Genomic DNA, 126518 nt, shown 5'->3' on the forward strand with positions numbered 1-126518 from the left:
GATTATGTAAAAGCAGGAAAAATCAGTCTCGATGATTTGACAACACCATATAGCTACAGTAATCAAGATTGTGTGCTATTGGTGGAGGGAAAGACACATAAATCAATGGAACACTGTAGATCAACGGAACACAAAATCAGGTGGACATATTGTGTGGATCTATTTCTGGTTACATACTGTATGACTTCATTTATATTCCATTATTGAAATGACAGAATTATAGAAATGGAGAACAGCTTAGTGATTGCCCAGAGGTTAAGGAGGAAATGGGGCCAGAGGGAAGAGGGTGTGGCCATACAAGGATGACACCAGGAATCCTGGTGGTGAGGAAAAATGTTTTCTATCTTTATCAGTGTCAGTATCTTGTCTGTAACATAGTACTGTAGTTTTGCAAGATGCTACCATTGGGGAAAACTGGGTAAAGGGTACATTGGATTTCTGTTATTTCTGACAACTGCAGGTGAGTCCACAATTATCTCAAAATTTCAAAGTTTAATTTTAAAAAAAAACGGGTATGTAAAATGTGTTCCACTTCTTTGCAGTAAAAAATAAAATAAAATTAAGGTTGCTTTGTAATATTCAATCCTTACCCTAAACATGCTGGCGCACAACACACACACACACACACACACACACACACACACACACACGCACACACACACACAGATACACACGAGCGCGCGCGCGCGCGCACACACACACACATTTTTCCCTTGAGCCTTAAGATAGGAAAGTGCCCCCTTCTTATTTTAGGAGACTGGCTGTTGTTCGCAGGTGCCCCGGGAACCAACCGCGGGGCACGCGGCAGCCCTGGCCTGGATGCGGACCCAGACTCGGTGGAGCCAAGGGTCGGGCGGACGGTCCTGAGCCCCAGCAGGTGGGGACACCCAGGCGCCCCCAGCTGACTCCACCTGGTCGGACGAAGGTGTTAGGACGCAGCCCAGACAATGGAGGGCGCGGGCCAGAATGCGGCTTCCCGACGCAGTTTGCTCGGGGAAATGAGCCGAGACGGCGGGCGGCGCAGAGCCTGGAAACAGCTCTCCCAGCTCTAGAATGTCCTTTAAGGAGAGTTTCTGCGACCTAGGGTCCCGCTTCCTGCCCGTTCCCACTCGGACTGAGTCAACATCCGTGTAGTCCCGGGCTCTGGCGCCTTCTCTCGGTCCCTCACCGGACTCCAGTAGGCTCTCGCTTTGGCTGCGCCTTTCAGGGGAATCCCACCCCGACACAAAGCTTCTTTTTGTTCTGCCAGTTCCTCTTTGCCCCTCAGCCCCGCCCACGAGGGCTGTGGCCTTGCAGGAGTCCTCGGATGTGGTCAGGTTTGAGCAGGTGCCCGGGCAGCGGGTTGGCCAGGTGCTCGCTGCGGGAGATGGGGAGGGAAGACAGCTCCCGACCCAGGAGTGGCCGAGGCCAGTGCCTCTGAGAGGCAGCCCTCTAGCCAGACTGGCCAGCCTAAAACCCCAGGAGAACCACTCACTCTCTAGGTGACTCTAGACAGGTTCCTTACCTGTCAGTACCTTAGTTTTCCTTGTTTCTAAAATAGGGCTAAAGATAGTGCCTGCTTCTTGGGGTTGTTGGGAGGGATTAAGCAAATTAACACATGTAAAGTTTTTAGGACCCTGTCTAGCTCACAGTAAGTGCTATATATACAAGGCTTGATATTACTCTAAGTAATTGAGCACCAGAATTGCCATGGCTTCTTCCCTGGTTCCATAAATTGCCCCTGCCCTCCCCTCTCTGGAAGGCCTGTCACAATCTGGTTATGCCCACTGGTCACCAGGAATGAGGTGTACAGACCCCCCCCACACACACACACACAGCCAGTCCCCTCACCCTAGCTCCGGTGTCTCTCCCCTCCCCACCCTGGGGAAAGCTTCAGCTTTCCTTGGTGAAGAGGGAGAAGCAGAGGGATGTTCTGGCCCGACCTGGACTGGGTCCCCTGCCCAGAGTGTGAAAAGCTGGGGAGCTCCAATATCTGAATCCTTGTCCCAGCCCTGTCACTATTTCCATGACCTTGAGCCAGCCACCTTCTGGGCACCAGTTTTTTCATGAGGGGGAAAAAAGATACTGCTTTCAGGAGCACACATTTATCAGGTGTAAGACACAGGCCTGGCCTGGCCTGGCCTGGCTACTTTAAGAGTTGGTGTGAGGATCGCCTGAAATAATGCAGGTAGAAGTGAGTCATGAAATTCCAGACAGTTCCATGCATTCTGTGGTCCTGTAGTTATAGGAGGCCTGCCAGGTCACTCCGTGCCTGTCTTCCCACTCCTCCCATCCCCCACCCAAGTCAGCTCCAGGAGATTATGGATTTTTTTCTGCTTTGTCCGCAGCACCTAGCGCAGTGCAGGGAATAGGTGGCCAGTGACTATGCTGAATGAATGAATGGTTCAGATTTGGCCTCTCAGGGAAGGAATCTTCTTTGTAGCCCTCCTGACATCTGGCCTCTGTGTGAAAACTTTAAGATAGCCTGGAAGTATCTGAAAATATACATAGGTATAGAACAGAATCATTTTGCTGCTTACCTGAAACTAACACAATATTGTAAATCAACTATATTAGAGAATTAAAAAAAAAAAAGATAGCCTGTAAGTGACTTTAAGATAGTGCCCCCATTTGGGCACTCTAGTTACTAGAACGTTATTGCTAGTTCCACTGGCTGAAATCTGCCTCTTTCTAACCTTCTAGATGCAGCTCTGCCCAGGAGAGTTACACAGAACTCCCTCCTCTGTAAGGTTTCATCTTACAGGGAGTGATTATTATTCTCCTAACCTATTTAGAGGGAGCCCCAAGAACTGTGTATGGATTTAGCTCCACTGCTGGCCCAGCCCCACCTGCCTGGGCTGAGCTGGGGAAGCACTGCTCTACATAGGAACATCTCAAAGGAATTTGAATGAATGAATGAGTGAATGAATGAATGTTTTCAGTGATCCTCTGGTCTTGAGGGGGCTGCTTCTCCCAAAGGTCCTGATCAGAGCAGCATGAAGTGGCTGGTGCTGCACTGTAGGAGGGATTCAGGGTGAACTTCGAGGGATTCTAAGGTGTTGCAATGCCCTGGGCCTAAAGCACACAGAGTTCTCCCCCACTCCACCCCAGGCAGCAGGGCCCAGTGGGCCCCAGCCAAATTAGCTGACCTTTCTCCATCATCCAGCCCCTCAGAGTCTGAAGACATTCATTTACATTGTTGAGCTTCCTCCAGGCCCCTCCCACACATACCTGTGTTAGAGTCCTGCTTTGTGTCCTCTGCTGGAGCTAATGATTTACACTCAGGGCCAGATGAAAGGGGAGGGAGGAGGGCAGGCAGAGGGCAGAGGCTCTGAAGCCACCCTGGTGGGAGGAGTGAATTTTAGTCCCTTGTGGCCCATGTCCTCCACCCCAGGTTAGTTCCCCTTCACCAGACTTACAGTGCTCCTCTCCCTCTTCTTCCAAAAGCCACCTCAGTCTCCTCCAGGAAGACTTCCTGGCTCTTCCATTACTCTTCTCTTCTCTATGCCCATTACCCCGCCCTACTCTCCCTAATGTCTAAAGCACTATTTTTCCAACAGAGGGATATGAACAGAAGAGTTGACTAACCAGCATGTAAATATATTTTTTAAATAAAATGAACAGACTAGGGTAAAAGAAACTAAATCAGAGTGCATCCCATGTGGTAAAGAGGAACACTGTTATTTATCCTGTTCCATGAAACTTGATATACATGTGGAAAGAGAAAGAGATCTGTTATATAGATTACAGTGGATTTTAATCAAAAAAGTTTAGAAGCCACAGTCTAGAGCACTTGGCCTTCTCCGGGTCTGAATACATATATGTGCCTTACCCATTCCTCTTCCTCTTTCTCCTGCCTCTGGACAGCATCCAAGAGAACTTTCTGCAGTAACAAAAGTATACTACATTCTATGTTGTCCAGTATGGTAGTCACTGACCACATGGGGCTCCTGAGCACTTGAAATACAGCTACTGTGACTGAGGAAATTATTTTTGATTATATTTAATTTCAATTAATTTAAATTTAAATAGCCACAGTAGTGGCTAGTGGCTAAAGACTACTATATTGCACAGTGAAGTTCTAGACTGTAAGCTCCCTGTAGGCAGACTAGGTTGTCTGGCTTACTCTTGTACCCCTGGGACCTAGCACAGTTCCAGCACATGGTAAGACACCAATAAACGGTGTGCAGGGGGATGTTTTTGCTTCTGAGACAAAATAAAAGTAGCCCCAACCTGTAGCATTTGCCAATTTCCATGATGTAAATATTCCCACCCTGGTCAATTTCAAGCTATCCGGTTTAATTCTGGTAAGCTAAATTCCTGAAGTTAGCAATCAGCTCTCACTAGCTTTTGAGTGAATGAGTGAATTAATGAACAAATAAACGAGTGAACAACCTACCAGGATGGGACTCTGCAGGCAGAAAACCAAGGGAAGGAGTAATAAGGAGAGTAGGGGGGTCTTGTAAGCTGTTAACAGTCATCTTTCTCCCTTTGTAGCTCCTCTTTGTACCAAGAAATAGAACCCAGAGGGAGAATGGTTGGATCAGCCTGTGGCCCCACTTCACAGCCACACATAACTTTAAGAAACCCCAAGGGCTTTCCAGCAGGCTCCAACTTAAGCCATTCTAGCTGGAGGAAAGTTCTATATGTTACAAGTTATTGAATGAATATTAAAGCACATGAAATGAATACTGAGCTCAGATAAGGCAGTTGCTACCATTGTTTAAAATTTCCAGGTACAGAAATCACACAGCCTCCCTCAATCACTTAAACAGCCTTTGTAATGGGAAGGTGCTAAAACTATAAATCTTGTTGTCATTTAGGAATGCTCAGTGCAAATGTTCATAGGCCCCAGGCACCATTTTCCACCTCCCCTTTGAAGGGCTTTTTACTCCTCCCCTGGGGTCACTCCTGCATTCCACACATGTTCAAGGAAGGAGGGGCAGGTCCCTACTTTGGGGAGAGCTTGAACCCAGGTCAAGACCTTTGCCCTAACTGATTTGAAAGACAGAGCATTCAAATAAAAATTCAAGCAACAAGATGTGAGACAAGGATACAAGAAAAGTCATGAGGTGAATTCAGAGCCAAGGAATGGCAGGGCAGTAAACGCTACAGGCATGTGGAGAAAGGATGGTGACTGTGATTCACGCAGAAGTGGAATCTGAGGGATGCTAGGGCTTGTGCACTGGGAGAGGTGTGCATTCCAGATGAGATAATGAGAACACAGTCCCCAAGATCAACTGTGTGCCTAGCACACAGTAGGTATTCAGTAAATGCATGTTCATAGGATCCCAGAGAATCTGAGTCTGCTCTTGGCTGTAGCAATGGCAATCCGAGAGAAAGGGTGGGCAAATGCCAGGTCGCAGGCAGTGAGTCCATCACCAGGGAGATAACCTTGGCCTGGCAGGAACAGCCAGGGCAAACAGTGGGGCTGAGCTGAGCCAAAAGCACAGACAAAAGAGTCTTGTCCCTGCAGCTACTACTATCTAGGGTGCCAACCCTCCAGCTGCCCCAAGACCTTGGGCCTAAATAAGGAGGTGACATCTGGCCTGCCGAACATGGCTCTGCCCAGCCAGGGTCTCAAAGGCCTGCTGCCCACCTAAGCGCTGACTGGCCCCTGGCCCAGCCGTACGCTGCTCCTCAGAGCTCTCAGATCCCTCAGTTGACAGAGCTAAGGGTGGCTGGGCAGTCACAGCCCCGGGCAAATCTAAACCTTCTTGGGGTCCCCTGGAGCTGTCTTCCAGGCCTCTATCACCTCGCCCCAGCCCTCTCCAGCAAGTTCTCTGGCTTATTCAAGCTCCCACCGGGCAGCACACATCCAAGAAGGCAGTACCATGTTGTTCAATCCTTACCCAATAATTCTAAACTCCAGAAGGCGCTGAAGACCAAAAGTCCTTTGTAATTCACGTACCTGCAAAACCTGACACGAGGCTGTTTCTAGGTTTTATTTAGCCCATCTAGGGTGAAAGTTCGTACCTCTCACTGAAGAAACAGTAAATCACCTGATTCCATCATTCAAGATGCCACCTCAAACCCCACCATGGTTTTCCTAATACATCATAGACCGTACATTGCCTTTGTAAAGTCTCTCAAAGATTCTGAATCCCCATCTGGACCTCAGGGTTAGGTTAAGGGCTTGTGGACTTGCAGCCCAGACTTGAACTTAAAGGGAAGAGATTCCAAGCTTGAGTGCCTGCTGCTTAGAGCTGATGTGGCGACGGATCCTAGGAAGACAGTACAGGATGGGGGGACTTGGACAGCTCAGGCAGTGACTATTAACTCTCTGGGACACAAGTGCAGGGCTTCAGTGCTTTAACAACCACGCAGCAGCCTGGCGTAACACCTGCTGTCCAGCAGCCGTGGCCTCACCCTTTCCAGTGGTCAGACCTTGAGCAACATACTCATCCCCTCACCTGGGTTTTTTCATCGTTTAGGTGAACCCACCTTGGAGGAGCACCGAGCGGGAAAGAAAGGAACTGAAACACGTATCACACTGAAGGAACCCGGTGGGCATCAGCTACTTGGATTGTTCCTTCATCAGGTAAAGTCTTCCTTGACCGCCCTGTACGTGCTTGGCCCCTATGGGCAAGACAATGAATAAATTACAAGGTGAACCCAAGGAAAGACAGAACGTGCACGTACAATTATAAGTGAAATTGGACTGAGCAGATCAAAGTAAGATCTCAAGTGCTTGGCCTGGAGAAAAGGAAGCTTGGGAGGTAAGAAAGGTGCCCTGGGCAGTGTCAGGACTCCTGGGTTGGGTCAGGCTAACTCACCCTGCAAGTCTAAGGTCACTCTTTCCCCTCTAGGCCATTCTCCTTACTGACAAAATGGAGATTTAGCCTTCAGTCTCCTCTGAGTTCCCTTCTACTTTCTCTGATGTCGAATATCTGAAGGACTGTCATGGAGGAGAAGAGAAATTAGACCTGGTCTTTGTAACTGCCAGGGAGACAACCAGAGCGAAGCGTGGAAGGCAGGAGGCAGATCTCTGCTCCCCGGGAGGCCTGGACATCCCATCCCCACCCCAGTGAGGCAGCCTGGGGTTTGGGCTTCGGGCAGGGAGTCACAGAAGGGGGCCATGCATCCCTGCCTGCCCAGAGGGTCTCGGATTCCACAGCTCAGCCTCAAGGGTGGCTTGGGGTATGCAGAGTGTTTGCCAGATTACCAAATGGGCCCATCTGATCCCATCCCTGCAGCAGGCCTAGAAGACAGCGGGGCGGGAGCTCCCATTCCGGTCCTCAGGGAGGTGTGGGGCTGAGGACTCTGGGTGGAGAGAGAAACATCCTCTGGGACTCCTGGATCAGGTATACATTACACGTGAAGGGAGGGGAACTTAGTTATCGTCGCTACACATAATACACAACATGCAAATTATACACCAAAGAGCAGATGATAATGACTGTTGCGGGGGTGGTTAGTGGTGACAAGGGCTGGGAGGGAGTTAGGGGAGAAGTCTGTGCCTCACTCCCCTCTCCACTGGGCATTTCTGTCCCCTGTTCTCTCAGTCTCTCATACACACACACACACACACACACACACACACACACACTCACACACACACCTCTTTCCTCCTCTCCCCTCTGCATCCTCTCACCAGCTCCCCTCCCTGCCCAGCCCAGCAGGAGGTGCAGCTGCTGCCCTGCCCTGCTGCTGGGAAATGTAAAGTGTAGCAGGGCAAACACCTGACTCATCCACAGGGAACCACAAGGGTCCAGCCAGTTGGGCTCTGCTTTGTCACCAGAGAGGAGAGGCACAGCAAGGATTACAAAGAAGGAAGGAGGACAAAGGAAGGAGCAGGAGAAGGCACTTCCAGGAGGCGGTGGGCACCTGGCTGATAGGCAAGGATGAGTGGAATGTAGGTGTACAGAGAGGATGGGGGCCCGCGAGTGGCAATGGGAGCACCATGGAGAGTCATCTGCCTTCGTCCGTGGAAAACTCCCCTTCTAGAAGTAAAGCAACAGCCATTTTTGGAGGGGACCCAGGGATCATGGAGGTGGGGCATTGACTTAATATGAAAATGTCTCCTCCTCCCCCACATTTGGGAGAAAAATCTTTTATTTTTTTAAACTTTAATTTTATTGGGGTTTTGTTGTTGTTGTTTATTGTTGTTGTTTGGGGGGGAGGTAATTAGGTTTATTTACTTATTTTTTGTTTTTAATGGAGGTACTGGGGATTGAACCCAGGACCTCATGCATGCTAAACAGGTACTCTATCAATTGAGCTATACACTACCCCCTGTTTTTTTTTAAACCCATTCATTTTCATTTTTTTCTTAAACTTCCACTTTAGACTCTACTCTTTATTTATTTATTTTTTTTGTGGGGGAGGATTAGCTTTATTTATTTATTTATTTATTTATTTATTTATTTATTTATTTAAATCTATTTATTCATTTATTCATTCTATTTATTCATTTAAATTATTTATATTATTAATTAATTAATTTTAATTAATTTATTTTAATGCTGGGGGTTGAACCCAGGACCTCGTGCATGCTAAGTATGTGCTCTACCACTGAGCTCTACCCTCCTGCCCCACATCGGGAGCACGTTAAAGCAGGCATCTCTGGTTCCTGTGCCACAGAGGAGCAAGGCTACCCCTTCACCTCAACACTGAAGGGCCTGCAGACAGTGTCCCTGCACCAAGTTCAGAGCTGAGTCCGGCGTCCCCACCCTTCCAGGCCTGTCCTGAAGGAGAAATGGGATGGGTAGGGGGAACCAGGACACAAAGAAAGGCAAGTGGCCTGCCCTGGGACAGAGAGAGGGATGAATGAAAATTCAAGGATCTGGAATCCCAGCATGCTTGCCCAAAGTTCTCTCCCTTTCTTCCTGTAACAGCAGCTTCAATGATCCAGGCCCAGATTCCCAGAAAGATATCTCTGGATGCCAGTCCAAGAGCCTGGCCAATGCCCCCATAGTTACAATCCTGGAAGGTCACTGCCTCCATTCCGTGTTTCATGGAGACATTCTCCCAGACCCGGAATCGGCATTCCAGTGAATTCCTCTCTTCCCAGGATTTGATTTCTAGAGGTCAGTAAAGCCTGGGTCTGGGAGTCACAAGAGAGAAAGGAGACATTCTGGGGAGCCTCTGTGAGTGCACTGAGCCTCTGGGATGTCGCCCCAGACCCAGTGAGCTTGTCTCAAATTATCCTCTTGCTCTTGAATTTCTGTGATCTGCTTTTCCATTCCCCACTCCCACCCTGCCCAATGGGTTGAGGCCAGAGCAGGCAGAAGCCAGGTGGCACACAATGAACTGGACCCTTCCCTGCACGGTGCCAGGCCCTCTGGTCCAAAACAGTTCATCCTGTACTGTGCCACCCAGGAGGCATGGAAGGCTTTGCAGTCCAAGCTCCACTGTGGACAGAACCACTGGCCAAGCATGGATCCAAGGTCCGGAGGATCCCGGAACTGGGAGCTGGGGGGGGGGGGCATGTCTCTCCTGGCTTGCTCAGTCCCAGGCATCCTGGATCTTCACTCCAGGCACACTCGGGCCCCTGGGACAGTGGCAACAGCAGAGGGGGAGGAGTAGGGGAGATCAGAGAGCATGGGATCCTTACCTCTCTCCCCTGAACAACAGTCCATACTTTGCTTCCAGAATAATCTTTAAATACACATCTGTCCTCCTCTCACCACTCCCTCCCCCAACCAACCCTTTCATGGCTTCCCATTGTTGAAAGCATAAAATCCGATCTCCTTTTTCCCACATTCCATCTCTCCTGCCAGCCTGTATTTGGTGTTTGTCTCTCTACTTAACTCTCCAGTCTCCTCCTCTAAACCCTTTGCTCCTTGACAGTGTTTCCTCAGCTGCCTCCTGCCCACCACTGTATTTCCCCCTACTCTTCTATTTCCTACATCCCACACTTCCTTCAAGGCTCAGCTCTAATGACACCGCCTCCCTGAAGCCTTCCCCATAACTCTGGCACAGGATGCTGGCACCTCTCTATGGACGCCTCTCATGAGGACCACGCATCAAGGTTGTTCTTTTAGTACTTGGGGTGTCAGCTGGAATTGATTATTTGAATGAGTAATCGATTATTCCAAAGATGGTGCCTGCTCTAGCCTCCTAGAAGAGAGGGGATAGAGCTGCCCACAGCCATAGTCAGTGACCCCCAGCGCAAACCCAAGAGACGTTCATGTTCATATAATGATTAAAGTGAGAACTTCTCCTCCAGGTACAGAAAGCACAGGACTTGTATAAGATGAGGAAGCCATAAGGGACACAAAGAGAGACCCAAAGATGGAGACCAGGGCTGAGGTAGGGGCATGGAAAGCACTTGGGAGGCAAAGACTCGTTCCTCTCAGGGGGGAGAATAACTTGCAGGGACTAAAGGGGGCAGAAACTAGTTCCTGGGAAAGAATGTGTTATTCATCCTAGAAGAAAGAAAATGGAACTTCCTGAAGGGGAGGGGGCGCTGATCTTATCTGACATTCACATTCCGGAGGGCCCCTGCTGCTGCTTCCATCTTAATTAGAAAATACCTGAGGATCCCCGCTAAGTGCTGGGAGAAAGGAATTCAGGCGCCTCCCCGGACCCCCACCCCAGTCCGCCTCCCTGCACCTCTGACCTCCAGGCCTGCTGGGTGGGTGGACTGGTGGGAGCCGGGGGCTCTGTCTGCGTTTCTGCTTCCTCATCTACATTAGGCAGAACCTTTAAGCTGGATTCCTTGAGAGATAAAGTGAGAGGATCTGGGAACTGTCAGGACTCCACTCCTGCGGGGGGGAAAAAGAAATCAGAAATAGCCCCTGATTTCGGGATTTGCAGATACTAACTACTATATTTAAAGTAGAGAAACAAGAAAGTCCTACTGTACAGCACAGGGAACTACATTCAATATCTTGTAATAACCTATAATGAAAAAGAATGTGAAAAGGAATGTGGATATGTATGTATAAGCGAATCACCATACTGTACACTAGAAACTAACAACTTTGTAAACCATTGTCAATAAAAAAAATTTAAAAATAATAATTAAAAAAAGAAATAGCCCCTGAGAAAACAGGCAATTCTCTGTCAGTCTACGCCCCCACATCGCCCTTCCCCCACCACAGCATCCTGGGTGCCGACACTTCACCCATTCGTCCATCCGGCTGTCCATTCAAAGTCACTTATTAGGTCCTACTATATGTGTGCCAGACACAGTGCTGGGATACAGATATGTCTGCGGCAGTCTCTGTCTTTGATAATATATGATAAAATCTAGCTATAAACCTGCTGTGAGTGGGTGGAGATGAAACTTTGTCTTGCAGATGTCCCAGAAGCTGTGACATCTGAGCTGGTCCTTGAAGGATCCATACAAGGTGAGCTGGTGCTTAGTAAGGCAAGGAAGAGCACTGCAGGCCTAGGAAAGAGCATGAGCCAAGGTCTGGACCCCACCCCCTCCCACGCATCCTCAGCTGACCTTCCTCTCTCTCCTCCATCAGATTTCTTTCTCACTTTGCTCGATCCTTCCCTTGGCATTCAAACATGTTCTAGTGTTGTCCACCTTAAGACAAACTCCCAGGACCACTACTCTCTTCACTAGCTCTCTGCTCCTTTTCATAGGCGCTCCCCTCCTTTACACCCCCACCAACTCCTCAGCCCATACCAGGCTGTCCAGGGCTCCCATCAGTGCAGGGAAGCTGCACTAGCCAAGGTTCCCAGAGACCCCACATTGTTAAAACCAGTGGGCACTTGATATTCCTTCTATTCCTTGACCTCTTAGCTTTCAGCAGCTGAACGTGAATGTTCCCTCCATGGAACACTCTCCTTCCCTGGTCTCCTAGATGCCTCCCTTCAGGTTTTCCTCCAGGTGTGGCTTCTCAGCCTCCTTCCTCAGCTCACTCCCTTTATCTGCTCTATAAATGTTGACATTCATTCGCTTTGATTACTATGCCCTGTTTCCTTGAGTAATCGCATACAATGCCATAGCTTTAGTTGCATCTCCTACAGACCAAAGACTTCCAACTTTAGACGTCCAACCCAGATCCTCCTTCCGAGCTCCTGATTACTCTGTGGAACTTCCTAGTTGATGCCTCCTTTCAGATGTCCCTTAGGCATCTCAGATTTAACCTGTTCAAAACTGAAAACTGAATTATTCATCTTAGCCCTGCTCCAGCTCTTCTTAATTATTGCTCGTCTAAGTAAATGACATTCCATCCATCCAACTGCTCACACCCAAAACCTGGGATCCTATTTGACCCCTCCTTCTCTCTTACCCCATTCCTTTGCGTCTAATGAATTACTAAGTCTGCTTCCATCTACACATGGCATCCAGGCTACAATACCTCCCTAATGTCAGGTCTCATGCACATATGACCCCTTCCCCTTCCTGCACACACCATCCAGTGTGGTCTTCTTCAAATACAAATCTCATGTCCCTCTCCTACTTGGAATCCTTCAGTGGTCTCACAAACATGCAAATGACATTTCCTGACTCTCCAGTCTCCACCATGTTCACCAGACTGCAGTGATGCTAGGCTTCACCTGGTTCTTCTAAACAGACACACTTTTCCAGCCAAGGGTCTGGGAGTGTGGTCCTCTCTGCCAGTCACATTTTCACACACCCACTCTATGCACATTCATTGCCCCTCACTTAGCTCCCTCCTATCTCATCCTTGAGGTATCTCTCAAGCTCTGACTTCCTCCCAAGGCTCTGGCTAAATGCTCTGGTACCCAGAAGCTGCTCAGTGAATCTGGAGAAGGGAGGTAGGACTGAGGGAAGAAAAGAAAATGCCTGGTGAGAGGGTGAGGCTCACAGCAAGGAGGTGTATGTGGGAGCAGGGGTGGGTTCAGTTCTCAGGTTGGAAAAGCACTTGGAGCTGCCTTTGGGCATTTAGTTTAGAGATCTGCTGTTGAGTTATTCTGTTTTGTCCCTGGCACTTCATTGTTATAAAGACTTGCTTTATTGAACGACAGCTGATGACATTGTAGACCTGTGACTCCCGCTGGCCCTCCAGAAGCAGCACCTCTTAAACATCAGCTTCTTCTGCCCCCCGGTGGCCTTCCAGGAGATGGCTGTTCCAGCCTAATCCGGACGGCAGTGCAGTTCTCTGATTCTCTGCCTTATAGCACCACCATCTGGCCAGAGCTGCTAATAGCTTCTTCACCTGCATTCACCACTAAATTCTTTTCAACTTTTCTGTTGGGCAGGGATCATAAAATCACGGCCTCTTGGAGTACAAGGGACCTCAGTGGACAAAGTCCCATTCAGAGCTTATCTACGCTTGAAGTCCATCCTGGAGGACCATGCTAGAGATGTGGACAGAGTGGCAAGTGACCATGGCCCAGCAGTCAAGTAACTGGCAATATGAATGGCAGTTGTGGGGCCCCAATCCCTGACATCTCCCTTGTGCCCAAGCTCTCCCAGGTTTCCTGGTCCTGCTCCCTATCTTCCCCTCCCACCCGACACACCTCTCACCCTCCTTTATCTTGGATGGAAAGTCATCGGTCTTCTACTGGGTTCTCCTTACTGAGTTAGCTCAGTCCTATTAACCTATTAACACAATCTTTGATCTCTATACACCTGTCTCTCACCATGCTTTAAAAAAAGAAATATGTTTTTTTCCATATTACCAGAGCAAGATGTGCTCATTGTAGAAAATTAGAAAACAGAGATGAGCAGAAATGAGAAAATTGTTAAACCTCTAGAATACTGCCACCTAGCGGTAGCCATTGTTAATACCTTGATGTGTATTCAAAATCTTTTAACAGACACTTGTCTCTGTTTCACAAAAGTGAAATTGGATTGTACCCACTGTTTTGTAATCTCCTTTTTACACATTACATATATATAATGGGAATTTCTTCTTTTGTTGAAGTATAGTCAATTACAATGTGTCAATCTCTGGTGTACAGCACAGTGTCCCAGTCATGCATATACATACATACATATAGTCATTTTCAGATTTTTTTCATTAAAGGTTATTACAAGATATTGAACATAGTTCCCTGTGCTATACAAAAGAAACTTTTTTAAAATATATTTTTATATATAGTGGCTAACATTTGTAAATCTCAAACTTCTTAATTTATCCTCTCCCACCCCCTTTTCCCGGTAACCATAAGATCATTTACTAAGACTGCAAGTCTGTTTCTGTTTTGCAGATGAGCTCATAGTGTCCTTTTTTTTTTTTTCCAAGATTCCACATGAGTGATATTATATGGTATTTTTCTTTCTCTTTCTGGCTTACTTCACTTAGAATAACGATCTCCAGGTCAATCCATGTTGCTGCAAATGGCATTATTTTCTTCTTCTTTATGGCAGAGTAGTTTTCCATTGTATAAATATGCCACAACTTCTTTATCCAGTCATTTATCAATAGACATTTAGGTTGTTCCATGTCTTGGCTATTGTATATAGTGCTGCCATGAACATTGGGGTGCAGAGTTCTCTCCAGATACATATCCAGAAATGGAATTGCTGAATCATATAGTAAGCCTATTTTCAGTTTTTTGAGGAATCTCCATACTGTTTTCCATAATGGTTGCACCAAACTACATTCCCACCAGCAGTGAAAGGATTTCTTTTTCTCCTTAGCAGTAGGAAGGCTCCCTTTTCTCCATACCCTCTCCAGCATTTCCACACCCTCTCCAACATTAAAATGGGAATTTCTTGCCTTGTCAATAAATATTCGTCTATCACGGTCACAGAAAACAAACTGTGGTTACCAGTGGAAGGGTTGGGGAGGGGTAGATTAGCAGTTTGGGACTAACAGATACACATTACTATATATAAAATAGATAAACAACAAGGACCTGCTGTATAGCACAGGGAACTATATTCAATTTCTTGTAATGATCTGTCATGGAAAAGAATCTGAATATACATATGTATGTATATGCATGTCTGAATCACTTTGCTGTACACCTGAATCTAACATTGTGAATCGAGTTTACTTCAATAAAAAATAAGAATTATAAATAAATAAATATCCACCTATGTAGATTCTAATAACATTATTTTTAAGGATTGACTAGTATCTCCTCAATGAATGGATATAGCATAATTTATTTAACCAGTCCCCAAATTTTGGATATTTACATTGCTTTTACTTTTCTGCTCTCATATACAGAATTGCAATAAACATCCCTCTGGACATTTAAAAACTTTTTTTGCATTGTAAGTGTTCAACTGTGAGGCCCCATAGATAGAACAGCCCTGCACCTTTTTCCCTCATGCAGAGACACACTTGCAGTCACTACAGTCCATCCCCTTCTCTCCTCCTGTAAGCAAGGGGCCAGTAGACTCACTTCTCATCTAAACCCACCCACGTCCACTCTCAACTTCTCCAGGGCTCCCCTGTTTCTCCCTTTTCTTACGTAGGACATAAATCAGTATCCATCTGTGAATTCATTTAAAGTAAGGTGGTATTTTTACCATGGCTAGGAAGTCAGCCCGGACCTAAGCTTGAGTTTATTAGTCGTGAGTGTCACCGGGCTGTCAGCCTACCCCATGGGTGTGTCTGGGAAAGGGAAACTGTGAACGCCTCCAGGCAGGGCACGCCCTCCTCTGTCTTCCATGGAGTGTACCGCTCTCTGTGAATTACATCCCTTCACCTATGTGCCTCTCTGAATTCTGCAGCATTTGAATTTGAGACTCCCAAAGATACTATGCCGTTTGATCCTTAACAAGGACCTTGTAAGGAGGGCAGGGCAGTAGTCCACTCTGAGTTAGGTAATAAGGGGGAGCGTCGTCTGTAGAGAATTTAAAAACAACAATAAAACTGACCAAAAGTCTAACTGCTTTTATGATCTTCATGTGTGGACAATTCTAAACCAGGTCAGTGATAAAATACCCACTGAGAAACTCTTTTGTTGGTCTAAGCGCTAAACAATTGCTGTGATGACTGTTGAGTTTTGATAATAAATGTGTTAAGTTTCAAGTGAAGACACTTTCATTACTTATCTTTCAGTAAACATAATAATATATATGTGGCGAATACCCAGTGTTTTCCATACCACCATTCATTGTGAGAGAAGTTTGTAACAGTTCAGAATTGTCCAAGCCCTGGCCCAGCCAGCCTTTGTGGTAATACATCTCCTAGGGTTTAAACAGTAGATGAGAAATAGACAACCACCACAGACAGCGATTGTAAAGAAACAGTCTTGGACTTACTCCAATTCTGCCATTCTGTGTGGACATTTAGAATTTTTACTTGTGTTTAAAATTTAAAATAATGACAGTGCAAACTGCAAGGTAAAGTTTTTTTGCTTGGTAACTTTAGTCCATATCTGAACCATCTTACTGGATTTGAATAATATCTTTTAAGATAATATTGTAAGTTGTTCATTGTTCTGAAGCTGAAGAGTGAATTGAGAAAAGAGTGAGTCTTTCTAAACATAATTTTGTCCTTTAGAGGAAGGAGTGTCCAGTATGCCGCTGGAGAAAGATATCATTTTACTTTTTTAGATATGTTTATTTATTGGCTAGTTCGAATTATTGTAAACTAATAATTTATTTCTTGGTTAATTAGTATTGTTATGGAATAATGTTTGCCCTATGTTTACTGCGTCAGAGTTCTCCAGAGAAACAGAACCAACAGAATATACAGACATATATAAGAGGAGGTTTACGGTAGGAATTGGCCATATAGTTACAGAGACCAAGAAGTCCCACAGTCTGCTGTCTGCAAGCTGGAGACCCAGGAAGGCCATTAGTGTTATTCAGTCTGAGTCCAAAGGCCTGAGAATTGGAGCCTCATGGTGTAAGTCCTGGTCTAAATGCAAAAGCCCAAGAATCAGGAGCGCCCGTGTCCGAGGGCGGAAGACAGGTGCCTCAGCTCAAGCAGAGAGAGCAAATTCGCGCTTTCTACACCTTTTTGTTCTATTCAGCCCCCCAGCAGATTGGGTTATGCTCACCTAAATCGATGAGGATGTTTGTTACTCAGTCTACTGACTCAAACGCTAATCTCTTTCTGGAGACATTCTCACAGACACACCCAGAAATAATGTTTTACTACAGGATCTGGGCGTGTCTCAGCTCAGTCACGTTTACATAAAATCAATCATCACAATGACAATTTTGAATAGTACAAAAGATATACAATGAAAAGTAAGTCTTACCGTATGATCCAGCAATTCTACTCCTGGGTATATATCCAAAGAAAACGAAAACACTAATTTGAAAAGATACATGCACCCCAATGTTCATAGCAGCATTATTTACAATTGCCAAGATATGGAAGCCACCTAAGTGTCCATCAACAGAAGAACAGATAAAAAAGATGTGGTGTATATATGTATACAATGAATACGACTCAGCTATAAAAAAGAATGAAATTTTGCCATTTGTAACAACATGGATGGACTTGGAGGGTATTATGCTAAGTGAAATCAGTCAGACAGAAAAAGACAAATACTGTATATTATCACTTATATGTAGAATCTAAAAAATACAACCACCTAGTGAATATAACAAAAGGAAGAAGAAAAATAAGTCTTCCTCCTGTCCCAGATGCCCAGCCCCACACCTCACTCCAGATGCGATCACTATTTGCAGGTTTTTGAAGTATAGATGGATATAATTTAAATCCATTTTACAAATGAGGAAACTGAGACTGAGGGAGGTTGAGTGGCTGCCTGAGTTCACCCAGATGATGGAGCTAACAGGACTGAACAGAGCTTTTCCTGGACACCACACTGCCACCCTGACATCATTCCAAGTTCCTATGTATGGCCTGGATGTACAGGTTGGATTGGGGGCCCTCAGAGAGACAGGGCTGCACATGGAACCAGCCTGGCACAGTACCCAGCATTGGGCCACTGGGCACTACACCAGGAGACCTGGGATCTGGCCCACGCACGATTAAGCTGTGGTATGGTACTGGGCAAATCTCTTGATTTCCTCTCCTGTACTTCTCGGTCACTGGGCTATGTTGGGACTGAAACAAGCCAAGAAGAAAGATGTTTAGAAGGTAAAAGTGTTGTATGACTCATATGAGGAAGGGAGGAAGCAGATATTGGCGACAGGGTTAACTGTGTACTTTATACTGGACACGTGTCCTTGTTAAGCGTAAAGTTCCTAGAAGAGACTTGCTTCTCTTCTTTTGAAGAGAATGGACTCCCGATGCTCTAATGGGTCACCATCCCAGGGCAGATAATGCACCTGTCAAAGTGGCTCTGCGGACACCTAGAGGTTTGGGGCCAAACAACATACCCAGGTAGTGATGTTTCCTTCAAGGAGCAGCACAGGGGTCCCAGCCAGCTGGGGCACAGGACGGCTGAGCCAGGAAATTCAATCATGGAGAGCAGCCTATCTCCCCAAAGAATAAACACTTGTCCCCTGTCTCCCACTGACATTCTATGACTGCGCAGACAGCTCTGCATCAGCTTAGTCACTGCTGCATGACAAAACACCCCAAGACTTAGAGGCTTAAAACAACAACCATTTATAAGATCACATCTGTGCAATTTTAGCTGGGCTCAGCTGGCCGGTTCTTCTGCTGGTCTCACCTGGAGTTGCTCATGTGGCTGCAGTCACCTGGACCAGGATGGTCCAAGATGGCCTCACTCACATATACTACAGCTAGCTGGGGCTGTCAGCCAGGGCGCCTCAGTTCTCTTCCATGTGGCTCTCCAACAGAAGAGCCTGGGTTTCTCACCTGGCAATGTCAGGTTCCAAGAGAGTGATAGTGGAAGTTGCAAGGTCTCTGGAAGTCTAGGCTCCAGAGGTCACACATTGTCACTTCTGACATATTTGTTGTGTGCCAAAGCAAGTCACAAGGCAATTCCAGACCCAAGGAGTAGGCAGGAGATGCAAAATATTTTGGTCATGGTTTTCAACCTATCACAAGCTTCATAATCCATCATCCAACAATTCTCATCAATCAACCAGCTTGCACCTATTGAATGCCTAATATGCACTAGGTGTTGTGCACCATACTGAAGTATGAAAGAATTCTAAGACCCAGTCAGTCTATGTAAGAAAAATTGTGAAAGACTGAAGTGGATAAAAGATTACTAGGAGACTTTCACTGAAATGTTAGGCTTTGTCTAGGGACCCTTCAGTGTTACTTGATTTTGTAGGGGTCTACGCCTTTGATTTTTTTTTTTAATTATAAAAGTAGTTTATTTTAAAGACTCTAAATAGGACTTCAACATCTTGTTTTGGGATTACCAAGAAGATAATGTGTTCAGTCTAACCTTTGATTGTTATTGACTAGATTCATTTATAACTCTGCAAGTTGCAAAAACAGGTAGTAATACAAAGGATTTGGGGCCATAGAAATGCAAATGAATGTTGTCCAGTGAGATCAAACTGGTCTCTGCACAGTAGAAAAGATGATTCCAAAATTGCATTTTAATACGTATAGGATATTAACCAGTTGAGCCTATTAGCAACTTCATTTCAGCATCCTGATTGCCTATGTCTGCTTTTCAGACTCTCCTTTCAGTTGCTTTCAACAAACGGCAGGTTTTCTCCTTAATTAATGAGTTAAATAAAATCTTTGATGTGTGTTCACTTCATGTTTGTGTGAGAGTCATTACCTTTTTGAAAATTATCCTATAATACAGCTTCCTCAACTGTAAAATGATAATAATAATAGTACCTCCCCATAGGGTTGTTAGGCTGATGGAATTAGATAAGATATATAGATATATTATCAAAGCACCAAGCTCATAATAAATGCTTAATAATTAGCTGCTTTATTGTTATTATTATTATTATTTAAATTAGTTATCATTTAGTTGGGAAATCACACAAAACAACAGCAAAGAGTTTAAGCACATCATTGAGCTCTAAACTGTGTGGCAAAGGTTATTAATCCTGGTGTTCAAAACAGGTTAATGGAGTCTGGAGTCATCCAGGAAGGCTTCCTGGAGGAGGAGTGATCTAACTGGTCCTTGAAGGATGGGCAAGATTTGGAGAAGGAAAGAGAAGGCAGAGGATACCGGTCCAGGCAAGGCAAGGTCAAGGTAGGAAAGAGTATAACTTGATCAGGATCCATGATGGGTTCATCCTTCCCTCCTTCCCCTACTGCAGGTAACTTTGATTTGTCTACTAGAGAATATTTCACTATTCATTTCTCATTTATCCACAGACATAAATAATAAAAATATTAATCAGCTGAATTATTTTCTTGCCAATACCTGTCAAGTGCACACAACTACAGACTTGTAAACTATCCAGGGGCAGGGGTCAGGCCTTTAGCTGTTTCTCAAACATGCTTCAGTATTAAAAAGTCTGAACAGGTAGGTCAGGAGGAAAAGAAGGGGAGCTTGAGCCTGCTGCTGTCAAACAAGCCTGTCCTAAGGAGCAACCTGCCTGCTTTGCTGCCTAAGTGCAGGGTTTGGGTTTGAAACACTGAGACGGGCTGGGACCTGAGACCTGGGACTCTGGCTGCAATGCTTGCATGGGAGGGAGCAACAGACTACAAAGGAACTCTAAAGGTCTAAAAATAACTGTGTGCATGCTTGGGGTGAGTTACCAACAACAAGATACAAAAAGACCCAAATCCCAAATGCCACTCCTGAGGTGTCAGGAGCAGAAGCAGGGGACTGTGCACACAGCACCACCAAGAGGGTCAGTAGACCCCCTAACCCACCCCTCCGGCCCAACCCCTGGGCCTGCCCCTACCCTCACCCCATTTAAGGGACGAGCTCACCCCTCCTCAGGAACTGAGCAAGGGAACCTGTTACTTGTTTTCATTCTCTCGTCCTACACCATGAGTCCCAATAAAGCCTTGCCCGAATTTCTCATCTGGCCTCTTACCAATTTCTATTGATTAAGGAGGCCAAGAACCCTAAGAACCCTGGTCGATAACAACACTACGTGGCAAATTTCTAGCCATAGTCTTCACCAGTCCCTCCCTTTGCTAACAGTCTCTAACCAGGAAGTGGAACGATGGCATCTTTGGTGGCAGAGGTTGGATTTGGGCAAGAAAAAGCCCACCCACACTCCTCAAGCAGAAGTCCTCGTCAAAAAGAACACTTACAGTCGCTCTCGCTCGCTCTGTCGCTTGCCTTCTGAGACGGCCCGCACTCTGTCTATGGAGTGTGTATCTGCTTTTACTTTAAACTAAACACCCCACACTTCTCAGCTTCTGTCCCTCTCACCTTTCTGAGTTGGCCCACATTCTGCCTAAGCCATTTTCCCTTCTGAGACAGACCGCACTCTGTCTATGGAGTGTGTATCTCTCTAAACTTGCTTTCACTTTACCATGCAAAAAAAAAACATTTACCAGGCATAAGGCCTTGGAGGAGAGGAAAAACAAACATGTAAAATACCTCCTGGAGTCAATCATCTAATGCAGAGGATAGAATCAGCCCAGTACGTAACTAAATGGGAAGCCAGGCCAAGAAAAAGTCTTGGGATGATGTCTTGGAGTGGGTAGGGGTGGTCCTGCAAAGAATTTAGCAAGACTGAGAAGGCAGAGGCTACTCTAGATGAAGAGAATAGTGAGGAGCAGTGGGAAAGCCCAGCAGCTGCTCTGGGCGAGGCAGAAGCTGGGGGCAACAGATAAGGCTGGAGCAGCAAGCTGAAGGCCGATTACACAGTGCTTTCAGCGCTCGGGAGTCGTGCCCTGGAAAGAGACAGGATGTGTATTATTAGAGTTCTCCAGAGAAAAAGGAACCAATAGGGTATTTAAAGATCTATAGAATATATAGAGATAAATGTGGGAGCAGGTTTATTATAGGAATTGGCTCACATGATTATGGAGGCTGAGAAGTCCCATGATTTGCTGCCTGCAAACTGGAAAGCCAGGGTGGTGTAATTCAGTCCCAGGCCAAAGGTCTGAGAACCAGAAGCACAGATGTCCAAGGTCAGAAGAAGATGGATGTCTCAGCACAAATTCGTCTTTTCTCTGCCTTTCGGTTCTACTCAAGCCTTCAGTGGATGAAACGATGCCCACCGGGATTGGTGAAGGCTATCTCCACTCAAATGCTAATCTCGTCCAGAGGTCCCTTCACGGAAACAACAAGAAATAATGTTTTACCAGCTATCTGGGCATCCCTTAGCCCCGTCAAGTTGACACATAAAATTAACCATCACAGAGCCTAGTTTTTAGGAAGATTGATCCAGGTACCATGTGCTGGGTAGACTGGTTGGAGATAAAGTGGAATGGGACAATGCCTGAAGCAGTCCAGAGGGGAAAGGAGAGTCACAGCGAGAGCAGAGGTAAAAGGGGTGGAGTGAAAGGCATGGATGGGAGATTGGTAACCACCCCATTACCTTCTCCCTTGCTCACCAAGTTCTAGCCACCATGGTCTCCTTGTTGGATCTCAAACATGCCAGGAATGCCTCCACCTCAGAGTACTTGCCTTTGCAACCCTCTTCCCCAAATGGCTGTAAGCCTCACTCCCTCATTTCCTTCATCTCTACTCAATTCCCCTTGACCACTAAATATAAAACAGCACCTTTCTGCCATCATGGCACTCCCTATTTCTGTTACCTTGCTTTGTTTTTCTCCATGGCACTCATCACTGTCTGACCTAATATATATTTGCTTATTGTCTGCTCATTCTCTATAGGACTGTAAGCTCCAAGAGGGCACAGATTTTTTTTTTTTTTTAGTTTACCATTGTATCCCCAGCACCTAGAACAGGACCCACAGTATGAGTACTCAGTGAATAACTGGGTTGTTTTAGATGGGGAGGTTAGTATGACACCAAAGGTTTGAGACAGTGACATGGAATATAGTGGTACCATTAACAGAGATAGTTAAATTGGGATAGAAAAAAAGAGTTTGTTCAACACGGAACATGTTGAATTTGAGACTATGAGATTAATTGAAAATTCAGGACTAGTCCCAAGCAAACCCACAAGGAGGTGGAAGGCAGAATCCAAATCTCCAGAGTAAAAAAACTGAAAGGAAAAATGTTTAAAGGAGGAGCAGGACTGAGAGTCAGGTAAAAGGGGCATACCCATAAATGGACAAGGCCATAAATGGGAAAGTAAATCCCTAGGTCAGAAACAACAAAGAAACATTACGATATGAAACCGAATATATGTACGTATATGCATGACTGGGACATTGTGCTGTATACCAGAGATTGATACATTGTAACTGACTGTACTTCAATTTTTTTTTAATTAAAACAAAAATTCCGGTTGAATATAACACACACCAGGAAAAGGAGATCCGGGGTCAGGGCCATGAGGAAGAACCATTAGGCCCCTTACAGGCTGCAATTCTGTGCTGGCTGCAGGGAGCCAGGTAGGACTCAGCTTTAGCGAGCAGTCAGGAGCTGCCCTCCACAATTTAGGCCAGGGAGAGAAATCTAGTGTTGGAGGCATCTACTGAGCTCATCAGGAGCTGAGATATAAAGAGTGGTCATTTTTCTTCTGGCACTCTAAAAATCTTGTTTCTCTGTCTTCAGGCCTCCATAGTTCATGGTAAGCCCATGGTCATCCAAATGATCTTTCCCCTATATATGAAGTGTCACTTTTTTCTGAATGCTTTCAAGACTTTCTTGTTATCATTGGTTTTCAGCATGTTGACTATGATAAGCCAGTGAGGTTTCTTCCCCCAATATTTATGCTGTTTAGGGTTTTCTGAGTTTCTTGAATCAATCAAATGTGGAAAGTTCGGGGGTATTATTTCTTCTAATATTTTTCTACCCCATCTTTCTCTCTCCACTCCTTTCAAAACGTCAGTAATATGTTATTATCTTTAGGTACTGTCCACAGGTCCTTGGGCTCTGTTCACTTTTTTCCCAATCTTTTCCCCCTCTTCCTTAGATATAATCATTTCGATTGATCTACCTTCAAGTATAGAGAGACTCCTTTCTAACACCTTTATTCTGTTCTTAAACCCATCTCATGAAATGTATTTCAGATACTGTACTTTTCAATTCTAAAATTTCCACTTGGCTCCACGCTACTGTATAGCACAGGGAACTATATTCAGTGGCTTGTAGTAGCTTGTAATGAAAAAGAATATGAGAAACAATATATATGTGTACAATGGAATCAGTATGCTGTACACCAGAAACTAGTGACACTGTAAATCAGCTATATTTCAATTTTTTTTAAAAGGTTAAAGAAAAAAAAAAAGAAAATTTCCATTTGGTTCTTTTTATTTTTTCTATTGTTCTGCTGAAATTTCCTAGCTTTGCATTCACGACAAGCTTATTTTAATTTAATTCAGTGAGCACAGTTATAATAGCTGCATTAAAATCCTTGTCTGATCATTTCAACATCTGGCTTATCTCAGGGTTGGCCTCTGTTTTCTTCTCTCTTGAGGATAGGTCACATTTTCCAAGTTCTTCACATGTTGAATAACTTTGATTGTATCCTGTACATTGTGAACGTTATGTTGTGGAGACTCTAGATTCTGTTATAACCCTCTGTGGTGAGCAGAATAATGCCCCCCTCAAGGATATCCACATTCACACCCCTGGAACCTGTGACATGTTATATTGTACGACAAAAGGGAATTAAGGTTGCAGATGGAATTAAGGTTGCTAACCGGATGACCTTAAAATAGGAGGATTATACCAGATTATCCAGGTGGGCCCAATGTATCACAGGGGTCCTTAAAAGTAAGAGACTGTGGTAGAAAGAAAAGTCAGAGTCAAAGTGATCAATATAAAGATTCAGCACAATGTTTTTGGCTCTGAAAATGGAGGAAGGGGATCATGAGTCAAGGAGCATGAGCATTATACAGAAGCTGGAAAAGGCAAGGAAACAGAATCTCCCATAGAGCCTCCGGAAGGAATGCAGTCCTCCCAACACTTTGATTTTAGCCTAGTGAAACCCATTTCAGATTTCTGACCCAGAGCTCTAAGAAAATAAATTTCTGTTGTTTTAAGCTACTAAATTTGCAGGAATTTCTTACAGCAGGAACAGGGAACTAATGCATCCTCCAAAGATGTTCATGTTTTTATTTTAGCAAGCAATTAAACTGGTAGGACCCAAACTACAAACTCTCTCAATAGCAGACAGCAACTCAGATCTCAGATCTCAGTTCAAGTCTTTGTTTTTTTTTTCCTCATCTGTGTGTGGCCTGCTTCATGCATTCACGCTTCAAGGACCAGCCAGAGGCTTGGGCAGAGTTGACACCAGAATTCTAGCTCTCTTCTTTATAGGATCCCCCCACTTTCGGAGAGCAGAGACTAAGTAGTGGCATCACCCAAGTATTCATGCCAAAAACTTGAAATAGCTCCCCTTCCTGTGCCCTTCACATCAAATCAATCACCAAGTCTACTTTCAGAATATATCTGCATCTATCTGTTTTCAATTCTACACTCGTATCTAAAGCCCCATCTTCTCTCCCCAAGATGACAGCAGTCAGGGTTGACTTATTCAGTAGGCACAGCAAGCACAGTGTCTGGGCCCCATCATAGTTTTAGTGGTCCACACAAATGTTTTAGTTTACTTATTTATTTATTTTATTTTTTATCAATTTTTTAACATAAGCATTGGTTGAAGGATGAGACAGATTTGTGGACCAAATTAAAGCACACGTTTTTGTCTTGTTTGTTTTATGAGGGGGATGTAATTAGATTTCTTCACTGATTTCTGCTTGAAGGACATACTGGGGATTGAACCCATGACCTCTTGGGTGTTGAGCATGTGCTCTACCACTTATCTATACCCTTCCTCCTAGTTTATTTTTAAATTACAATAAAAAATAAATGTTTTAATGTATAATATTAATATATTGGTCTTTATACTAGGACAATCATAAAATATAAATTTTAATATCATTTTTATGGAGAAAAGGGTCTATGAAGGCAAAAGTGTCTAGAGTCCATGAAAAGTCACTATGGGGCTCTGGCAGGAACAACTTTTTAACTAGTCTTTTTCTTTCATTGGTGCATCCATATAATCCACTCTCTATTCACTAAACCAAGTAATCTTGTTTTTTAAATTAAAGTATGACTTCTATACACTAAAGTGCACAAATCTTAAGTGTACTGGGGTGGAGGGTGGGAAGGGATAGACTGGGATTTCAAAATTGTAGAATAGACTACACTGTATAGCACAGGGAAATATACACAAAATGTTATGATAACTCACAGAGAAAAAAATGTGACAATGAGTGTATATATGTCCATGAATAACTGAAAAATTGTGCTGAACACTGGAATTTGACACAACATTGTAAAATGATTATAAATCAATAAAAAATGTTAAAAAAAATCTTAAGTGTACTATCTGATGAATTTTCACACAAATATACATTCAACCTACCACCACCCACATCAAGATACTTAGTAATCCTTTTCAAAATTTTATTTCAAGTCATGACATTCCCTTGTATAAAATCCTTCCATGCTTTTCCAACCCATTTGGAATAAAATCAAACCCCCTAAACTTGGTTCACAGAGCCTCGCATGATCCAACCCCTACCTATTTCTCAAACTTCATCTTGTTCCGCTCTTCCCCCTCCTTCACCAAACTCCAGCTATCAACTCTTATTTATTTATTTATTTATTTATTTATTTATTTATTTATTTATTTATTTATTTATTTATTTTTTCCAGCTATCAGCTTTTAAATTCCTCAACTTACCAACATGTTCCTGCCCTGGAGTTTGTAATATAGCTGTGAGTCCTCTACCTTCTCCGAAAGCTCTTCCTAAAGACATTCACAGGGCTTGTAATTCAGATCTGTTTAAGCGCCACTTACTCAGAGGCTTTCCCTGACCAGGCAGTCTAAAGTTGCACAAAATTACTCTTATCAAGTCACCTTAATTACCTGCAGTGCTTATCATCTTTAATATTTTATTTATTCACTGCTTAAATCGTTTATCTTTTCCTCACTGGGCTGTAACATCCTTTGGAGCAGTTCTGTCTTCTGTTGTACCAAAAAATGCCAACAGTGCCTGACACGTGGTAGGTGCTGAATGAAATTTTTCATTGAATGAAATATTATATATGATAAAATGTAGCATTAGCGAGAGAAAGCATGGATAGCACTCGGCTGTGAAATCCCAAGGGCCAAGGTTCCATTGAACCTAGTCAGTAAAATGACAGATTGAGTTTAAAGCCCATGGCAAGTAAGGATTCAGTATTTGTTACTTCCTTATTCTTTCTAAACATGCCCAATTAAAACCATCCTCATGCAATATTGGGTTTGTTTTGCTTTAACAAACAGCAATTTACAAAGAAACTCAGAATCCTCCCGTTCAGATAACTAATTGTGGCACGCCCGTTCTGAGTTCCAGCCCGCCTCCATTTGGTCCCAGAGAGGTGGAACCCGCAGGCGCAGCCCCGCCCCTTCCGCTGACTCCACCGGCCGGAAGTCTGCGGATCAGGAGACCCCGCCCCGAGCTCAGACCCTGCCCTTCGTCCACGCGTATCCTTACGTAAAGCGTGAGGGGGTTCGCGACAGCCTAGGCTCCACCCCTTTGGCCACATGTCGCGCAGGTCTTCCCGTCGGACGCCGCGCCACCTCGCGCTGCTTTACGAACCTAGAACAGCGCCGCCCCGCCTCCTGTGTCCCTCCTCACCTCCCCGCCCCCTCCCAGTTTCGCGTCTCCTAGCCCGACGCGATCGCTGTAATCACGTGACTGCCTCATCCGGGTCCTTTGCGTTCTCTCTCCCTCTCCCAACATGGCGGCCTCAGGTGAGTGAGCGGCCGAGCGCGGCCAAGGACCGGGTTCCCAGGGCACTCTCGGAACCTGATCCACTGATTCTGTGGAGTTAGCGGGCGGGTGGCACCGCTCCCTTTCGGATTTTAGGACTGCGGCAGGCTGGCGGCTGAGCCATGTTAGGTTATCGCCTCGGGATGTTTGGGGGGAGGGGAAGGTGTCTTTCCCCTCCCCCCTCACACCCTTTTCACCCCGTCTGCGCGAGGTTGGAGTGGGGAGTAATGGTGGACTCTGGCTTGAGTTGGAGTGAGGAGGAAGCGCAGAAAGATACGCGGGAAACGTGAGGCCTTCTCATAGACGTGAAGCACTTTGCCCGCGTGGAGGAAGGAGGGAGGCGGTTGGCGCGCGGACGGGTGCACACTAGACCGGGTCTACAGGCGCGAGGCCGTTGCGGACGGGAGTGGGGGCAGGGAAATAAAGGGGGGGCAGTTAGAACGCGAGCGCGAGTCGGTGGAGGGCGGGGGGAAGGCAGTGGTGCGCGTGCGCTGTAGGAGAGAGGAGGGTAGTGGAGACGGGCGCGCCTTAAAAGCACACGCGAGAGCCCAGATGGGAAGGTTTTACACGCCTGTGTTGCTCTCTTAAGTCCTTCCAGTTTCTGCTCTTCCCCTTTTAGAGTGTGGCCCGGCCTTTATATTCTTCCAAGGGTAAATGTGTTAGGTTTGGAGGTTGAAGCTACTAGAGGTAGGTGGGGGTGGGGAACCCAGTGTGTTTCGCCCACGTGTTGGAGGAGAGGAAGCCAGGGTGGAGACCTAAATTCCTTCTAGGCTTTTTTCTTATTCAGTCAACACTTTACTGAGTAAACTATATATGTGCCAGGCACTGTTCTGGGTATTGGAGCTACAGTAGTGAACAAGTTCAGGTCTCTGACAGCTTCCATTTTGGTTAAATTTTGATAGCTCCAATGTTGGGCTCTTTTTTTTCTCTTATTTTAAATAACTGTATAACTACTAGGGGGTGCTTTTAAAATGCTAGTGGCTGGAGTCGGTTTCTTTTTTAGACTTTGGGGGCGGGAATATCAGTAACACGCAAGTCTACTTGAATTACTAACGGACTTAGTACCATTCATTTTAGTTTGAGAGAGAGTCTTTTCCCTGGCATGACCCTGCATTCTACAAAACATCCACTGAACAACTTTTATCTCTGGACACTTATTTCTCACCAAGAATTTCTCTTTAGTATTACATAGAGATGTTTTTGAAAAATGTTGAAGGGATTGAGGCGCATTTCAACATAATACCTCTCATTAGTATAGCACTTGACAGTTGACCTAGCACTTTTGTGTATATCTGATGTTCTGTGAGATAATGTGGGCAGATGGTGGTATCTTCATCTGAGGAAGATGAAATTATTTGTCCAAGGTCACACTACATGCTGATGGCAGACTAAGGTCGAAATCTTTGAGATTTCTGACTCTTCTCCATTATCAACTTGGAAGTAACAAAATTGACTTCCATGTCATAAGTTTGGGGTGCTGCCTCAGAGCTCCATCTAAAGTAAAGTACTTACTTGGCCTGAGTTTGCCATCTTGATGGCCTGGTGTTATCGTTAAGTGAAAAGCCTATATTCCCTTTCTCTAACTTTTGTAGAAGTTTCAGAGGTGGAAAACATGTTAGCATTCGTGTCCTTAATTTTAGAGTTGATTGAAATCCAGACTGATTAAACGGATTTGCTTAGTGATGGTTACTCCACCCCCTTTGGAGCCCTCATCTCCTCTAATTCCATTCCATAAATGTTTTTAGCTTGTGTAGTATGCATAAGGGACAGTCTGCCCTTGAGAAATTTGGGATTTATCAAATTTCTCCACTATGAATCTTTTCCCATTGCATTGAGTTTGTTGAGTGACCAATATTCCTAGATGTGGCTGTATTAATGAGTCTAAAAAATTAGTGTTTTCTCAGTGTACTTCTTGATGATATCTGATGTCTTGTTGAACAAAACAGATCTTATTTTTGTGTGTGTGAAAATATATGATAAAATTTCATAGGCTTCTTGAGACCAAAATTCTTTGCAGTGATACCAGTATCCATTGTGACCCATTGTTAATCTTCAAGAGCTGGAAGTGTCCCAGAGCTGACTTGTATCTCTTCTTACCTATAGGGGATCAAATGTATTTGATATGAGTTAACGTTTTTTGAGACTAAAATGCTTTAAAATTGGAAATAATGTACTTATGCCCACACAAGGCCTTTCATTTGCCTAACACTTTTCAGAATGACAATATATGTTGTGTCTTGTTTGATTATTTTTGTAAAGGAGAGAGGATTCATGTCCAGTGGTTGTTTTCATACAATGCTGACCCTTATAGGTAAAAATAGTTTCAATGGTTGCCATTATATGCTTTCACATATTACCTGTTTTCCTATTCCATTCTCTACCATATGTTTGTTATTTTGGGAGTAAAATACCCAGATTCAGAAAGCCAAGGCTAAAACTTAGGAAAATTCAAGTACAGGTAGAAATACTAAGGTAAAACATAATATTTTTAATAATATCACTTGAGAAAAACAGCCTTGAGGTATATAATTCACATACTATGTATGTATGGCTTGAGATAGAGGAATATCCTACGACATTGTGTTAGTTTCAAAGCATCCTAGAATTTATTGTTTTCCTGATAGTGGGGGAAAGAATTGACTTCACGGTTTTGTTGTTTCTAACGAAGTGCTTGTTTTGATTAAACATGTTTATGTACATTTATAAGTACACATACCAAAGTCAGTTTCTTAGATTTGTAATGTATATTGCTATGGTTTATAATCGTAGGAGAATGCCCAAAGCAAGAAGTTATTTTTGAATTTTTATAGCTCCTCATAGAAGAACTCGAAGTACTTTTTGTAGTGATCAGCATGATGTGTATTGGGGATTTATTTTGTATATTTTTATGTAAATGATCAAATTGAGGATGTGTGGAGACATGAGGAAAAGGAGATGAGGCATTTTCCTCAGATTGTGTCAAAATAAATTAGACCGAGAAGTTGAGTTCCAGTAACAACTGAGCGTGGGGGTGGAGGTGGTGGAGCTTATTAGTTCTGACTTACTCTTTATTATCTACTGTGTTCAGCAATAGTGCGGTAAAGGATGAGGCCTCTCAGTGTCATGACACTGCATTGTATGAAGCTTCTTTTCACGCTGGGCTCTAAACAGCAGTGGGTTAGTCTAGTTCTAGGCACCCTGATATTTGGATGGATTACATTTATATAATACTGTTTCTTTAAGGAAACGTTTGCTTAACATTAGTTTTTAATTCTGGACACCTTGGCAGGATTCCTTTCCAGAAACACCTATAGTAGGTGGACTTTTGTTGGCTGGCTAGCTCCTTTCACTCAGCATGTTTTCAGGGTTCATCCATATTGTAGGATGCATGGGTAATCATTCCTTTTTATTGCCAAATCCATTGTATCGACATCTGTATCTTATCAAGTCATCAGTTGGTGGGCACTTGGATTATATCCAGTTTTTTTGCCTTTTATGAATAATGCTACTATGATCTTATACTTGTTTTTGTGACACTTTCTGACATTCTTAGTCTGTAGTTTCTAAAACATTCAGAAGAGTTGATAACTATAAAATAAGTGACTTAGTCTGGCAAGATCTAAAATTAAGAAACTTGATTTTTGACAAAGCCTTATCTGAATGTTAAGAGCTCTGAATTCCTCTTCCTAAATAGGAGATAGTAGTTTAAGAAAGATCCAGAAGGATGGCTGCATTGTACAACAATTAGCTTTATTGCTTGAAGTACTTTAAGGTGTTTTCTGTTTTGTTTAAAGAACTAGCCGCCCATCCATAGATTTTATCACTCCAGTATTTGTCAGTTGTTGCTTTTATTACTAATACAGTGGAGTTGTAACAGGAAAACATTCTGAGAAAAATAAAGGAAGCGTATTTTTACATGCCTGATAATCCTAAAGACTTGGTTTATTGCAGTCACTTTTCTACTAGTATACTTTGTATAGGGCTAACATTTTTGTTTGGCCACTTATTTATTGGTGTGAAAACAACACTTAAACAATGGTTCTCAACCATGGGCAGTTTTGTCTCAGCCACCCAGGGGACATTTGGCAATGTATGGAGGCATTTTTGATTGTCACACTGGTGTTCCCCCCCTGCCCCCCACATCTACTGGATAGAGCCTGGAGATGCTGTTAAACATACAGTGCACAGCACAGCACTGCTCCCCCAAAGAATTACTCAGCCTAAAATGTCAATGGTGCAGAAATTGAGAAACTAAGAGTTAAGCAGATTAGTTATAGCATTTGTGTATATATATATATATGTATATATACACACACACACAACCCTGTTTATTGTTTCTGACCTAGGGATTTACTTTCCCATTTATGGCCTTGTCCATTTATGGGTATGCCCTGTTTTTGTATTTTAAGATCTTTTCTTTAACCTATTTGAGTATGTAAAGAGCTTCACTAGTATCTACTACTTAGTCAATAAATTACGATTGTAATGAGGCAAACAGGCAGTTAGAGGATTTAATAAAATTTTGGAGACTTTTTTTTTCCCTCTTAGTCCATGTGGATTAGGGCTTAAATAATTGGAATATGTTTTGTTTGTTTTATTAGGTGATTGGTTTAACTTTAATCAAGTCACATAAGATTTTTTAAAGTTCAATAAGAGTTGGACCGGTTTGATCATCTGTGTCAAAGGATTGATACCCCTAGAGCACTGAATGATACTTTAGTTTACAGAAGAGAACACTGTTGATATCCTAAACATGGAATGGACCTAGATGTTGCAGGAGCAAAAGAACATGGAGGATTTAGATAGCATCGTTTCTCAGTTACTGGAATAAAATGGAGCAAACATTTAGGTTTATTAATTTTACTTTTTAACGGCTTGTTTCTTTAAATCTTTTGCTTATACTGTGATTGAGCCGATGCTGCTGCTAGATTCGAAGAAACTTAAGTTAGGGATCTTGTGAAAGACTTTTAGCCTGTCTTTAAATGAAGACTATTCCCTCATCCGAGTGATTTCTCAACCAGAGGTTTTTGGAGCAGGTGGTCACAGAATCTGAGGGGAAAGAGAGCTGTGTTATTTGAAAAGACAGTCTAAAACAGTGCTTTAGTTTTTTGGGGTTTTTTGTTTGTTTTGGTCATATTTGATTTATTATTTTGAAATTACAAATAACATTAGAGGAGAGTATAAGGCTTGTTTATCAAGAGTCAAGGGGTAAAAGTTGAGAAACCCTGATTTAGAAAATTGATTTAAGTCAAAATCAGACCAAAGGGCATATTGAGTCCAGATTCTGCTATTTGGGTATTAGATACATATATAAAATAAAGGGGAAAGAGACACCTCAAAGTTTTAGTATTATGTTGAACTTGATCTCATTGTATGGACTGATTTTTCTCAGTGACCAGACAGATTAATGATTGAGTATAGCTGATGATACTAGGTTAAGCCCCATGAAAGTAAAGATCTCTAGCTAGCATCATACTAGTCCTAGACACTATTTTTGAATTGGACAACTGAAATAGCCTGTACACTATAAGCATTCTATCTCAGAGCTATGTGTTATGTCTTGTTCAAATTAACTTAATAAAATTTCCCCTAGGCCTTTGCATATGAGCTACAAGCAATATCAGTACTGTAGGACTCAACCTTTGCATAACTGCTTTCTTTTGAAGCATAGAATTGATCCAAAATATAACCTACTTGATCATAAGTGATCGTTTAGGAGCAGGGTTAGTATTAAGTCACTTGAGAGAAGCATGGAAACTTCACATTCAAGACCATCTTTTCTCTGTATAATTGTAGCCAAGTTCATCTGGTTTGTGCATTGAGACTTCAGGTTCATATTGTGTCTCGAAGTTTCATGATATTGAGAGCAAACAAGTCTTTATTTCCTAAAAATTTTATTTTAAAATAAAGGCAGGTACCACATGAGAAAGCAACCTTGATTCAGTTAAGCACATGGTGCATCAAGTTACAGATTCTTTATCCTCTTGGATTGAAAATTTGTTGAGAATTGGAACATGAGGAAACTCATGATTGTAAAAGCCATGAAATTGATCTTTGTTACAACAAAGCTGCTTGTTTTTTTCTTACCATGTAGTAGCTGCTCTCAGCAGCCAGTTCTAGAACTTTACTTAGTCTTTTCAGCTCTTCTGCATAAGCTGCTGATTGGTGCCGTCTTAGAAGCAGTTCTGAGGACAAGATAGTTAAAGAGCTGAGGTCAGTCCACTAAGTGGAGCCATTTAGAGGTTCCTAAAGATTTCATAATCAGGGAAAACATTTAAATGTGTTGATTCCTACGGATTTCTTATGTTTTCCCTTTTGTATAATATCTTCATATGTTAAGGTAGGGAAGGAGATCTTTTTTTCCCTAGATGGCAGAGAGATTGAACTGTGTATATGTCTTACCACTTCAGCACTTTCAAATGACAGTGAGTACAGCATTTGCCCTGGTTATGATAACCTGCCATAGAACTAATAAGCTTCTTAGAGACTGGGGCTTCTGTGGGAAGAGCCCTAGACTTGGTATCCAAAACCCCGGGTTTAGTTCTACCTCCACCATCTAGTATCACTGTAACTTAAGGATAGTCATTTAACCTCTCTGAGACTTGGTTTCCTTATCTGTAAATTGATAGGAATGATTCCTACCTCATGTGGTTATTTTACAAGTATGAAACAACTCTCAAAAGTGTCATATAAAGTATGTTATTAGGGATAGGGGTTTTGTTTTATTTGTGTCCCAGAAGCAATGAATGTAGTAACCTGTCTTAAACAGAAATAGTTGTTAAATTAAAAATTTCAGATGATAAACAAGTGAGTATAGTAGAAAATAAAAGTTTGCCCTGACCCGTTTCATTCCCCAGAATATGTTTGAAAATCCTACTAGACTCTAAGCATAATGTGTATTTAAACAAGAGAGATTCACATTGTATGTATCCTGCAACTTTTTATCTTTTCACTTCTCATTGAACTTTCTGTGCTAGTGTATTGTGGTTTCTCCGTGTCTGCATGGAATTCTTTCATATAAATGTGCCATAATCTAAACCTTTGATGGGCCTTTATTGTTGCTTTCTCTGTAAATGTTTAACAATAGTACGTTGTACACTGAAGATATCCAAGTATTGATGAATAATCTTTCTCCTGCCTTTTTTAAAACAGCAAAAAAGAAGAATAAGAAGGGGAAGACTATCTCCCTAACAGACTTTCTGGCTGAGGATGGAGGGACTGGTGGAGGAAGCACCTATGTCCCCAAACCTGTCAGCTGGGCTGATGAAACAGATGACCTGGAAGGAGATGGTAATTTTTCTTTTGTTTTCCATCATGCTTGGAATTTTCATTACCTTCTAGGTAAAACCTATTCCATAATAATGGTTCCATTTGTAACTTGGAAGGAACTTACCAATTTATAGAGCCTGAAATCTTATGTTTATGAATTTTATAGAATTTTAGGTTTAGGCTATAAGAGTTTGTGATGGGGCTAAAGTTGGTGATTCAAGAGAGCTGAGTGGTAGTTGTGGCTATTTCAGTAACAGACTTTTCTCAGGGTACTATCCTTTTAAACCTTATTGTCCTTATTTGGAAGGCAAGGAATAGATTATTTCATTTTATGCTTAAGATATCTTCATGAAGTTATATTGCAATATAATCTATAAGCTGTTTGTTTATATGCAAGAGTCAAGGAATAATTTGTTCTAGGAGCTATCAGTGTGAAGTCACGTTGTCCCTGGGTAAACAAAAATAGTCTGAAGGAAAGGAATAGGAATAGGAATTATGGTGGGAAAATAGGGAAGAGTCATTGGGGTATCATTTGGATAAGTTCTGTGCCTTCAAGGAATAGCCAGGTTCAGGCAGGAACTGTAAAAGTCATTGAATATGATGTAAATCTGATCACCCATCATTTTTTTCTAAAAGCTTTCATTGCAGACTGAAGAATACTTTTTCTTATGTGACCTATTTTCATAATAAGAAATTTCATGTGGATCATACCTTCCATAAGTGTTGATACCTGGCGTTTTAATAAAGTGGGGAGGATAAACCTTGAAGAAAACACTTTGTCTAGCCAAAAAGTAGGAATATGTGAGTTGTTAGTAGTGGTTAAATATATTTGGAATGAAGGGGATCCAGATTTGAATCTTAGCTCTCCTTGGATTACCATCCTACTGGTTTACCATCTGTGTGACCTTGGGCAAATTACAGAAACTTCCTGAAATCTTAGTTCCCTTTTCTGTAAAGTTGGGAACAAACTCACAGGATTATTAAAAAGGTGGGATGTAATGAATATGAAGTTCCTGTTACATGGTAACTTCCCATAAACAGTAGTTGATATTTTCTCATTCTTTTGCTGCATAAAGAATGAGTTACCATGATTCTGTTAACAAAAGTCTGGGTCTCAAAAGGCCTTGGAATACTTAGAAACAAAGAGACAATAAATACTGGGTCTTGCATGGCTATTCTGATGCATGGCTTTTCAGAAGCATTTTTCTGATAAAGTACCCTTATTGCTGAACCCCTATGCTTTTTATTTGTTTCTTTCCTGATACAGCTTATTTAATACTTGGCACTTAGCAAAGATCCTCTTATTCTACAGTGGCTGTGAGGAAAATTTCTTCTAATTTCTTGTGTCCACTTTTCTATCCTAGTTTCAACCACTTGGCATAGTAATGATGACGACGTGTATAGGGCACCTCCAATTGACCGGTCCATCCTGCCCACTGCTCCACGGGCTGCTCGGGAACCCAATATCGACCGGAGCCGTCTTCCCAAATCACCACCCTACACTGCTTTTCTAGGGAACCTGCCCTATGATGTGACAGAAGACTCCATTAAGGAATTCTTTAGAGGGTTAAATGTAAGTGTAAGGGTTTTAGGCCATTAACTAGATATGGAGGTGACTGTCTCTGAATTTCTATGTTGAGAAAGATTCTGAGGTTGTGTCTAAACTTGGAAGAAATAGATATGTAATTAAGAGGTATATAAATTTATAAATTAAGTGGTGTATAGGTGTATAAATTAATGGGTATATAATTAAGTGAAGAATATTCTCATCCAATACCAGTCTTATCAGCAAAATTAATAATACCATATTGATAACAGAGAATTTCTCAAAAACATACACCCTTTCTTACTAAGAAACTTAAAGGTGGTATACCCAGTTAAATGTTGAAAGGTGGAAAGAAAGTTTCTCTGAACTCATCCAGTCTGTTAATGACATTCAGACTTATAACAAAAATACCCTTTAATATTTTATATGAATACATTTGACTGAGTGGATGTATAGTTCATATTAAGTCTGTTGACGTATAATAGAATTCCAGTGTTTATAGACTTGCTTAAAAAGCCTAAGGCAGGATATTTGGAAACACTGACCCTAGAAGTTTCCAGAAAGATGAAAATGATTATGAGATGCTCAGAAGTCCTTTTCCTAAACTTTGATTAAAAAATATTTAGGACTTTAAAAATGAAAGAATGAGTAATTCCAATTCTGTGGGGTTTTTCTCCAGTCTTTGCTGATGAGAAGACATTAAAAAGTAGATTTCTTCTAAGAATCTGCCCTCTCCTTCATTCTTGCTATGTTTTTTTGACTCCCTACATCTTGTTCTCTACAGTCAACTTTTATAGCTGGCTTTTCTCATGATTATTTTTGACCACTACTTACAAATCTTACTCTCTTTTTAATTCTGTACATCTAGAAGGCTGACCTGTTTTGAATTCCTTTCTAGTGACCTTTCTGTTGTAGAATGTTGAATAACCTTTAGCCTGTTCCGGCTTTTCACCTTCATGCTCTAGAGTTGGTCTGTAGCTACTTTCCTCTTTTTATTTTGTTCCTTTCCATACTGTACTCATCAGTTGAGTTGAACTAGAATTTAGAAGCTACTGTAACAAAATCTGTATTTCAGGAGCCCAGAATAAAAGATCAAGTTAGTGATACAGAAGATAAACTTGAATATATGAAAAATATTGAAGAAATGAAGAAGTAAATGAAAGGGGTTGGAAAACAGATGTAAAAGATGGCAAGAAAATAGTCAAAAGTATATATAATTCAGTGGTTGACCGTCTCAGAATTCAGCAGAGGTGGGTACGGTAGGTGAGGGTTTACAATCCAATGTCTGACTTAGCAAAGCTATTAATACATGAAGACAGTAGTGTTTTTCAGGTAAGTCGGGTTGCCAAAAAATACACTACCCAGAAAACTTGGGCAAAAATGGAGTAAATTTCTGAGAGAGAAATATTGGAAATTAACTAATTGTGGAACAGGCAGTTGCTCTTAATTGAAAAACAACTAAAAACTAGGAATGTAGAATGAGGCAGAAGTCAGGGGTACAAGGAATACACTGAACTTGGGTTAAATGCATATTGTTTGAGTTGAAAAGGTTTATTGGCGTATATAGCAAAGTCTCTCTTCCATCCCTGTGCATCAGTTTTCCTCCTGGAGACAGGTTCTTCTGTATTCTTCAGAGGAATCTATTGTATACACAGTGGTCAAAAAAAGAAAAAAAATGAACAAGAACATTGAATTGAGAAACATTTTTTGTTTCTTTACTCCTTCAGATCAGTGCAGTGCGTTTACCACGTGAGCCCAGCAATCCTGAGAGGTTGAAAGGTTTTGGTTATGCTGAGTTTGAGGACCTGGATTCCTTGCTTAGTGCCCTGAGCCTCAATGAAGAGGTAAATAAAATGGGTGAGGGGTCTGGGGCTGGGAGTTACAACTCTTGTGTTTATCAAATGGATATTTTTTAGGTTGGGTCAGTAGCTGTTTCACAGATTCCCATAATATCTACCAAGAAAGGTCTGGATTAATTTATCAATGAAACGTTAAACATTCAACATTTGCAAGTCACATTATCCACAGGGCCCAATAATTCAGGATGGTGTTTAGGTGGGAAATTGTGAAGAAATCCACTGTACCAAGACCTTAATAAAATCTCACATTAGTTCACTCACAGTTCTGCTTCAACTCCTGTGATTATGCTTTTTCATAATAAATAATATGATCAGATCAAGACAAATATAAAAATCATGTTATTTTAGTACCTATTTAGTCATGTTATTTAGTATTATCTCATTTTCAGGTAAGTAATGATGTCTGCTTTTTTTGTTTTTCTATTTTTAATTATAAGAGGGTTCAGAAACATTTCTCACCAAGATGTCATTTGTAATACATACTCAGGAATTTTTTACGGGAGAATGACAGTAAACATTCAGTCCTGCTGTTTTTTAACATTGAACATAGATGTTTTTCTATCCAGACACACTAGAGATTCAATAGGGAGAGGAGACTCAGCTGTTACTACATGAGGGAGAAATGGAAATTAAGTCTAATTGTAATAGTTATTTGAGTAATTGGTGAGGTGTATAGATTCGTAGGAGTCCAAGCTGGATATTGAAGCATTTAGATACCTGATAGTGGTGGAAGTTTCTAATCCAGGAGCTACTTATTTATCTCTAGTGACTTTAGAAATCAAACTAATTATATCTGGAAAGAAAAAGGGGCTCTTTTAATTCCAGAAACTCCTCATTATTTGTTGAGAAGGCACTTTCCAATGCCATTTGTGCCATAATTCTGTGGTCCATATTTACCATTGGACATGATTGAAAGCACCACCTCAAAATATTTTTCCTGTCTCATAATTGAGTACCACAGTGATAATTTGAAGCAAATGTTAAATAGGAATAAAAATTCATTTATTTGGTTAAATATATGAAAACCTAAAGTTGTTCCAAAGTTTTTCTTCTTGGGTCATTTTTAGATTTTTTTTTTTTTTTTTTTTAATGGAGGTCCTGGGGATTGAACCCAGGACCTCATGCATGCTATGCATGCATTCTACCACTTAGCTATATTCCCTCCTTTTTAGATTTTATTAACATTACTAATTTTTAACTTCTCAGTCTGGATAAGAGAAAGAATACCATACAATTGTTACTGTCTGAAGTTTGCTAGATTGACTGTTATGTGAAATGTTGTCATGGTCCAGACTTAGGAATTACTTGGTATTTAGAGAGTTCATCATAGTGGTATTTAATGTAATTTCAGCTATTCCTAACTAAAAATTCATTGTTAACCTTCTTCAACTGTAGATTCTAATATGAAATGAGGAAAAATCAGTAGAATTAATCGTGTTCAAAGTATGTAAATAATGATGAGAGAAAGGCAAATTGGGATATCGTGAAGGAACTGGTTTATCCAAAGATAATATTGAGTGAAAGACTTGAGATTATAAACAGAGCCCATGCTTAGTGCAGCTTTGCCAGGGCATAGTGGCATAGTAAGAGCTCTGTGAATGTTTGAATGCACAATTGCTCTGGACCCAAATATGCTTTTTATTTCGATAGTTGTATGGAAATTGTTTTTAATTTAATACACTTGACAAATTGCCTTTGGTGGTTAAAAAGTTAAGTCTGTTCTGTGAGATTTGACTTGAAAAATAGTAAGGGTAGTTGACCTGACATTCATTTAAGTCCAACTTTTAAATGTTACTTCAAAGGGATTATTTCATATTCAAGTTTTTATAAAGGATTCTTTAGCCAACAAATTGTGGTGTTGGCTAGATTACAGTGTTTTTCCTTTATCTTCCTTCCCCCAGTGCTTCTGCTATGCCCAGACGTTCAAGGTCACTCATGGGATTTGTGCATAATTGGGCAAAAGGTTGGTTAATATGGTCCTATGCTCTCAGTCTCTAGGTAACAGGAGAATTCGAGTGGACGTTGCTGATCAAGCACAGGATAAAGGTAAGAAAGCTGCTGAGAATGTCTCCTGTTTTGTCATGGTCCTAGGATGACAAAGCAGAGGTGCCCTCACCAGAAATTTTTAATAGAGGTAGATAGTGGAGATCTCCCTTAATCTGGAGCAGTAGTTCTCAACTGAGGATGATTTTGCTTCACAGGGGACAGTTGTCAGTGTTAGACATTTTGGGTTGTCACAACGGTGGGAAGGGCTACTGACATTTAAAAGATAGAATCCAGGGACTAGTCCTGTAATGCATAGGACAGCCCCCCACAACAAAGAATTATGTAGCCCACATGTTAGTAGTGTTGAGATTGAGAAACCTTCATTAACCTAGATGAACATTAAATATATAATAAGTAGATGAGGTACCTAGCGGCACACTGGGCACAAGAGGAGCCTGGTTCATGTACATTCCAGGGGCTCCTGGCCTATGCAGAAGATGTGACAGATAAGCATTAAACCAGTAGGGAGAAATGTGAGGAAAGGAATCACTTGGTGGAGTTGGATGGAGAGTGCACTAATGAAGCCTGGGGCGAATTCATGATGACGCTGTGGTATGAGCCAGAAGTACAGTATACTGAGGGAAGGTTCTATGCATGTGAGAAATTCGGGCAAACGTTTCTGTGAGCTAACCTGTAGTTTTTTTATTTATATATCTGTAGACAGGGATGATCGTTCTTTTGGCCGAGATAGAAATCGGGATTCTGACAAAACAGATACAGACTGGAGGGCCCGTCCTGCTACAGACAGCTTTGATGACTACCCACCTAGAAGAGGTGATGATAGCTTTGGAGACAGTAAGTTCATTTATATCAAGTTAGTTTCTTCTGTTTTCCTGGGGGGGTTGTTTTGTAATAGAAGAAATGTGTTAGTGTAGCTGATTACATTAGCAGATGGCAAGTGTCTGGGAACAGTAGGTAGACATTTTTTAAGATGACTTTTAAAATAACAAAGTTCGTTTACTTCAAAAATACTAAATGTCTACCATGTACCAGATACTGTTGTAAGTAAGCTCAGGATATAGCTGTAAACAAAACAAAACCAAAAAATCCTGTTTTTGTCGAACATTATACCAGGGGAGAGAAAAATAGGCAAATAGATAAAATGCAGTCTAGAGAAGGAGAGTAAACAATGTCACGGGGTAGGAGTTGGAAAGAATTACAATTTAGGTGGTACTTTTACACCACCTAAATCCAACAAAGGTTTTGTAAAGCTTTTATGGGGAAACTGGTACAACTTTATTGAAATACATGAAGGAAGATTCAACACTGCCTTTATTTTTCAAATGGAAAGAAACTACTTTTCAATAAAGAAATGACTAAGGAGTAGTTTGTTCATATAATGGAATACATGATAGCATAATATGTAATGTTGGGAATAAAATTCAAATCCTACTATGTTGAGGGAGAAAAGGAAAAATATGTAAAAATTTGAAAACAGTATCATACAGTGTTGATTAATACATAAGTTGTAAAGATGTGTGTGGTAATGTAACCACCCTCATGACTACGGATGGAAGGTTGAGGGAATCCTTTAGCTGCGTCTATAACATACTGCTTTTAGATTTAAAAACTGAAATAAACATGGCAAAATGTTGACATCCACTAAACCTAAGTAATAGGTTCATAAGTCTGTTAAGATCATTTCTGTAGTTCCTGTATGTTTGGAATATCTGGTAAGGTTTTAAAAAATGGAAAGAACAACCTAAGTTCACAGACAATTTGATTTTGTGAGACACCTTGTGAGCTCTGTACCAAATATAATGGAGGAATCAGTGAGAGATTCTTGAAGAGAGTCCTCTTTAACCTAGTGAGATGTGGGAGAAGGAAGGAGTCAGGTTTATATCTGACTTTTAGATAAAGTCTTTGTGACCCAACAAAGCCTTGGAGAGAACTACCTGAAGTACTTTTACTTCAGCATTTATGCAAGAGGTTCTGTTATTAACAGGAAGAAATGGCTCTTGAAAGGAAAAGCAGACATTCAGACCAAGGGGTCCTGTTTTGAATCAAGGAACATGACTATTTTCTCACCTCAGCCCTTGAATTTAGAGCAAGCAAGATGGATAACAAGAAAGAGTGAGTGTGCAGTTGTTATCCAAAGCTGCCAAATTTGTAAGGCTAGGTTATGGCCCCCAAGGTTAGTTCTGACAACATGTTAGAGATCCCATGTTACACCAAGAAGGCAGTGATACCCATCCCAGGTGTTGAGCCCATAAAAGACATGTTGGGGTTGGGGACGGGGGTCGAGGTATTATGCTAAAGATCAGTGTAAAAGCTCAGCAAACACTTGTGTATTTCCTGACTAACTCAGTAACAGCATGCTAATGTGCTGCTTGTCTTCACTGGATTAATGAATGAATGTTCATATAGACAAAATGATGTCTTTTGCAAAATGAAATCATTGTTTAAAAGGAAGCCATCATAAAAATAGGATCCTTCTTTGGCTTACATAAATTATTAAACTCAGAATGTTTTTCCGTTTTTTCAATTAGTTGATTTATGTTTAGAAATTGGGGGGTGGCTTCATGTAAAAATCTGGGTTTCTGACATGTCACCTGAAGCTAAATAGCATGCAACGATTTTAGTATTATAAACAACATTGCAGAGAACCTTCTTGAACTTGTCTTTATGGTATGTCCAGCTATTTGCTCAGGATAAATTCCTAGAAATTGAATTACTGGCCCAGAGGGTATACATATTTTTAAATCTTTGAATACATAGTTCTGAAACAACTTTCAGGGTATTTGTACTATTAAACCTCAGCACAAGAGTAGGAGTTGACTTATTCCACTAAACTTTGCCAGTACAAGATACATCATTTATTTTAACCTTTCCGTTTGGGTGGTGGGAAACAATGTTCCATTTTAGTTTCTGTTACTGGTAATAGATAATTAACCAGTTGTCATGTGTTGCATTTATTTTTCTCATTTTGTTTGCCTCGATTTGTGGTATGTGTTTGGTACTCCCATACTAAACTTTTTAAGTGGTTTTTCTTTGGTATCAAGCATAAAAGATTCTACCTATATTTTCTTGTGTTTTGTGCCTACATTTTTTAATATTTAAGTCTTTAATCCTAGATGGTCATTATAGTATATACAGTAGTCCTCCCTTATCTGTAGAAGATACACTCCCAGGACCTTCCCCCGCCATGGAAGCCTGAAACCTCAGTACCGAACCCTGTGTATACTATGTTTTTTCCTATACGTACACACCTATGGTAAAGTTTAATTTATAAGTTAGGCATAGTAAGAGATTGACAATGATGACTAATAGTAAAATAGAACAGTTATAACAATATACTGTAATAAAAGTTATATGAATGTGATCTCTCTGTCTCTTTCAAAATGTCTGATTGCACTATACTGTGCGGCATGGATATGCTGAACAAAGGGGTGATTCACGTCTGGAGCAGGTCAGACAGTGCAAGATTTCATCATGCTATTCAGAACAGCATGCAATTTAGAACTTAAGAATTGTTTATATCTGGAATTTTCCATTTAAAATGTTTGGACTGTGGTTGGCACAGGTAACTGAAACTTTGGAAAGCGAAGCCATGAGTAAAGGGGGACTACTGTAGAGGGATTTTTCTCTAACTCCCTCCTAAGTTAGCCTGGCAACATTTATTGAATCACCAGAAAAGATTTTTAAAATAAATATCAAGAAAACTTTAATTCAATACAAATTTTTCCACCTTGGATACAATGTTATTTTTTTTTTTCAAGTAACAGACACAGCGGTAAATATGAACTCATGAAACCAAACTAACCAAATGGGCTGTCAGATTTCTTTCTGCTAATAGTGTCAAAGAAAAAGGAATGATGTTGCCTGTCGCTTTTCTCTCTATAGAGTATCGAGATCGTTACGATTCAGACCGATACCGTGATGGGTATCGGGACAGTTACCGGGACGGCCCGCGCCGGGACATGGATCGCTACGGGGGCCGAGATCGCTATGACGACCGAGGCAGCAGAGACTATGACAGAGGTCATTATAGAACAGAATTAAGTTAAATTGTTTTCTTTTTAAGAATTCTTTTCTTGCCTTTTCTTCTCTCCAGTATGATGATTGCAATTTGGGATATATTTACAGGCTACGATTCCAGGATAGGCAGTGGCAGAAGAGCATTTGGTAGTGGGTACCGTAGGGATGACGACTACAGAGGAGGAGGGGACCGCTACGAAGACAGATATGACAGACGAGATGATCGGTCATGGAGCTCCAGAGATGATTACTCTCGGGATGATTACAGGCGTGATGATAGAGGTAATTGTTTTCTTTTGCTTGCTTGATGAGCATACCACTAGAGAAACTAATTGGAAATTGTTCAATTATGTTTCAGACCCCTTAAATGGGCACAGATAGAATCTGCACATAGTAAAGGATGCATCAGAACATAACAGAGCATTGTTTACTATGACATAATGGAAGTAAAGCAAAGTCTAGTTCTCACCTGTCTTAGCATGTAGATTTTTCAATTAAAATTTAATTGAATAAACAAAGTAAAAAAGATAAAAACATTTGCCAGACATTCTTACAGTATGATCTTACTTAAAATAGGCAGTGTTGGCCCATCTTTCAAGTGAAGGAAATGAGACTGAAACACAGTCTCATAGCCAATAATTGGTTGTCACTCTAGGTTAAAAATCAAATGTTGCTTATTTCAGTGCCATTATAACAAGTAGTTGATATCATTAATTAATGGTGTGATGTCAGTGTACCTGTTCTAAAATTACTCCTCCAGTGTTATTTATGTAAAACATGTGTTAACAAATAATGACCTCTCAAAAAGTATTATAAATGGCCACCATTTGTGTTCTGATTTTAGTGATGTCATTTAAAAAGTAAGGTATCTGGCTCAGAATTTTTCTCTTTAATTATGTTTAGACAGCATATCTGGCCTTTTAATATCCCTGTCTTAGCCCTGACTTTGTGCCAAGTCTATATACATCACCTCTTATCCCCTGAGTAAAGAAGGTAGACATAGATGGCTAATAAAACAGTGAGGTGACAAAAGTCATCAGAGCCATATTGAAATTATGCAGTGAAGTCTTTTCCTCCTCCTCCAGACAAAAATTTTTACCGTTTCCAGTTTTTTAAACAAAACTTAAAATTGATTCTTAAATTCATTCCTGTTATCTATTTCCTTTATTTCCATGCAAGAAACCTAGAAATGATAGGTAACATACTTTGAAGCATTTGCTCTGCACCAACAGTTAGCTGAGTGCTCATAAAAGTATTTAGTCCTAAGTCTTCTGTCTGGTAGAGGTACATCTGTCATCTCCATTTTACTAGTGAGAAAAGCAGCGGATCAGATGTTGTCCTCATTGACTACTGATCTTTGCCTCTCGTGCCATTTCTTGCCTCCCCTAATAGCTGCACACCTGAATTTTTTTTTTTCCTTTTTTTTCCTGGTGATCCTAACCCCAGCTCCCTCTTAAGATTTGCCCCCTTGTCTGTCCAGAATCCTGCCACTACTTCTGTTGACTTTATTGCTACTCCCAAGTTACTGACATTTCCCTGCCTCGCTCTGTTCTCACATTGGCCCAAGTTCTCTTTCTGGAACAGTATCTTACTAGGTTATTTTCCTCCTTTTAAAACCTCATCTCTTCATGACCTGAAAGATAGCCCTTTGTACCTCAGACATACAAAGGCCTTCTCTGCTCTGCCTCTTCAGTGTTGTCTCCCTTCCCTTCTACATTTATCCTGTCAGGAGCATGCTGAGCTTTCAAAGCCTTCACTGGCTTCCCCAAACACAGTGCCAGTCTTACAACTTTCATATGGGTAAATCTGTTTTGTAGAACTTAGCATGCTGTATTCTTTTTTACTCTGAGCCTCTCACTGAATTGCCGGCAGGAACTTTAAATGAGTTACTCATTCTGACCCCAGTTGTACCCTGTGTGAAAGTAATGGCCCCTTCACAGAGTTATATAGGTCAAAAATGTATCTCAGAAGTTATATAAACTGCCAACTTAAAACCTTATAGAAAATTCAAATATTCCTGAACATTACTTTCTTTGCTTGCAGGTGCATAGATATGTAGTTAAAGACACTCATGGGAATGATAAATACCAAATTCAGCATAGTAGTTAGAAAACAGCACAGCCAAGCATGTTTTCATGGGAAGAATACTCAAGAGGCTTTGAAAGTTTTTGTGAGGTTTTACCACTTAAGCCAGGTGGTTGGTACACACAGGCTTCCTTTATAGCTTCTGTATCTTTTTTGTATATCTGAAAATATTTAGGATAAACACTGGTTTTGGAAGATACAGTTTCCTTGAAGCACTTGGGTTTATTTTGAGATATTCCGACAGCTTGGACCCAGGAAAAAATCAGACTCCCTTAGAGTTTGTATTCTGATGTTGTGTTGCATGCTTTACCCTATGAATCACCATCAAATTTATATTATACACAGAGATAAGAATATAAGAACTAGAGTCTTCTCCATCGTACTATTACAAGGTCTTTTTTAGCAAGATACTTCATCCAATAGTTTGTCAAAATTTTTTCCCCAGATACATAGTTCTCATGATAAAGGATTCCTTTACCTTTCACATTTTTATTCTTTCTAGTCTTTCCCTCGGTCTGAACTGCACCATGGATGTGGTAGTGGAAGGATTAATTAGACTTGGTTCTTTGGGCCTCCCATTCCCTAATCTCCCTTCCTGTCTTTGCTGGATTGGCTAGGCCACTCACTAGCCTAGAGTCCCCAGTAGCATTTCATCAGAGCTGTGTCTGGAAATCTGGCTTTCAGCCATTGGCTTCTGATGATTTTGAACTATTACTTAGAGTTTTATTTAACTTAGGTCCCCCCCAAAGACCCAAACTGAACCTAAAGCCTCGGAGTACTCCTAAGGAAGATGATTCCTCTGCTAGCACCTCCCAGTCCAGTCGAGCAGCCTCCATCTTTGGAGGGGCGAAGCCTGTTGACACAGCTGCTAGAGAACGAGAAGTGGAAGAGCGGCTCCAGAAGGAGCAGGAGAAATTGCAGCGTCAGCTGGATGAGCCAAAGCTGGAACGACGGCCTCGGGAGAGGTGAGGTTGTCTTCAGTTACAGGTTTCCCATCCTCACGTCCAGTGATGCTTAACCAGGAGAATTACGTTCCGAGGGGGCACTTGGGAAATTTGTGTGGCTGTTCTTGGTTGTCACTTACTGGCACTTATTAAGCATGGGCTGGGGCTGCTGGCTGGTCTGCAGTGTGTGGGACAGCTTCACCCAGAAAAGAGTTACTGCCTGTCCCTCACAATTTTCAAAAAGCCTCTTGGGCTTAAATTGTTTTCCACTTACTTTTATTTGTATATATGTTGGCGATATTATCTATGTGTTATTTCAGGATAGTAAAGGAGTGTTTATTATTAGAAGGTGGCATTGAATCCAATAGGAAGGAAGCCTTCTATAACAATGTTCTGAAAAACTTAGTTTTTCAGTTTTTAACGACTCGCAGGATTGTGCTACCTGTAAGGGGGGAGGGGAGAGTTATAGATTATATAGGAGAATGTTCTTAACCCTAGCTGACTTGACTCCTGCTGAAATGCGGATTTCTCTGCTATCTAAAAGCAGAGCATTCCTCTGAAACCTTTTATAAGCCGAAATGGCATAAAGTGAAGAACCAATTATTTTAGGACACATCTTACTAACAGATAACAGCTTGCTGTGAAACAAACACTGAACCACTATTTTCACTCTTCATCTTTTTTTTTTTTTTTTTTTTTTTTTTTTTGGTGTAAAAGCAAAAATCTTCGGATTTCTTTTGGTTAGCAGCAGCAGGTACTAACGTAGGCTTTTTTCATGAAAGTGAAGTGGCATAAAGGAAACTTAGAAAAAAGCAGGCGATACCTGTATTTAGAGCCAGTGTCTTAATGTCTGCCACTCTCAGATGGTTTGAGGCACAGAGGTAAGTGTATTCACCCACCCATAGATAAACAGGATAAAATATTGATAAGCAGTGGTTCTTGAGGGGTTAGCATGGGTCCAAGGTGGCCTTCACAGAGTGGGACATAATGCATTTGTACATCTTTTGTACAGACATCCAAGCTGGCGAAGTGAAGAAACTCAGGAACGGGAACGGTCAAGGACAGGAAGTGAATCATCACAGACTGGGACCTCAGCCACATCTGGCAGAAGTAAGTCAGACCAGGGTGGGTATCATATTACTGCCCTTTTCTATAACCTACCCATAACCAAATTATGCCAAAACTTGGGCGTTTTTTATTTAGTTATGGACTCTTATTTGGGTTAGCATAGATTGATCTGAGTTTCATATCTCCTGCTCTGAAAAATCTGAGAAATGGGTACCAGAAGAGATTCAGATGATCTGTTTAATAATCTTCCACTAAAAGGTATACTTGATTACTAAATTTGTCCCTCTATTTAGGTCTTGACATTGGTTGGGGGGGTGTTTTTTATTTTGTTTATTGTTAACACCCCTCTCGCCTAGTGATTTTTAGGCTTTCTTCTCCCATGTCTAAATTAATTTGTACTTAAGCAATTCACCCAAGTGTTGTAGTTTTCTGGAAATTTTTCATACTGGAGGAGCCTCTTAGTAATAGGATGGTAATGCCTTTTTGTAGCCAGGTAGGAGGGTGATGGTTGGGTAGATTTGTATACCTACTGCTGAAGAGCTTACACTTAAATGTAGAAAGAAATCTCCTAATTTTAAGGTGACATTGAAAGCCCTAAAACATGCATATGCTCTGCTTTTCATAAATGTGATTGTATCACCGTTAGGGGTGTGTGTTGAGCCTCTGCATTACGGTTGATCAGTGCTTCATTACAGAAATCCCTTCATGTAATACTCATACCTTTTTTTTTTTTCCTCAAATGGAGGAACTTGGTTCAAAGTACCCGCTGCATGCTCAGCGTGTGCTCTACCAACTGAGCTCTATCCCCCACCCCCCAATACTCCTTCTTAGGAGAGGTCAGTTGGCTATCCTTGGAGTGTCATTATTTTTCATATTTCTCTTGCATCAGTAAAACATTGTCTCCAGAGGACATTTGGACACCATTGGTTTAGTGATAATTTTATCTATTGGGAGCCAGATTGGGTCTGTTTTTTAAGAAGAATGATGGAAACTTGGGTGTGGGTCATTTTCCACTCTGTTGAGGCCCTGATCGATTGTTGTACAGTAAGCCTTTTTTCCTGATGCTTCGACTTTCCCATTCTGACTTCACAGATGCACGAAGGAGAGAGAGTGAGAAGTCTCTAGAAAATGAAACACCCAATAAAGAGGAAGACTGTCAGTCTCCAACTTCTAAGCCTCCCAAACCTGAACAGCCTCTAAAGGTAATGCCAGCCCCTCCACCAAAGGAGAATGCTTGGGTGAAGCGAAGTTCTAACCCTCCTGCTCGATCTCAGAGCTCAGACACAGAGCAGCAGTCCCCTACAAGGTGAGTCAGCTTGGAAACATAGCAGTTGATTGGCTATAGATTCTTCAGTGCTGTGTTATCATGGTGGAAAGCACCCTGTGGAGTGCTGGCCTCAGAAAGCATCTGATTAGTTCTGCTGTCTTTGCTCTTGGTTCAGATTGTACAGTGTGCTGGAGCTGGCGCATAAGAGCCAGTTCAGTTTTCTGGAGTTTTGATAGCTGGTTGACATCACTTTGGTGACTCAGTCTGCAAACACTATAAATCAGAACCCACCAGTGCCACATTTTGGCAGTCTGGTCTTGGGGGTCACTTCACTTCCCTTAGGATCCTCATTTTTAAAATACCAAGGATAAAATTAAACTGGCCTGATTGTGATGATTCTAAAGGACATGACACCTGGTGTTCAAATAATTGCTTTCATTATTATCTTTTACATATTTTAAAGTACAGCATTGAGTATGTATTTTGGATCTCTAAAACTTACACTGTACTTGAACAATGATTGTAAGTTTCTTACCTGTTCCTTCCCTAAGACAGCTGATGAATGTGATTACATGTTTTTCTTCTAGTGGTGTAGGGAAAGTAGTTCCAGCTCAGCCATCTGAGGAAGGACCAGCAAGGAAAGGTAAGACCAGAGAGAATAGGTTTTTCACCTAGATTGAGGCCAAAATTAAAAGGCCTCCATGAAGGAGTCACAAAATATTGAACTTCAGTGTTACTTTGCACTCATTTTGTGTTAAAGCTTCTTTGACTATCTACCTTTTCTTGCCACTAGAGGGCAGGAGTGGCCTCTTTGGAGAAAGATTAGTGCCCTGCCCTTTCCTGGTAGAACATTTCTTTGAAAGGGAAAAAAAGTACCGGAAGGAAATCAGCATGCTCAGTCCAGATTAGAAATGTCACCATCTGCAAGGCCAAGGTCACCACACAGCGTCATAGTCCTTATTTCCACTTTGCTTTTTGTGATGGCATAGCCCTGCAGTGGAACTTTTTAGTGGAGTTCATTCGGTGTGTGTCTGATGTCGAGGACGTGGGAAGAAGGGCTTAGGAAGGAAGTCTGGATTGGGGGGAGTTTTAATTTCCCTCAGTACTTATGGGCACACTTTTTTTCAGCTTAGGAGAAACCTGGGAGAGGGAGAGTGTTTGTTTTATTTGACTTGTTTCTTTTTGCATCTCGGCTCAAGCAGATGAAAATAAAGTAGATGGGGTGAGTGTCCCAAAAGGCCAAAGTGGGAACTCCAGCCGTGGTCCAGGAGATGGAGGGAACAAAGACCACTGGAAGGAGTCAGACAGGTATGCCCATTCTCTGTCTCTGCCTCCCTCCCCACCCCCTCCCTCTCCCTCCCTCCCTCACTCGCTTGCCATTTATAGTCTTTTATCTAATGCTAGATACCCATGTCTTTGTAAGTGAGAAGTTCTTGGTTTGCGAGGCATTGCCAAATGTTGCACTGTGCACCGGTTAAGTTAGCCAATACAGTCAGTTTCAAGTCCAAGAATCTAGAAATTACGAAATGTCCAGATAGCCAGGACTGTTGACCAAAGGTGCCTATTCTGTACCTCAAAACTGCTTGTGGGTGTTGGGAGAGTCCTCTCTTAAAGTTGCTCACTTCTCTGCAGGAAAGATGGCAGAAAGGATCAAGACTCTAGATCTGTACCTGAGCCAAAGAAAGCTGAAGAAAATCCAGCCTCTGTGAGTGTCAGACTTGCCCTCAACTTCTCTTAGTTCACTTTTGCCTTTGAAATCTTGTACATTTGGAGCTGCAAACAGAATGGTTGGGAATAAGCATCAAATTGCTTGTTTGAAGTATTGAAAGAAGCTTAGATTAGTTGTTTGTTGTTGTTGTTGTTTGTTTGTTTTTTTCCCTGATTCTACCTTTGACTACTGTGATCCCTTCTTCAAGATAAAAGGTGGTGTTTGCATTTCCTAAGAAACATGTGTCTCTGGCCGGCTCTCCCAAGCTACTCTCTAGTGGAGAAGCTAATGAGCAAGCAAGCAGATGTGGTCTGGAAAACCACCTTCAGTTTCCTGTTCCTCGGTTTTTGAGGTGAGAATTCAGGGGCTTCATTATCTTACCGCTCTTTTCTATTACAGAAGTTCAGTTCTGCAAGCAAGTATGCTGCTCTCTCCATTGATGGTGAAGATGAAAATGAGGGAGAAGATTACACCGAATAGACCTCTTCATTCTGTGCTTTCTCCTAGTCTCTCTACCCTGGAACATTCGAGAGCAAATCAAACCTCTCTCCAGACAAGACAAAATAAAACTCACCATCTCTTGGAGACCTTTCTTAACTTTTTTTTTAAAAAAACAAAACAAAACAAAATGAAATGAAATTCTTTTGCATGCTGCTGCAGCCTTTAAAGTATTGAACTGTGTAGCCAGAGAGAGAGACTTACAGCTTTTGATGGAAAAGTTGTGGTGCATTTTTATGACCCATGCAGTTGCTTGTGATTAGTGCCTAGGGGCCTCCATTTAGCAAAATGTCAATGACAGTGTCTGGAATCTGGTTGGGCAGTAGGGCAGGTGTAAGGAAAAGCGTGAGGTTTCTACCTTCAATTCTTACTATCCTATTGTGGCATACATGAATTCTCAAACACTGAATAAATTATCCATCCTTGGCTAGGTAGGTTTAATCTCTGATGTTTTAGTCTCCAGGAGGCTGCCAGCCCCTCCTCTTACTCAATTCTGAGTCACTGGGGCCAGCCTAGGGGGAGTTCCTTCATTTGTACCCCCCAGGGGGGTAGGTCGGAGCGAATCTGCGGGCCACTGAAGAATAGGGCTGTTTGGTGACCAAAATAAATGGGGAAATCGTGGTTTGAAAAGAAGCTTTGGAGGCTTGATGAATTATTTTGCACCAGTAATAGGGAAAATGGTATAATCTCCAGTAAACACATGAATGGTTTACTTCCTGGAGCAGGAAGCACTTAGGGGTCATGGGAATTCCAGTGTCTTTTATGTGTCCTAGTTTTACCCTTTCTTAAAAACTATCCCTTCTGAAAGTTCAAATATCTCCACATTCTCTTGAAATCTTGAAGCTTTAAAAATTGAGATTCTTGTCATCGTCCCATGTTCCTCCTGCTACTCTTTCCTATCCCTTCCCAGAGGCAGCTCCTACTTAGGTAGATCAGCCACTCCATCTCCTAGGCTTTCTCTACAGCCCCTGGGAGCTGTCCAAGGAGGATTCACTGCTTTTCCCAAGCACATCTTGGCTCCTTCATGTCTTGACTTTCCTTCATCCATTCCTGCTTCTGTGACCCCTTTCACACCTCAGAAAACTTTAGAATTACTGGTCTTAGGTGATGAGCGAGGGTGGGTAGAGAGGGGCAGTTAAATTGGGAGCCTTTCTTAACAACCTTGATTGGGCTTTCGGGGCTTTTTTTTAAACAGGTTTCCTTCTCTCCACTGAAATCCCTCACCAGTGTTTGGATTTATAATGTGGCCTAGACCAGTGTGTGGGGTTTGGGGGGGTTTTTTAGTGTCCCTTGAGAGAATAAATGATAACGGAGAGAACAATTTAACAAAAGTCCTGGCTTCTCTTGCAGCACAATAGCTTTACTTGCCTGCTATTACGTGCACCTTTGTACTGTCAGCTCAGTAGATGGTGTCCTTACGGGCAACATTGGTACCTACAGAGAAGAGACACCTTGGTCTCTTGTTTGCAAGCCCTTCTCCCATCAGTCCTAGGTTAGACCCTGTCCAGCCACGCACGGGTGTTGGTTTGAGTGCTGCAGCAGTGAGCATAATGAATCACTTACCCAGTGGACATAGACACACCAAGTGAAGTAACTAAGTAATTGGCTTGGATTCGGCTAGTAGCTAGGAAATGGCTTCTAGAGATACCCAAGGTTGAAAGGGTATTTTTTTAAACCATTTGCTATAGGTGATGAAAAGGTAGGGTTTGCCCTCTTCATGTCTACTTCCAAATAGTTGTATCCAAAAAAGCTGTTTTTCCCCCATTCCTCTACCCTGCCACCCTGTTAAAACAGGGATTTATGACCTGCTTCTCAATACATGTAAAATTTGTACAAAAATATCTTCTATGAAAATGATTTGTAATCTGTAGACTTAATACCTGGGAGATGTCTTGAGATGTAAAATCCCATCCTTTGGGTTGTGGGTTTTTTGTTTTCTCCAAATAAATCCGATCTTTAAAGTTCATTTTAATGCTGACGTTTTTTGACGTGCACTCCACATTCCCAGTGTTTTTTTATTGGTCTTAACTTTGGATACTGTTAAATGCAAGTAGAGGGTGGTTTTACAAGAGGAACCTGTTTATTGAGACTAAAAGCCTAGGAATTTACATCAGCTCCCTTCCATCATATTTGCCTAGTGCTAACCTTTAATATTACTTGAGAATATTTCCTACACTTTATTTTAATCACATGAAGTGGGAGCTCCAGGGTAAATCCTCACGTCGTCCTTAAACTTGCACCCTTCGATCTGGAGAGGTGCTGTGTCTGCTTTCCCAGGCTGCACCGCACAGCTGGAGTGGAGTTACAGTTGACAAGGTGGTCTGGATTACGGCTGAGGCCACTTTCCTCATTTTAATCAGCACAGATATAGTGGGAATTTTCCAAACAGCTAAGGACAGGCTGTTCATTGTTGCAAGGCAGGAAAGAGGTTAGGTTAAAACAGTGGCAGAGAAGCCTTAAGGTCACAAGGGGGTGGAGCACAGAAAGCCACAGAAGCCTCAGTGGACAGCTTGGGGGACTCGGAGCCAAGAGGAAGTGTGGTGCAGAGATGGAGGGAGGTGGGAGCAGAGTTACAAAGGGGGCTTTCCTGGGCCAACCGCAGCGGCAGCTGCTCACGGGGTTTCATGCTGTTGAGGGATGGGAAGCTCTGTCCTGTGAGGGTTCGAAAGCTTTTCCATGTGGGTAAACAAAGTCTCCTGCCAGGCTGCCTGTACAGCCAAGGCAGTGCTAGGCTCACTGCAGCTCCCCCGCAGGAATCGGCCTCACTCACATTCTCCAAGCCTTCGTTTCAAGCCACTGCCCTCATTGTGTAATGCCGAGGGCTGGATAAATGATGATGGAAAAGAAAACGGTGGGAAAGGCTGACTGGAAAGAGGTTCACATTGGTTGTGCACAGAAAGGGCAGGGAGGAAGGAACTCCCTGTATTATGCCCCAGCAGGTACTCTACATTCAAGGGAAAGGTAGGTGCCAGTATGCCCCCCATCCTCAGTCATAGTGCAGTGACTCTGAAGCCGAACTATGGCAACAGATCCCAGGACTGGGCAGCCCTGTCAACCCACTGTACATCCTGAGCAACCAGAAGGGTACAGGTGCGGCATCAACTGGAGTCTGATTGGATCCACGTGTGTCCCAGTCCACACAGCCTAGTTTCTCCTAAGCAGAAGCAAACACTAGGCTCTGGATCCCAAGGCAGTGGGGGTCCCAGTTAGTGCTGAGGGCGTCGCCTCAAGTGCTAAGCGAGCTCACAGCATCTGGCTTCTCAGGAAGTGGGAGAGCTACACATCTGCTGCTGGGAAGCATTATTTCTCAAAAAAAACCTTGTTTCTCAGCAACCATCATAGCCCCCAGGGCCACATGTATGGAAGGGGGACTTGCCTTCCCTCACCCCCCAACCTCACCAAAAAGAAAGAGTTTGGAAGAGGCGAGCTGTGCTGTTCCCCGCCCAGCTGCAGCAACCTCCCGGTTGGACAATATACCCTCTGTCCTCAGCCAGGAGATCCGCCTCTGGAGGCAGTGCTGCCCCTCCCCCACCCTTCCTGGTTCCCAGAGCCCAAACCCTCCGCTGAAGTTCCCCTGACCTCTTCCAGCCAGATGAGCCCACACCCTCAATGCCTTCCTCCTAGTGTCCCCCACCCCAAGGATCTGAACACACTCGGTCACAGACATGGGATCACCCCAGAACATGGAAGGAGAGATTCAGCCTGCCATGCCAAGGTGGGCTGCCCTCTGCATAGTCAAGGTAAGAAAACCTGCAGGGAGGGCCTAGGGTGTTCCTTAACTTGCTTCACCTTCACTAACACCATCCTGGTTTTCTCCCTCCTTTCCCCCACTTCCTTTCTAAAGTTCCTTCTGCTCTGAGCTGGAAATCAGGATGCCTGGCTGGCCCCATGGGCCACATTATCTCACCCCCACCAAGCCACCTCCTGTATTTTTCACTCTCAACCTTCCTCATCAGCTTCCCTCCTGCCTCCTTTCCCCACCACCCTCCACCATCCCCACATTAAGAGCTAGAAGCAAGTCTGAGCTGGAAGTTCAGCTACCCATCTTAGGACCCTTTCCCAATTCCTTGGAACCTCAAAAGTTCCTCTTAGGGGCAGCAAAACTGGCATGAGTCTGAGGCTCTAGCCCTGCCCACTGCTCTGGGATCCAATCAAGTGCCCCTTCTCTGAGTCCCAGTCTCTCCCCTGGTACCTTTAGAGATCAGGACCTACCCCTTTGGCATGCATCCCAGGGCCCAGCCAAAGTCCCTAATGAACTCTGGGAAGGGCAAGATGTTAAAAGAGCTAGCCATAGTCTCCAAAGAAGTGAAAAAACTTTCATACCTCAGGTGCTTCGATTATAAAATCAAATCTTGCCAAAATACACAGGATGACCTTCAGCCCTGCCCCTTCCCCAGGAGACTCTGATCCCTGTCGCTCTCCTCAGGTCTTCTCCCAACTCCTGCCTTTCCCCTCCTCCCAGTGCCTCTTTACCTCTTCCCTTCCCAGCTCCACTCCAATCCCCCAGCCCTTCCTCCAGACCCCAGTGACTCCCGCTGCTCTAATTTCTGAAATTGCCTATTGGACACCAACTCAGTCAAGAGCAGTAAGATCAAGGCTCCCCAGTCTCCACCACACCCACCCCTCCCAAATGCCAGTCTCTGGGGGACCTGTATTGTAACCATCTGCAGCTTCACAGTCTCTTCCCTGCTGCCGGATTAGAATCAGGTGCTCCACCCCCTGGTAATCAGAACCAGACTTCCCAGTTTTTGCCAGAGGCTAGATGAGCACAGAAAGGACCTGGTTGAGAAATGAGACAGGGAGGGACAGAGGGCCTCAGTGCTGGCGGTACTGGCTGCCTTGAGCAGGCATTGAGCATTAGGCCTGGGCACTGGCTCCTTAGAATCCGCCTGCTACCACCCCACGCCCCTAGTTTTCATCATGGAAAAGCCAGTGGGAGGGTGAGGGAGGGAGAAAGGTTCAGGAAGTATTCACTGCTAAAGAACATTGGGAATCTTGGGAATGGGAGGAGACTGAGTTTCTACAAAGACATCTCTTCCCTCTACCTTCCCCGCCAGGGTGGTACAAGTCAAACCAGCCCCACAACCCATAGCTCAATTCCAGGAAGTTCCTATCCAGTACCAGATCCAGATACTGCAAAAGAAGTGAATGAGGTTAGACCACAGAATGAACTTCCATGTCCATTGGGAAGCCTGGGACTTGGGTTAAATGTGAGGAAGACTTTCTTCATAAAATTCTCCTAGGGAACGGGAATGACAATCTAGCCCCAAAGCAGGGCGGTAGATGGGCTGACTGGAGCGGCTTAGGAGTGGGGGTGAGAGGTTGAACTTGACGTGAAGGTCCTCAGCTGTAAGTTCCCTGGGGAGAATAGGTGGCACCTGAGAAGTCTCCTGTGATGGGTGCCCAGCAACTTGGGACACAAGTAACACCTGGTGTCTTCGTCTGAAGCCGCGATGGGTAGGTGGCGCTAGCTCCACTAGGCCAGGCGGTGGGTGGCCCCTGATTTGGGGGTCAGGCCCAATCCCAAATACACTTCGGTGAAGGGGCCGAGTGCCTTCTGGAACTATGTCCACCTTTTCTTCTGTCTGGCTCGTAAGTTTTTTCGCCTGTGTCCCTCCGGGTCGGTCTCTCTCCAACTCTGAGATTTTCCTGTCCCTATGTTCTGCGTGTCCATCTCTCTCGAAATCGTCCCCCATTTCTGTCTCCTCCTGTCTCCGAGGGTCTCTGCCAGTCTCTGCATCCCTCGTTCCTCCCAGCTCTTGGGCTCGTGGCTTCGTGAGAGAAGGTGGGGAGGAGAGGAGGGAGGAGGACGGGGGCGGGGAGCGGGCGGCACGTGGGGATTGGTGCCCGGGAAGGAGGGAAGGAGGGAAGGAGGGAGGAGAGGGCGGGCGCGGGGAGCAGCGAGGGCGAGCGTGGCGCGCCCGTCCCGCCTCCTCCGCCTCCTCCGCCTCCTCCGCGTCCCCTCGGCGCGGGCCCGGACGGGATGGGCTGGCCCGGGGGCTCCCGCTGCTGCTGCCCCGCCCCGCCGCGCCCCCGCCCCGCCGGGCGCCCCCCGCAGGTGAGTGGCCGCGCCGCGCCGGGCGGGAGGGCGGTGGCCAGTGCGTCACGGCCCGGCGGGCAGTGCCGGGGGCGGTCGCCAGGGGGCGCGGGGCGCGTGCCTGCAGGCTCGGGCCGGGGGCGTCAGGGGCGCCAGGGTTCGGGGGGCCGCGGCGGGAAGGGCAGTTGGAGGCCAAGAAGGTGACCAGGCGGTGGGGCCGGCTCGCGGTCACTCCCCGGCCCAGGCGTCTCGCCTTCGCGCGTCCCGGGCGCACACACCGCCGGCCCGGCGCTGCTTCGTCCCGCCACGCACGCGCGCGCCGCCCCTCGCTGGCCCGGAACCTGGGCGGGAACTGGTGGGAGAGGGTGCGTGGGGGGGGCTTTCCTTTTCCACTTCACATCGCGGGAAACTGAGGCTGACCCCACTTCCAGCCCTACTCCTCGGCCCGGCCCCTCCGGCTTCTACCGTCAGTCCTCCAGATCCCCCTGGGCACACTCGCACACCCCGCCTTCCTTCCCTCTCTCCTTCCTTGGGCCTCAGCCCTCCTCCGCGGCTGGGCTCCCAGCCGCTCATCCAGCCACAGCTATTTCCAGGAAGGGGGAGTGTGGGTGGAGGGGTTTCTCCAAACAAACCCAAGGCTTCGGAGTGAGAGGGGGCCAGGCTGGGGAGAGGCTGACAGGCTCCGGAAAGTCCCAGGAAGGAGGAGGGTGAGGGTCCCACGGGTCTGGCCGGGCCTTCCCAGGCCTGTCCCAGGGAGCTGCTTTTCCTGTCAGCACCGGCTGAGGGCTCAGAGCTCTCCCATCTCCATCTCACTTAAGAGGTGCTTCACAGGATGGGGAGGGACTCAAAGCCATGCTCCCCTGGCTTCCCAACACAGGGGCTAGTGAGCCATCCGCAAGGACAAGAGCGAGGGTCGAGGGTCGGAAAATGTTTGGGGCCTGTTGCCAGGTGAGGGCACTTTCAGCCCCTTAGGAAGCAGCAGTAGAAAGAAGTGTGCTAGAGGGGACCTGGTCAGGGTACCTGCAACAGGAGCGGAGACAGGCCCCCCACCACCACCACACCCCTCCTGCCCTCAGGGACTGGACCAGGCCAGGTCCAGTTGCCCACACTGGCCAGGGGCCTGGAATGTCCTGGGACCCAGCCAGGGCTGGTGGGGTGGGAGTGGGTTGCAGAGCAGTGCCCCTCTCCAGTTACAGGCTAGGCATCCCTCTGGCCAGGGTACTCTGGGAGAGACTTCCTGACCTGGGAGGAGAATCAGGGCTTCAAAGAAGCTTCAGGCTAGGCCTAGCCCAGACAGGTGGAAGGAAGTACCCTGAGTGGGCACATCCCAGAGGAGGCAGGGTGAGACCAACCCAGACAGGCACGAGGGAGGGAGGGAGCGAGCAAGAGGAAAATCTAAGGACCTGGTGGGAGAAGCCAGAGCTGGGGGAGCTGCCAGAGCCCTGGGACATTCAGTAAATACCCTGCAAATGGGGGGGCGGAGCACAATTGCACAGTCTCTCAAGCAACTGGACTGCTCGGTGGAGTTGCTGTCCAAGGCTTGGGGCTGAGGACCCCTAGGCTATTAACCCCTTATACTTCTGGAAGATTACTCCCCTCTTTCCAAGGCCCCAATCCAACTCCTTCCCTTGACTCCCGGGACAGGAAGTTGGCCATGTTCCCAGGAGGGAGGCAGGAGGCCCGCAGAGGCGGGTGTAGTATGTGTTGGGAGGGGGGCCTCCTGTCCAGTCCTTGGGCCCTGGGACAGCTGCTGAGGAAGGAGGGCCGAGCTGCGAGAGCCATGAAGGTACTACTCAGGCTTGGGGGGCCCGGGGGGGGTGGTTAGATAGGCTCAGCCCAAGGGTCTGGGGCGGAGGGCCTAAGTGGCAGGGCTCAAGAGGGTCTAGAGACCAGAGAGGTCGGCTGAAATGAGCCAGGGAATAGGTGAGTGGAGGACTGTCAGGAGCAGAGCAGCTGGGGAGCTCTCAGGAGATGGGCCTCAAATGCCTAGGGCTGGGGTGGGAGAATGGATCACTCCTGTGGGCAGAGCAGTCTCTGGCTCGAATGTGGCCTTCCAGTGCTGGTGGTGGGGCCAGGGGGGCAAGGCATGTTGTCCTTTTCCTACTTCTTTGCTACCAGTGAAACTGAGGCAGGAAGCTGGCCCTCAGTCCCATTTTCCCTGACCCTCAGGATGCACTCCAGATCCTGGGCTGGGCTGGGGTAGTGATTCTCAGCTCTCCCTCCCTCCCTCAGAACTCCCCAGAGAGCCTGGGAGGCTGGCCTGGCAGGACGTGGTGTTCCCCACTGGCCCTTGAGTCCTGCACTGAGACCTAAATTCCCACCCCGCCCCTGCCCCGCCCCACCGGGGGCTGGATCTCAGGATCCCACAGATCCCTCGATAGGGTCTATCCCTGGACATGGGGCAGCTCCAGAGCAGGGTCGGGTTGGGGGCAAAAGATCCTGGGCTGACACTCCCAGCAGGGTAGATCCTGGGAATCTGATCTCCTGGCCTCCCCCACATCCTCCCCCCCCCCCACTTCCTGGAGCAACGACCTGCCCCCTTCCCGCCTGCACTCCCCTCCACTTCCAGGGCTGGGCTTCTCACACCAGCCAGACAGCCTACTCTCCACCCAGGGGAAGTGGCTGCCTCCGCCAAGCCGCTTCCAGGAAGCCCCGGGCCAGGCCCCAGCATTGTTTGGGCCCCCCAGCCGGCACCCCAGGCAGCCGGACACCATGAAGTCCAGCGGCCCCGTGGAGAGGCTGCTCAGAGCCCTGGGGAGGAGGGACAGCAGCCGGGCCACCAGCAGGGTAGGAGTGCCCGTTGGCTGGGCAGAAGAGGGGCAGGGGTGGAGGTGTGGGCAGCGGGGGAGGGGGCCAGCACTCAGGCCAGACCCTCTTCCCAATTTCAGCTTCCTCAGTCTTCTCCCCTTGTCCCATGTCCCCTCGTTACTTTACCACTTTGGAGTGGCCAGGGCTGTGGCCTGAGTGGCAGAAGTTTGGGTTAAAGCAGAACCTGGTGTCCCGTTTGGCTCCCCTGTCACATTCCCTGCCCTAGCCCTGGCCAGCCCTGCATCCAGGCAGCTCTACATCATTGTAGGACCTTTTGGGGTACTATTCTGGAAACCCAGAGGGCTTCCCTGGGCTGAGAAGTTTGTGGGAAATGGGGGAGGGGTGATAATGGAAGGGAGGGAGGTCGCCAGGTCTCAGGAGTGCTTTAGACATGGGTGGGGTGGGTGCTTTCCAGTGACATCATCTGTGTGTGCCATTAATGCCAAAATGCACCCAAATCTCCTAGTGGGTCTGGCAAAGTTGGTCCAGCCCAGAAGAATTCAGGTTAGGTTTAATCCAGCTGCTTCAGGGACAGCCAAGAGACCCAGGCTGGGGGCCCTGTAGGCCTCATCACTGCCTTTCCCCACATTTTCTCAGCCTTACCCCAAAAGAAGCCTCTCAGGGCTACATGAGACAATACTGTAGGGGTGGGAGGCAGGAACTGGAACACGGGAGGAGAAAAATGGGTAGAAGAGAGGAGGCAAGGAGGCAAATGGTCTCCAGAAATAGGATGGGAGGAATGGGACTGAGGTAGGCTTGAGCCACAGAGGGCATCTCAGCCTCCTTGCTCACTGCACTCTCAGAGGGGGTTTGGGGGAAGGGCCCAGGAGCATCTGGTCCACCCTCTCCCCCATTCAATGCTGGAATCCCACTTGAACCTCCTCAAGTGACAGGGTGCTTACTACATCCCGGAGCAGTAAGGCAACTAAATATTTCCCCCATGTCATGCCTTTCCCTCCAGCATCACCGCCCCCTCCTTACACAATTGCTGCCTGCCGCCTGGGTGCACAATGAGTAAACATGTTGTTCTGACAGTGGGGGGAGGAGGGAGTGTCAGCTGCCTGGAGCACGGGGACAGCAGGAGCCAGGGGAGCAGGCCTGGCCCAGGCCCCTCCTGCTGCCGGGTCAGTCTGGGTGCTGCATGACTGACACACTTCATTCTGGTCTGGACCCCCTCCCTGCTCACTCTTCACGGGGACCTCCAGCTGGGGAGGGCAAGATGGGAGGAGAAACAGGTGGGTGGCCTTCCTAGAGGAGTCAGAGAGCACTGCCCCGGCCAGGACGGAAGCTCTAGGGCTTGGATGGCAGTGACCACAGGGGTAATCACACTCCAGGGCCACGTGAGGGGCCCTTGGGGAGGAGCTGACCCAGCCAGGGTACGGCAAGGGTCAGGTTCCATGCACTGTTGAGGACAGGCCCTACAACTGCCCGGAAACAGCTGTGGCCAAGTGCATCCTATGAGTTTGGGAGCTTTATCAGGATGGAGAAAGAGAGAAACCATACAGTGCTCAGACCCCGGCCCAGTCCTGGAGATGGACCCACTGGGAACTGACACCTCTGTCTGTCTGTCCCTCCACCCCCAGCCTAGGAAAGCTGAGCCACACAGCTTCCGGGAGAAGGTCTTCCGGAAGAAACCGCCAGTCTGTGCAGTTTGTAAGGTGACCATCGATGGGACAGGCATCTCATGCCGAGGTGAGGGACCCTATGCTGTGACTCTGAGAGCGTCGCCTAGTGCCAGCAGGCAAACTGCAGAACAGAAACTGTACTGCATGTGCTGCCCCTGGACTGGGCAACATGGGAGCCGAGGGGAACTGCCTCCCCTCCAAACAGCCCTTGCTCCCCAAGACATGCACCCCCAGCAGCCCAGAGACCCAGGACTCTCCATCACCTTCCCACGTGACCTGTGACTAGGGCTTCCCTCCCTCCCTTCCCTGTCACCCCTACGCACCCTAGAACATTACCCCGGCTCCCCTGCTCCTGGCCTGAGCAGTAGTGCATCACTGCTATGTGCTTCCCTTGAACTCTGCCTCTGCTCCCCTACTCCAGCCAGCTCAGTACAGTTGGAGTCCCAGAAGTCCCAGGGTCTAGTTCCAGGGCCTGGAGAGATGGGAGAGGGCCATCCCTTCCACTGCCCTGGTAAGCCCCTGCTAACTTCTCTCTTCCCCTCCAATCCCCCTCTAGTCTGCAAGGTGGCAACACACAGAAAATGTGAAGCAAAGGTGGGTACCTGATGGGCAGAGGGAAACTGGGGTCCCTTCCTCCCCTGAAACAGGCTTCTCCAGCCAACTGGCATCAACCCTCCACCCTTCTCATCATTGGGGAACCCCTGCTGGGGTGGGAGAGGGTGCTGTTCTGGGCCCTTTAAGAACCACCCTACTCCACCCCCTGGAGGCCTGGCCCAGGCGGGTGGACAGCAAGACAGCGTTTGTCTTGGTGCTGTGCCCAGGCTGCAGCTGGCGAAAGGATGGGGGGTGGGGAAGAGGAGGAGAATAAGGAGGAGGAAGGGTGGGGTGGGTGGGTGGGGGAGTAGGATTTCAGAGACTGGGCAGCCGGATGGGCTGTGCCTTCCCTCTGGGGAAGGGTCCTCAGGATGCCTGAGTGGTTCTTGTCCTGGGCCCTGGAAAGGCTGGGCAGAAGGTGCAAGGTGTAGATAGCACTCACTGTCTACTGGGGACCTGAGACAGCCGCATCCCTGGGGAGGTGCCCTGGTCCTCCTCCTGCGGGGCGGAGGGTCCCAGCCTCTGGAGCTGGCTTGGGGGAGCTGTGTGCCCAAGGGCGGGGTCTCCCGGTGAAAGAGGCCAGTGTCCGTCCCTGGCCATGGCCTGCCTGCATGGCTCTATATATAACTCCTGCCCTGCAGCTGGATGAATGGGGGTCTGTGTGGGCAGGGGGCTGAGAGCCAAGAGCAACAAGTGGGGGGCCCGGGGGTGGGGGACCGAGAGGCCAGAGGGGAGGCTCCCTTAAATAGAGGAACCTCAGCTGCAGCCTGCGCCCATCTGCTAACAGCCCCTCCACCTTCTTGCTGAAGCTGAGGGATGGCCCCTTCCTTAAGCCCGGGAGAGCCCATTTCACGAGCAGCTTAGCCTCTCATTTGAGTCTCCTTCTAGGTGACTTCGTCCTGTCAGTCCTTGCCTCCCGCGGAGCTGGTGAGTGTGTTCTGGGGTGGGGTGGGGGAGGCAAGGAACCTGGCTTCAGTGTCCAGAGGTCTGGTAGCCACAGAGAGGGCCCCCAGGAGGTTACCTTGAATGGACTGCTGTGGACAGTGGTCATATTGAGGCAGTGGAAAAAATTTTGAGCCCTCTGCTCCTGTCCTCTTGAGCCTGCTGGGGGCTAGGACTCCTCCCTCTCCTCCTGCCCAGTACAGCCCTCACAGGGCCACGGGCAAGCCCGCCCCACTGCTCCCCTGCCTAGACTAGTCCTTGCTCCTTTCCTAACCACTCCCTTTTCCTCTCCTATCTCCCTCTAGCGGAGAAACACGGCCCCTGTGAGGCGCATAGAGCACCTGGTAAGGGGATGCTGGAGTGGGAGCGGGGCGGCGGCCGAAGCAGATAGCTCTGGGAATAAGGATCTAGGTTTCTTCTGAGGACAAAAGTTCATGGAACTCTGGAGTGGGGAGCCTAGAGTGAGGCACACACAAAGACGTGCATCATCTCATCTCATCCACCAGGGATCTACCAAGTCTTTGAACCATTCAAAGCAGCGCAGCACTCTGCCCAGGTGAGAGGTGCAGGGTGTGACCCCACATCTCATCAGCCCATGGTAGTGCCCCAGCAAAGCTCTCCAAGACAGCTCCACGCACCTAAGCAGTGCCACCCACCCTCAGGACCCAGGAGGCCTCACCTGTAGTCGGCCAGATACCCTTCCATCACACCAGCCTCCTGCGCCCACCCTCTCTCCTCTCTCCCCTCCTTCCCTTCTCCCTTCTCCCCTCAACCCCCGCCCCCGTTCTTACGCAGGCTTCGCCCCCTCCCCAGGAGCTTCAGCCTGGACCCGCTCATGGAGCGTCGCTGGGACTTGGACCTCACCTACGTGACAGAACGGATCCTGGCCGCCGCTTTCCCCGCGCGGCCGGATGAGCAGCGACACCGGGGCCACCTGCGCGAGCTGGCTCACGTGCTGCAATCCAAACACCTCGACAAGTACCTGGTGAGGGGCGGGGGCTGCCGCATTCAGCCAATGAGAGGGCTGGGAGGTCCAGATGGGCCAGGCTGCTCCCTGACGTAACACCCGCGGGGCGGGGCCCGAGTGGGCGGGGCCCAGGGTGCAGCCAAAGCAAACCTGGAACCCAGACGACTGACCGGCCTGTCAAAGCTAGTCTGGGCCTTGGTGACCTCCTCATTTTGGAGAAAGACCCTTACTTAAGGTCACAGCGGGTGACACTACCTCCACGTATCACCACATCTCACTGCCTGGGGTCACTTTCTCCTAACACCCCCGCTTTATTTGCAGCTCTTCAACCTTTCAGAGAAAAGACATGACCTGACCCGCCTAAACCCCAAGGTAGGAGGGCATTAAAACCATTAAACAGAGCCTCCCCCAGCCTCGTTATTAATAGTAGCAGTTGGCATCTACTTCTCTCTGAAGCACCTTCCCATATGACATGTCACTTGGAACACCCCAAAGCATGGTATCAACCCACTGCCTGGGTGAGGAAGGTGTTAAGGCTGTCATGGACAATCAACAGGCCCCTGACCTTGTCGCCAGGTCCCTACACCCTGTCCCTCTTCCACCCCCGCCCACCTCTCTTTGGTGACCACCAGCCCCAGTTCCACCCCTGCACCCGTCAGGTCCAGGACTTCGGCTGGCCTGAGCTGCATGCGCCCCCGCTGGACAAGCTGTGCTCCATCTGCAAAGCCATGGAGACGTGGCTCAGCGCCGACCCGCAGCATGTAGTCGTACTGTACTGCAAGGTGGGCTGGGATCCTGGGTTTGCAGAGCTGGAGTGCCCTCAGTCTGGGGCCCCAGCAGGCCCTCCATCCCTGTCTCTTTGTCCTCAGGGGAGCAAGGGCAAGCTTGGCGTCATCGTCTCTGCCTATATGCACTACAGCAAGATCTCTGCAGGGTGAGGCTCCCCAGCCCCAGAGTGCCCCTTTCCAATGACCTTTCCTCCAGCTGCCCCGTGATGAGCCCATCTCCTCTGAAGCCCACCTTGGTGTTCAGAGTGTCATTTACTCTAAACTTGACCTCTCCACCTCCTTTTTCTCACTTATACTTTACCACAGTTCTCAGCAGATGGTCTGTATGGGTGTCCTAGGGCTGCTGTAACAAAGTGCCACAAACTGTGTGGCTTCAGACAGCAGAAATGGGGGAGAGGGTATAGCTCCGTGGTAGAGTGCATGCTTAGCATGCATGAGGTCCTGGGTTCAATCCCCAGTACCTCCTCTAAAAATAAATAAATAAATAAATAAATCTAGCCACCCCTCACCATAAATAATTTTTTTAAAAGGCAGTAGAAATGTAATGTCTTAGTTCTAGAGGCTAGAAGTCTAGGACTGAGGTGTTAGCAGGGCCACACTCCCACCGAGACCCTGGGTAGAGTCCTTCCCAGCCTCTTCCCAGCTCCTGGTGGTGGCCAGCAATCCTTGGTGCTCCTTGGCTTGTAGATGCATCACTCCCATCTCTGCCTCCGTCATCACCTGGCCTTCTTCTGTGTGTCTGTGTGTCTGTCTCTCTTCTCTTCTTCTAAGGACACCACTCATATTGGATTAAGGGCTCGCCCTACTCCAGTATAACATCCTAACTTATTACATCTGCAGCGGCCCTATTTCCAAATAAGGTCACATTCTGAGGTACATATCTTTTTTTTGGGGGGGGACACAATTCAACCCATAACATGGTCTTACTGTCCCATTTACAGAGGAGGAAACTAAAACTCAGGGAACAATTGCCTGAGGTCCAACAACTAGTAAAGTGACTGTAGGTGGGGTGTCTAGTTCTCTTTGCCACCACTCTGGGCTTCCTCTAGACTTGGGGGCATCACACCTCTCTTCCCTCCCCTGGGGCTTAGACATGGGAGACCAGGATGGAGACCAGCCCCTAAGCCCCCACACTGGCCCCGCTCTCCCCAGGGCGGACCAGGCGCTGGCTACTCTTACCATGCGGAAGTTCTGTGAGGACAAGGTGGCCGCGGAGCTGCAGCCCTCCCAGCGCCGGTGAGCAGCCTGGGTGGGGGATGGGCTAGAGAAGCAGCTCCCTTCTGGCTACCAAGGCCAAGGTTCTGGCATTCATGCAGCACACCTTAATGGGGCGTTCACTTTGTGCCAGAGATTTTGCCAAGTGCTGAGAATGCAAAACCAACAAGATCACTGCTCTTGTGGGGCTTATTTACATACTAGTGGGGTCGAAGGCAATAAATCTGTGAATAAATAGACAAGATCATTTTGGATAATGACAAGTGCTATGCAGAAAATATAGCTGAGTCTTGTGATAAAGAGAGACTTGCAGGACAGTCAAATCCCACCTCTATAGCGTGAGGCAAAGATCTGGGGGAAAAGCAGTCTGGGCCGAGGGAACAGCAAGTACAAAACCTTGCTGAGACAGCAAGAAGGATTGAGGTTAGATGCAAGGAAGAACTTTCTGGTGAGCTGGAAGTTGGGAGGGAAGTGCTGAGGAGAAGGTGGGTGGGGTGTGCAGAGCTGAAATGGCACAAGAGGATCTCCAGAAGAAGGGGCTTATGTTCTCCTTGACCAGGTACATCAGCTACTTCAGTGGTCTGCTGTCCGGCTCCATCAGAATGAACAGCAGCCCTCTCTTCCTGCACTATGTGCTCGTGCCCATGCTGCCAGCCTTTGAACCTGGCACAGGTGCGTCCGTCTGGGATGTATTCCATGGGAATGATCTCCCGAACCCCCTCCACTTGGCACCCCTCACCCACCTTCTCCTTCTTGCCCCTCCAGGCTTCCAGCCCTTCCTGAAGATCTACCAGTCCATGCAGCTTGTCTACACATCAGGAATCTAGTGAGTGCTCTGTTCCAAGGCCCCTGTTTCTCCAGCCTCCCCAGACACCTGGCCTCTAGCTCCAGCCACTGCACCTGAAAACTAATACCATCACAGAATCCATTTTACAGATGGGGAAGCTGATGCTTACAGGTCTCTCACTAAGGCAGGGCTCGGTCTCCAATCTCCCAGCTCCCTCCTGACTCCTCACAGCCACCCCTGCGCCTGGACGCCTTGATTCAGCTCTGCCTTCTCTCTCTTCCCCAGTCACGTTGCAGGCCCAGGTCCCCAGCAGCTTTGCATTAGCCTGGAGCCAGCCCTCCTCCTGAAAGGCGATGTCATGGTGAGGGGATCTTGGTGACAGGGAGAGTCCTGGGGGTGGGGCAGGGAATGTAACCTGCCAGCTGCATGGTCTCTGGGAAACCATGGATTCAAAGCAGATTGGAGGCCAAAAGGGACATCCCCTTGATGGGGAGGTAACCTTGAGGTTGAGGCCGGGCAGAGCCATGACCAGATAGTCCCCCCAAGGTGGAAGCACAGAGGAGACGTAAGTGGACATGAGGGCCTGAAGTCCAGTCTCCCTCCCCTTACCTAGGTGACATGCTATCACAAGGCTAGCCGGGGGACAGACCGGACCCTTGTGTTCCGAGTCCAGTTCCACACATGCACCATCCATGGACCACGGCTCGCCTTCCCCAAGGATCAGCTGGACGAGGCCTGGACTGGTGAGTGGGAGACAAGTGGTGTGGGGGCTGGAGCCCGGGTGAGGGCAGGCAGGCGGGTGAGGGCAGGCAGGCAGGGGCCTGGCTCCTCACCGTCCACTCCCCACAGACGAGAGGTTCCCCTTCCAAGCATCCGTGGAGTTTGTCTTCTCCTCCAGCCCAGAGAAGATCAAAGGTAAGAGCCGCATCTTGAGGGGGTTGGCTGAAGGTCGTGTCTCCCTGCTCCTCACCCCCCACCCTCGGGCGCCGTTCCACAGGCAGCACCCCACGGAATGACCCTTCAGTCTCTGTTGACTACAACACTGCGGAGCCCGCTGTGCGCTGGGACTCCTATGAGAACTTCAACCAGCACCATGAGGACAGCGTGGACGGTGTGTGGGGCATACCTGGGGGTGGCTGGAGGTGTGGTTTTGTGGGGGCATACTCCTTCCTCCCCAGGCAGATCCCCCTCCCAGGAGACATCCCCTGAGCTGGAGTCTCCAGCACTGTCCCCTCATTTAACACACTTCATCTCTCTCCCTTTTTTGTCCGTTTGACCGCCCTCCCTCCCTGATCCTCTCCCCACTCAGACTCCCCCACCCATACCCTGGGACCCCTGGATGGCAGTCCATATGCCCAGGTGCAGCGGGCCCCCCGCCAGGCTCTGCCGGCGCCCTCTCCGGAACCACCTCCACCCCCGCTGCTCTCTGTCAGCAGCGACTCTGGCCACTCATCCACGCTGACCACGGAGCCGGCCACCGAGTCCCCTGGCCGGCCGCCCCCGACGGCTGCTGAACGGCAGGAGCTCGATCGCCTCCTGGGAGGCTGCGGAGTGGCCAGTGGGGGCCGGGGAGCTGGGCGCGAGACGGCCATCCTCGATGACGAAGAGCAGCCCCCCGCGGGTGGAGGCCCCCACCTCGGAATGTACGCAGGCCACAGACCTGGCCTTAGCCGCCACTGCTCCTGCCGCCAGGGCTACCGGGAACCCTGCGGGGTCCCCAATGGGGGCTACTATCGGCCAGAGGGAACCCTGGAGAGGCGGCGGCTGGCCTATGCAGGCTATGAGGGCCCCCCCCAGGGCTATGCTGAGGCCTCCGTGGAGAAGAGGCGCCTCTGCCGATCGCTGTCCGAGGGGCCCTACCCCTACCCACCTGAGCTGGGGAAACCGGCCAACGGGGACTTTGGCTACCGCTCCCCAGGCTACCGGGAGGTGGTGATCCTGGAGGACCCCGGGCTGCCTGCCCTGTGCTCATGCCCCGCTTGCGAGGAGAAGCTGGCAGTGCCCACAGCAGCCCTCTATGGGCTGCGGCTGGAGAGGGAGGCTGGAGAGGGGTGGGCGACTGAGGCTGGCAAGCCTCTCTTACACCCGGTGCGGCCTGGGCACCCGCTGCCCCTGCTGGTGCCTGCCTGCGGGCATCACCATGCCCCGATGCCTGACTACAGCTGCCTGAAGCCACCCAAAGCAGGCGAGGAAGGGCATGAGGGCTGCTCCTACACCATGTGCCCTGAAGGCAGGTATGGGCATCCAGGGTACCCTGCCCTGGTGACATACAGCTATGGAGGAGCAGTTCCCAGTTACTGCCCGGCCTACGGCCGGGTGCCTCACAGCTGCGGGTCTCCAGGCGAGGGCAGAGGGTATCCCAGCTCCGGTGCCCACTCCCCACGGGCTGGCTCCATTTCCCCGGGCAGCCCGCCCTACCCCCAATCCAGGAAGCTGAGCTACGAGATCCCTGCAGAGGAGGGAGGGAACAGGTATCCGCTGCCCGGGCACCTGGCCCCAGCAGGACCCTTGGCATCTGCAGGTGAGGGCGCTGGGGCAGGGGGTGCCCAGGGCAGAGGAGGGTTCTGGAAGATGGTGGGGAAGGCACAGGGGTAAAGAGCTAAGCCAGACAGAAGAGACTTTTCCTGGCTCACAGCCCTTCTCACCTTCCCTGCAGAGTCGCCTGAGCCAGTGTCCTGGAGGGAGGGCCCCAGCGGACACAGCACCCTGCCTCGGTCTCCCCGAGATGCCCAGGGCAGTGCCTCTTCTGAGTTGTCTGGTCCCTCCACGCCCCTGCACACCAGCAGCCCAGTCCAGGGCAAGGAGAGGTACGCCGTGGGGCTGGGCTGCTCAGACGCCTCTTCGTCTGAGCAGACACTGAAGGCTGGGGGTGGGGGGCAGCTCACCCAGGGCCCTGCGTCCCTACTAACCACCCTCCCTCCCACCCTACAGCACCCGACGGCAGGACACCCGGTCCCCGACCTTGGCGCCCACTCAGAGACTGAGTCCTGGTGAGGCTGTGCCATCTGTTTCCCAGGGAGGCGCTGAAAAGGCTCCAGAGCTGCCGGCAAGAAGTGGGCCTGAGCCTCCAGCCCCTGGCCCCTTCTCGCCAGCCTCCCCACCCAGCTCACCCAATGACTGGCCTCAAGAGAAAAGCCCAGGGTGCCACTCGGACAGTGCCAGTCCAAGGGGCTCTGTGCCCACCACACTGCCCGGCCTCCGCCATGCCCCTTGGCAGGGACTTCGAGACCCCCCAGACAGCCCGGATGGGTCCCCACTCACTCCTGTGCCTACCCAGATGCCCTGGCTTGTGGCCAGCCCAGAGCCACCTCAGAGCTCACCTACACCTGCCTTCCCACTGGCTGCATCTTATGACATCAATGGCCCCACCCAGCCCCCACTTCCCGAGAAACGCCACCTGTTGGGGCCTGGGCAACAGCCAGGACCCTGGGGCCCAGAGCAGGCATCACCACCAGCCAGAGGCACCAGTCACCATGTCACCTTTGCACCTCTGCTCCTGGATAATGCCCCCCAACCCCCAGGTATAAAGGCCTTCAGGGGGTGGGGCCACTTCAGGAGAACCCTGTCTCACAGGGAGGGGCATGGCCTGGAAACCGGGGAGCCCCAGGGCCAAGCTCAGTCCCTCACTGTCCTAGAGCCCCCTATGCAAGAGAGCCAGAGCAACGTCAAGTTTGTCCAGGATACGTCCAAGTTCTGGTACAAACCACACCTGTCCCGTGACCAAGGTAAGAAGCCAGCCTGCCCCTGCATGCCCTCCAGGGCTCTGTCTCAGCTTTGGAGTCCATCCTTCCCTGTCTTCACCGGGTCCACTCTGGGCTGAGCCTCTCTCTAACAGCTGATTCTGGGCTTCTGGCCCAAGGTCTAACGCTGTCAATGCGCTGTTAACCCCCCAGCGGCATCCCAGGTGCTGGCACCACCTCTGTTAGGGCTAGAGGCCTGGGGAGCTTGGGTAGCAGAGTGGAGGGGCTACCTGGGGCTCAGTCAGCCACTGTGAAAACTTCTCCCGCCTCCCCCAGCCATCGCCCTGCTGAAGGACAAGGACCCTGGGGCATTCCTGATCAGGGACAGTCATTCATTCCAAGGAGCCTATGGACTGGCTCTCAAGGTGGCTACACCCCCACCCAGCGCCCAGCCCTGGAAAGGTACAGAATGGCCGAACCTGAGGGAGAAAGGGAGGAGGTGGGAGGGGTCCCAGAGGCAAGACAACGTGGGGTCACTTCTTAGTGGGGAGAAGCAGGAAGTGACCTTTCCTGCTCTGGGAAGAATCCCAGCAGGGGAGAAGCAGAACCTGGAATCTGATAAAGCCTTTCTCCCTCAGGGGATCCCTTGGAACAGCTGGTCCGCCATTTTCTCATTGAGACTGGGCCCAAGGGGGTGAAGATCAAGGGCTGCCCCAGCGAGCCCTACTTTGGTGAGAAGCAGGGGCTGGGAAGGCTGTGTCAGGTTGGTTCAGGGGGGCCAAGGGGTGTCAGGAGGGAGGAATAGACTAGGGGTTTCTGTGGGCGCCTCAGTTATCCTCTTGCCTCTCCCCTGCAGGCAGCCTGTCGGCCCTGGTCTCCCAGCACTCCATCTCCCCGCTGTCCCTGCCCTGCTGCCTGCGCATTCCCAGCAAAGGTGGGTGTCTTATCATCTGCCCACCCACCTCTCCCCGCCCACTGCAGCCAAAGGCAGAATCTCCGGGGCCTGGCTCCCCGCCTGCCTTCCTTCCCTCGGGACGGCAGAGGGCGCTCTCCAGCTCCCAGGAAATGCCCCTGCCCGCTGCTCACTCTCATCTCCCTCAGATCCTCTGGAGGAGGCCCCAGAGGCCCCAGTGCCCAGCAACATGAGCACAGCGGCAGACCTCCTGCGTCAGGGCGCCGGTACGGGCCTCTCCCTCCCTCCCTCCCCCTGGGCACCAAGGAGGGCATTGTTGACACAGGCACAGGGCACTGAAGGGCCTTGAGGTGGGTGGGCCCTGGCAGAGGCATCTGGGGAGCCCTGTACTGGGGGGGTGCTCCATGGGGAGGGACCTGTTAGGATGCAGATTCTTGAGCCTCCTTCCAGTATCTCTGACTGGGGCAGTCACAGAATCTGCCTTTTTAAGCCCCCTCCTCGCCCCCACAGCCTGCAGCGTGCTCTACCTGACCTCAGTGGAGACCGAGTCACTGACAGGCCCCCAGGCAGTGGCGCGGGCCAGCTCCGCAGCTCTGAGCTGCAGTCCCCGCCCGACACCTGCCGTTGTCCACTTCAAGGTCTCAGCCCAGGGCATCACGCTGACGGACAACCAAAGGAAGTATGTGTGCCTGGCCCCTGGGAACCCTAGGCGTGGGCTCGGGGGCCCTAGTTTCTGGGTGTGACCTTCCCCACCCTCCTCCTCACAGGCTCTTCTTTCGCCGCCATTATCCAGTGAACAGCATCACCTTCTCCAGCACTGACCCTCAGGACCGGAGGTGACCCTCCCTCCCAGCCCTTTCGCCCCACAGTCCCCAGCCCAGCTCCTCCTTCAGTAGCTACTTCCCGGGGCCATTCCTTCACAGTTCTTCTCCTCCTTCTGCAGATGGACCAACCCTGACGGGACCACCTCCAAGTAAGCCTCCCGGGACTGCGGTCTCCCCTGCCCAGCATGGCGTCCAGGCGCCTCCTTCCTCCCCAGTCCTGGCATTGCAGCCCCTGGGGTGATGCTGAGCCCCTCCCTGCTGTGCCTGTGTACCCCTAGGATCTTTGGTTTCGTGGCCAAGAAGCCAGGAAGCCCCTGGGAGAATGTGTGTCACCTCTTCGCAGAGCTTGACCCAGATCAGCCTGCAGGCGCCATCGTCACCTTCATCACCAAAGTTCTACTGGGCCAGAGAAAATGAAGGAAGGCCACAAGCTCCGAGCCCACGTTGACACTGCACCCCTCGCAGCACCCCACAGCCCTCACTTCCCTGGACCCAGGAGACCCAGGAGCCGGCCTCTCCCCTAGGAATGGGGAGCGGACATCGGCTTAGGACGCTGCCCTCCTTCCCTGCCCCCAGCCTGCTAAGCCAAGTGGACGGGCCCATGAGATGACCTTGCACGTGAGCAGATGGCAGAGATGGGCGTGTGAAGGGTGAGGAGGCATCAGCAGTGCAGCCCTGGAGGGGATCAGGATAGCCCCACCTGCACAAGAACATCAGCCCTGGAGGGGAGACAGGCCTTGCCAGCTCCACACAGCTGCAGGTCCCAGCATGGTGGGGGAGAGGGGTGGGGAGCAAGGCACTCCCTGCTCTGCCTCCCCTCTGAGCAGAGAGATCAGAGTGGGATCACATGAAAAGGGGGGAAAAAGAGTCTATTTTTGTCTAATAAAGAGTTTCTATAACATTTAGTTGGAACTGGAGTCATGCCTTGTTCCCAGGAAGGTCAAAGCCTCAGGTCTCTCAGGGGCACACCTTTGCCTCTTGGGGCATCCAGGCTCAAGCCCGGTCCATGGAACATACACAGCCCCCCACCCCCAGCCTAACACTAGTCCAGAAGCTCCCCCCGGTTATCAAACTCCCTCAGCTGCCCCCTCCTCCAGGCCTATCCCTAGACCCACGCACTAGAAAGGATTCTCCTGTCCTGGCCGTACTGATAAATATGGAAACTCCATCTTTATTGGCTGTATAAACATCTCTGGTCTGTACATACATTTCATACATCATAGTGCAGGGCCGGAAGGGAGGGCCGAAGAGGAGGCCCCAGCAGCACAACAGCTCCCCCCTCCCCCCAAAGCCCTGCCCACTCTGTGCAAACCAAGGCCAACAGCTCCTGCTCCCTCTCCCTCCCAGGAATCACTGTGTGGGAGGGGTCAGGGGTCAAGTGGGTAGGAGACCGGAGGGCTTGGGGGGGGAGGACACACCTAAGTGCTAGAATCAAACACTGAAGCAAAACAGGCAACTGGCACAGGCAGCAAGCGGGGGCAGGGGGCAGGCAAGGGAGTGCGGGGCCAGCCCTCTGGGCTCTCCCAGGGCTCTGGGGTCTTGCCCTCACCGCGCAGGAGAGACAGCCCTCCCCGGAAAATAGGGACAAGGGTGCCCGGGTGAGCCGAGGAGGGCAAGGGCAGAGAGGAGCACGGGCCCCAGTCCCCCCACCTGACAGCCCCTCTCTCACTCCATCAAACACGTCATGGGCACCATCTACGTGTGTATGGCTGGGGAGAGCCGGAGACTCGGATTCTCGGCGGGGCTGTGGTGCCTGAGCAGGTAGTGAGGGAGGAGGTGGGCTCTCTGAGGAAAGAGCAGAGACCCTCGAGTAGTCTTCTTGGGACAGCAGTCAATGGAAGGAGAGAGAGGCCCAGGGGAGCCCCCCTAGCCCAGCCAGGGGGGATGACAGCAGCAACTGGTTCACACGATGAGGACAGGGAACAAAAAATTCGAGGAGAAATACTGTGGTAAACGGGAGGAGCTGTCCTGCTCCACCCTCTGCCGAGCCTCAGGCCCCAGAGCAGCTGAAACAGTCACTCACTCCTCTCCCTTCATGTGGGCCAGTGGGCGGGGGGGGGGGGGAGCCTTGGAAGCCCACTGGACAAAGCCAGGGGGACCCACCAAGAGAGCAACACCATTCTTTGGGCCCGTTCCTGTCCAAGCAGGGACTTGAGCCCAGGGACTGACGACAGGGGCAGCACCAGGTCAGAAATGTGGGCACACAGGAGCTTGACAGGGGCCTGATCTGGTAGGGGCAGAGTGACTTCACACCCTCTGAATCCTCAGGGAAGTAAGGAACTGGTACCTGGTTCTGCAAACGGCGAGTAGAGGGAGAAGGGGCAGGTCCAGGGGAGAAGGCCCTAGCCACTCAATGGGTGCAGATCCACTTTGACCTTCTCCCCACAACTCAGCATCCCAATGGTGGGGAAGAAGCCCCCAGAAGGTACAACAGCATCCTTCTTCCCAATGATCTTGCCATTCCGGGTGAAGAAAACCTGTGGGTGGAGGTGGGGGAAAGAGTGGGGCAGGCAGGCTCTGGCCTCTCCCTTGAGGATGCTAGAGCTACTCTGGCCTCAACCCCATCACTCCCAACTCCCACCACCGCTGGAGAGAGACAGAGGGTGATGCAGGAGGTGACCACAAGAGGGCATCCTGAGGCTGGAAACCAGCCTCCCAAGCAGTCTCCCCAACTCCTGTGCCCACAACAGCACCAGGCCTTCCCCTCTTCCCTGGCTATTCCACCCTAACAACAGCCCTCGCCCACGCCCAGGACCCCTAGTCCAACCCCAGACCCACCCCACTCACCACCACCTTCTTGCCCTCGTGCTCCTGCTCTATCTCTTCCCCATCATCTTCCTCTTCCTCTTCCTCCTCTTCCTCTTCCCCTTCCTGGTGCAGGTACATGACATTCCGGACGTTCCGGACAGCTCGGGCAGTCGGGGACAGGATCACTGTGTCACAACTGTCATCACTGTCACCTAGGAAGCCAGGAAACAGGAGCGCCTGTGGCACTGCCCCCACCCTCTGCCCGGCCAGACTGGTTGGCCACAGCCACCCCACTTACCCTCACTGTCCAGAATGTAGTCCCGGGGGAACATGATTCCACAGCCCATAATGTCCCCTTTGTAACAGCGTGGCCCAAAGGGGTCCCCCACACCACTGCCATGGAAGATCTTCCCGTCATCTGTTGGAGGGAGGGGAGAGGACACACACTTGAAGGAGGGGCTGATGCCCTACAGCTCCCAGCACGGCCCCGGCTCCAAGCTGAAGCATCCCCTCCATCTCTGGCTCTGGGGAAGGGAGGAGGCAAGGTGAAACAAAGATGGAGGGGTGGGGGGAGGCCACAGTCAGTGGTAGAGCATGTGCTTAGTTAGCATGCACGAGGTCCTGGGGTCAATCCCCAGTAACACCACACAAATAAATAAATATGTAATTCTCCCCCCAAAAATAATAAATAAAATAAAATTTTTAAAAGATGGAGAAAGAAGCAGGACAAGGGCACTAGATTAAAGAGACACCTGTCCATCCACTCAAGGGGCTAAAGGGGAGGCTCCCGCAGGGAGTCAGAGAGGGGAAGGGGCTGAGGAGGGGAAGGAGAGGTGGGTCCAGGAACCCACAGCTGGCAGGCTTGTCCTTTCAAAAGAAAGCCCTAAAGGAAATCAAGCAGACCATAAAAAGAAAATGCAGAATCTGCAGGAAGGGTGCAGAGGGAGCCAACTCAGAGGCCTGGAATGTCCAGCTCGGGCCCAGATTCCCCCGCCCCTGCTCTGCTCCCCTGGCTTTTAGGGCTGGGAGGGAAAACACAGACAAGGAGAAAGTGCTAGCAGCTTGGGAAGGGGAGAGCGGACAGCAGCAGAGGGAAGTCTCTGCAGCCAGATGCTGGAGGAGAGGCCCTTCGTGTGGAGTCAGGAAAATGCTCCAGTGCCCCTGTATCCCCACCACCCGGCTTCCCCAGGGCAACCCCTCGCATACCCGCATGATAAGCCACAGATCCTCTGCTCCAGCCGGGGTGCCTGTTCTTGGGATAATCCTGTACCAATATGAAAACAGAAAATCCACGGTAGCACACACAAAGAGAGGATGGCGAGTGGCACCTGAACCCTCAATCTCCTGGAACAAGCTACAGCCCAGAGGGCTGCTCCCAACCCCACAGCCTCACTCCTTTAGGCCCTGGAGCTTGCAGGGGAAGCAGGGAAGGTGGGAAGGGTGTGTGGCTTTCCCGGCCAGGGCTGCAGGCTGCCCCCACCCCACATCCAGGCTTCAGTGTGCATGGTGCGGTCACGACACTCAGCTCCAAGGTCACTCAGGGTCTGTATCCTTACACAGCAGACACATACGACCGTGTCCTGTCTCAGGTTAAGACCTCTCTCTACAGCCCAGCCCCTGATCTCCCCAAGAGCTCCCAGAGCTGAGCAGCTCCACAGGCAAAAAGCCAGCACTAGCGCCCACCTTCCGGGCCAGTCCCAAGGCGATATAGCATTTCTCTCCAGGGTCCACGATCTCCACCTCAAAGTAGTGGCTCCGGGTGCTCAGCGGGTGCCGGGCTTGGGCCAGCCCCACATCCACAATGCTCTTGCCCTTGCCCAAGTACTCCAGCAGCTGTGGGGGGAGAGTGGGGGAGTGGGGGGCAGGCTGACATCCACCCCAGAAACCTGGGCCCAAGCCCAGAGAACCAGTTTCCTGGGTCTGAGTGTCCAGGGAAGGCCGGGGAGAACAGAGCTAAGGTGGGCCGGGGGAAGAGGAGGAGGCAGCACAAGCAAAAGAGCTGAGCTCCTTGTTCAACGTGGTGCCCACCTGCCTACTGAGCCGGAGACCCTCCCCTTGCTGTGGGGAGACGGGGAGTGCAGCACTGCGGACTGGATGGCTGAGCGCCGGGCCCACACGGGGCCCTGCACACTTGGCCATCACTCCCCCCCAGTCACCCTGCCGGAAAAGGTCCACCCAGGGGCCCTGAACACAGAGCAGAGGAGGAGGGAAGACCAGGCTGAGGAAAGGGCGCCTTAATGGGGATGAGGAGGACGCAGAGGTCAGGGGCCAACTCCAGACGTCGGTGGGGAGAGGGGGTGAGCTCAGAAGCCAGTGCTGCCTGGGATGGGGCTGACACAGTTTCTCAAGGTCTTTGTTTTACTTGGCTTTGAACAGAGCTGTTTGCAGCAGGGTCAGGGAGGTGCTGAGGGAAGCCAGGGAACCCAGAACGACCAGCTCTGCTCCCTCATTTAATGTGAGGAAGGGGAGTAGGCAGAATGAAGCTAGGAAGGCAGGCTTCCCTGCTCCCAGCCCCTCGTGGATCCTTCAAGCTGGAGCAGGGGTGTGGAGGGGAGATGGCTGATGGGCTCTTGGGGCTCTTCAGCCCCACAGTGATCCTGCCTGGGCATGACGGGGCGGCAACCCCCAGTCTGGGAGGATTTATTTATCAGTTGTCATGGTAATAGTGGGGCTGTGACTCAACCCTATCCCCTTTCCCCCACCCTCAGCATCACCTGGGATTCCTTAATCCCTTTTTAATTAGCCAAACTGCCCCTCAAGACTTTCTTCTACCCTCCCACCCCTCCAGCCCTGAAGAAAACTCACTCCCTGGGGACCTCCTCCACTTCTCCCTGGCGAGCGTTGGATGCTGGCCTCTCACCCCACAAAGAACTCTTGCCTGAACAGGAAAGGCATTATGCTCTCCTGCCGAAACCTCCGTGTCTTCAGCAGAGGCAGGGGCTGCATCCTCACCACCCACTTCGGAGAGGCCACAGAGGGACTCGGCCCCCTTCTCAGCCCTGCCACCTTAAATCTATCATACCCTCCTCACCAGAGAACTGATGGCAGGGGACCAGGGGGGGGCCAGGAGAAAAGCCAGAGCTGTACAGGAGACTACCTAAACCTTTCTCCTCTCCTTCCTCCAGCCAGGACCTTACACATTTCGTGCTCTTTGACACTCTGAGCCCAAGTCTTCATTGTCTCACACTGCTTTCTTTCATCAGAAAGGGGTCCTCTGCAGATGGTCTTCTGATTTACTGAATATTATTACGGTCCATGCTGTCAGAATTGTTTATGGTCCTGTGTGTTCGTCGCTCGGCCTGGGTTGCTCCTCTGTGTGTCTCCCCACAAAGCCGGGAGGGGTGAGGTCTCATGCACATTAACTAGCTGACACTCCACCCAGTCCAAGCAGCCCCCAGCCCACCCTCTCCATTCCACATTGCAGAACTGGGTGGGGGACCCCACAGCTGCCCTTGACCCACTCCATCCAACTGGCCTCGGCATAGGAAACACAGCGTTCTCTGCTTCCAGAGCCAAGAGACAGAGGATCCAGACCCTGATCCTTGGGAAAAACCCGCCCAACTATTCCCTCTGCCTCAGCCCGGAGGAGGGGAGGCGGCAGTGCTGTCTACGGACAGGGTGGGGAAGCTTCCTTGAGCTAGACGGCCAGGAGAATGAGACACACTAGTGTGGGGCTCTAAAACCCACCCCCCACCCTACAGAGCAGCTCAGACAGGCTGCTGAAACAGACTGCTGACCACCTGGAAGACTAGGTCACTGCACAATCTGCCCTCTTCATGAGAGGACTCACTCACCCCTCAGGGTGTAAACCACCCCAATTCTTCTGATCCTCACCGGTCCACTCTCCTGCCCCTGGGCACAGCCCTCCAGATCCTTCTCAGAGCACTTAGAGCAGCAGGGTCGCAGGATGTTTGCCATCTAGATACAGCCTTGCTTGAGTACTCTCCTCCCCTCCTTAGACTCGAGCTGTCAGGAGCCCAGAGGAGATGGGAGGTTTAGCCCCTAGTCTGAATTGCTAGAATCTAGATGGTGGTCCCTCAATCTGCACCTCAGATGCCTCTTAGTTTGAAAGAGAATCAAACAGACCTGGGTTCAAATCCTGACCCCTATTAATTCCTGGCCACTAAACTCAAGCAAGGGACCTTCATTTCTTTAAGCCTCAGTTTCTTCATCAATAAAATAGGGATGCCAAGACCTGCATCTCCCAAATCAGGTGAGAAGATAAAATGGAGTGTCAAGGGCTTAGCCTGGAGCCTGACCCCCAGCAGATGATAAATGCATGTGTCGGCCTCTCCCTAAATCAGAAAGTGGGGGTTATGCTGGACTACCCCAACGTTCCAAGGCTCCCTAAACATTAACAGTCACCCCAAAGCTACAAGAGATCGGAAGTGCCAGTCACAAAGATGGAAATGATCTTTCATCTCAGCCCTTACCTCCATCTAGAATGGCCCCTTGGGCCCCCGGAACTGGTCACTGTTTCCCTGGGACACATGACCACTCCCCAGATGACTCCACCCCAACTGACCAATTGTATTCCTCCCAGTGTTTCTCCTCAAACAATGACCCATCAACAGGCATGTTCCTTTACATCTTTGGTGGCCATAGGAAGAACTCTTTCCTTAAGGCTCTCAAGACACCCCGTCCGCCCCCTCCACCTCTTTCCACATACAACCAAAGTCTTGAGAGGCCAAACAGGTAGACTGGCTGCCACAGCGCAGAAGCTGCAGACCAGAGTGCAGACAGCCTCCTGTGCTCCACCCCCACCCTCATGCCAGGAGTGCCTCCTCAGCCTCTTCTCTCCTGCTGGTATCCACCCTCCTCCTCTTGCCAGCAGAGACCCTAATCCCTCTTGACAGGAGCAAGGGAGGGCTCAGTGCCTTGAGGGCCTAGAAGCAGCTGAAACATGAACCAAGAACATGCTCCCCACCGGCCAGCTCAGGCCCCAACATGGTCTCCTCCTGGGTTGGGTCCCCGGAGGACCCCTGGGAAGGTGGGGCCTCATTCACTCCACTCTGTGTACCAAAGCTGTTGTTGCCCTGTCACCAAGGAGTTGTCAGAGGAGCTGTGACCAGGGAAACAAAGACAGAATGAGTTTAATCCCCCAGCACTATCTACTGCCCCCAACCCACAACACTGTACCTCACTTTGCAAGGCCTAGGGGCAGGGATGAGGGGCACTCCCATCCCTGAGCAAATGCAGCAGCAATTCGAGCACCCCCAGAGCTGTGGGGAGGGGGCCCTCTTTAGGAGGGGAAAGTGAGACCACAGGAAGCAGAAAAAGACTTCCTTCTGGAAATTAGCCAGGTCTGCTACATACAGATCCTCAGATCAAACAAACACAACTCAATGTTAACAACTGTTGACTCTGGGAATTCAGGGGAGGTTCACCGTGCTAACTCTAGAAATTTTTCAGTGAAAGGTTGGAGGGAAGAAAGATCAGGAGTTGAATTCACTCTTCTTCATGGGAAGAACCAGTGAGAAGGGAGAAGAGAGGATCACTGAGACTTCAAAACAGAGAGAGGGCGAGGAGTAAGAGAATTCCACAGCAGCCGAGGAGGCCCCTGGCTAGAGACACCAGACAGAAGCCCAGGGGAAGAAGGAACCGAAGCCCAGGAACACTGGGTTCACCTTATGAGAAGCAGGCAGGAAAGGAGATGTCTGGGTACAGAAGAGCAGACTAGCAGCATGCTTCTGACAGAGGGAAAGGCGGGGGGAGGGGCTAAAGAATTAATATCTGGGCTTAGTTTTTGCTACCCATTCGTTGTTTGACATTTGATCAAGTCTCTTCACTTTCCTGTCTGACTGTCTGCTCATCAGCAGTACAAGAGGACACGTGGGAGTGTGCGGGCAGTCCCAACAACTAGTGGGGGAGCTACCAGCACCCTGGGCCTGGGACCCAGGGATACTAAAGGTCCTATATATCAAGCAACTGTCTCACCTAAGGTGCCGACAGCCTCAGCACTGAGAAACCTGGACAGGATGGTGCAAAAGCCTCCCCCAAACCTTCACGGTTCCACAGGGTGCTCTACTGGGAACCTCACTCAGGGCAGGAGAAACAGGCAGCAACAATGGCAGAGGTCTGAGGTCCCAGGGAAGGGCTCCCCACCGAGGGGGACGTGAAAACAGGAAGGGCAGAGAGGAAAAACAGCTGTGCTAGACATCTTTAGAAGTAGGAGGCACAGGCATGGCCCAAAGACCTCTCCCAGGCTTCTCCAGGCTGACACCAATCTGACTGCTGGGTCAGAAATACAGTGGATGGTCAGAAGGGACACGAAGCAGGAGGCCAGGAGACCCACGGGGATGGCAGGGGCCGAGGGGCTGGAAGAAACTGGGTAAGTCACCCTCGTTTGAAAGATGGGGTAGTCGGCAAGCCGAGAAGAGAAGCAAAAGTCCTTCAGGAGGCTCGTGTCCCAGTCTGCCCCAGAGGCGCAAGTGCTCAGGGAGTAGTGTGCCCACCCGACCAGTGGTCCCCAGCTGGGGTGGGGATCTGAGAGGAGAGCCAAGCGCAACAGCTTATGTCTAAGACAGAAACAATTCTTAAACATGTGGCCTGAGGGCATTGGGGGAAGGGCAGGGAGGAAGGAAGGCTATTTATAAATGTCTACAGGATTCTGCATCAATTAGAAAGGATTGCCTGGGAGGAGCAGGGAGCAGAGTGGGGACAGGTCCAGGCACGGAAAGGATGCCAGGAAAAAACTCTTGAGGAGAGGTCAGGGATGAGAGCTGGAACATCGCCCTGGCTCAGGCCCAAGTTCAACTCTGTAGATGTTGTCAAAATGATGGTGGAAGGGGAAAGGAAAGGAGAGGTGAAGGTCAAAGAGTGGGCACCTGAGGCAGCCACGGCAGTCCTGGGACCCCAATGCCAGAAGTGGGTGCAGAGCATTAGAAGCCGCAGGAGGGCACGCTTTATGCCATTTTCCTTGTGTTTGACTCACCTTGAACTCCAGAAGTGGAGAGCCTTGCTCAGAACCCTCTCCCACCCCCTGCTGCTTCTGTTTTGCTATCGAAGGCGGAGTTGAAAACAGCCCGGGTCGCGGTGAGAAGGCCAGAGAGTGGAGGGAGAGGTTGAGCCAGGAGCGAGAGGGCAGCAGAGGGACAATTCCAAGCGGGAGGCCTGAGCAGCCCACTGGAGGTCAGGCCCAGACCCCTGACTCAGCATCCATTCACTCCCAACCCAGTGTGAGGCACAGAGGGTAGGTAGGAAGAACTTCCCTCTCTCAAGGTCCATACGCTGCCCAAGGAAAGTTAAAATCCAGGGAGGGGGCTAGAGCGGGTAGGATGAGATGTATAAAAAAGCCAGCTTTGGCGGGTCACTGAATCATCACCTGCCTCTACTCTTATCCTCTATAAAATGTAGGGGAAAGACACTGACGCTTATTCAAAAAAGGTCTCGAAGACCCTTCCTGCACCTGATCGGGACTCGTGACCACACCCGCCCCACAGCACGGTGAACTGAAAGCTGGGCCGCCTGGGCTGGGATCAAGCCAACAGGGAAGCCCAGGCAACCTGCTTCCAAGTCAGCCCAGCCTCTCACAGGCTGGCATGCAGGGCAGCAGGGGACACTACAGGCTGAAGGAACGAAGGAAAGTGAAGGAGGGCTAGTGCTTGTTCCCAGGTTAAAGCTACTAGCCTGAGCTCTCAGATGAAGGGGAACCAATGGTAAGGAGAACGCAGATCTGAACTTGAGAGTCAGGTCAGGGTGCCAGACTCTCCTGCCAAAATTCCCGCTTTCCAAAACCCTACAAAAGACACTGTCCTCACTCCCCATTCTAAACAACCCTGACCTGCTGATGTGGTCCTTGCGTGTTCCGCCCAGGCCTCCCTGCCCGCCCCCTACCACCCCCCGCCCCTTACTTACAGTTCCGCAGACCCGGACGTCGTGCAGCCGGCCCCACTCGTCCTCGTAACTGTCCACCATCATGACGCTGTCGTCCTCGCGGCCCAGCTCGGCGTTGAGGTGCAGCCTCACCTCCTCCCCCAGGGAGTGCATGCCCACGGCTGGGAACAGCCCATCTGGGGACATGGGCATAATGGTGGAGCCCACCTGCAGCACGGGGAGGGAGAGAGTCGTCTCCTGGCTCACTTCTCCACAGCTCATCTAATTCTCACAAGGGGAATTTTGAGATGATGCAACCAATCATTATCACACACGCTGACAGACAGCAAAACAGAGGTGCAGAAAAGTTTAAAAAGCTGCCAAGCAGTCCTTGCCTTCTAGCTCGGGGGGTACCTTGCTCAGCTAGCACGAGTCTCCTGTCATGTTGCCAAGTGCTTGTGATATGTGTGAGTGTGTTCCGGAGCAGGAAAGTGCTGAGGCACAGATGCTAAGGGAAGGGGACCTCTTGGTCAAGGCCTGAGAAGGCAACTTTCCCAGGGTGGGAGATGGAGCTGGGTGGGGGAAGAGAGAGAACTGGGGTCTCTCCTACTTGCTCTTCTCCCAGCCCTTCACCATCACTGGCCTCTTGCTGAAGAGGGAAGGAAAGGAGAAGTGAAACGAGAAACACAAAGCACAGAAAGGACATGTCCTCAAAAGCATTTAGGTCAAAAACCCAAAGGGGACCTCCGGCGTGTGTAGTCAGGCCATAATCTCCCTCCCTTTTTTTCTGCTCAAAACCTTTCCCCAAATCACTCAATTTTGCCCATAATTTCTGCTCATCCTCTACTGTACTGCTTGGCCCTCTGCATCTATGACCTGATGAGTGTCCCAGCTTCCCCCAGGTAGGGGAAATGTCTTCTCCTACAGGCAGGAAACCTCAGGAGACCCTGAGGCTGGACTGAAGAAGATGGAAAACAAGCCTCCAGGACCCTGGGCAAGCCCCAGCCCGCAGACTCTTTCTTATCACTCACACAAACCCCTGGACAGCTACAAGCCACTTAAATCCCACTCAGAATGTTCCACTCACCCGCTTCCCATTTTTGGTGAAGAAGATCTGGGCAGTCTGCACATCAAAGGACACTGGCTCAATGCCACAACCAATCCGGTCCCCAGAGTTGCACTTTGATCCAAACTGGCGGCCCTTGGCTCGGCCATTGTACAGCCTGTGGACAGAGCAGCACCGACACAGAACCCGAGCCTGGCCTCCCAACTTCTCCCCAGTGCCAACAGCTGGGGCCTTGTCTCACTGCTCCCAGTCACTCTGCAATGGCATCTACCTATGTCCCCGCTCCATCCTCCCCTCTACATCTACAAACCTCCAAGGATAGCCATCAGGCCACCTTCCTGTCCTGATCAGAAATGTCTATGAAAACACCCCGAGACAGGTGAAGGAATGGACAAAGCCACCCTGAGGTAGACCATTATATCTAAGATCCCCAAATCCATAGGAAAGGGGTCGGGTTCCACAAGAGGCAACTCACTTGCCATCGTCAGCATGGTAGGCTACAGAGTCGGGCAACCAGCCAGGCTGGTGATCCAAGCTGTAGTACTGAGGGACCAGTCCCACAGCAATGGTGCCCCGGACCCCGCTGTCCACAATAGACACCTGGAGGGAGGAGAGCAGGGCACAGTTAGCAAGGATGGGAGTTAGACATCAAAAAGGGCTGAGGCTCAAAAAGACAAAAGACAGGGGAATCAGAGAAAAAGGGCACTGAGGGAGAACCAGGGAGGGTGGGGGCCCGCATTACCACGATTACTTAGAAAATAATTTCCAAGCTATGGAAAAAGATAGGAGATGGAGTAGACGTCAGGCTTGGGTTAGGGGGTGGGAAAGGACATGGGTCAAAGTCTACCTAGATGAAGGGCAGGAAAGCAGAAGGGACAGGGTGATAGGACCCCAGGGTCCCTGTCAGATTAGGCACCATGCTATCCTATGCCCTTTTCCCAACCAACAGTATAATCCTGATGGAAAATTTGAAGGCCTAGATCAAGAATCTAGTAAAGGAGCTCCTTGGGGCTTAACCAACTCACCCCCTGCTCTGCCCACCCATTGCCTTGATCACCTCAAAATAATTGCTGTCCTTGGTCAGAGGTCGAGAAGCGACGTAGCAGCCAACTTCACCAGAGTTTCCATGGTAACTAGAGGAGGAAGGAAGGGGGAGTTCCATTAGCAGCCTAGCTCAGGAGTTGAGGGAAGGGCCTCAGCAACCCCAACCCCCATCCCAAGAGGGCCAGCACAGAGGAGAATCCGTCATGTTTCAGGACATCTGCGCAAACACCACAAGAAGATACTTGAGGTTGCCCACCCTTCCAGCTGCCTCCAGCCAGGGTCCAACCCACACCAGACCAACACAAGCCTGGCTTCTTCATTGCCAGTAGGGAAGAGAATATGGAGTCTCCCTCAGTTGCCTGTTAGGGTCTCACAACCCTGTCTAACCTCAATCCCTCATGCTGCAGCTTCGGCCCTTTTCCTCTGGCTCTGTCCTCAGGGAGCTGGAGAACGGCTAGTCTCTATCCTCTGTACAAAAGCCCTCCTAGACTGAAAGACAGTTATCCAGTGTCCCCTCCTCAGCTTTCTAGTCTCCAGGCTAAATAGCACTACTTGCTTCCTCCCTATGGTGACAACTTTTGTGAGAGAATGAGGCTCTGAAGGAGTCAGGGAAGGCATTCAAGCCAGAAAACGGAGAGAAAACAAACATAAACACAAACCAGGGTGTTGGAAGGTGGTAAGCAAGATGCGCTACAGGACTGTCCTTCCCAAAACAGGAAATCCACTGCCTCTGACATGGCCACTCTTCACCAGCCCGACCCCACAGACACAGGCAGGAGAGCCAGGCATGCCCAGGCTCACTACAGTCCTCTCAAGAAGGCACTTGGGCAACTCCTGAGACCAGTAGCCTACAGTCTCTGATATGACTGCTTTCAGTGTGGACCAGGACAGAGGGACCCAGACAGCAGCGAGGCAGGTACAGCAGCAAGCACTGCTCCATTCAGAAAGCCTCCAGGGTCCACGGCACCCCACTCCCAGTACAGTCCTCTGCCTCTGAAAGAGCCCCTTTTCATCTCAAAGATCTAGCACAGAAAGGAAAATGTGGACGCACTTCCTGAAACTCACCTCAGAGTGTCTCCATCCACAAGAATGTGCTTGAACCTCTCCTGATATCGGAAAGCCCGGACCTCTCGGATCTCCCGGATCCGCCGGCGCCAATTCAGAAACCGGTAGTGCAGGTTGAGGTCATCCATCTTGTTCATGAGAACAAACCTGCCAGGGAAGATGGGGATTGAGGAGGAGGTAGCAGGGCCCTGAGCAAAGCACCTCGGCCTGCTCCGCCCAGAATGCGGAGAGGACACTGGACTGGAAGCCAGTGGCCCAGGTTGACCTCAACAGTCCCCATCTTCATCTTTTCATTCAGCAAACATTTACTGAGCTCCTACTATGTGCTTCTACTGTTCTAGATGCTAGGGAGACAGCTGTGAACAAGAGGGAAGCTTCCATCCTAGTGTGGGAGGCCTAACAAACAATAAACAGACATGACAGGGTTAGAGAAGGAAAGAGCAGAGTAATGTGATAAATAATGGGGTAAACTCTGTCTCAAGAGTACCTTGGACAGAGGGCACAGAGAAGCCCTCTCTGAGGAGGTCACATCTGAGTTGAAAAGAAAAGGAGCCAGGCATGCGTCAAGCCCAAGAAAGAGCATCCCAGGCAGAGGGGATAGCCAAGACACAGGTCCTGAGAAGCAAGGCAGCTGGCAAGGTAGGAAAACAGAAAGGCCAGGTGGCTGGTGTGTAGGCAGTGTGAGGGAGGGAGAAGGTACAAGAAGAAGATGGGAGGAAGGTAGGGGTCAGACTGACGCCCTACAGACCATGTTAAGGAGTTTGAATTTTATTCCAAGTGTGATGGGAAACCTCTGGAGGGTCTGAAGAAATGATATGATTTTAAGGTTTATCAGATCATAAAGATCATTCAGGCGGCTGGTTGGAGACTAAATAATCATAAGATCAAGAACAGAAGTGGTGAACAGTTAATTAGGAGGTTGCTGTAGCTGCTCCAATGAGAGATGGCATCCCCCAAGATGGTAGCAGTGAAGATGGAGAGGAGTAGGATGACCCAGGTGTTTAATACACTAACAGCGCTAACATATGAATTAATGAATGAATGAATTTTTCCTGGGAACCAAAAGTGACTCTACTCCTCCCATCCCCCAAAAGGGTTCCATCAAGGCCTGACAGTGCCTTGCACACAGTAGGTGCTTAGGAAGCCTTGGCTGGGCCACATTCAATCCCAATGCGCATATTACACCCTTCTGCAGTTGCTACAAGCCACCACGTGGCCCAGAAAGATAGGCACCTGCGGGGCAGCCCTAGGACTGGCCTCCTGGGCACTCGGCCAGGGCTAGACCCCAGGTGGAGGCTGCCGCCCCAGACCGAGGGGCATCTGCTTGCCTAGAAGCCCACAGCTTTGGCACCGGCGAGTGGCGGCCGCCCCGGGCCCCGCCTCCACCCTGGGCACAGCCCGACCACTCAGACGAGACCGGGGAAAAGGGCCCTGGCTCGGCAGTGTGACTACGCCCTGTCTCCCCAGGCCCAGCACTGGGCCGAGAAGGGTCCCCAGGGAGGAAGCCAGTGACCAGAGCGCAAGGCCCCGCCCCTGACTCCGAAGCCTCCGCCCAGGACCCCCGCCTCCCGCCTCAGGCTCCGTGGAGACCGACCCGAGGCCTCCGGGACCCCGCCCCCGATCCCCGCCTACCGGGGCCGCCGCGTCCTCCTCATCCATAGGCCTCTCAGCTCCGCACTCTAGCTCTTCGGCCGCCGCCAACACACACATCCGGGTCCCCGCCCTTCCTACGCTCCCCGAGACCCGCCTCTTTCCACCGACCCCGGCCAATCTGCAGCTGCCGAGGATGACAGGCACCTGCAGCAGCCAATCGGAGTACATAGGCCGGGTCGGGCGCGGCCCGGTGTACCGGGTACCTAGGGCCGGGTAGGGGCTGATAAACCCGGGTGCCGAGAGGGTGGGAGGCGGCGACGTGGCGGCGCGGACGCCGTGCTGGGCGCCCCGGGCGCTGACTGGCTGGTCAAGGGGCGGATCCCGCGCCAGGCGGGGCGGGCGGGGAAGGTCACTACGCACCCACAAATACTGCGACTATTTCCGCACCGCTCAGTCGTTGTGTGTCAGACGTGATGCTAAAAGCGTGGTAGGAATGCCCTTTGAATCCATCAGCAACCTTATGACACGACTCTTACTGTTATCTCCTTTTTGCAGATGCAGAGCCTGAGGCTGCCTTCCAGAACTCGTGCGCCTGTTACCATATGCTTTGTATTCTCCCAAATTCTATCATTACCATGTGCTTGATAATCTCCCGAGCTCCATTTCGTGTCACCTTTAGTTCTTTCTGGGCAGAGCATTCCCTTCCCGGAGGAGAGAACTGCACCTTCAAGAATCAACGAACGCATCACCTCCTCTGTGAAGCCTTCTCTGATTCTTCCAGGCAAACTTAAGTTCTCCTTCGTCTGTTCACTTGGCCCTTGATCCCTTTTATTCTTACGTAGTATCATTGTTGGCTTGCTAGTCTGTTTTCCCCAGACCGTGACCTCCTTGGGATCAGAGTGAACAGACGATTCAGTTTCACCCAGAGCTTGATAATAAAAATTAGAGGATACACAGAGAAGAAGGGGAAAGTTAGGAGCATGATTATGAGTTCAGAGGTATGAATTCAAAGAGTATATTTGGTCAAGGGGTGGGTGGTTCTTCTAAGGTAATAATAGGGCTGGTAGAACTAGTGGATTCAAAACCAAGGATTTGGTCCTGATACTGGAGTTAATAGGAAGTTATTGAAAGTTTCTGAGCAGAGGAATTATATGCTCTATTTTCATTCCAGAAAGGATAGTCTGGATACAGAGCAAAGTCTGAAAACGAGGCAGTCCGTAAGAAACTATCACGGACTATCCGTGGTCCAAATAAAAGACAATTAGAACCCAAAACATCAACATGGCCATGGAAATGAAAACACTTTAAGACCAAATTGGGGGAACCACTAGGAAAGACTGACCAACAAGAATAGGTAATTTCATGAGAAAAGAGAAAAGAGTGGAGGACCACTAGGAAATTGCGAGAGTGATGAGACCACTGGCAAAAATAGAAAAGCTGAGGAATTGTTTGTGAGGGGAGATAGTAAGTGTGGTTTTAGATGTGTTGAGTCTGAAATGATGACAGGGGGAAAGTTCCCTTAGGCCCCTAGGGTAGGTCTTCTGGTTTATTTCCTGTATACTTCCTTGTGATACCTAATATTTTGATAGCCCTGGTGGTCATGGCAACATATTATGGGCTCGGAATTTAACCACAGATGCTCTGTGAAATGGCCCTTTTCTTAGTCCAAGTGATCATGCTTAAAAGTCCTTGAGAGTGACAACCCACAGCCCATGAAGAGGCCTTTTGGAGATGGATTTGCCCAGCAAAGGGTTCTAAGCAAAGACCTCCAACAACATTCTCAAAGATGACTAGGACATTGGTGACAGTGAGGCATGTCATAGAGGGCTTAAGTGAGATCTGGGTTCAAATCTGTGCTCCATCACTTCTCTTTGAAGCCTTGGTGCTCTCCTTTGGGAAGAACAATGAGAATAATAATATCACCCACTTTATAAACTTACAGTGGGGATTAAATGTAAAGTACTTGGCACAGTTCTTGGCATATAGAAAGTATTAGATAATGTAAGCTATTATTATTATTTTATTATTATTATTATTATTATTATCCTCATTATCAGTAGTTCATGTGGCCATCCTCTACTAGACTGTGATCTCTTTGGAAGCAGGAGCCATGTCTTATTTATAACTATATCTTCAGCTCATATCATGAGACACACAAAGTTTTTGTTTATTTAGAAACTGAGGTCAAGCCACTACTATGATACATTTATACATATATGTATATATGATTTTAAAATAAGCTCTTTATATTGAAATACTTTTAGATTTCCTGAAATACTTACAGGAAAGTTGCAAAGACAGTATGGAGAGTTCCCAAATAACCCTTACCCAGTTCCTCCCATTAATAATATTTTACATGTCCATAGTACATTTGCCAAAACTAAGAATCAACATTGGTACATTACTATTAACTAAACTCCAGACTTTATTTGGATTTAATCATTTTCCATTGATCTCCTCTTTCTGTTCTGGGATGCAATCCAGGGTACCACACTGCTTTTGTTGTCATCTGTCTCCAGTCTCCCCTGGTCTGAGGCAGTTTCTCAGTCTTTCTTTGTTTTCCATAACTTTGACAGTCTTGAGGAGTACAGACCAGGTATTCTGTAAAATATCTCTTGATTTGGATTTGCCTGATGTTTCTCACATGATTAGATTGGAAGTATGGGTTTGTGGAAAGAAATCCCTAGAGGTGAAGTGCTTCTCACCTCATCATATCAGGGGGCACATGACACCCACAAGACATCACTGGTGAAGTTAACTTTAGTCATGTGGTTCAGCTGATGTTTGCCAGGTGTCTCCCCTGCAAAGTTACTATTTTTCCCTCCTGTCCTCTAGTCTTTGGGAACAAGGCACCAATTCTAGCCCAAGGGGGCAAGAGGTATTAAGCTCCACCTTCTGGAAAGGAGATTATCCACATAAGTTATTTGGAAATCTTCTGGAAGGAAGATTTGTCTCCTCTTCCCCACATATTTATATATTTATTCAATCAGTTTTTGTATCAGTGTTATGGGTTGAATTGTATCCCTCAAAAGAAGAAATGTTGAAGTCCTAACCCCCAATACATCAGAATGTGACCTCATTTGGAAATAGGGCTCTTGCATATTTAACCAAAGTAAAATGAGATGATTGGTGGTGGGCCCTAATCTAATATGACTGGTGTCTTTATAAAAAGGAGAAATTTGGACAGATATGCACAGAAAGAAGACAATGTGAGGATGTGATGGCAGAGGCAGATATTGGACTCATGCATCTGCAAGCCAAGGAATGCCAAAGATAGATGGCCACCACCAGAAGCTAGGAAGAGGCAAGAAAGAAGTTTCAATGGAAACATGACCCTGCTAGTACCTTGATTTTGGACTTCAAACCCCCAGATGTGTGAAATAATAAATACATCTCTATTATTTTAAGCCACCCTATTTATGGTACTTTGTTACAGCAGCCTTAGCAAACTAATATAATCAGTATGTACTGAAGGATATTTATTTTATAGCTTAGTTTATAATCAAATAGTGTATTAGTTATTGTGTTGCACAAATTGCTTTGACCATTGAGAGCTCTTTCAGGTCGGTTCTTTTTTTTTTTTTTTTTTTCAGGTCGGTTCTTATGTCCCTTGGGTAAGCTCCCACTCTTTTGTTTTTTGAGCATGTCTGTCCTTTCTGGGACTATAAGATACTTCAGCTCTGGAGTAGCTCGATTGGCAAAGTGCATGCTTAGCATGCATGAGGTCCTGGGTTCAATCCCCAGTACCTCCTCCAAAAATAAATAAACCTGATTACCTCCCCCTCCCCACCTCAGCCAAAATAAAATAATTAAATAATATGATGATAAATAAATTAAAAATGTTTAAAAAGAAAAAAAAGATACTCTAGCTCATTTTGTATTTTCCCTTCTCCAGACCCAGAATCAGCCATTTTTAGAAGGAGTTCTGCTTCCTTTTATTGGAGAATGGTATTTAGAAATTAAGATCTGGGTGCTAGGTATGCTCCCTGCTGTCGGAGTGGCATCGCTCCTAGGCCCTCTCGGTGAGCAGAGGTAGGTAATATTTACATGTATACTCGCCCGTGTATGCACACACATTGACAGTTGTTTCTGTATCTACCCATGTTTATATATGCTAAACGTGAGTTCACACCGATGTCTCCTACTCTACTCCAATACCACAGGGTTCACTCTAGCCTTCCCCCGTTGCTTACCTGTAACTTCTCTCTCCGGCAGTGAGAAACTTGGCTTCCAATGTCCACTACTTATTTGCTGATCCCCAGTATACATGTAAAGCAGTTTCAAAAATTTTAACCCATAAGCCCACAAGTACCAAATTTATCAACTTGAGTACAGCGTTTATGTAGAATGTAGAGTACATCATTCATTTTATCTTTAGCCTTACAGTTTCCAGTCAAAACACTATTTTCCAAAGTTACTTAGGTCAGCATATTTTTCTCACCCCTTCAGTATGTTTATGTCATACATGTGTAATACAGATAGATTCATTGATCACAGTCTGCATTCGATCCTGGAATAACCTAGCATCCTGGTTGATTTTTAGGTGTTAAGTGTGTGTTGGGTGGACAGATATTAACTCTAAGCTCCCTGGGAGCACAATTCCTCCCTCTTTGTGTCCATATAATCTAGTTACATCCACATAAATAGATGATCTATGAATCTATTGGTACTTTTGTTCATGTAATTACCCCCAAAAAGGCAAATCTCAGACCCCCAGTCATTCCTTCTTTCCCACTAACGATTCCCAGCTCCCAACCATCTGGCTGATTCCAGCCCAGTCTAGAAAACTGCTCTGCTCCTGTCCCAGTTCTCCTTTCTCTGATATCACTGGGACACTGGGAATCCAGGCAGAACACACATCATGCACGCACATACACACACATGCACTATTCTGCTCCCCTGCCCCTTTATCTTCATAGCTGTTACACAAAGATGTACTTTCCTATCTGAGATGCCCTCCACCCTCCCCTCTTCAACCAAACCCATCTCTTCTCCTAAAGTCTAATGTAAAGCCCTATTATTCTCCCGGAAGCCCTCTTTGATTTATCCTGCGGCCACATTTCCCTCTCTTATTGAACCCTGACTACACTCTGGGCCTCTCAGTCTCTCCAGCCTTTACTCTGAGAGCAAGGGGAGAAAGAGGAAAGGAGAGAGGAGGGGCCGAAGGAGAGAGAGAGCCAAGAGAGCCCCTGGGGTGGCCTGGGCTAGCTCAGAAGTACAGGAGCACTGGTGGAGCCTCCAGAAGCGTTACAATACTCCCCCATCACCTCTCCAGGCCATCCCCCAGGACTGCCTTTGCTCCCACCCAAAATGACAGCCTTTAGTTGTATCGATTCCAAACTCCTTATATGGGCTGGGAGCTGAGGGTTAAGAGATGAAGAGGGTATACGGCTCCTGTTCTCAAAGCACTCAGAATCTAACTGGGAAAATAAGACATAAGAAAAAATAAGCAAGATTTTAAGACAGCAACGCAATAATGTAGATGAATTAAGAGAAAGACAGATAGCTGGCCAAGCAGGTAGGGAAGAGGTGGTGGAATTTGGTTTGCAGGGAGTGGGGGAAGGGGGAGAATTTCATCTGTGTGAGCTGAAAACTTGGAGTGCAAGGGATGAAATCCCCTCTGAGCACCACAACCTCACTTCCCCTCAGACCCAGAGATGGAAAACTGCCAAACTGGTCCCCACCAGCTGGCTGAACCAGAGGGTACTTCCAGGGCCATTGTCCACAGGGCCGTGGATGCCATATGGGGTGGGGACGGGGACATGGAGTACCACCAAGGGCTTTTGAGGAGGAGAGAGTCACAGGAGCCAGTACCGCATCTCAGCAGGACCAACGGGGAGGCTATGTGTGGGACAGATGGCAGCAACCTGAGGCTGGAGACCAGCTGAGGTTATCACAACAGTTCCCATCAGGCCCACACCAGACTTAGGCCACGTCATGATGTGGTCACTGAGCCTCCTCTCTGGGGCTTTCTGTCTGTGAATTGTGCCACCACTTGTCTTTCCTCAAATCTCAAAAGGATCCAGGCAGATCCTCCCCCTTTTACCCCTGGTTCTCAACAGGAAGTCAGCACCTGAGGTTGCCATGGACTTGGAGGGACGGGCTGGGTGTAGAGATGCAGAGCATCAGAGACCAGGAGAACAGACTGTAACCTGAGAAAGGAGGAGGAAGTTCTGTCAAAGTTAAGTGATAACACCTAAGTAACAGCCCTAGCTATTTAGCCTTTCCACAGCCCTGGCAGAAGCTTTCAGCAAACTTTCCTATCCACAGAGGCCGGAGTCCCCAGGATTTGTCTGCTTCTCAACCCACACTCCATCCTGAGCATCCATCATGTGCTTCAGATCCCTGCTCTGGGTGCTGAGGTGAAGGGTATCCCAAAGGAAGGAAAAGCAGAATTTAAGAGTCTCAGTCTGCAAGGCTGGTTAGACCCCAGGACTGACAGCACACCGTTCTGGACATCTGGGCTGGAGGCTTGGGGAAGAGGGGAGAGCAGGGCTGGGGTGGCGGGGGTGAGGCAGTACATGGCGGTGCAGCCTGCTTAGACCACTTATACTGCAGCCAGGGACCAAGCTGGGCAGGGGGGAGCAGTAACCAGGGGGAATGTGTAGGAGTGGCGGTGGTGATGTGGGAGGAGGGAAGGCAGAATTTGAGAAGAGGGTATTGAGAAGGCAGTGGTGGATGTAAGAGGCTAGCAGGGTACTGGGCTTCTTTGCAATATAACCTAAAAAAAGGAGTATAAACGCATTTAAAAAGCCACCTTTGGGATCTTGCAGGGAGCATGGCCATCTCTTCTCCATCCCAACTTCCCACAGGACTTTCCATCTTATTCAGGAGCAACCAGCTAGAGCCGAGGAGAAAAGCCCTAGTCAGAACCATGTGCAGGGCAAAATAAATAGTAATAAGGACAGGGAGGGGTGGGGGGGCAACAGGATGGAGTTCTCTGCTCTGCGGTCAGAGCTTGGGGCAGGGGGTCCCAGATCCTCCCAGAGAGGAGGATAGCTGCCCACTCCCACTCCCCCAGCACCCCTCCCTCCCCACCTGCCCAATCTGTCACTGTCTCAGGGCCACTGGAAGACACTGCTCCCCAAATGCTGGTCCCAGGGTAGCCCTGGGGGCAGGGCTGGGAGTGAAATTCTTTCTATTTTATATTTACTTAAAAGTTCAGGAAGCCCTTGCTGACATTCTTGCTTGGGGGCCCAGAATTTAAACTTAGTCACTGCCCAGAGCCCTTGTTTTAGGAAAGAATGAGATGGCCGTGGTTGCATAACCCAGAGCTGGGTGGGTGTGGGTTGCAGAAGGAAACGGTCCTTCTTCCTCCCTCTGAGAAGGAAGGCTCAGCGAGGAGTGCTGGGGATGGGCGGGGCACTGCCTGGAGAAGGGCGCTGAGGGTTGGGGGTAGACAGACCCATGCAGGGAAAGCCCGGGCAGCAGGCACTGAAACACTCAGACCAGACACTGTCCAATGCCCCCTGGACACAGCACAGCCAGAATAATCCAGAAAACCCAATGGATGATACTGGGTGGGGGTGGAGTAGGGGACAGATTCTGGGAAAGGAGAGGAATGGAGGGGTGGCCTGACCTGGATAAAGGACAGGGGTGGGGTGGGGTCTGCTCTCTGGACACTGTCCCTAAGAGCACCCAGAGTATGGGTTCCTCTGCCCACCCCCACCCCATAATTTCAGCAGACCGATTTCCGTCCCTACCTCTGAGGTGTTCAGACAGTTCTGCTCCTGCAACTCAGCCCCTCTGCAATCCTTCCGGACTCCCACAGTCCCAGACAGCGCTAGGATTTCTGACAGTTCATTCAAAATGTACCTTCCCCACCCACTCCCCATCTCACCCCTTGCTTACCCCAGCCCCTTCTGTCATTTTACCCCAGTCTAGTCCCCAACACCCACCTTCCCCTCAGTCACATCTCAGGGAGACCTTCTCTTGCCCCTCCCTCAGTTTTGCTCTTTCTCACCTCTTCCTTGGTTTATTTTCTCCCATCAGCAGTCAGTTCTCTGAAAACCCCACTCTCCATCATCTCCCCCTTTTCTCTCTTTCCACTGGCCCACATCCCTCCCATGACCGCTTCACCATCCCTTGTCCATCCACTTAAGTACTGTAACTTCTCCCTCCCCTGTGGAGTCTCACTCACCACACATACACCCGAAGTGGATTTCAGGTTTTCCCCTTCATCTCAACTCCCGACCTTTTCTTCTTCTCCCCCTCCCCACCCTCCAGTGCCTCCAGCCAGCTGTCCAGCTCCCAAATTCCGGGCGAGATTCCCAGGAATAAAGCAAGAAAAATCAGAGTAATTTGGGAAGTAAACAGAAACTGGGAAGGGAGGAAGTAGAGAAAAGTGGGGAGGACCCAGGTGGAGGGGGGGCCTCTCCAGTCCCACCCAGTTTAGGGAATGCCCCTGCCTTCTCCACCGCCCCCCTTCACCTGGCTCTTAAAGGGCCGGGCCCCTGCCGGCAGCTACTTAAGGCAGAGGGGCGGCGGCGGGCAGCAGCTGCGCTACGACTGCTCTGGGAGGAGTGGACGGGGCAAAAATCCTAACCATGACCCCCCACAGGCTGCTGCCGCCACTGCTCTTAACTCTGCTGGTCGCTGCCTGCCCAGGAGGCGCCCTGGCACGGTGCCCAGGCTGCGGGCAGGGGGTGCAGGCAGGATGTCCAGGGGGCTGCGTGGAGGAGGAGAATGGGGGGCCTCCCGCGGAGGGCTGTGCGGAAGCTGGGGGCTGTCTCAGGAGGGAGGGGCAGCAGTGCGGGGTCTACACTCCTAACTGCACCCCAGGACTGCAGTGCCGGCCGCCGGAGGAAGACGAGGCGCCTTTGCGGGCTCTGCTGCTGGGCCGGGGCCGCTGCCGGGCGCGCGTGCCCTCGGGTGAGTCCGCGCCCCGCCCCTGCCCCGCCCACGTGAGACCCGCAAATCTGCCAGCGGGGTCCTGAAGGGATGCGCGCGGGCAGCCCTGCCAGCCTCTGGGTCCTGCGATTGACGCTTCCTCCTCCCCAACTCTGGGGGACAAATTTTGGGGGGTGAAGGGGCAAGTGCGGGAGCTTCTAGAAGTCGGGGGTGCGTCTGGGGGCCCTGGGGATAAAGCAGGGAGGTATCTGACCTCGCAACCTTTTCTGCCCCTCTGCCTATTTTCTCTTGAAGGGAAAGGGAGGAACGGAAGGGTTTAGGGACATGCCGTTTGCCACAGCGGCCCAGCTCTCTTAGCTCCCGCAGCTAAAGAAAGGACGTAGACATTGTTCCCAGCTTCCACTTGGAGAACGAGGGAAGAGAACTCCAGATTCCCAAATCCTGCGCATGTTGAGAAATATCTCCTGTTCTCCTATCAGGGTGTCCAAAGCACCTGAACATGGCGTGGAGAATAGACCATGGCCCATATCCAGAGTTCTTTCAGACTAGACTAGGGTTATGGGGCAGGGGCTGGGGCCCCCCCTCGGGAGGGAGGGATAGAGGTGGGAAAATAAGGAATCTGCCAAATCAGGATTATGATTTAAAGATTCTCAGAACCCTCCACCCATCCCACCCCACCCCACCCTAACCCAGAGAGGAGACTAGAAGACTGAGTCATTGGGTGGGTGGGACAGAAGTGAGTCAGAACCTGAAAGCTGGGGGGCAGCAGGAAGATGGGGAGAGCAGGAGATGCAAATGGCCCCCACTGGAGGCCATCTGAACTCCTGGTTTCTTTCTCAGGAAGGGATGGGAAATCAACTGGGAGTTTCTTTCAGTCCCAAATGCCTGGGTCCAGGCTGCTAGTGATCCTCCTGGAAAGGGGTGGTCTAGGTCAGAGGAGGCAGCTGGGAGAATGGTCACAGTAGGATGCTGAATAGAGGGAATGAGGGGCAAGGTCTGAGGAGTGTGGAGGAGGAAGGATCAGATTCAGGACTGCAAAGGAAATGGTTATTCGGTTTGGGGTAGTAGGCAGATAGGAGCAGCTGGCTAGGTTGAGGGCTGGGGACTGAGCAGAGCTTGTCTCTGGACATGGAGAGAAAGAGATGATCACTTCAGAGCTCATAATATCTCACTTTACAGCTGGGGCAAATTCCAAGCAGTGCCTGCTCTCCTCCCTGTCTTTTCTTTGCCCTGACACCCTGACTTTCCCCTCCCGTCCTGAGGTCTCCTCCAAGTCCCCCAGTACCTTTTGTGAAATTTTCTCCAGAGCAAAGAGCACCCTGCAGGTCGGAAGCAGGTCATTCTTGTACCTTTGCAACCTGTTCCCCCCTCCCCTGCCAGCGCCCTGATTAAAGACTGAATAGCGCCGGGTCCTGGATCCACTGAGTTTAAGCTGGGCTGAGCCTCAGGGAAGGGAGAGGTCCCCACTGCAGTGCCCCCAAAGTAACCATGTCTGAGGCCTGGGAGGAGTGGGCTGAGTCACAGCAGGGTCACAGCGGGGACACGCATTCCACTTGGGTCCCAGCTAACCCCCTCGAACCGCCATTGCTCTTCAGCCCCATCTCCCTGGCTTGGTGCACCCCCTGCTGGCCTCTGACGGAAAAGCCAGGTCTTTTCAGCCAAAGCCCGAGACCTCGGGATCAATGAATGTATTGATGTTTGCTTTCCAAAGTGCTTCTCTCTTATAAGCCTTAAAACTAGTCTAACGTCAGGAAAGGTAGTATCACCATATGTCAGAGAGTGAAACTGAGGCCAGGAAGGCAATGGTGGAGCCAGGTTCTAAACCCCCTCCCTACTCTAAAAGCCCTGCTAGTTTCCACTTGGCTCGGGCCTTTGAAATCTGGTCAATTTCTGGCCTCTCTTTCCCCCATTTTTCTTGTGGCTGTAGGGGAGAATCCTAAGGAGAGCAAGCCCCAGGCAGGGAGCACTCGCCCACAGGACGTGAACCACAGAGACCAACAGAAAAATTCGGGAACCTCTACCACTGCTTCCCGGTCCAATCATGGGGGCATTCAAGACACTGAGATGGTGCGTTTGGGGCTGGAAGTGGGCAGGAAGGGTGGGGATCCCTGGAGTTTCCCATCTGAGACTGCTCCCTTGGGCTTGGAGAAGACTCCCACATCAGTCCTGGATGCCTGGCTGGCGGGGCCAGCGGGCTTTGCAGCAGAGCTATACCTCCCCCCAGGGCCCCTGCCGCAGACATCTGGACTCAGTGCTGCAGCAACTCCAGACCGAGATCTACCGCGGGTCTCAAACCCTCTATGTGCCTAATTGTGACCATCGTGGCTTCTACCGGAAGCGACAGGTAAGGCCATTCCTCTCCTCCCTTGGTCTGTCAGTCATTACAAGGGTCCTACCAGGGACTGGGAGAGGGGGACTTACAAAGTTGCATAAATAAGACCCTGCCCCTGCCTTTAAGGATCTCCCAACTTTAGGGCCTACACAAATACAGAGAATAACCAACCACAGCAAGGGAGAGGAGTTTGACTATCTCAGCAATGCCTAACTCAGAGGTTCACAAACATGAGGAGCATCAGAATCAGCGAGAGGGATCTGTACGTGGGTGGCTGAGCCCTGCCTGCAGAGCCTGAGAATCTGCATGTTTAACATGGTCCCTAGTGATGCTGATGCTGTTGGTTTGGGAACCATACTTTGAAAGCTACGGTTCTGGCTTAGAAGGATGGGCACAATTTGGTGGGTGAAGAAAAGAAGCCATGGAAGGGAACCCAGCGGGCCTCACTGTCCTGAGAACACTCAGATGTTGCTGCATACTTAGACTACACACTCAGACTCAGGAGTTCACAACCTGTCCCCGACCCACGGGGCCCCTCTCATCTCCTGCTGGAGTCTTGGGCCGCACCTCTGATCCGTGTTCCTCTCTCCCCAGTGCCGCTCCTCCCAGGGGCAGCGCCGAGGTCCCTGCTGGTGTGTGGATCGCATGGGCCAGCCTCTGCCCGGGTCCTCAGACGGCAATGGAAACTCCCCCTGTCCCACCGGAAGCAGTGGCTAAGGCTGGGTGGGGGGCTGCAGGGCGCTGGCAGGAGCGTGGGGCTGTCATCTTGGGTTATTTGTTGAGTGATGAGTAACTCAGGAACCCAGAGCCCCACACTTCACCTTCAGGCCTTGCCCCATTGTCCTCCTCACCTCTGGGACCTCACACATGGAAAGATTGCTGGTGTTGTCTTGGAGTGTTAATAAAGCTGTGTTGGGGGTCTCTGGCCTACATCTCTGTGTTCACCTCTCACATTTCTGGAGTCCCTGGCCCTTCTCTCTACTCCTTGTCCAGCCCCTCATAGCAGCTCTCTTCTGCGGACTACCTTCAGTCCTGCCCACCACACTCAGAATGACGGAGACAGCCCCTGGTGGATGTTTCACACCCTCAAGCCTCACCCAACTACCCACCAGGGAGGGGGAGGCGGGGGTGGGGGCGGGGAGACAGAGGCCATGGCCTGAGTCTGAGGCTGTGACCTTGTTTCTAATACTGATCTTTGGACACAAAGGGAGAGGAAGGATTGACAGTTAATCCCCAGCGGGAACCCAACAAAGAGGAACTCTCAAGGCACTCTTCTGTTACTTCCTACTAAAAAGGGAAGGAAACTATTATTTACTGAGCTCTTACCACGGGCTAGGCCCTGGACCATGTGCTTTTACCTGGACTACCTCATTTTGGGCTTACAGTAACCTCATGAGGTAGGGACTTTCGCCCCTGTTTTTCAGAGGAGGAAACTGTAGCTTAAAATATTTGGGTCATTTGCCTGAAATTCCACAGCCAGTAAATGATCCAGGGAGGATTTAAATCTGGTTCTTCTGTATGTGACAATGACTGGCATTCCTCAGGTGCTGAATGTTTGTTTTCCCTCCTTTCTGCCTCCCTGCTAACCCACACCGGTGTGGGGGAGAGTTGGTGTTCAGGGGCGCTGGCGCCTAGCACTTCCTGGAGGGGCCACAGCACCACAGTCGTCACAGGTGCCAACCTCCTCAGACTAACGATCACACGCACACAGAGCTTTCAAGATGACAAGGCTCTTTCACGTTCCTTATCGTGGTTTAAGGGAGCTGAGTGCCCTGATACCTGAGGATGTTTCTGACTCCTCCCTAACCTTCAGCCTACTGGGAATGAGACTGGAAGGCAGCCACACCAGGTGACAGGCCTCAGAGAGGCAGAGTCCCCCTCCCCACGACCTGTATAGGTACAGAGCCACCATTCCTGCGGGAGGGAGCTAGGCATCTGGGTGGTGGCTGGGCCGTTTGTTGGGGGCTTGCGTTCATCCCTGCAACAGCCAGGAGAGCCTGTAGCCTGTAGCTGAGATGGCGCTGCCTGCTGGATGGTGACTGGATAACCTATAACCCCTCCTCCTGAAAGGACTTTGGTGTTTGGAGTTGTCAGAAGAGCTCAGTGAGATAAGAGCTCAGCCAGGCAAACCTGAAGGGAGGGAGGGAACACTCATTGGCCACCACTACCCAGTCAGGACTCACATCATGGAGCCAAGGGCGGCCCGGCGGCTGCGGAGGAGAGAAAGGCTGGGAGGAGATCAGAAGGACCAACCCTCCAGAGAAGGGGAGCCCCGCTCTGGGAGTGCAGCCGGAGGTGGGGATGTGCTGTCGAGAGGGGGCTCCTGTTACCTTCAGTCCTTCCGGCTGTCCTGGGAGGCCAGCCTCTGCCCCTAACTACCCAGCTGCGGGAGGGAGGAGAGAAGAGCTATTCAGTGCCATAGCCTTGCCTTATCTTTATGACTTACCTGAGGGGGTGATTAGCGTAGCTTCCTGTCTCCTGGGTACCCTGTTTCCAGTAATGTCATCAGGCTCCCTGCTTGCCAGTGGCCTCCTCACCCCCTGCAAAAATAACTTCCCCTCTGATTCCCACCCCCTACCGCACCCCCCAGCCATGTTACTAGATCTTGACTGGTTGCGGGGCGGGGAGGCTACTGAGTACACAGAAAGCACTTCCTGGACAGAGAATGCCTCTGGGCCTGCATGAAGTGGCAGAACCTTAACTCCTCCCCTTTGACCCCTTCTCCTAGGAAACACTGAGACACACAGAGGCCCAGACTTGGTGCAATGGACCCGACATATGCAGGTGAGGGATGTCAGAGGTCAGAGATAAAAACAGACAGGTCCTAGAGAAGAGGGAAGGAGGGGTGAGGACTGGCTTGGTGATAAAGACAATTTGTCCTTGGGTTCAAACCCCACAGATCTGGTTAGAGCTAAGGGTTAAAGTGGAAGGGTTTGAAACACAGGTTATCAGGGTAGAGGCCAAAGACTGGCCAGTGAACAGTCTTCTGTTAATGGAGCTAGAGGTCAGGAGAGGAAGGCTGGGGTCAGGGAGGAGAGAATGCGGTCAGAGATGATGAGGTGGTTGGGGTTCAGACCTGGGGATGGGAAGGATATTTCCTGGATCCTCACTGCTGCCCTGGGAAGCCAGAGGGAATTAAGTTTGGGGGGGACCTCTGGGCAGGAACCCTGATTGTTCATCTTTCCATCCCTAGCACTTAGCAGTGTGCCTGGCATAGAGAGAGGCTCCATAAATGTGTGGTGAATGAGAGGGTGACTGGCTGGAGGGATGTGGGCCCTGCCCCGCTTTGTCCTGTAGGCTGTGAAGGCACAGTTGCTGGAGCAGGCGCAGGGCCAGCTGACGGAGCTGCTGGACCGGGCCATACGGGAAGCCGTTCAATCCTACCCACCACAAGACCGCCCAGTGCCCTCCATCCCTTCAGATTCCTTGAGCAAGTAAGCGTCTGAGGAGACAGGGGCTGGGGCATGACTGAGCAGCCTCTCCATCCTAAGGACTGTGAGCTGCAGACATTATTTCACATGCCCTTTGCCAGCACTGCTGTGACCCTTACTTCAGCCTTCCCTCTTCTCCCCTTATTGCCTCTGCCTCCCTGACCCTGACCTTCCACCCGGTCCTGCCCTCTGGCCTTAACCCTGACCTTCCCATACCGTACTACTGCCCTTGGCTCCCAAGTATTGACCTTCTGCAAGGCGCCCTGCCTTCTGCCCACTGCCTTCTACCTTTGTGTCCTGACCCAGAACAACTGTCTCAATTCAGGACTCGGGAGCCATCCCTGGGGAAACGGAAAGTTTTCATCATCCGCAAGTCTCTGCTTGAGTAAGTCAGGGGTGAGGACATGGAATGGGAAGAAAAGAAAGTGCTTTGGCCAGGGGTCCAGAACGCCTCATTTCTCATCTTCAGGCTCTAGGTGGTTTGGGGGAGGACTTCGAGACAGTTTCTAAGGTTCCGTTTCTCCATTTGCCCTGGGTATGATTGTGGAAGAAAGGCCACTAGGATAAGTGTCTGGGCTGGAAAGGGCTTTGGACAGAAGTCCCAGCCATATTTCAGCCTTTAGCTGCAAGTTGCCAATCACTACGCCCCATCTCCACATGCGTACAGTGCCTGAGCTAGCCTGCACGGCCTTACGGACTCTTCCACTGACATTCACGCCCCGTCCCTCTAGCGAGCTGATGGAGGTGCAGCACTTCCGCACCATCTACCACATGTTCATCGCTGGCCTGTGTGTCTTCATCATCACCACCCTGGCCATAGACTTCATCGATGAGGGCAGGTAGGCATCCCTCCCGCCCGGGATAAGCACACAGATCAGATCAGACCTCTGGGTCCCCAAGTGCTCCACCTGACACCAGCCTGAGCACAGGGCCTCTCTGATTATTGGACACATGTCAACATTGCTTCCGACAACCTTCCCGCCCAAAATACCCTCTTAGACTTCTTCCTTCTATAGCCTTGGGTGGCCTTTGGTCTGGCTTCCCAAGGTCAGCCCTCTGGAGACACTACGCCCCTACTCAAATAATTCCCAATTGGACCGTTGTCCTGAAGCAGACATAATGTGTATATACACACACACAAGCACACACTCCTTTCCATGGCAGTGCTGTTCAGTTCAGATAACCTCCACTGAGCCCCTTCTAAGTACCAGCCCCTGGGGCCAGAGAGATGAGAGACCAACTCCAGCCCTGTCTGCAAGGCACTCCCAGTCTTGTGGGAAAGACAGACACACACACCCAAGTGCCTTGGAGGGTCGCTTCCCCTACAGAGCCCCTCCCCACTCTGGGGAAGAGCCTCAGAGGGCTGGAAACCCCTGTGGGTGTCTGGATTTGCATGACCCTCACCTCACCCTACACATGGCTTGGGAAGCAGTAAAAGGAAGAGAACCAAGGATCTGCATGTTCAGCAACAGCACTGCCTTTTGGTAAAATTGTTGTTATTAATTACATGAGTATTACAAGGATCAGAAAAAGTTTCAAATATATGGAAGTGACAGTTCCCCCCCACCATCTCAGACTGCCCCCAAGAGGTAACATTGTTAATGGTTTTGAGAGTTTCCCTCCAGAGCATTTTTCATGAGTTCAAGTCCAGATATGTATAAGAACCAAGGAGATGTATTTTGTAGGGGGTTACATTAATGAGATACTTACTGCACCTATTGTCTCCTTTTCATTTCCAAATGACCTGTCTTAGAGATCTTTCTATGTCAGTCCATTGTTTTTAATGACTGCAGAGTCTGGAAGTGCCTGCTTTTGTTCATTTAATCCTTTACTAATGGGCATTAAGGTTGTTCCTAATTTTTCATCATTACAAACCACTCCTAACCTAAGCAAACAAAACATTCAACAACCTTTCTATTAACTCAAGTCTACAGCTCCAGCACTCCAAAATGACAAAAGTTTCAAAAATCAGAGTTAAACTTTAAAACCTCATATCTTAACACCAGTGACCTGTGAAGTACTGAACCCTTCTGCAACGCCATACAATTCACAAAGGGCTCTACAGGTCATTTGGAAGTAAAGCCATCCCACGACCGAGTCTCCTTGGGCAACACGCTGTGCTAGAAGTCCTGAGCAGCAGAGGTGGGGACCTCACCTTGAACACCTTCAGAGATGGGGAGCTCACAACCTTGGCAAGATGCCTCAGTTTATCGTCTAAGAGCTCCGGCTGCAGAGGAAGGGGACAAGGATGGGCCTCACATTTGTCTACTTTGTCTCTCCATCCTCACTCCAAGGCTGATGCTGGAGTTTGACCTACTGATCTTCAGCTTCGGACAGCTGCCCTTGGCGCTGGTGACATGGGTCCCCATGTTCCTGTCCACTCTGCTGGCGCCCTACCAGGCGCTGCGGCTGTGGGTGAGGTCTCAGGCCGGAGTGGCCTGGACGCTACGGGTGGGCCTCGGCTGCTTGCTGCTGGCCGCGCACACCGCGGTGCTCGGCATCCTCCCGGTCCACGTAGCGGTGGAGTATGAGCTCCCGCCAGCCTCCCGCTGTGTCCTAGTCTTTGAGCAGGTGATGGGCGGGACCAATGGTGGGGCGGGGCCGCTGGGAAGGAGGGCATTTGATAATGTATTGGTGGGGGCGGAGCTAGTTACTGGGGCGGAGTTCTTTGCAAGGGACTTGAGTGAACAAGCAGGCTTCAAAGAAATGTAAATGAAAGCATGAATGCTACACAAATAGAATCAGACTCCGCAGAGTCACAAGGGGTTGGCTGGCTGGAAGCTCCACCCTTTCCAGTACCCCTCTACCCTCGATTCATGCCAGCAGCCATTTGTGTTAGACTATAAGACCGCCTGACTAAATGATAAAGTATGGGCTTTGACCGTACAGATTTTACAATCTGCCCGCCCCTCTCCCCTTCTCGAGAACACAGAGAGGTTAAGTGATCTGCTCAAAGCAACACAGCACCTTACCCTCTTTTCCATTCCATCTCAGGTCAGGTTCCTGATGAAAAGCTACTCCTTCCTTAGAGAGACGGTGCCTTCGACGCTTCGCGCCAGAGGTGAGGCCTTTGGCTGGCCCGGATGGGAACTCAGTCCTCTTGGTTGGTTGAATGAAGCCAGCAGGTGCAAGATCCTCATAGAAGCTCCAACTTTGTAAGACCATCTTGCCCTCGGGGCACAGCTTTGGCATTCTCTTAGGTCCTACCTCGGAGAGATGGCAACTCTGCTGCCCAGGACTTCTGGCACATACTTATTTCCAGGTCTAGCCTGGAAAGACCCAGGGTATGAGAGCCTTGGATTAGGAAGTCAAAACAGGAGGAAAGAGTGAATGGGTGATGCAATTTGTGGGTGCCAAATGAAACTCTGGCAACCGCAGGTCCTGCGCCACCAAATGTGGTGCCTGGAATGGAAGCAAAAGAGGGGTATTAGCAGGTCCAGCTCTTGCTAGGTTTCATATCCCCTACCCGACCTCCAGATTCCATCTCTAGCTTCTCATCCATCTCCCCAACCTCTGTCCTACCCGCTCTATTCACCAGCCCCACTCCCTACGCCCAGCGTCCCTCCCACCTGTGTCCTCTCTCCTTTCCTCATTCACTGATGGACTCCTCTTACTCCTCCCCAGGTGAGGGCATCCGGGCCCCTAGTTTCTCCAGCTACCTCTATTTCCTCTTCTGCCCCACACTCATCTACAGGGAGACTTACCCCAGGTAAGACCCTGCACCCCCTTCCCCAAATGCCCAGGCCCATCAGGGACCTAGCCCTTCTACCCTCCTCTCCCTGAGATCTTTAGCCTCATCCCAGCCCCTGGCCACTCCCTCAGGAAGCATCCCATAATAAAGATGCGGAAGAAGTGGCAGGTAGACTACCCCTCCTCCTTCCCCAGGCCATGGTGACACAAGGGTGACTGACTGTCCTGGTTCACCCAGGACTGCCCCAATTTTAGCGCTAAAAATCCTACATCCCGGGAAACCCCTGAGCCTGGGGCAAACTCCAGGTGGTCGGTCACCTTAGTGGACACTCAAGCTTAAAATCCATTTGTCATCTTTGTTATGGAAGGTCCAGAGCGTTCTAGACCCCCACCTCCCCAGATAATCCTCCCAGGCCCTAGCAATTGAGGGAGTTGTGGAGAGAGGGCCCCAGATCCTGGGCCCCAGCCTGGGCGGCAAGAACAAGATAAAAGGATGAAATACATACTATCCCCATTGCTGCTGCAGGACACCCAGCATCAGGTGGAATTATGTGGCCAAGAACTTTGCCCAGGTCAGAAGGTGGGATTGAAGGGTGGACTACTCGTGACTCATGGTGGCTGAGGGGCATCTCTGGGAGTGAAGTAGGGGAGGCTGGGGAAGAGGTCAGAGGGTGGTGCTCAGGGAAGAGGAGGCAGATGCTGGGCCAGAGTCTAATTCTAGAAGGAAAGGGCAGCTGCCAGTGACTCTTTTCAAAGTTTTGTCCTCCATCCCCTCCCCAGGCCCTGGGCTGCGTGCTCTATGCGTGCTTCATCCTGAGCCGCCTCTGTGTTCCCATCTTTGCCAACATGAGCCGGGAGCCCTTTAGCACCCGTGCCCTGGTGCTCTCCATCATGCACGCCACCTTGCCAGGTACACCCACCAGAGGCGGGGCTGCACCCTGGGGAAGGCTTAGCAGGGAACTCCTCCCTTCCCTCACTCTTAGTTTCAACACCTCACTCTGACTCTCCCCTGACATCTGTCCCCTCCTACAGTTGCTCATTGTCAGGGTCTCAGTTCAGATTGCCATCCACTCCCCACCTTCCAACCACTCTATCAACTCCCAATGGCCAGTGGCTTTGACATTCATCGTTATATCCCCAACAGCTGGCACGGGCTTCAGGAGCAAATGGATTGAATGAATGAATGCATCAGTTGGTGCATGATTAACAAATGATAGGAACCAGGGCCCTGGTTGCTGGGTGAGAGCTTCCTGAGGGGGCTCTCAGAGCTTCGTGGGGGCCCAGGGGGGCCAGTCTGACCTGCAGCCCCTTGTCTCCACTCACCAGGCATTTTCATGCTGCTGCTCATCTTCTTTGCCTTCCTCCACTGCTGGCTCAACGCCTTCGCAGAGATGCTACGATTTGGAGACAGGATGTTCTATCGGGTGAGGCCTGGACCTGGACCACTTGAGAGCTGGATGCAGCGAGGGCTAGGGAAGGATGTGGGGAGGATGGTGGCTATGTGGGCTGTCACCTTGTCACCAAACCAGGCGCAACCGCCCAACATGCCAAACACTGAGATGCCAAGGTTTGCAGCAGAGAAAGTGAGGAGGCAGCCAAGTGAGGAGGAGAGAGAACAGTATCAGATTTGCCTCCCCAAAGGCCAGAGGCTTGAGTTACTTATGAGATGAAGAAGCAAGGTGGTCTCAGGTGTGGGGAAAAGTGATTGAAGTGGAGAAAAGGTGAGGTCATCAGTGGTCTGAGTCACATGCTTCTTCATGGGATGCGTGTTAAAAAACAGAGGCACGTATCAGGTGGAGTTTTCAGCCCTCTGATGTCAAAAGGTCGTTCATCAGACACCTGCAAAGGCCCAGTTTTAGGGTCAGTGGCTCCAACCAGTCTTAGCTGACTTGAACTAGACAGGAGCCAACTCCAAGTTTCCAGAAAACGTATGCCCCCTGTTACTATAGTGACACATACATCTGAGGGGTTATCTATAGGGGCCGGTTAAGGAGTTGGAAAAAAAATAAAGGCAAGCTTGGTCAGTGAAGGGAGGTTATCAGCAGAAGGGTTTTCAAAAAGCTGTTCCCTCATCTGCTGTTCTGTAAGACAAGCTAGGAATCTCCCTCAGTCACCAGTTTCTGTTAACCCTATGGGGCATGGTTTCAACCTCAGCTGTGCTGTCAAGTCTCTCACAATGAGAAATGTGCTCCCCTGAGTGTGGTTATAATATCACCCAGCCGCCTGGCCGGCCAGGACTAACTGCTTTTGTGGGGATGGTAATTTAGAATCTTCTTTTCCTGAGAGGGAGAGTCGGAGGGATGGTGGGGACCCCAGGTCCCGAAGAGGGAGTTAGGAGGGTGCTTGCTGTCTCTCTCCTGCCAGGAGCCAGCCCTTGTAGAGAGGGGGTGCAGCAAGCAGGGGGGAGAAGCTGGGGCCTGGGCACAGATGGCCCTGAGGCTCACCTCCCCCTCCCCTGGCCCCACCCCTTCCCAGGACTGGTGGAACTCGACATCCTTCTCCAACTACTACCGCACTTGGAATGTCGTGGTCCATGACTGGCTGTACAGCTACGTGTATCAGGACGGGCTGTGGGTATGGGCTCTGCCGACCCCCTCAGCTCCCACAGTTAACGGAACCTCTCCACCTCTCTGGGACATCCTCTCCTTCCCTTTTCCAGACCTAGAAGCCCCTTTGACTTCTGTCTGCCCTCATTCTACACAACCCAATGGGCAGAAAGTCCTTCTTATGATCTAACTTCCCTTTTTCCTTATCCTCAACTACACCCCCCCCCATAGGGCATTTCTCCCCTTCTTAGCCTTCTAAGGAACATGCCTATAGCAATTTTCAGTTACCAGGAATTCTCACATGCTACGCAATCTGCACAGTAACCCTGAGAAGTAAGTATTATCATATCCCCTTTTAAAAATTGCATCTAGTGGGGAGAGTGTAGCTCAGTGCTAGAGCACGTGCTTAGCTGCACAAGGTCCTGGGTTCAATCCCCAGTACCTCCGTTAAAAAAATTAAATTCAAACAAATAAATATGCAAATAAATAAACCTAATTACCTTCCCCCCCCAAAAAAAAACAAAAAACAAACCAAAAAACTGCATCTAAGGCCCAATGGACTAATAAAATGCTCTTAAATAAGACATGTCAGCCCTTCTGGCCCCAAATCCCATGTTCTTTCTGTTGTACTACACACCCCCCTGGCTCCCTTACGGAGGGGGCTTTTTTGTGCCGGGAGCTTAGGGACACTCACTCCACCCTCCTCCCCTGGCCCCTGCCAGCTCCTTAGTGGCCGGGCCCGAGGGGCAGCCATGCTGGGCGTGTTCCTGGTCTCTGCAGTGGTCCATGAGTACATCTTCTGCTTCGTCCTGGGATTCTTCTACCCCGTCATGCTGATGCTGTTCCTTGTCATTGGAGGTAAGCCTGGCCTCTGTCTGCCACTGGAGAGGGGAGACTCCAGAGGGAGGAGGCCTGGAGTCCTGCTCCTGCAGATTCTAGACTGATGGCGGAGGCTGTGTGCCCAAGACAGAAGGGGGTTGTACGTGCCTTCTGGAGGAAGGCGTGAGAGTTGGGGGCCGGGAGGTAGGGGAGACTTGGGAGCAGGGAGGGAGGCAGCATCAGGAGGCAGCCAGGAGGTATCCTGGGGGATGTGGGAAAAGATTTCTGGCCAGAGAGGAGCATCTGAGCAGGGCACACACGGGAGACAAAAGGGTGAAAACTGGTGTGAGGCTGGGAGGTTTAGTATGAGATCCAGGATACTGACATGTAAACTGAGGAATCCTGGTTTTACATGAGCCACCTGAGACCTCTGTGGGTTTCTGGAGCTGGGTTCAAGATCTTCCCCGATGGTGCCTTCCTGTTCCAACTCTTCCTTGTGCCGAGATGGGAAGGCAGCCAGGAAGACAAGATACAGGTATCTGGAGCTGGCATCCTTTCCTTCTGCATCAGGGTTGCTGAACTTCATGATGCATGACCAGCACACGGGCCCAGCGTGGAACGTGCTCATGTGGACCATGCTCTTTCTGGGCCAGGGCATCCAAGTCAGCCTGTACTGCCAGGAGTGGTACGCACGGCGTCACTGCCCCCTGACCCAGGTAAGGGACCATGACCCTTGTTCAGCTCCCCACCCAAGAGGACATGCCTTCACTTCCCAACAGCCAGCCCCCTATTGTTGCCCAATTCAACAGCCATAATCAGGGGCCAGGGCCTGGTTTGGGGGTGAGGGGCTCCCATGTCTTAGATGTGCGGGATGGGCCCTGAGAGGGAACTTACTCACAATTCACCTTTCTCTGGCACAGACAACCTTCTGGGCGCTGATGACACCTCGATCTTGGTCCTGCCATATCTAGAGATCAGGGTACCCTTGCTGCCCAGATGACACCACCAAGTTCTCTGCCTGCAAAGCCTGGGACCAGGGCTCCTCTCCCCACATTCCCAGACATAGTTCTGAGTCAAGGGGTCCTGACATGCATGTCCCCAGCAGGGAACTCCACGGACTGAGATCTGCAGACCTGTGGGCAGGTGAGCACAGACTCAGAATGGCAGTGGCTCTGTCTTGAGCCCGCATCCCCAGAGATTGGGCCAAGGGCCCCCTCTCCCTCCATGGCTGTTCAGACCTGGGGAGACCTGAGGGACCTTCCAGATTTGTTGAATGTAGTGTAACTGAGAGCAGCTGAGGCCATCAAGGTCCGAGAAGGACTTGTTTCTTTCTTTGTACTCTTTCCAATACAATAATAAACTCCTTGTGTCTCTTTTTATTCATTCGTTTATTCACCCATTCATCATTTGTTGAAGACCCACTTTTGACAGGCATGATTGAAGAGTTGTGTCTACAGAGGCAAGACTTTGTGGGGGCAGGGGCTGTGGGTCTTGGGGGACATGCTCCCTTACCTTTTCTATGCCACCCCCATCTCCCCAAAATCCAGCCTTACCTCCTCTTCCACCTCTACTCCTTCAGCTCACATTCCCACAACCCTTTAATCCTTCTACTCCCGGCTACCTCAATATTTTAATTTCATGAGCCTCAGTTTCCACAGCTATAAAATGGACATTTAACTTTGGAGTGTCTCGACTGTACGGGGACATACCGTTCCCTCAGGCCCCTTTCCAGTCTACTCCTCAACCAAAGGCAACCACTTTCTGATTTTACTCTCATACATTAGTTTTGTTTGTTTTGCAAGTTCACATAAATAGAGCTCTACACTATGTACTACTGTATGAACGGCTTGTTTTGCTGAATATAATGTTTTTTAAGATTATTCCATGTTTTGCACATATCAATTATTTGTACTTTCCTCTTGCTCAGCAGTATTCCATTTATGACTATATCACAATATTTATCCATTCACCTACTGATGGACATTTCAGTTGGGTTAGTATGAATAAGGCTGCCATGAAGATTCATGTACAAATCATTTTGTGGGTACATTTTTTTCATTTCTTTTGGATACATACCAAGATGCAGAACAGCTGGGTCATAGAGGTGATTTTTGCTTGACTTTCTAAGAAACTGTGAAATGTTTTTCCAACATGATTGTATCATTTTACATTCCCACCAGCAATGTATGAGAATTCTAGCTGGGCACAGGACTTCTCACCAATGTTTGATTTTGCTAGACCATTAAAAAAAAATGTTTTTCATTTTGTTTTAGGGGGGAGGTAATTAGGTTTACTTACTTATTTATTTATTTATTTATTTTAGAAGCGGTACTGGGGATTGAACCCAGGACCTTGTGTATGCTAAGCATGCGCTCTACCACTTAAACTATACCCTACTCCCTCTTTGCTAGTCTATTTTAATTTTAGTCTTTGTAATGGAGGGTAATTTTAATTTACATTTCTCTGATAATCAGAGGCATTGAACATTTTTTCATGTGCTTACTGACCATTAGTGTATCTTCTATTATGAAGAGTCTGTTTGGAATCTGAAAAAAAAGGATACTATGAACTCATCTACTAAACAGAAACAGACTTGCAGACTTAGTAAACAATCTTATGGTTACTGGGGAAAGTGGGTAGGAGGGGATAAATTTGGGAGTTTGAGATTTATAAATGTTAGCCACTATATATAAAAATAGACTTTTTAAAAAAGTTTCTTTTGTATAGCACAGGGAACTATGTTCAGTATCTTGTAATAACCTTTAATGGAAAAAAATATGAAAACAAATATATGTATGTATGTGCATGACTGGGACATCGTGCTGTACACCAGAGACTGACACACTGTAATTGTACTTCAATTGAAAGAAAGAAAGAAAGAAAGAAAGAAAGAAAGAAAGAAAGAAAGAAAGAAAGAAAGAAAGAAAGAAAGAAAGAAAGAAAGGAAGGAAGGAAGGAAGGAAGGAAGGAAGGAAGGAAGGAAGGAAGGAAGGAAGGAAGGAAGGAAGGAAGAAAACCATGGAGAAAAAAAAGTCTATTTAGGTCATTTGCCCACGTAAAAAATTATACTGTCTTTCTGTTGATTTGTAAGAATTACTCATATTGTCTGGTTGGGTCTTTTATCGGAAATATGTAATATAAATATTTGTCCTAGCTTGTACCTTATTTGTTTACTTTCTTAATGGTGTGTTTTGTTTTGTTTTCCCCTTAACAGAGGTACTGGGGAACCCAGGACCTCCTGCACACCGAGCATGCACTCTACCACTGAGCTATACCCCCACCCTCAATGGTGTCTTTTGATATTTATGCTTATTTTTATATTCTTAGAAGGATGGACAAGAGCCTTGTTACATAGTTTGTCTCTATGGAGGGACACAGTGCTGCTAGGGAATACGGAAGGTTGACAGGCAAACTTTTCACCCTTTTGTATTTTGTGCCATACAAAATAATATTTTGAGTATTATGTACTCAAAAAAGAAAATAAAAATAAAAGAGTTTAGGAGTATCTACACCTGGGTTGCTGCAGGCATGGCTATTTTTAAGCTTTGTAAACCAGAAATTTGTTACCTAAAAATAATTCTCACATACACTGACATCTATTCAAAGATTCTATATTACATCCACTGATCTATTTTTAGTCCAATGCCATAGTGTTTAATTACATTAGCTGTAGAGGACATTCTGGTATCTGGCATGCCAAATCTCCCTTCTGCTTTTCTTTTTCGTGTTTTTTCTTTGATATTCCTACGGACATATTTTTTCATATGAAGTTTAACATAATTTGATCCTTTTTTTTTTTTTAAATCACTGTTGGCCTCTTCCTTATGACCTTGAAGAAATGAAGGAACACATGATGGCTGATGTCTGTATCATCAACAAGCTTAAAGAGTTTGGGTAACTTAGACCTCAGGATTGATGCTTGTCATGTAATAAGGGTTCATATTGAGTATTTCAAGATCATAGAAATAACTGTGGTCAGTCTTTTAAAAAATGGATTTGACAACGTATGTTTACATTTAGTTATTGTGTAATAAATTTTAACAGTTTTATTGAGATGTAATTAATATATATAAACTGCATATGTTTAAAGTTTACATTTTTCTAAGTTTTGAATAGGTATACATCCGTGAGATCATCACTACTCACTATAATCAAGATAATGAATAAATTACCCCTGAAAATTTCCTTGTGTCCATTTTATAATCTCTTCCTTCTGTCCATCCCTATCCACCCCCACCATTCCCAGGCAATCACTGATTTGCTTTCTGTTGGCATTAAATTAGTTTGCATTTTCTAAAATTTTGCATAAATGGAATCATACAGTAAGTATTCTTTTCTATCTGGCTTCTTCCATTCAGCATAGCTGTTTTTAGATTCATTCATGTGACATTCGTTCCTTTTTATTACCAAGTATCACATCACAGTTTATTCATTTAACTGTCAATGAACATTTGGGTTGTTTTCAAATAACACCATTACAAATGAAGCTTCTGGGAACATTTATGTGTAAGTCCTTTGTGGACATGTGTTCATTTCTCTTGGGTAAATATCTAGAAGTAGAATGGCTGGATCCTAAGGTAGGTAGTACATTTAACTTTCGAAGAAAGTGCCAGATTGTTTTTCCAGGTGGTTGTACCATTATATATTCCCACCAGCAGTTCCTGAGAACTTCAGTTCTTCCACATTCCTATCAACTCTTGGAATGGTCAGTTTTTCTAAGTTTAGCCATTCTAATAGGTATGCAGAAGTATCTCACTGGGGTTTTCATCGCATTTGACTTTGAAATTATAGTTCTACTTCTGAACTTTCTATCCTGTTCCACTGATTTTTTTTTTTCTTTTTGGTCTTTATACCAACACCACACTGTCTTGATTACTGTACCTATACAATAAGTCTTAAAAACAGGTAGTACGACCTTGTTCTTTTTCAAAGTTTAGGCTATTTGAAGTCCTTTAAGTTTCCGTTATAAATGTTAGAATCAGCTTGTAAACTTCTTTTTTAAAAAAGGGAAAGAAAAGTCTGCTGGGATGTTGACTGGGATCGCACACTGTATCTGTAGATCAGTTTGTATAGGATTGACATCTTAATAAAATTGTGTCTTCCTACCCATTAACACACTATATCTCTCCATTTATTTAGGTTTTCTCTAGTCTACTTTATTAAGATTTTGTAGTTTTTAGTGCACAGGATTTGCACATCTTTTGTCAGACTTGTCCTAAGTATTTCATATGTTTTAATAATGATTTTAAATTTCAACTTTTGATTGTTCATTGCAGTGTACTGAAAACAACTGATTTTTGTACATTGTCTGTGTATCTTTAAACCTTGTTAAATGTACTAATTATTTCTAGGAGTTGTTTGTTTTTGAGGATTCCATAGGATTTTCTACATAGACGATCACATCATCCTCAAATAAAAACAGTTTTATTTCTTCCTTTCCAATCTTGATGCCTTTTATTTATTTATTTATTTTTTGCCTTATTTCACTGCTTAGATCCTCCAATACAACGTTGAATAGACATAATGAGAGCAGACATCTTTGCCTTGACTTTAAGGAGAAAGCATTCAGACAATATTGCCTGTAGGTTTTTCATGGATGCTCTTTATCAAGTTGAAAAAGTTCCTTTCTGTTTCTAGTTTGTTAAGAGTTTTTATCAGAAATGGATTTTTAATTTTGTGAAATGCTTTCTCTGCATCTATTGAGATGATCTTTTTTTTTCTTTTTTAATCTTTTAGTATATAAATTACATTGATTTAACATTCTGGAATAAATTCTACTTAGTGATGGTGTGTTAATCTTTTTATGTATCATTTGTTTCTATTCACTAAATTTTCAAAATGATTTTGCATGTCTGTTCATAGGGGCTATTGGTCTATAATTTTCTCATAATTCTTTTGTCTGACTTGGATATGAGTATAATGCTGGCCTCAGAATGGGTTGGGAAATATTCCCTTCTCTGATTTTCTGAAAGAGTTTATGTAGAATTGGAATTATTGTTTTTTTATTAAATGTATGGTACAGTTCATCAGTGAAGTCACCTGGGGTCATAGTTTTCTTTAGAGAAAGGTTTTTAATTTAAAATTTGAGGGTTTTTTTTTTAGTACATACAGGATTATTCAGGCTACCTATTTCCTCTTGCATGAGCTCTAGCAGTTTAGGCTTCCAAGGAAGTTATCTAGTTCATCTACATTGTCAAATTTATGGGCAAAAGTTGTTCATAGTATTCCTTTATCATTTTCATATCTGTAACATTTGTCCACTCTCTCATTTCTATTGGTAATTGTGTGTTCCCTTTTTTTCCTGATATGTATTACTCAAGTTTATCAATTTTATTCATCTTCTCAAAAAATCAGCTTTTGGGTTCACTGAGTTCTCTGTTGCTTTTCTGTTTTCTCCTTCATTGATTTCTGCCCTGATCTTTTAAACTTCCTTTCTTCTTCTTCCTTTGAGTTTAATTTTCTCTTCTTTTTACAATGTCTTATAGTGGAAGCTGAGGTCCTTCATTTGGGACCTTTTTTCTTTTATAATATAGGTGTTTAGTGCTATAAATTTCCCTCTAAGCACTGCTTTAAGTGCCTTCTGCACACATTGATGTACTTCATTCAGTTCAAAATACTTTCCATTTTCACTTTTGATTTCTTCTTTGTCCTGTGGTGGTTTCAAAGTATGTTATTTAGTTTCCTAATATTTGGGGGACTTTCCAGATAGCCTTCTGTTTTAGATTTCTAACTAAAGCCATTTTGATCAGAGAACATACTTTGTATAATTGGCATCGTTTTAAGTGTATTGAGGCTTGTTTTTTGTCCAGAATGTGGTCTATCTTGTAACTAGTGGGCACTTGAAAAGAAGGTGTATTCGATCTGTTGGGTGTTGGTTACAGTGTTCTAGAAATACCAATTAGGTCAGGTTTTTTGATGGTATTGTTCAAACTTCTGTGTCACTACTGACTTTCTACTTGTTCTCTCAATTATTAAAAGACAGATGATAAAATAACTGTGGATTTTTATATTTGGCTTTAGTTTCACATATTTTTGAAGCTCTTTTTTTAAGTTCATAAACATTTAGGTTACGCCCTCTTAATGAACTGACCTCTTTATCTTTATAAAACAGCCCTTTTTATCTCTGGTAAAATACTTTGCTTTGAAATCTACTTTGTCTGATATTAATATATATCACTCTGCCTGTATTTCAATTAGTGCTAGCATGCTATAGCTTCTTCCATCATTTTGTTTTTAACCTATATGTGTCTTTATATTTAAAAAGGAATTCTTGTAAGAAGAATACAGTTGGGTCTTGCTTTTTTATCCCATGCAATAATATTTCCCTTTTACTTGGGATATTTAAACCATTTACACTTAATATGATTGTGTGTATGGTTTAAATCTACCACCTTTCTATTGTTTTCTATTTGTCCCAACTGTTCTTTGTTCCCTTTTCCCTCTTTTATGTCTTCTTGTGAATTAATTATGACTCCACAGGTGGAATGAATGACACATTTGATTTCTTGTATTTTATTGTATGTCCTTTCATCATTCTACGTTTTTGCTGTTTTGAGCAAGTCATAGATTCCATTCCCCCTCCTCTCTTGCTGTTTTGGATGTTCTACTATGCTTTTCCATTCCCTTGATAGTAATCTTCCTTCCCAGCACTGATAATCAAATACATATTTCTTCATCATTATTTGAAAATACACCAATTATTTCTTTCACTAAGATGTCTTGCATGACTGGGACATTGTGCTGTACACCAGAAACTGACACATTGTAACCGACGTACCTCAATTAAAAAAAATTCCATTAAAAAAAAAGATATCTTATTTCCTGCCACTTCCACCTCAGTAAGAGAGACCTGTAGAATATTTTTACTTACCTCTCTCACTCTGCTTCCAATTCCTAGGTTTTGCTGAAATAGTATACTATTTATGGTTCTAGATATAATTAGATGCTTATCAATCTCCATAAACACTCAACAGGATAATATCTTGCCAGGTTTGTTGTTCACAGCTTGTTCTTTCTCCTTTTCATCTTCCTCTATCTTGACTTCTCTGTCATCGAGCCAAAGTTTTCTTGAGTATTTTCCTCAGGTGATATACAGGGTTGATACACTTTCTGAAACCTTTCTATCTCCATTATCTTTCTTTTGCCCTAACAGGTGAACACTTCCTCAGCTGGGTATGAGGTTCCGGGGTAACCATTCTTTTCTCAGTATCCCTACTTCTAGATTCCAGTGTTACAGATGAAAAGTCCTGTGTCAATCTGATTCCTTTCCCTTTGTAGATAACTTGCTCTTTCTGTCTAGACACTTGAAAATATCTTTCTTTAACCTTGGAATTCAGGAGTTCCATGCTTTGATGTATGCCTTCTCTTTTTGTATCTTCCTGTTCCTTTCAGCCTGCAAGCTCAGAACTTTCTTCAGATCAGCAAAATAGTCTTCTGTTTCAAAATTATTGCCTCTCTTCCATTTATGCCTTTTCTTTCTTTTGGAACTAATATATTTGAATGTTAGGACTACTGGATCTATTCTCCAAGTCTCATATTTTCCTCATTATTTCCATCTCGTATTATTTGCTCTGTGCTTTGAAATATTTTTCCACTTATTCTTCCAAGCCACTAATTTGAGTCCCGGCAGTGACCAGACTTCTTTCTTTCAATAAATATACTGATTTTTGTTGAAAATAAGACTTTTTAGTTCCAGGAAGTATTTTTTGGTACACTAATTTAATCTCTTTAACTGCTCCTAGTATTTTCCTAAGTTGTCACATACCTCTTCAGTGGTTCCTGTGCTGTCTGGCAGGCAGCAAAACCAACTATAATGACTTCATCCCTGAAGGGCCAAGGCCCTCTGAGTCATACTCTTCCAGAATCCCCACAGTCCTGACCTCTGCTCAGGCACTCTCCAAAGCTGGTCCCCAGGCTCCTGTGGGGTGAGAATGAGGACGCTCCTTATGCTAGCTCCACACCAGGCCTTCCCCATACTAATCCCAGGTCCAGGAGCCCACTGGCCCCCGCCGCAATATGGCTAAAGAGAGGTAAGTGTTTGGAGAAGGGAGTGAAAATTCCCTTAGAACAGTGGTTCTCAAACTCAAGCATGCATTAGAATTAGCCCCGGGGCTTGTGAATATGGATGATTGAACAGGAGTTTCTGATTCATTAGGCCTGGGGTGGGGCCGGAGAATTTGTATTACTAACCAGTCCCAGGAAATGCTGATGCTGCTGATCCAGGAACCACACTTTAGATTCCCTGCATTAGAACACACCAAACCAAGCCCTCCTCCTCCTTCTTCAAAATTTTACCTTTTTTTCATGGTAAGGAAATGAATCCAATAGCAGGGAGGTATTGAATCTTCATTTTACTTTGGGTTCTTCAGTTTGTTCACAGTACGACTGAGCTCCATCCAGGGCCCCTCCTCCATCAAAGCCCTCACTGGCCCTTGGAGACCCTGACTCCCCATCTGAGAAGGGCACCCAGGGCAGGATGCCTGTAGGCTGGGCTGAACTGGAACAGAGATGTCAGAGGAAAAGCCTCCTTTGCGCAGGCTCAGGACCCCTTTCACCTGGCCGCACTCTAGTACCCAGAGGGCAGCACTGGAGCTGCCCCAGCCCTCCATCCAGGACCCCTGGGGTCAGTGGGGACATAGGGTAGGAAGTGCCTGGAAAGGGGGTGCACTGCAAGGCAGAGTGACCTGTGGCCATCCTCCTGCAGGCTGTGGGACTTCTAAGCCTCCATAACCAGGTGAATCAATTACTATATCTCTTCTTATATATATCTACATATATCGCATTATTCTGTTTCCCTGGAGAACCCTGACCAGTACAATGGTCATTTAGGTTGTTTCTACTTTATAGCTATTATGAATAATGCTGCTATGAACATTTGTGTGCACATTTTTGTGTAGATGTATGTTTTCATTTCTCCTGGGTATATACCTGGGAGTGAATTGACTGGGTCATATGATAACTCTATATTTAACCTTTGAGGAACTGCCAGACTATTTTCCAAAGTGGCTGCACCAGGTTACAATCCCACCAGCAGTGTATGAAGTTCCAACTTCTCCACATCCTCACTAACACTTGGCTATTTCTCTTATCATAGCCATCTTAGTAGGTACAAAACGCTATACGGCTGTGGTTTTGATTTGCATTTCCCTGATGACTAATGATGTTGGGCTTACTGTCGTGTGCTTATTGGCCATCTGTGTATCTTCTTTGGAGAAATGTCTATTCAGATCCCTTGTCCACTTCCAACTGGGTTGTTTGTTTTTTTTTATTATTGAGTTGTAAGAGTTCTTCATCTACTCTAGATGTAAGTCCCTTATGAGATACATGATTTGCAAATATCTTCTTCCATTCTTTAGGTTGTCTTTTCACCTCCTTGATGGTGTCTTTTGAAGCACAGAAGTTTTAAACTTTGATGAGGTCCAACTTACCTATTTTTTTCCTTCGGTTGCTTATGCTTTGGATATGTAAGAAGATTTTGCCTAACCCAAGCTCACAAAGGTTTACTCCTCTATTTTATTCCAAGAATTTTATAGTTTCAGCTTACATGTAGTTCTATGATTTATTATGAGTTCATTTTTGTGTATAATATGACAAAGAAGTTCAACTTCATTTTACATGTGAATATCCAGTTGTCCCAGCATCACTTGTTGAAAAGACTATTCTTCCCTCTAATGAATTGTCTTGGCATCCTTGTTCAAAACCAATTAAGTGTAAATGTGAGGGTTTATTGCTGGATTCTCAATTTATTCCACTGATCTGTACGTCTATTCTGTAGACCACGTTGTCTTGATTACTATAGCTTTATAGTAATCAAAGCTTCCATTGTAATCAAAGTTCCGTCAGGACATGCTACTGTCTCAGCACTGATGTGTGACAGTATGCACTGAATACTGCCAATTCAGGAAACTCACTAAAGCTTTGGTGTCCCAGGTTTTTATTGGAGCTTCATTATATAGCCCATGTGGTTGAACTCAGTCCCCTGTCCGCCTCACTCCCCTAACCCATGGAGGTCAGGCTGACATAATGTGGTCTAAGGAACCCAGCATGAGTCACCTTGTTAGCATAAACTATCAGGTGTGGTCTGAGGGGCCCACCTCCTATTCCTAGGCTGCAGAGAACTTTTGTCAGGAATGGATATTGGATCTTATGTCTTTTCAGAATCTATTGAGATGATAGTATTGTTTTTCTTTTTCAGTCTGTTAATATATTGAATTGCACTGATTAATTTTTGAAAATTAAGCCAACCATGAATTCTGGGGGTAAACCCTACCTAATCATGGCATAATAATATTTTTCTATATTGTTAGATTCAGTTTGCTGTACTTGTTTTAAGAATTTTTGTATCTATGTCATAATGGATATTGTTCTATAGATTTTTTCTTATATTTATATGGTTTTCATATCATATTCATATTTGGTGCCACATTCTAGGTAACCAGACACATCTCAATAAATTTTAAAGAATTCAAATTATGAAAAGTATATTTTCTGACTCTAATACTTAAAATTAGAAATTGGTAAGAGAGATTTGGACAGTCCCCAAATGTACAGAATTTAAAAAACACACTTCTTTATAACCCTTGGATCAAAGTATAAATGAAAAGGGAAAATAAAAACATTTTGAACTAAATGAAAATAAAAACATATCAAAATTTATGAGACAAAGCTGAAGTGGTACTTAGTAATTTACATCACTGAACACCTATATCTGAAAAGAAGAAACATCTAAAATCAATGTCCTTTATAAACTGGAAAAAGAAGAGCACATTTTACCCAAAGGAATTAGAAGAGAAAATAGTAAAGATTAGGGGAGAAATCAATTAAGTAGGAAACAATTACGAAACTCAGTGAAAAATAATACAAGTTTTTAAAATTTTAAAAATAAATTTTAAAATCTTTAATATTTTTTAAGTTAATAAATTTAAAAAAAAAGAAAGAAAAAGAAACTCAGTGAAACCAAAGCTGGTTCTTCGAGAAGATTGATAGCAATAAACTTTTAACTAAACTCAACAGGAAAAAGAGAGAAGACACAAATCATCTGTATCAGGAATGAGAGACATAACAATACTACAGATTCTACAGTTACTAAAAGGATAAAAAAGAAAACATGTTTATATCAATAAATCCTACAATTTAGATGAAAATAGACAATTTTTTGAAAGACGAAAGCTACCAAAGTTTAGTCAAGAAGAAATAACCCTTATCTACAAGATAATTGAATATGTAGCTTAAAATCTTCCCCAAAAGAAATCCCAGTGTCGTTACCTGGAAAGCACCACCCTCAGGTATCTCTTCCCTGGCAGAAGGGCACAGCACCACACCACCTCCGGTTGACAGTAGAAACATTTAAACCTCTGAGCCAATTTTAAAATGTATGTGGGTATAAGATAAAGCTAAAAAAAAAAAAAAAATGCTACAAACTAAGGAAATGTGCAAGTTAATTATGTTGGCACCAGAGAATTTGCTAAAAATGCACTTCAGGAATTTTTCAAAACTAGGCCATCAGACTACTGGATTCCTCTAACATGTGGAAACTGGATCTCGAGAACTAAAAAAGTCTCAGTCTAGGAAAGAAAGCACAGAACTGTTGCATTTGGGGAATAAAATTAAAGAGATGGTGGCTTGTGCAAACAAATGGTATTCCTCTTTAGAATAAAGTACGTCTTTTGCTTAAGAGACAGACACTTTTATTTATTTTTTTAAAGTTTTCTTTAAAAATTTTTTTTTCTTTTTTAAATTTTATTTTATTTTATAATTTTTTGGGGGGGAGGGTTTACTTATTTATTTATTTATTTTTAGAGGAGGTACTGGGGATTGAACCCAGGACCTTGTGTATACTAAGTATGCGCTCTACCATTTGAGCTATATCCTCCCCCAACAGACACTTTTATGACCTTGTCAAGAACTTTAGCTTTGCCCAGCCTCAGCTGCCTTATTTGTAAAATACGGGTTAAAAAAATCTGTCTAAAGGCCGAGGTTGTACCAGATGAGTACTTGTGCTGGCCTTTCAACTCCAAGACCTAAAATTCTATGAAGCTTGTAATGCTAATGTTAAACCAGGGTCTTTAAAAGCATTGCCATCTTTATACAAAACCCAATCTGCAGGGTTCCTCTTCTCCACTTAACATAAAAAAAAAAAAAAAAAAACTCTCTAGAAAAAGAGATAAATCAAACAAGCACCCCAACTCTGTAACTTACCCCCACCTACCATCCCAGGTTATCAATCCATTCTTTCTACTGCCCCTGTGCTAGCTCCCAGGGGAACATCATTTTCTCCTTTGATGCTCTGGCCCTTTGTTTCCCTTCGCACAGTAAAGGTGGGCTGGGAGATGCAAAGGGATGTTAGTTTAAATTTTTAAAGTACACAAATATATCCAGTAGCAATGAACACACCTGGTGCCTAGACTGTGTTTTCTAACTACCATTCTCCACTAAAAGGAATCAGGGCTCCCTGAAGACATGGCTGATTGCAAGACTGGGGCAGAGAAGGGACAAGATAAGCCTGGAAGATTTTTGTTGTGCCAGAAAGAAAGAAAGACAGTGCTTTAAAAAAAAAAAAAAAAAAAAAAGTCATGTCAAAAAGACATGGGAGGGGGAGGGAGAGGGTATAGCTCAGTGGTAGAGTGCGTGTGTAGCCTGCACGAGGTCCTGGGTTCAATCCCTGGTGCCTCCACTAAAAATAACAAATAAATAAACCTAATTACCCACCCCCAAAATTAAGATAAAAAAATAAAAGGACATGGGAGCCAGATAAAATGGGCTCTCTATGGTCAAAACTAGGACAACTGAGCATTACAAATAAGTTAAGGATAGAAATGGATTATAAGTTACTGAATAAAACAAGGGTCCATATTGACAATAAATATATGACTAGATGAATAACGAGAAAGGAAGGCTCTTCTTTATAGCTGAATGCCAACTGATAAAAGAGAGAGAAGGTTCGGGTTAGAAAACCACCATTTTGCAACCATCATGATAAACACTGTCTTGGGCAAGAATCGTGAGTGGATACTAAATCTAGGTAGGGAAAATATGAAGAGGAACAGAACATTTGCAAAATCTCAAAATGCCTCCTCACAGATTATTAGTTGCAAAGGGCATAATAATGAAAATGCTGGGGAGAAATCAGACACCGCCTTGACCACTTTTGACCGTGATCAGAATTACATCACCAGGAAGGAGCAGATGGACACTGTGGACCTTGTGATGTGCTCCTCTGAAAAGGACACACATGACTTAAGTCATATTCCAGCTTGGAATGCGCACCCTACATCCAGTCAAAAGGAAGCATCAGGAGAAAACAAACTGATGAACATTCTATAAAATAACTGGCCTGTATTCTTTAAAAATGTCAATGTCATCAATGACAAAGGAAGGCTGAGGAACTATTTTAGATCAAAGGAGACAAAAAGACATGACAACAAAATGCAGTACGTGATCCTAGACTGGGATCTCGTACTAGAGAAGGGGAAAATGCCATAAAGAGCATTGTTGGGACAATCAACAACTTTGGAATATGGACTTTAGATGAAAGTGTAGCATCAGGGGAGGGGGGGGGGAGGTGAGGATATAGCCTGGATTCAATTCCCAAGACCTCCATTTAAAAAAAAAAATGTAGTGTCAATGTTAAATTTCCCAAATCTGATCAATGTACCATGGTTAAGATAATAGTCTTGTTCTTAGGAAATATGCACTAGAGCATTAACACATACAGGGGCAGACTGCATGCAAACAACTCTCAAATGGCTCAGAAAAAAACTAAGTTATAGTACATAACTAATTATAAAGAAAACTTGTCAAAATGTGAAAGTTGATAAATTAAGGTAAAGAGTATATAGAAATTCCCTGTAACTTTTTTTGCAATTTTTCTATAAGTTTCAAATTATTTCAAAATAAAAAGTTTTTTTTAAGGTACATCAACAGAAGAGAAATAGTCAAATGAGGACCTAGGGCGCATCAGAACAGTCCCAAGTGTCCAGTCAAATTCTGACTTTCCTGCAGCTTGCTCCCTTTCACCCACTCTCCTAAAAAGACTCTCCCTCTAGCCTCCAGTGCTGCCACCTCAGAGGTGCTCCACCCAGCTTTTAGCGCCCCAGTCCTTGGCTTACCACCCTTGAAGGCATTGTCTTCCTTCCCTAGCCATGTGGAGGCTGGCCTCTTGAATATTTTGACCTTTTTAAACAAAAACAGAAACAAAAAGCCCATTCCAACATTGTAACCCACCCAGGTGTTCCCAACATCCTTGTTTCCTATTTGATGGAAATATGATTTCCCCAGACCAAGGGCAAGATGGGTGACCGAACCTGTGGCGGCCTTCGCCCTTCCTGCAAGCGGTAGGTCCACAGCATATGGTTAATACCATGGCCTGATACTCACACACCTGTGAGTTATGTACACCTGTCAACAGAAGCAGGCTAGGCCCATGGTTAAGAGACAGAGGAAGATGGTCTGAAGCTGGCTGTAACTCCACCACATAAAAGTTACGCAACTAAGAGCAAGTCAACAAGTACCTGGAGCTCATTAACCACTCACTCAGCATTACCCACCTAGTCAGTACCAGACGCCATTCTGGGAGGCAGCAATAGAAAATCTCTGCTCTGAGCTTACATTCTAGTTGGGCGAGACAGGGAGAGGAAAAGTAAGTAAGTAAATAAGTGAGTGAGTAGGGATAACTAACTAAATCATACACAAACAAATACAGAGTATGCCAGATGCTTATTACATGCCATGGAGAAAAACAGGGCAGGTAAGGGAACAGCAAGGGCAAGAACAGAGAGTGAAAATGTAATTTTAAATCAAAAATTCAAGGAAGGCTTCACTAAGGTGGTGACATCTACACAAAAATCTAAAGACAATGAGGGAGTGACCATGTAGATGGATGAACACTGAGGCCAAAGGGGACAGCAGGTGCAAAGGCCCTGGGGCAAGGCCAGGCCTCGGATGAGGGATGACTGCTTCAATCAGATAGGCTCTCTGAAGGCAGGGAAAGGAATTACACACAGCAGGAGCTCAGTAAAAGTTGATAGGAGAGAGGAAGCAAGAAAGAGACTACCATGTTGGATTAAAAGATTTTGAGGCTGAATTTTGGGGTTGGAGGAAAAGAAGCATCAGTTCGATAAAGCTGGGGAAGAATAGGACATGAACTGACTTTATGTCCTGTCTTTCTAGCCTTCTCTTAAAAATAATCTCATCTCAGATGGAGATGACTCAAGGAATTTGAAGATTTCATTTTGGTTTTTGCTTTCCGGCTTTGCTTTGAGTTGAAAATAGGATTTTTTTTTTTTTTTTTTTTAGTTTGCCTTTTTTACTATGTTTAAGATATTTCTCAGATAAATAGAACTCTTAAAGATTAGGGCCTGGCATTCAAATTATTAATACTCTCAAAACAAATTTATTATTTGGAAGAAATCAGATACTATTTCTAACAAGAATAACAAGTTCATAGGGGAACTATTAGTAATTTATGAGTAGAAAACCTTTTTTCCCCCAAATGGTCAAGAGAACTGGGTTTGAGATTTAGATGTTCTTTTGCTATGGTTTATACAGTCTGTGTTGGCCTCTTCAAATAACTTTGGATGACTTTTACATGACCATGTTATTGT

At 47.5% G+C, this 126518-nt stretch overlaps 5 protein-coding genes across 23 annotated transcripts; 4 read left to right on the plus strand and 1 right to left on the minus strand.

Moving 5' to 3' along the window:
- Positions 1–27324: 27324 nt before the first annotated feature.
- Positions 27325–53704, plus strand: EIF4B (eukaryotic translation initiation factor 4B). Of its 4 annotated transcripts, none has more exons than XM_031462484.2 (15): positions 27325–27472; positions 34623–34760; positions 36104–36312; positions 38013–38129; positions 40136–40190; positions 40851–40985; positions 44034–44171; positions 44277–44450; positions 46990–47218; positions 48210–48322; positions 49358–49571; positions 50120–50175; positions 50732–50840; positions 51165–51237; positions 51640–53704. In XM_031462484.2, the coding sequence occupies exons 1-15, from the start codon at positions 27460–27462 to the stop codon at positions 51718–51720; spliced, it is 1854 nt and encodes a 617-aa protein (XP_031318344.1). In that variant the 5' UTR covers positions 27325–27459; the 3' UTR covers positions 51721–53704. The 4 variants fall into 4 exon arrangements, with proteins under 4 accessions (XP_031318344.1, XP_031318345.1, XP_031318346.1 ...); XM_031462485.2 differs by having other exon boundaries at positions 27326–27472; positions 50735–50840; XM_031462486.2 differs by having other exon boundaries at positions 27326–27472; positions 48210–48307.
- Positions 53705–55284: 1580 nt separating this feature from the next.
- Positions 55285–73819, plus strand: TNS2 (tensin 2). 7 transcript variants are annotated; one of them, XM_064491024.1, is made up of 29 exons: positions 55285–55478; positions 62167–62275; positions 62765–62802; positions 63590–63729; positions 64050–64088; positions 64251–64300; positions 64558–64729; positions 65033–65083; positions 65371–65493; positions 65581–65645; positions 66652–66735; positions 67274–67386; positions 67480–67540; positions 67787–67862; positions 68115–68244; positions 68351–68416; positions 68499–68612; positions 68811–70022; positions 70158–70308; positions 70433–71022; positions 71137–71226; positions 71518–71643; positions 71820–71912; positions 72038–72115; positions 72283–72360; positions 72605–72773; positions 72862–72930; positions 73038–73067; positions 73197–73819. In XM_064491024.1, exons 7-29 carry the CDS (start codon positions 64580–64582, stop codon positions 73333–73335), a joined length of 3858 nt encoding a protein of 1285 aa, XP_064347094.1. In that variant the 5' UTR covers positions 55285–55478; positions 62167–62275; positions 62765–62802; positions 63590–63729; positions 64050–64088; positions 64251–64300; positions 64558–64579; the 3' UTR covers positions 73336–73819. The 7 variants fall into 7 exon arrangements, with proteins under 7 accessions (XP_064347094.1, XP_064347092.1, XP_064347093.1 ...); XM_064491022.1 differs by having other exon boundaries at positions 63691–63729; XM_064491023.1 differs by lacking the exon at positions 55285–55478 and adding an exon at positions 57707–57796 and having other exon boundaries at positions 63691–63729.
- A 244-nt stretch (positions 73820–74063) lies between these two features.
- Positions 74064–101898, minus strand: SPRYD3 (SPRY domain containing 3). 7 transcript variants are annotated; one of them, XR_004140095.2, is made up of 13 exons: positions 95007–95090; positions 94323–94401; positions 86657–86803; positions 85605–85680; positions 85023–85147; positions 84569–84704; positions 83524–83709; positions 77350–77499; positions 76873–76930; positions 75965–76084; positions 75706–75878; positions 75206–75395; positions 74064–74703 (listed from the first exon to the last, which is right to left on the minus strand). XR_004140095.2 is itself a non-coding variant. In XM_031462488.2 (13 exons), the coding sequence occupies exons 2-13, from the start codon at positions 95044–95046 to the stop codon at positions 75261–75263; spliced, it is 1425 nt and encodes a 474-aa protein (XP_031318348.1). In that variant the 5' UTR covers positions 95047–95090; positions 96390–96463; the 3' UTR covers positions 74064–75260. The 7 variants fall into 7 exon arrangements, 5 of the variants coding, with proteins under 5 accessions (XP_031318348.1, XP_031318351.1, XP_064347100.1 ...); XR_004140094.2 differs by having other exon boundaries at positions 74064–74815; XM_031462488.2 differs by adding an exon at positions 96390–96463 and having other exon boundaries at positions 74064–75395.
- IGFBP6 (insulin like growth factor binding protein 6) lies at positions 96518–100363 on the plus strand. Its single transcript, XM_031462493.1, has 4 exons — positions 96518–97120; positions 99027–99166; positions 99324–99443; positions 100026–100363. The coding sequence occupies exons 1-4, from the start codon at positions 96796–96798 to the stop codon at positions 100146–100148; spliced, it is 708 nt and encodes a 235-aa protein (XP_031318353.1). The 5' UTR covers positions 96518–96795; the 3' UTR covers positions 100149–100363.
- Positions 100588–111296, plus strand: SOAT2 (sterol O-acyltransferase 2). Of its 4 annotated transcripts, none has more exons than XM_064491027.1 (16): positions 100592–101280; positions 101608–101726; positions 102160–102215; positions 102729–102865; positions 103188–103247; positions 103594–103701; positions 105157–105433; positions 105857–105923; positions 106487–106571; positions 107079–107124; positions 107333–107462; positions 107879–107976; positions 109028–109126; positions 109821–109956; positions 110488–110633; positions 110838–111296. In XM_064491027.1, exons 1-16 carry the CDS (start codon positions 101153–101155, stop codon positions 110886–110888), a joined length of 1743 nt encoding a protein of 580 aa, XP_064347097.1. In that variant the 5' UTR covers positions 100592–101152; the 3' UTR covers positions 110889–111296. The 4 variants fall into 4 exon arrangements, 3 of the variants coding, with proteins under 3 accessions (XP_064347097.1, XP_064347099.1, XP_064347098.1); XM_064491028.1 differs by having other exon boundaries at positions 101170–101280; positions 101604–101726; XM_064491029.1 differs by lacking the exon at positions 101608–101726 and having other exon boundaries at positions 101152–101280.
- The last annotated feature ends 15222 nt before the right edge of the window (positions 111297–126518 follow it).

Source organism: Camelus dromedarius, chromosome 11 (genome assembly GCF_036321535.1).
Source record: "Camelus dromedarius isolate mCamDro1 chromosome 11, mCamDro1.pat, whole genome shotgun sequence".
Classification (NCBI taxonomy): Eukaryota; Metazoa; Chordata; class Mammalia; order Artiodactyla; family Camelidae; genus Camelus; species Camelus dromedarius.

Coding starts and splice junctions, on each gene's coding strand:
- SOAT2 (XM_064491027.1), top strand. CDS start 101,153: ATGACAAGGCTCTTTCACGTTCCTTATCGTGGTTTAAGGGAGCTGAGT. Junction 107,977..109,027: donor GAGACAGGATGTTCTATCGG/GTGAGGCCTGGA, acceptor ACCCCTTCCCAG/GACTGGTGGAACTCGACATC. Junction 109,957..110,487: donor GCTGTTCCTTGTCATTGGAG/GTAAGCCTGGCC, acceptor CTTCTGCATCAG/GGTTGCTGAACTTCATGATG.
- TNS2 (XM_064491022.1), top strand. CDS start 55,404: ATGGGATCACCCCAGAACATGGAAGGAGAGATTCAGCCTGCCATGCCA. Junction 65,494..65,580: donor TAGTCGTACTGTACTGCAAG/GTGGGCTGGGAT, acceptor CTTTGTCCTCAG/GGGAGCAAGGGCAAGCTTGG. Junction 73,068..73,196: donor CCTGACGGGACCACCTCCAA/GTAAGCCTCCCG, acceptor GTGTACCCCTAG/GATCTTTGGTTTCGTGGCCA.
- IGFBP6 (XM_031462493.1), top strand. CDS start 96,796: ATGACCCCCCACAGGCTGCTGCCGCCACTGCTCTTAACTCTGCTGGTC. Junction 99,167..99,323: donor GCATTCAAGACACTGAGATG/GTGCGTTTGGGG, acceptor ACCTCCCCCCAG/GGCCCCTGCCGCAGACATCT. Junction 99,444..100,025: donor GCTTCTACCGGAAGCGACAG/GTAAGGCCATTC, acceptor CTCTCTCCCCAG/TGCCGCTCCTCCCAGGGGCA.
- SPRYD3 (XM_031462488.2), bottom strand. CDS start 95,046: ATGGAGAAGAGATGGCCATGCTCCCTGCAAGATCCCAAAG. Junction 86,804..94,322: donor CAAGTCCATGGCAACCTCAG/GTGCTGACTTCC, acceptor CTTCCCTGGCAG/GTTTGTTCTCATGAACAAGA. Junction 77,500..83,523: donor ACGTCCGGGTCTGCGGAACT/GTAAGTAAGGGG, acceptor CTCCCCCCACAG/CTGCTGGAGTACTTGGGCAA.
- EIF4B (XM_031462484.2), top strand. Junction 47,219..48,209: donor GAACGACGGCCTCGGGAGAG/GTGAGGTTGTCT, acceptor TCTTTTGTACAG/ACATCCAAGCTGGCGAAGTG. Junction 49,572..50,119: donor GAGCAGCAGTCCCCTACAAG/GTGAGTCAGCTT, acceptor TTTTTCTTCTAG/TGGTGTAGGGAAAGTAGTTC.